At 37.5% G+C, this 142,611-nt stretch overlaps 2 protein-coding genes across 4 annotated transcripts in view; both read left to right on the top strand.

The window, feature by feature from the left end:
- Positions 1-20,719, top strand: part of Smr (nuclear receptor corepressor smrter) — a 232,534-nt gene extending 211,815 nt beyond the window's left edge. For all 3 annotated transcript variants that reach the window (XM_083128468.1, XM_083128467.1, XM_083128469.1), the window contains exons 12-17: positions 6,869-7,046; positions 8,385-8,500; positions 9,344-9,624; positions 12,117-12,297; positions 14,119-14,333; positions 15,516-20,719. In XM_083128468.1, coding sequence (XP_082984594.1) covers positions 6,869-7,046; positions 8,385-8,500; positions 9,344-9,624; positions 12,117-12,297; positions 14,119-14,333; positions 15,516-19,751 — 5,207 coding nt within the window. In that variant the 3' untranslated portion in view covers positions 19,752-20,719. The remainder of the gene's footprint in view (positions 1-6,868; positions 7,047-8,384; positions 8,501-9,343; positions 9,625-12,116; positions 12,298-14,118; positions 14,334-15,515) is intronic.
- A 44,383-nt stretch (positions 20,720-65,102) lies between these two features.
- Positions 65,103-140,615, top strand: Chc (clathrin heavy chain). The gene is made up of 33 exons (XM_083128465.1): positions 65,103-65,479; positions 79,033-79,258; positions 80,341-80,490; positions 82,168-82,286; positions 82,791-82,952; positions 83,737-83,850; positions 85,634-85,807; positions 86,811-86,987; positions 87,247-87,372; positions 88,528-88,716; positions 93,286-93,468; positions 94,223-94,360; positions 95,767-95,878; positions 97,710-97,867; positions 99,574-99,720; positions 100,538-100,756; positions 103,038-103,303; positions 108,009-108,158; positions 108,664-108,748; positions 110,039-110,184; positions 113,936-114,119; positions 115,747-115,939; positions 119,120-119,277; positions 120,041-120,186; positions 121,832-121,958; positions 123,365-123,532; positions 124,943-125,092; positions 125,694-125,825; positions 127,919-128,029; positions 128,709-128,879; positions 130,027-130,248; positions 131,288-131,363; positions 139,381-140,615. The coding sequence occupies exons 1-33, from the start codon at positions 65,438-65,440 to the stop codon at positions 139,491-139,493; spliced, it is 5,034 nt and encodes a 1,677-aa protein (XP_082984591.1). The 5' UTR covers positions 65,103-65,437; the 3' UTR covers positions 139,494-140,615.
- The last annotated feature ends 1,996 nt before the right edge of the window (positions 140,616-142,611 follow it).

The raw sequence follows: 142,611 nt of genomic DNA, 5'->3' as shown, positions 1-142,611 counted from the left end.
TGTAATTTTACGTTAATTTTGTCGTAGAATTGCCACTGTTCTATAACAACTTCATTCAGTTCCGCCATAAAGGAAATCTTGAGTTTTCCTTAGCAAAATGATGAGTAACTTACTCTACAGGGTTTCCCGTAAGTCTGGCACAAGTTGGATGACTCTCTTGCAACAATTTGCCCTTGCATTGTGTCAGCGAATTTGATCAAAAGAGTGGAGCATCTGGACATGGAAAGGCAACACAATAGTTTGAACAGTTTTTACAACCCGGTGTGTTTTCTTCGGTATAGTTCGGGATATAAGGGGTGGCCCCAAATGTCAACCTCACTTTCACGTAATACACCACGGTAAATGCAATCTTGTAGGCCAACGAAGCTCTGGCGCCTGGACGAGCGACCACTATAATCTTCTATTGGCCATGTGTGCTTGCGATTGTGCCTTCATCCATTTCATCCGGCCTCCGTGGCGGAGTGGTTATCACAGCGCGCTACGACATCGGGGATCCCGTGTTCGAATCCCGGCATGGGTGTTCTTTGTGACTGTCCCTTCATCAATTTCACCATATCACTCATCCTCATCTTCGCGATTAGCCAAAAGTGGCAGAAAAGAGAAGTGAAAAAAATCCGTAGTTCCTGACTTATGGGACACCCTGTATAAATTCTCATTTGCGGGGGTAGGATCTGTACTAGTTCGTTTAAGAGGCATGGGTGAATGAGAATAGGAGTAGGATAACAGAGAAATTCTCAAGATTGATGTTAACGAGATATTACTTCAGGACAAGTGGAAAATTAATGGCTGAAGCAATAAACATAAAGACAGTCAGTTACTCTCGTACCCCCTCTGTAAATAACTCTCGAGAGTATTCTGTGTTGGTCGAATTTTGTACACAAATATGCCTTGCTCTCGTTTCGACTACAAGTCCTTTTGATGTTGCTCTTTGGTCGGAAGAAAGGCTATAATTCTGGATTATGACTTTTTTCTCTTTAGATCCGATGTTCGGGTGCACGAGGAGGGAGAGGGGTTATAGAAGCGTGGTCCTTTGTATCTGACCTGGGCCAGGTTGAATGCTATGCATAGTTAATTGCTCGCCAAATGATTTGTTTGTTTTCTTTTTGGGGTGGAAGGAAATAAAATGGACTTGGATGCTTGTGCAAACACGGACTGCCCAGAGCAGGCCATCTATATGCTCTCCAACATGCCGTCGTCGGGGAGGGGGGGGGGGTTCATATGCCATATATATTTCAGGCGAATGGGCCTTTCTGCATCGAGCGATTGTTCCTGCTCTCTGCCTAATTGTTTGTGAACGTGATGAAAATATCAATTATTCAGAGGGAATTGGTAGAAATTGGCGTAGTCTCGATTCCGAGGCAGGTATTCGCGTGCATGTGTGTGCGGGGAAGGGAGGTGTGTTCCAAATAACTTTGTTTGGGACTCTACGGCAAAAGCGCGTTGAGGTTGGGAGGGGAAGGGGCGGAAAAAGCAAGTGAGATGCGCGCTGTGTACCCGTAGCTGTAAAATAATTTTCTATCGGTTGCTATGGGAGCGGTTCAACGGATTATTTAATTGCCCCCCTCTCTCTCTCCCTTGTCCGTTCGCAGCAAACGGCAGCATTTTTTTTTTCGCGTGCGGAAACAAAACAGAAGCGTTTGCAAATCCCTCCCGTGCACCCCCTTGCCTTTTTTGTAATCCCCGCCCCCCACCCCCGAAAACCCTTCCATTCTTTTTGATGCGCCGCAGAAAATGCTGGCCACCGCACCGGTTTCCCCCAGTGACGTCCATTCGTTTTGATGTCAATCACTTGTGACTGACGCGCAAATCGTTTGTCATAGTTGTGGTCCTTGCTTGATAACAGTTGGAAGTGCATTTAGCCTCATAAAATAGTTGCGAGTCGGCAGGTGGTTTTCCGAGAGCCCGGCGGTTCGGTTGACTGACGTCGAATTACGTCATGGCTATTTTCGGTTGTTTCAAATCGCAAGGGGGAGAGGTAGGGGCTTTGAGTTGTGCTAAACGATCCACTATTTTTCTCTCTTTCTTGTGCGAAGGCTAAGCTTTGCGAAGCTATGAAAACAGCTACATTTTTCTCCAGCAAACAATGCCGTGAAATTGGGTCACCAATTCTACCTCGCGTTGTGGATTCGGTTTGTGTCAGCGCTTAGGCTATTTGTAGCTGTGTCGTGTAGGAACAAGTCTGATTAGTCGGTACAGCCGATGATTTTATTTCATCTTTATCAGTTTTGAATCAATTGATGTATTGGCATTGGCGCATGAACACCCCTCCAAATGTTGGGAGGCGGTACACTAACCCCGTTTGAATTTGTCTTGACAAATGGAAGAATCTGCAGTTGTGAGCATTGCAATCTTGTAGTGCAAACTATTTTTTTTGGCAATTTTTGTCTCGGAACCACAACCCTAACTCGTTAAGTCTATATAGTTAAGAAATAATTCGAAATACAGCATGAAGCCATTTTACATTGAAATGAGAAAATAAAGTAAATTTGCAGTCACCGACAATACAAATGGGACACCTACATCCTGAAATACGTGCTTTCGTGCAAGACGTTTTATATGGCGTACCTCTACGGCGATAATAGCAAATTTGCAATGGTAACTTCTATCACCGCCGTAGAGTTATGCAGCACCCACAACCCCTTGCAGGGAAGCGCGTATTTCAGGATATAGGTGCCCCATTTTTATTGTCGTTGACTGTACCTACAAAAGCTTGACTTACAAGTTCTGACACATTTTTCTAAAACGTGCTGTGCTTGGCTTGGTAGTATGCGAAACATGAAAGTTTTGATGGGCCATAAACCTTCCTCGACTTTCGACTTCGCCTCCGAATTTCCCGGGTTCGAGCTCCGGCCTGGGCATGGTGTTGTTTGTGTTTATCCCTTCATCAATGTCATCTAAGCAAGTAATTTCATTCAAAGATAACTCTAAAAATGTATGTTCACGAAACACTAAAGGAGAAGAGATTACATTGTACGGTATGCGCCAAAATATACAGTACTGAAACTCGCGCATCTCGAACACGTGGTTGCGTTTGTCGACGGGGCATAGCTCCAGCTGCACGTGTTCGCAATAGTGAAAAGGAAGTTGTGTTGTGCAGTTGTTGTTGGAAATGGGTCTCTCGACGGAGGAAAAAGTATTCATAGTTGAGCATTATTTCCGCTCATACGGAAACGGTCGTGAAGGTGGACCGAGTTTGAAAAAGGTGACTGGTCTATATGCAACCCAAATGACAATCGTCCTCTCCACATGCCCTAACCTAACCTTAGGTTTCCTGACAGTTATGCAACCCGAAAGGCACGATTGTTATTTGGGTTGCATATAGACCAGTCACTATATTGTAACATGTCTTATACTTTTGTTCATCTTTTCATTTCAGTACTGTATATTTTGGCGCATACTGTACTTTACATGGCACATAGGGATTTGATTTGTTCTGAGGCTGGAAACAATGTCGATTTTCTCATGCCACTGTGATATGCATTGTTCGATGGTTCAGGTACGACTGATGTGCCCCTTTTCGCGCATGCATAATTGAGTGCTGCAAAATTAACTTGTCTTGGAGCTTATTGCCCTTTGTCGCGATTAGCCCAAAAAGCAGAAAAGTTATGCTAAACAACATAACGGCCTCCCTGATGGCGCAGTGGTAGTGTCGTCACCTTGTAATCAAGGTGTCCCGGGTTCGATACCCGGTGGAGGCACATAGTGGTTCGGATCCCACTTTAAACTGTAGGTTCAGTCCCGATTAGCCTTAGTGTACTTAAACCACCAAATCAATCAATAAACAACATAAATTCGAAATTCAAAGTCCAAAACCACAAAATTTAGTCCTTGATAAAATTGCGAAGGAGTAAAGCTGGTGTTCGTCTGAGTGGGGTGTGTGGTGCATTTGAGTCCATTTATGCTGAGGTATTCGAATTGAGACTGGGACTACATTTTAAAGTGGGATCTTAACCACTATATTCCTCCACCGGGGATCGAACCCGGGACCCTCTTGATTGTAAGGCGACAGCGTTAAGATTACCCCCTCAGGAGGCCATATTTAAGTTTTGGTCTTAAGAATATGGTAATTTCTTCTGGGTTAATTACTTACATCTCTGCCCTCCTGAGAGCAGAATCCGTATTTAGTCACCAAATGCCATTCAACAGCAAACCACTCTAAACTGATCTCAAAATAGGCAAAATTGCCCATCAACCCAAATTTCAGTTACATACGAGTTTACACGATTTCCTCATTTAAGAAAGTGCCGAGATGTAAATTTGTTGTTGATGCATTTGACCACACTCGGGGGCATTGGCTTATACAAATGTATCGATTGTATGCCCTGATTTTTTAAAGTTGTATTGGATAGAATAAATTCCAGAAATGGATTTACACAATAACTTTTTTTTTTGTACGCGCGCGGGTGCGTCTGTTTGAAAACGCAACTAGATTTATCCTCCCTGAAAGCTCTTGAGAGATTTCTGATCACCATAGAAGCCGTGCGTGTCTGTGTGGTTGCATGTGAAGGATCAAGCGGGGTCCCAAAGGAATGGGAGTTGGGAACAGGGGCAGTTGTGGTCTCTGGTGTTTAGAGGAAGGGTGAAAAGAAACTACTTACTCGTGTTCGTTCCGTGGCTCGATATTTATTTAAACTGTTTTCTGTTGAAGGCAGGAATATCAATTTTGTTATTGAAAAAAGTGGATTCTTCCATTACATAATGGGTCCTGTGATATTTTCAGTGAACAATCCTCGGTTGTTCAATCAATAGGGGACCTGTTGTTTTTGTCGTAAAGGGCTATTTTTTTCCACTTTTCCCATAAATGAACGAGAATGTAGTTCCTAAGAAAATGGGTAAACTAAATCAAAAGACACTCTGTCGTGTTGGGACTAGGGATGGCCAAAAAAATCCAGATAGAACAAATTTGATGAATTTGTGGAAAATACGAGGCGTGGCTAGAAAGAAACCGGATTAATGTTCCTGTCGACAAATGGCAAGCACGTCAAGGTCAAGCGGTGCATTAGTGTATAACGTGATATCCTGCCTATCGACTGTGTGATTGCCCAGGGTGCACGGCGCTCAGTTCCGCTGTAGCTTGTGGACGAAGTAAACCGTACAGATGTGCTCCGTCGTGAAAATGGAACAGCGTATCAATGTGAAGTTTCTTAGGAAACTCGGAAAATCCGCCACCGAGACGTATGGTTTGTTGAATGAAGTGTACGGAGAAGAGTGTTTACCACGCACACAAGTGTTTCAGTGGTTTCAAAGGTCTAAAGGTGGACGAGAAGTTATCGAGGGCGACTCGCGTCCTAGACGGCTTTGCACGTCAAAAACGGAATCCAACATTGCAAATGTCGGTGAATTGATTCGAATTGGGTGCCCGAAGGTGAAACTGTCAACCAACATTATTTCATTACTGTGCTGACGAGCCTTCGTGAGCGAGTTAGAAGATGACGACCTGATTTGTGGAAAAGCAAGTCATGGATTCTTCATCAGGACAATGCTCCTGTCCACACGGCATTGTCAGTCAAGGCTTTTTTGGCCAAGTGTGGAATCCCGGTGTTTTAGAACATCCATCCTATTCGCCGGATCTTGCTCCGTGCGACACTTTTTTTATTTCCAAGGTCAAATCAGCACTGAAAGGAACCAGATTTACGACCGTAGAACCTGTGAAAACAAACGCGACGGAGGTCATGAACATGGTTTCAGGAAATGATTTCCAGCAATGGAAGATTTGTATGGAGCTGTGTATCGATAGTGCAGGGAGTACTTTGAAGGGGATAATGTTCGTATTGTACAAAATAACCAATAAAATAATTTGTAGCAACAGTCCGGTTTTTTTCTAGCCACATCTCGTACGTACAGTGAAATACGAAAATGATGAATAAAAGAATATGTAGATATAAAGCGATAAAACTGTCTGGATAATGCACACATTCAGATATCCAGACATTTAAGATAATTTGAAATCCGAATAGAAAATTATTCAATATCCGGATAAAATTTTGTCCTGATTTGAACATCCCTAGTTGGGACAATCCTGCTCGTGTGTGTGTGTGTTTTGCATAATCATACAATTTGATGACTTGCCCAAGTTCTAAATGAATTTGCATATTAAACCTCAGTAACATGTGGGTAAGGTCTGAACCAACAAATTGTTTTAAATTCAGTTCTCTTCGAAAAATGCTTTCACATTCCAAATTCTGAAAAACTACCTCTCATTAGAATTCCTTAGATGTGAAGCGAGAGCCTTCATGTAGTTTATTTTTGCTGTTGTCTGGATATTTGTGTTACATTTGTGGTACCATATGCCTATTCTATATTACAGCATACAGAACAAAGTGAGAACAAACCACACGAAGATTAACTTGAATTATCTAGAAGGAATTCTAAAGAGATAGAATTTTTCTAAATTTGGAATGCCATTTGTCTTACAAAAAGGGAAGAATTTCGAAAAACACTTAGCTGCCACAGGCCAAAAGCCCTGTGCAACCGTAACTTTAAAAAATGCTATATACAATATGGTATTTAAAACATTTCCAGTGGGAAGGGAAATTTCAGTAATCTGTGTCAAAGCATATGGGTAGTATACATCTAGTAAAAAAATTTCTTTGCCCCCTACAAAAGTTCACTCTTGTAAAAGTTCACTCTTGTTGTCCGCTATAGGTTAGGAAGGCAGAAGCAAAGAAAACCAAAATGCAATACCTACCCATTCAATGTGTCTAGTATCTCTTAACGTGGTATATTTCTTACATGACTTTTCTTACCAGAACTGGTTGTGCAAACGATATTGTGTCCAGAACAACTTTAATATTTTTGAGAAAGCATTTTCATTGTAATTTTTTTTTTAGATTTGCTTTATGAAATGTTGTCTGTTGCCTTATTCCAGAGAAAGGCGGACCTCATCCCTGTGTTGTGTGTAAGACACAGCTGGAACAGTTTCTACAGTCCAGGCCATTGCCAAGATCCCATGCTGCTCAATATGGTTTACGGGAAGAAGACATACCGCCAAACGCCAGGGTTTGCAGCTCGTGCAGGTGCAAGTCTGTTCGCAGCAGATACACCACGTGAGTAGTTTGCAATTTGAGATTATGTGGTACTGTGTTGTTCAGTAAATATACATGGACTTTTCTTCTCCCCCCCCCCCCATGAAGTTACGTTTTTTCCCCCCAAGTTGCTGTACATTTTTCCTGCATAATTTGACCAGCATTGCTTTAACTTGCTTCCATCCATTGAAAATTACCTTTCTGCTAATGCTACAGAGACGGGAAGAGCTTAACCAGGACCTTGCAAACTGCATGCTAATTAAATCTTTGTTTGTGCTGTTAATTCATACTTTATTTACAAAGTGCAAATTAAACATACAAGTATAAACAAAGTTATTAACTTGTGTCAGGGTGTTCTGGTATTTTTTGTGTGTTATGTTTACTATACAAGCACAAGAGTCATGATGGTGACCACACCACTCGCTTCTTTGGCTCAGGGTGAGTATAGTCACTATGCCATTCAAGTGACAAGATGCTTGTATGCACATGGTGGTCAGAAGGGTTAACCTGCTTACAGTTTAAAGTGGAATCGAAACCACTAATTGGATAATATTTTATTTCCTTGAAAGCTGTTGTTTCCCTTCTTAATAATTGCTAGTCTTTCATCTTACAGAGCATATCTTTTGTACAATATTAGTGGTGCTTCATATACATTAACGTTTGCTTTACATGCAAGAGACAAAAAGTGCAAGAGTACAGAAAAATAAAGATATGGCTGTACAAGACACAAAAAGAAACCTGTTTTTACATTCTGTCATCCAAGTGCACTATTAGAACAAGTCTTCTTGTGCTGCTTTAGGACCCAGTAGAGTTGCATTAGAAATAATAATTCCTAATTAAAATTATGAGTATTTTTCGAATTGCTTAGAGTTATGCAATATGGTGGTAGTGTATTCATATTATTTTTTTTAGTACATTGATTCTTGATGTACATTTAAAATAGAACAGTTTTCCTGTTCTTTTATATCTCTGTGATTTCAACACAATGTAACATCTTTGCAATACAACACTATTTTTATTTTACATAATTACTTTGTCATTCACGTTTGAACTGGGTGTATAATAATTTATTGAAATTTGTGTAATGTAGAACAATAAAAATTAGCTTTAGTTGGAGTAATCACTAATGCCGTATCATCATTGGAGAGTGACCACATAATTTTTCATAGTTCACTGCTGGCTTTGTGCATTGTTCCATATGTAAATCTCTTGAGGCTATTCTCTTTTAATGATTTTCAGCATTAAATTGTGTGTTTCATATCAGAAGGTTTAGGTATCTTTATCATACATATTAATTATAAACTTAGCTGTTTTTTCACATTATATCTCTTCTAACACAACTTGTTAACTCTTCTGCAGTTGCCCCATTCCAACTTGTCCAACATCAAAGTGCCGAGCAAAAAGACTTCGTCCTCTACCTGGCAAATGGGCTGAATTACCACCAGAAGTAAAAGATCCAATAATACAGGAGTTCCGTAAGTAATGTTTGCAGTTATAAGAGGTTTTTCTTCTGTGCTTTTGTATAGAAGAATTTACACTGTTGCTCAAATGATTTGCAGTTTGTTTAATGTTTGTCAAAGTTTAAATGGAGAATGAACCAAGAGCCTCTCTGAATAATAACATCTGTTACACATATTTTAACTTTCATACATGCATGTATGTTAAAGATCATATTTGCTTTAAATTAACAAGGAAAGCGAAAAAAAATAATCATTATTTCACAGTAGAGAACGGAGCAAAATTGGATTTGTTTCATTGAATTAAATTGTAATGAACATTTTTTTTGTAGACTAATTTTTTTAATCCTTCTAGTATTATGTCTCAAGATCCCTTTTTTTTTTGACAATATTTTTTAATCCTTCTAGTATTATGTCTAAATGTCCCTCTTCATCTCAAAACCAAGATACCGGTATATGTTGTGACTATAGGTCTTATTTATGTTTTTACAGAATTTTTGCAAATAATGAATTGTTCAATGATATATAAATACTTGAAATCATTATTTACCACCATACATTAATTCGTTCATTATCTATTGCTGGACTTTACTCAATATCCTGCATCAGTAACTTTCTGTGTCTGATTTTATGAATCTTTAAAATTTAAGTATCCACTTCTGTTTCATATAGATTTCCAGAACTACAATTTCTGGAAAAATTAAGGTCTACACAGTTGACTACCACAGAAAATTTAAGGCAAGAGCCAGCAAAAAGCTGGGACAAATTTAGATATATTATTTCTAAAATGTTGGGATTGCTGACACGTGTTGTAATGATATACTCCGGAATTGTTCATAAATGTTGGTGTTTAATTTTCAGAAATTCCACCTCATGTGACAAAATGCTGCTCAGCATGCTTCAATCGCATTTCCCGGAAGCTGGCCCCACAGGATGGAGGTGCGGAGGATTCAGGTCCTGATCAGTCTCGCTGGACGGAGGAGGAGATCGAGGCTGCAAAGAGATCGCTGAGGGAATTTGGCGTGAATTGGCCCAAAGTAGCAGAGAAAGTGGGGTCAAAAACAGAAGGTCAATGCAAGAACTTCTATTTCAACTACCGCAAGAAACTAGGCCTAGATATAATGGTTCAGGAATACAACAAGGTAGGTTGATTGAGTGAAATGTGAAGAGGCTTATATGATTAGATTAGTTGTTGGTGAGATATGATGCTTTGATTCGCCATACCTAGAGTGCATGGTTGCAAACAGAATTTCTGCCATTGTAGGGTTAAAATTTTGCAATCTGGTAAGTAGCCAGATTATTATAAGAGGGGTGGACAAAAGACTTCTTTGCTGTCACACTAAGTTGGATCACTCAGATTTTGGTGTCGAGCGGTTACAGTTTTAGTTGGCCATTTAGCGGGAGTGGTCACTTAATTTTAAATGTCAAGAAGCAGAGGAAAGTCATTAACTATAATGTTAATTGGTGACTGATTGTTAGATTTAGAGTCTCGAGAGGGGTTACCCTCAACCATTGGATAGCTTAGCATAGTCAGCAGAAGCCTGTTTCAGGATTAACATTATTGGTAAATGAATGAGGCAGTGAACAAATTGCTTAGAAAGTTGGTTTTTGAAGTAATCAATTGAAAGGAAAAAAAATAGCATCATGCATTAAAGGCATACAGTGGATAGAAAATCCATAGCAATAATGAAAAGTGTTCTTATATATGCCTTTATATACAGGGTTACACAGGGTTTGGGTATGGATAAAATAAAACATTAATAGAAACGTAAATATGATAGTAGAAAAATTTTTGTGTTGGTGTTTTCGTGCGTGAAACATGGGAGTTTTGCTGTAGTGTGTTTCAGTTAGAAGGTGCACCTCCTCACTGGGCACAAGTGGTTTGTGATTTTCTTGGCCAACATTTCAATCGTCGTTGGTGTGGCCATGGGGGACCAATTGCTTGGCCTTGCAACTCTCCAGATTTAACCCCTCCACACTTCTTCGTCTGGGGTTTCGTTAAAGACACTGTCTATTCACAGAAACCCACAGACATTGATGATTTAAAACTCAAAATCTCACAGGCTTTCGACTGAAAATCATCCCAGAGATGTTACACCAGATGTGGAATGAATTGAATCACAGTTATGAGTTGTGGAGAGTTCGCAAAGGAGGCTATGTAGAAAACTGAAAACTGTGCCAAACTGTTAGCAGTGTATAAAAATAAAAACTGCCACCTTTCAGTCTTTTGTATACAATATTTCGGGTAATTACATTTGACCAAAAAAAATTCACATCCATTTTATTTTATCCATACCCAAATGGATCACCCTGTATATTATATATAGGTACTCCCATATAGCCAAATTTTTAGTGCTCTTGCCTTGGTGCAGGTGGTCTCGGGTTCAGTTCCTGGTGGGAGCTACTTGAAAGTAAGAAGTAGCTGGCTCAGGTCTCAAAAGCCAGAAAATAACTGCAATGGGACTTGATGTGCTCACCACGCGTCACCCAACTAAAAACCACTTGACAGGGTTTGGCTCTCAAATTTCAGTGGCCTCTGCCTCATGTAAAGTAACAAAGTATCCAAAAAAAATATACTGACCGATTGAGATAGTAAAGCTTGCACACAAGATATACTTGATGTTGCTTGTGTATTTATATATATATAACAGTTGGGCTGAAAAGTTCGTAGGCTAACATAGTAAAAAATATTTTTTTGACAAAATTCGATTTTATTATTCAATATAGTTGCCTTTGAGGGCGATACAACGATTATAGCGGTCATACAATTTTTCGATGCCATTTTTATAGTACGATTTCTCTTTAGCCTCAAAATAGGCCTCAGTTTCGGCGATTACCTCTTCATCAGTGCTAAATTTCTTTCCAGCGAGCATTCTTTTAAGGTCTGCAAACAGGAAAAAGTCACTGGGGGCCAGATCTGGAGAATATGGTGGATGGGGAAGCAATTCGTAGTCTAATTCATATAATTTTGCCATTGTTTTCATTGATTTGTGACACGGTGCATTGTCTTGATGAAACAGCACTTTTTTCTTCTTCAAATGGGGCCGTTTTTTCGTGATTTCATCCTTTAAACGCTCCAACAACGCTATGTAATAATCTCGGCTATCTCGATCAACTTTACTTTATGATCATTTAAAATTATTTTGTGGACTTTTTTGATGTTTTCGTCGGTAACAGCCTCTTTGGGGCGTCCACTGCGTGCATCGTCTTCGATGCTCATTTCGCCTCGTTTAAATTTAGCAAACCACTTCTCAACGGTTGATTTTCCTGGTGCAGAGTCCGAATAATGTTTATCAAGCCAAGCCTTGGCTTCAACAGTATTTTTTTTCGCCAAAAAGCAATGCTTTATTAACACACGAAATTCTTTTTTTATCCATTTTTTCACAATAACAAAAGCTGCTTCACTCACAATGCTATATCTCACGAACTAATTATCCGGCAGCTGTGAAATTTATACACGTATCTTTTGAAGGTTAGTACTAAGTAAAAATCACATGGATTTAATTCTAGTAACGCCATCTATGAGTCAGCCTACGAACTTTTCAGCCCAACTGTTATTTCTCTACTCCCAAAGAAAACTATCAATGTCTTTGAGTTCATCATTGACTAATACATGTATCTTTTTTCCCTTCAGTCTCATCTTGGTGAGGGAGGAAAGAAAGATGCCCCACCAACAGTAACTGACGAGGAGGAGTCTGGTTCAAGTACTTCAAGCTGTGATGAAATAGCACAACCCTTGGATAGCAGTGATACGGCGAGTGCTGCATCTCCAAATCCATGCACTTCAATGTCAGAACAACCTCAGGACGCTACAGGTAGTTACCAGAAACATGTTACTTTTAGTGTTGTATGCCCTTATCTTATGACGGATGCTTATATTCTTGATAATAGAATCCTACAGTAAATTACAGGAAAAACTAATGTATGGTGGTGTAAATTTTCATAGAATTGCCACACACTGAATTTATATTTTGTTTGTACTTATCTGTCATCAGTTTTTCATCCTTACCTGTAATTTGCTATTTAAAAAATATATATTGGTGGGAGAAGTTAATATTTCTTGTGTTTATGACTGTGATTTCTTATTATTATTGTTATTTCATTTGGGGGATACATGAAGATTTTACAGTAAGATGACTTTTTTTTTCAGTTCATAAAGATAAGACATTCTTTATACCGTTTTTTCTAATTTAGTAATAACTATTATTGTACCAACAAAATAGCACAGGTATAAACATTTCCTTGGGCATCACCTCTCCATAATTACTGAAAAATTTATGTATACGGGTTTCAAGGCTAGGTTTTCTTCTCAGCTTCCTACATTAGTCACCATGTTGTTACCAAGTCACGCCTTTCGCTGTGTGTGATGAGGCGGCGTTGTGCTGCAAAATCACTTTTCCGTGTCTTGTCACCCAATCTGGGTGCTTTTCGATCAATGCATGGTTCAAATTGATGAGTTGTTGACGGTAGGGAACGGCATTCACTGTTTCACCTGGTTTCAGAAACTCATGGTACACCACACCCTTCTGATCCCACCAAATGCACAGCATTGTCTTCCTTCCGAAGCGATTCGGTTTTGCGGTTGATGTTGAAGGTTGTCCTGGGTCAACCCATGACTTTTTGCATTTTGGGTTCTCAAAGTAGATCCATTTTTCGTCCCCATATCCGATGCAAGAAAGACTTTCTTTCATGCCGAGAAAGCAACAATTCACACACCATTTTTCGCTTTTTCATTTGTCTGTCGTTCAGATAATGTGGGACCCATTTTCCTGCCTTCTGGATCTTTCCCATGGCATGAGACGATCAGATATGGTTTGGCAACCAACATTTAACTTCTGTACCAGTTGTTGTTGCGTTTTCGTATCGTCTTCGTCCAACAGTGCTTGCAATTCGGCGTGTTGGAATTTTTTTGGCTGGCCCAAGCGATCAAGTCGACATCACCACTTTTGAATTGTCGAAACTAACGCACACACACCGTCTTGCGTTAGTACATTGTCACCGTATGTTTCCCCAAAGATACGATGACTTAACTCGAGTTTTTCTTTTGATTGAACAAGAAAAGCAGGACATGCCGCACATGCTCCTTATTTGGTTTGATGGTCAACATGTTTCCCACACAAACCGAATATCACGATCACTCTCACTCGGTTGCACATCCACGCCATTTTGACAGGTACTGTCCTGGCAACACACTGACGTAACAGTTGAAACTGTGCACTAACCCTTGCTTCCAGCACCATCCAGCGACAAAATTAAGAATTATTAACCGGCACACCTGGTAAGCTGAAGGCCTAACGAGAACATAAACATAAAGTAAGCAAATTGGAAACAGTATTAACGATAGTTCATCTAAGAAAAAAGAAACATTTTCTTGCCACATTTCGTAATTTAAAACATAAAAACTGTATGTATGTGACTGAAATTTTACGTATGTTCAATAACATATGTAGAGTTTTTGTGGCATTTTCCAGTGGGGCTAGGTTAGTTTTCAAGAAGAGTTATTGTTCTTGTTGCATTATAACTAACTCGCATTCTTTCATAACAGAACTGAAACATTTATTGCCACAGTAACACACCCATTCCATTTTTATGTATAGCAAACATGTTGCCAATTTATGATTGCATTGTTGTTTCAGATGGCGACAAGAGAACTGCAGACAATACTGAGGCTACCAACACTGAAGACAAACCAGCAGAATCTGCTGAAAGTGCTCACGGTCAGACAACAGAACAACAAAGTTCTGGCCCGACGCAAACAATGGCTCCAGCCAAACCTTCTGATGTGGGCAGAGAGAATGAGCAGAGGCCCAATCAACCGACAGCAAAGGAGGACTACGATAGCTCAGCTACAGTAAGTGCAGCAATTGATGTAACTTTTGTTTGCCTCTTTGGCACTCTTTTCACTTTTATTGTGCACGTTTCGATTCCACCATAATATCTTTTGATCAGGTAGTCAGAATATATGTATGTTTCGTATGGTGGATGTATAGTGAATATGTCTGTCCTCTCTTGTCCCTTGCTCTCCGCTTTTAATACTGAATACAGTGGAACCTCAGTTTTACGTTTTTCAGGAGACCATGCTGGAAAAACTTCAAATGCGGGAAAATGTAAAATCAAGGAAAATTTTGTAACATCTTGCTATGTCGGAACCGTCAAGATTGAATGTATAATGCAGGAAAATGTAAAATCAGGGTTTTACTGTATTTCCAGCAACAGTCTCCACTTTTAAGTCTTGTAAGCATGTAAATATTTTTTCAACATTAAGCTATTAAGCTCATTTTATTTCAGATCAGTTTTCATTAATTAAATAAAAGTACAAATGCATTTACTACTGCTAGAACGGCACATTCATCTTAGTACATCATATACAATGTAAAATATCTCGTACTGGAAGTGATCAAGTTCCAGTTGAGAAAGTAGTATCAGTGTCCTTTCCAGCCACTCGCAACCATTACATCAGCGTTGAAAACAACTAAATGATGTTACATTACATACATTTTTCATCAATAAATTTAACCCCCACTAAGCTCTCCCACAAGGAATGTTGCTATTAAGCATTTGTCTGTGTGAGACTGTATAATAATGTAACAAGAAAACTCATAAGATTTTTTTGTTCTAGAATGTTCACACATTAAACTACACTTCTATGTGTTTATATGTATTCACTGTCTCAGAAGGTGTTTGATGTTCATAACACACATTTATCTTATCAATTTAGATGCACACATGCACAAATATTTTATTATCTCGTACAGAGTGCATGAAGGGTCGCATAACAGTGGCAGGAAATATTTGAAATTATAAAAATCGTATGTGCAAATGAATAAAAACATCCCTTACAAGTTACCCCACTAACCTTGAATGTTTCTGCAATTGGAAATTTTCTTGCTAAGATTCAACATTGTGTAGTCCCAATTTTAATTCCAGATAGCCGCTGTAAGAGAATTTCTACATGTACACATTATTACATGTTACTTTTACACTAATATTAAACAAAACCAACATCTTAACTTTGACCTTACTTAAATTTCAGGAAACTGCTGATGAAGGACAAGGAGGAGCTGATGTGGAAAATGCAGCTCGCCAATCTCCCAAACAGTACATGGAGGTCCGTGAGGCAAGGAGCACCAACATCATGGAGCCTCTTCGTCGAGATCAGCTTCCAATGCCCGACCATCGGCAACATCCGCAGCAGGTTATGGAAGTGAACGGTGCTTGCGGGGATGCTGCGCAGGGACCCATGACAGTAAAAGACCTCATGCTGGGAGTGATCGAGTTCCAGTTGAGGAAGCAGTCTCCCAGTGTCCCTCCCCAGCCACCCACAACCATGTCAAACATTACTCCAACCATTACGTCGATCTTGAAAAGCGAACGGAACGAGGTGACAAATTTCATGAGTGACTATCGTGACATCCAGCCAGGAGACAAGCAGCAACCGCCCCAACAGCAGCGAGTTGTGGATATGAATTCCCACATGATCCCCGTGTCCAATTCCATCAGTGTTATACCGAGTGGTAATGGTGGCAGTGGGGGTGGTGCAAATGCCAACAGCATGGTTCAAAGCTCTGCTCCTTCCGATCTGCCGAAGGAGGGTCTGGTGATGGTCCAAGTGCAGCAGGTGACGAGAGAAAACCAGGAGCCTGAACCGGTCACTCTGGATTTGAGTATCAAGAAACGAGAGCGCAGTCCACCAAGCCGAGACTACAGAGATTCGCCGGTTGTAACGGTTCAGAGAAGTCCTGATCCAGTGTGTAGCTCAAATCGTCCACCACCAGCCCATTCAAATGCCCCTGTACGACTTCCAGAAATGCACGTATCTTACCGAGATACTTATTACCTTCCAGTTGAACAACGCACCAAATCACCTTCGGCTTTCTTGCCTGATGCCCGTGCATCACATCTAGTTATGAGCCAACCATCACCACGTGCTTCCACTCCCCATTTGATGCCACCTCAAGGTCGTCCCTTGACCACCACAGCGTGTACAAAGGTAACAAAAGTACCACCACCACCACCGCTAACAGCTTCCAAACTTGGTTCTGTTTCGCCAAAGCTGCCAATTAAAGGTGGAAATGAAAAGGGAGGATTATCGGGTTCCATCACACATGGAACACCCGTTTCATCTGCTGGATCAGCACTCCCGCATGCTTCTCCACGAAGCTATGAGGGTTTGTTGCGCCAGCTGACCCCACCACAGCCAAAGGAAGGTGGTGGATCTATAACGCAAGGTACTCCAGTCCATCATGATGTGAAACGAGTGGTACCGACAAAAAATCCAAGTCCTGTACCAACAGTTCCTTACGATACTCTTGGCGTCCCACTTGTATCACAAACAATGTATGACAGAACCCATCTGGAATATTATAATAAAAGTGGAAACATGCTTCCCACGACAACCAGCAAAGCCCCAACGGCTTCACCTAATTATACATATCCTGGAAATCCAATTCCATACCACATCCGGTCTCCGTATGCTATTGAACCTCAGTTAAGCTCACGCCAGATAATCATGAATGATTACATAACGTCCCAACAGATGCATGGTAGAAGAGGAAGCACATCTAGCGATAAGGAAGCGAGATTATCACCGAGAGGATCAAGAGATTCTAGTCCCCATCCTTTGTACTATCCAGTGCAACCGCCTCCTTCGGCAGTTTACCTGACCTCGGCAGATCGTCTTTCACGACACCCTACATCGTCTCCTGCAACACGTGATGCTACACAGACACCACCAGTTTCCGAGCAGCCACCTGTTCAGACTCCTCCGCCGAGGCAGGGTGTGATAAAGAGGCATTCGCTGCAGCCGGGTCAGCCAGGGAAACCAATAATTCAGACGGCTCCAAAGTCGCCAGACCCACAGTACATGAGTACGCAAGGATCACCACAACCAAGGCATCACTACCCACCTCCTCCGGGCCACGAAGCCTTCTCTTCACTTGTAGACGTGGCTGTCCAGCAGCCAAGTCTACCAGTGCCTAAGGAAGATAAACGGCACCTATCGCAACCGCATGAAGGTTTGGGTAAAACAATGGCAGACTCTTTAGGGAGTGTTCGTTTACTGGCAGACCATCAGGAACGCGAGAGATACATTCGAGAAACTCACCATCAACAAGCTTTACAGCAACAACTGCACCATCAGCAGCAAGTGGCAAGAGCTGCAGAATTGGATAGGCAGAGGATGGCGGATCAGGTGTATCGTGAGCGTCAACAGCAACAACACCAACAGCATCAACAACAGCAGCAGCAGCAGCAGCATCAACAACAACAGCAACATCAACAACAACAGCATCAACAACAGCAGCAGCATCAACAACAGCAGCAGCAACATCAACAGCAGCAGCAACATCAACAACAACAGCAGCAACATCAACAACAACAGCAGCAACATCAACAGCAGCAGCAACATCAACAACAGCAGCAGCATCATCAACAACAGCAGCAGCAACAACAACAGCAACATCAGCAATTACGTGGTCGTTCAGAAATTCTAGAACGAGAAGCATCACGCGTGCTGGCTGACAGTTTCCAGTGTGAAATATCTCAACGCCATGCTCAAGGTGGAAGGGATTGCACGTTCACAGCAGCAAGCCTTATTGATGCCCTAATTACTCATCAGATCAATCAAAGCTCCGATCAAACAACTGGTCCTCCTACAACGACAACCTCACAAACCCGACCAGGAGATCGTCTTTTCCAGAAGTTGCAGCCTTCTACGTTGCACGTTCCCGAGCCAAACGGTAAACTCTCGCCCATGAAGGCGATCCACAGCCCTGGCATGATGCAGAGGGAGGAGCAGTCGAGTCACAATTCATCGAAAAGTCCAATGGATTCTCGTGATAATATTGGTTCAAATAAGAATATCACATTGGGTGAGCACATTGATTCTATAATCACAAAGGATTTCAGCAGTGAAGGTCACTCGGCTCATTACCCTCTGCATAGAGGATTTCCACATCCTCTGATAGTACAGCCTACCGTGGACGGAGTGCTCACGGAGCATCACAACTGGAAACTTCGTAAAGCCTTACAGCAAAAGGAGATGGAGAAGGAAGCTGCTGCACAGATGCAGCAGAAGTGCAACTCGTCAGTAAGTGATAACAAGGCTCAGATCACAACCACGTCAGCCTCATCGCACAGTTCATCATTGGCTCAGGATGAACGACAGATCATCCGCATAGCGCAACCCATGTCACCGCGTGGAGGAATGCCAACAAGCAAGACTCCTCCATCTGCTAGCTACAATGTAGAGCCCATATCTCCACCGGATGGACTGTCAAATGCAGATAACCACTGGATGGCAGGTGGGGACTCCGTTGCTATGTTGCAACGGCGTATGTGTCAGGAAGGCATGGAAAGCTCGGCCTCTCATGGTAAGCCTGCCATATCGCCTTTTGATTACGTAAAGAACAAGATTGTGGAAGTGATGAGGACAGAGGATAATAGTGAGAAGGAAGTTCCTGAACATTCTATTCAACGACAGCATAAGCGTGGGCTTGAAACTGGTGAAGAAAAACAGAATATCCCACAGTCTAGTTCTGAGCATTCAGGTCATGAACCGGATGAAGCTCCCAACAAGCGTCATCGCCAGGATGAAATCAGTGCGTCAAACACTTCGGTGGGTCCTGACGGTAATGTAAGCCATGCCGTAGAGAGTACCGATAGCGGAATCAGCAAAACTGAGCAGGAAAAATCGATCTCAGAATCTGTTGCACAAGGGGGCAACTGCGAATCAAGCAACAAAGATGGAATGTCTCAATCAGGTGAAGCAAAGATAGGTTCATCCAGCGATGATAAGAACAAGCCTAGTGATAGCCCACAGTCAGGGGACATGGTCATTGACGAAAATGCCGGTGCATCAGGTATGGATGCATCTTCTAAAGTAGAACCTATATCCCCTGCAGGTGAACCGGGGACTGGTTCGGATCAACAGGAAAGCCAGGTAGGACAGTCTACGGCAGGAGAAACCATAACGACACACACTATAAGCTCAGCTTCTCACACGACCTCCTCTGTTATCCCTCCTTCCTATTCTGCCTTTTCATCCGCAACTTCAGCATTCCCCACCACCACGTATGCGTATCCATTTTCAGCTCTGAATGTCCGCACGATGGCACCTTGCTCCAGCTCTCCGGCACCGAATTCAGGACCTCCAACATCTCGCCCGAATCCAAGTCGATCCAGTTCCCCTGCGGATTCAGTCCCTACACGTCCTGCAGAGCCTGCACCACTTCTTTCATCCCAATACGAGCCACTGTCAGATGAAGACTAAACCAGGCACAACTCTTGACACAGTCGGCTCTGAACATGAACGAGGGTAGAGTGAATACCTTTAAACATTATTACTTATATAGCAGCTGCTAGGATCCAGCAAGCTTAATAAGTACACTTATGGCATGAATGCCATGGTAGTCAGTTTAAAAAAGAAAATGAATACAGATTTCATTTGGTCTCATATGTGAGCGGACTTTAAGATTTTTCTAGCATTGGAACTTTTAACAAGAATGTGGTTTGTATTGTTAGGAATGATATCATTTGCATTTTACATTATAGGCTTGAGGGGTTAAACAAAGACAAAATGTATAATTTTCCCCCAAACTAAAAAAAATGGTGAAAGTTTGGCTGTACATGAACTACTTCAGGATTTTTTAAAATTTTATTTTTATTTTATCTCACTTCAGGAGAAAAGTTCTTTTTTTTTAGTCTTTTGTTTTTTCATGCATAATAGATCACTGAGCATATGCTTCATTGTTCTGTGAAAATAATTAAAAAAAAAGGAAGTGACAAACTGGAAAAACAGGAGAGCAGATTGGGTCTCGACTAACACTCAGGTTTATGTTTTTTGATGTGTGGAGTGGCGGTAACCAGTGACATCGCGTAATACGGTGTACATGTGACAGGTAAAAAAAGTGTGAAGAAATATTCATTTTTTCTGTTAATATGTGCGGAGATTTGAATGGTGAAGTGTGGACTCAAGAAGCCTTGTGGAAATCTTCCAGACAATAATTAAATATTAAAAGAAGTAAACTTTTAATAAAATCTCTTGTAGAACTCTTACTGGAAGAGAAATCCTTTGGCGACACATAATATGTATTATACAAAGTTCGGGGTTTAAGAAACACGAAGTGTCCATGGATGATCCCCACAGTACACTTCTAGTATGGCTGCAGTAGTAAACTTTGGTGTATTCAAGAAATTGTTATTTTTGTTGAAAATAAAATGAAGTGTCCGTTAAAAATATTTTTTCAGTGTTTTTTTTATTCCTTCCTCCAAAATGTGGTTTGTTTTTAGAATATTCATTTGCATGTTGAAAATTGTATGTATTATGATTGTGTACTTTGTTGCATATAATAATTCTGTACATATAGAAGATAAATACATAAAACATTATTAAGAATTTTAACAACCATTCGCACAGCGATGCCAGGGGTCCTGGGTTCGAATCCTGGCTTGGGCATGGACGTTTGCGATGTCTATTCATCATATCATAACTCATCCTCATCTTCGCAAATTAGCCAAAAAACTTCAATTCTTTCCTTGTTGAGCCCATATTTAGTGAAAGTTCAAAAACAGGTTTTGCAACATATGTGTGATACATATTTTTTTTTAGTAATGCATAAAACAAAATTTTTGAACAGCAAACCATTGAAAAATTACAAACACAAATTTGCACATTTGTAGAATCCTAAGACTACTACATTTAAAGAAGTGTTCTCAGGTTATCAGCCAGGTTAAGTTAGTGTCCAACATCGGCTTAACCTGGCTGATAATTATACCTCGGATTTTAGGTTTTTAACCTATTTTTTTCCTTTACAGGTAAATAAGTTATGTCAGCGTTCCGTTAAGAAACACAACTGATGAAGTTTTATAGTGCCTAAAAAGACCTATTTTGCTTGTTATAACCTATTTTAGGTTGATGCACCTAAATCAAGCCTTTTTAAAGGTTTTTCAGGATTTTTATGTCACTGGATGTATTTGCTTTGGTGATGAAAAAATTCCATGACGAACGTGTTTGACACGTACATTGTCGATGTCCATTCTTCCAAGTCCGTGGTGTTTTTTCAAAGCTCTAAACAAAGCAAAATGTCTGGTGCCACTGTTTCCTGTACAGTCCAAAGTGCAAACTTCTGATATAAGTGGTCTTATTCACTTTCGCGTCACTTCGATGCTTTGTGGCATCCAGGCCTTGCGAAGGAACTTTTCAGCACTCAAATTTACACCACTGACTCACTGACCTGCGATGATTTCATTGCCGCCATGCTGTATTGTTTTCTAGGATGACTTTTGCATCCTGAATCAGGATCAGACGTTAAAGTCTTCCACATCACATCACATCACATTTCTTTAAAATCTTATAGTGTGTTTTTATGCACATGCACCTTGTTAGGAGAAGTGTTGCTTTAATTAAGATTTCCGGATTCATTTATTAATGTGATCTCCCGCAGTCATCTTGCAATCCTGTATAATCACATTCACAGTCTAGAGCCGACAACACTGTACAACACAGCAGATCTTGCTGAGTGGAACCATTCTGTTGCAGTGCTTTGTGCGCTACAGTCTGGGTCGTACTTCGCTTGCTAGTGAAAATATATTTTTGTTTTCATAAGTGTCCTATACGCAAGTGACATACTTTGTTAATTTTGTTATTGAAGGTATATCGCCATGCCATGCCATGTCGTGGCTGCAAGAACAGTCCAAGTACATTCTGATTTGTGTCGATAAAATAACAAGAGTTCATGAGAAAGGCTTACTATGCGTACTTTGACATCAAACTTGGAGACCAAGACAAGCCGTGGTCACCACATAAGGCTTGTAGGACCTGTTCAGAGCAATTACGGCAGTGGGTGAACGTTGAGCAAACAGAAAAGCCATTCGGAATTACAATGTTGTGGCGACAACCTACAGACCACAGTACGAACTGCTACTTCTGTTCTGTGAATGTGAAGGGATTTAACAGCAGGAACAAAAGTAAGATTGTGTATCCAAGCAATATTTCATCTGCAATTTTACCCGTTCCCATGGCCCTGATGTACCAGTACCGCAGCATCCGGAACATTTACATGATTCTTCCTCTTCCTCTTCTAACGCAGAAATGGCTGGCGCTACCTCTGACTGTGATTTCTTGCCAGAAGGTGTTGAAAATCAACCCAAACTTTTCGAGCAAAGTGCCTTAAATTACTTTGTTCAAGATCTTGGTCTTACAAAGGAATCTGCCGAGATACTTTGGTCTAGACTCCGTGAAAGGAACATGTTGGCACCAGGGACGACGTACTATTGGTACAGACATCGCGAAGAAGAATTTGCACCTTTCTTTTCTGAAGAGGGAACTTTGGTTTACTGCAACAGCATTCCGTAGGTTATGCTAAAACTAGTGCTACTCCCCTCTCGTGAGGTACAAAAAATTTTATTTACCACGGCTATAGAAATATCTTAATGTTAGGGGGTAGGTTCTTTATTCGAGAATTCCAAATAAGAAAGCATTTTATAGCCAAGAGGATATAGTTAAATGCAGATCTATATTCTGAAAACTGTACACAATACAGAGAAAAATATATAGCGAAGCTTGTATATACATGGAAATATATATATGTTGATTCCAAATTTACATCGGTTATATTCTTCTTATATATATATATATATATGTATCATTGAAAGGAAATCTTCTTCAAATAGAAATAGATTATTCTTCCAATAAGAAAGGCTTCTTCTTTTCTTCACCTAATTTTGGGAAAAGGCTTCTTCTTCCTTCCTATCTTTGATTTGGGAAAAGTAAAGTAAAGTAAAGTGCTCCCCTGTGCATAGCACCACGCCATGAAGGCGTATAGGGGGTGTGGGGGTAACGCCCCACACTTTCTTGATCCGGTCGTGAGTGGGGGTGATGTGATCAGCATCACGCCCCTGACCGCCTTTACCCCCCAGGGTTTCCCCCAGGTACCCATGTTATTCGACGCTGGGTGGGCGCCGGGGCCGCTTCCAACCTTAGAAAAGTTCCCGGATTTGAACCGGCCGGGGGATCGAACCCGGGACCTTGAGCATGGTAGTCAGACGCGTTACCGACTGAGCCACCGTGGCCAGAAAAGGCTTGGGAAAAGGCTTATTATTTTCTTCCTTCTATTTTGGAAAAAAGCTGCTTCTCCCTTACTATCTTTGATTTGGGAAAAGACTTCTTCTTCCTTCTTATCATTGATTAGTGAAGAGGCTTCTTCTTTTCTTCCTTCTATTTTGGGAAAAGACTTCTTCTTCCTTTCTATTGTTGATTAGTAAAAAGGCTTCTCCTTCTTTCTTCTAGTTTATTATCTTTCCTTTTAAAGCATAATCATATATGTGCTCGCTTTCCCCTTTTTTTGTGGCATTATACAGCAACACAAGCTATACTTATAGAAAGATTAGGGGCATCTAAACTGACAGTAGCGCCACCTCCTATGTAACAACCAAAAGGGGAATAGCCCAGGATCGCTAACAGCAAGCGCTACTTTTTTGGCCCAGTGCATCTAATAAGGAGCACAACCGTAAGTGCTTCAGGGTGTCTAATTTGGAACAGCGCCACTGAGGGACGGACAACAACAAAAGCTGACAATTTTCTTATCGCACAGCACCACAGAGGGATGGGAAACATCAAAAGCTGACGATTTTCTCCTCGTCAGAGGTATTAAATCAAATTTTGATCACTAGAACCAAAAGGATACATTTCTGAATTCATTTGCTCACTTATTAACTTTCCTAATTGTTTTCATATATGAACATATTCTTAATTATCTTAATTGGCTATTTACAACATTTTATTCACTCCTTCTATAATTTTTATACTCTTTCTTTATGTATTTTGCATTTACTATAATATATACAATCACTCTTCTCCGCTCCTGGTTTCTACAATTAGCTCTGCTCCTCTCTATATGGCATGCTGCCATCTATCATCACTCTCGTGAAACATTTTTTCCTTGCATTTCTCATTGTGTCGCCGGAACTGACACGCGACACAATATCCCCCTCCTTAAGGATGGAAAATTTATATATTGGAAAATTCATTTGTAAATTTATAATTTTTTTCCTCGTTCTCTGTGGCTTCTCTTAATGTTTCTACTCTTTATTAACTAAGCTCTTTTTGACTTCCTCCATGCAGTTGAACCTCCTGATATTTTCTATCTTCGTTTCTGTATGCTTTACTACCGCCATGTTCCAAAACAAGTTCATGACCTCGTATGGCCCTTCATATATGAAAAACAATTTCTTGATTGTTTTCTCTGATGCTTTACTCATTGGGTGTGTTTTGCAAACTACCAGGTCTCCCTTTTTTAATTTTATTCTCATACCATTCTCTGCTTTCTTCTTTGTCTTCTTCATTCTTTTAATGTACATGTCTAGTAATACTTCCTTAGCCTCTTCTTTGGATATTACTTCCCTAGGTTCTTCCATATACCCCAGAAACAATTCAGCTGCACTCTTCTTTGTTTCCTCAGATATAGAGTTGTTCATCAATCTTATGGCTCTGTTAACACATTCGGGTCTGGCCTCATAATACAGCATTTTTACCTCCGGTCTGCGGTTTTTGGTTGTTGTTCAAAAAATCATAGAAAAAATATTTTTAATTTGTTTTTCTTTACCACACATTTCTTAAATCTACAAAACTTCCTCTTTTCAATGAACAAAAAGTTGTTAAATTTTCTTTTCATTTTCAGACATTTTTGAATATTTTTTTCAGCAACGTTTTGTGGAAAAAAAAGTACAACTTCTCAATAATATAGAAAAATCATTATGCTACATTCCTTGTAGAGAATTGAACCAAAGCTATAGAGGATTTTTAGGGGCATCTAATCTGACAATAGCACCGCCTCCTAAAACAACAACCAGGGGAAATAACCAGGATCGCTAATTACAAGCGCTGCCGATGGCCCAAGTGCGACTAATAAGGAGCGCAACCGTAAGTGCTTCGGGGCATCTTATTTGACAACAGCGCCTCTGGGGACAAACAACCAAAACCTGGCGACATTCTCCTCACCAGAGGTAAATAATATCAATCGCGATCTAAAAGATCGGGAAAGGACATATTTCTGTAATCATCTCCTCACTTATTAACTTTCCTTAATCTTACATTTATGAATATATCCTTTATCATAAATAATTTGCTATTTACAATGTGTCATTTATTTCTTATATACATTTTTGTACTCTTCATTTGTTTATCTTCTAATTATTATAATCCATATAATCGTTTTTATCCTCCTCCGATTTCCACAATCAACTCTCTTTCTCATTCTTTGGCGTGTTGCCATCTTTCGTCACTCCCGTGAACTATTCTGTCTCGCCTTCATGATTGTGTCGACTGATCGGGCACGTGACACAATATCCCCTTCCTTGAGGATGAAAAATTTCTCTATTGGAGGAAATCTTTTGGAAATAGATATTTTTTTCTACATTAGTCCTTTCATTTGATTCTTCTTACTGGTTCTCATTTCTGCTGACTAGGTTCCCTTTCACTTCCTCTGTGCAATTATATCTCCTGGCATGCAGCATTCTTTTCTCATATCTCTATTTCTCACTTCTTTTCATTTTCGTTTCTAGATATCTTATCATAACGTTCCGGATTTGTGACCTGTTAAGTTATTTTTAGATTAAAAAATATAATTCTTCAATAGTTCACCTCCTGCAAGTCTGCTCATCTAATGCTAAACCTGTATAATTTCTCCAAGATAGTCTTTTCCTGACGATGTCCTGCCAAAAATAGTAATTTTCGTTTCACCCTTTTCTTCTTTCAGCAATCTCCCTCTACAGATTATCAGTTAGCTCAGATTTTTCTGTTTCAAATAACTATCTTCCTCTTCTCTAAGTTGAATATCTAATTGATTCTATCAACTACCATAATTCTTCACAACAGCCTTAGTTTCATATCAGCGTTTATCTAGATATATATTTAACTTCTTGGATTACAACCCAGTCTCGGAATACAACCGATATCTTCTTTGGATTACAACCAATTCTCGGAATACATCCGATTCTTCTTTAACTTCTTGGATTACAACCAATCCTCGGAATACAACCAATTCTTCTTTAACTTCTTGGATTACAACCCATCTTTCTTGTACTTCTCTAGATACACGATGACCTTTAATCTTCTAAGCTTACAAAGAATTCATTTTACCAATACTGTTCGATCTTCTTTTATATTATCTTCTGCTTTTTCCTTAGAGTTTTCTTCGTAATTAACTAGGAGTACCACCCACAGTATGACCAAATGACGTGCATTGACTTCGACACTTGGGGTAGCAATGAGTGGTGTGCCCAACGGGTCATAATCCCCCCCCCTTTTTAGGGCCCAGTATTCCTAAAAGAAGAACGTCAAATACAGGAAAAATTGCAAAGTTCGGAATGACTACAAAAAATTGTACACATAACATCCACCCACTTTCAAAAATCTAAAATGATTTGATTTGACTACTGAGCCAGAGATGCCAGGTTTGAATCTCGGCTTGGCAATGGGTGGTGATCTTTGTGTGTCCCTTGCCCTTCATCAATTTTATCATATCATCTTCGCGATTAGCCAAATATGGCGGAAAGCAAAGTAAAATTAACCAAATCAAACAATCAATCAATGAATGATTTGATTTGATTCGCTATTTTATACATTTGGTTAATCGCGAAGATGATATGACAAAATTAATGAAGGGACAAACACAAAGAACACCCATGTCCAGGTAGGGGTTCGAACCAGAAACTCCTGGTGTTGTAGGGTAACCACTCCCCCCCCCCCCCCAGTTGGTTGATCTGATGGTTGATTTGACACTTTAAGTCCACTTTATATACAGAAAGGCTAATCGGGACTAGATCTATAGTTTAATGTGGGATCCGAACCACTATATTCCTCCATCGGGTACAGATCCAGAACCACTTCCACTCCCCCACGGAGGTCAGCCGACAACAAACATGTGAGGAAGGCGCTAACCATTCGGATACGTGGTATCGGTAAAGCAAACTGCATTTCTCCTGAGTAGTAATTTTCAATGGAATTTTTTAAATACCATCTTTATATATGATTAACATTTTTTTCAAATTTTGCATTGCTTGATTTCCCTAATTTCCCCATCTCACGATCTCGTTACTGAAGGATCCGGGCTTGAGTGTTTCTTTGCAACCAGTTTAATTTAATCAACGTTCATCATCATGGCAGAAATTAGGTAAAGCGATGGAAGAGAGAAGAAAATACAAATAATTTCCTCCCAGTGCATCTGAAGGGCACTGTGAAATCAGGAGCCTAGAATTCTCAGTTTATGATTGTCCCTCACGACTTTCCAACTCTTAGCTACTTATTCCGATTAAATCTATACAGCTAGAAAAAGCGATGCGTAACAAAACACAACTTTAAACAAACCATTTTTCATTTCTAATTTTCTCATTATTCACTGCAGGCAGAGTACAACACATAAGAACAAGAATGCACGCTCGTCACGAATCCCAGCCTGAATTGTTCTTTGCGAGGTCCCTTCATCAGTTTCATTATATCATCACTCATCCTCATTTTCGCGATAACCAAATGTGGCAGAAAAGCGAAGTAAAATAAACCAAACCAACGACAAGAATTAGAACATGCGTTCACTTGCCCAAATAAATACATCCGTATTTATGATTGTTTAGCTTATCCATTTTTTTATTGGAGGCCAAGAGATTAGTATATTTAAATAAAACACTACTAAAACTAGAGCAAGAGAGAGTGTGAGCAAACATTTGTTATTTAATCATTATATATTCCATATTTTTAAAAAAAAGCATAAAATTTTTGTCTGCACATAAGACGTTCCAATTGCATAAATAATAAAAGTACATCCTATATTATACATATATATTGTACAACGTGTAAAAAGTAGTGTAAATACAGAGGACAGAAGTACTGCAGAAAAATTTCCCCTTAGTTCTTTAGAAGGTTTACAAAGGAAGTGAAGGGAATCCAATCCCCTATCTGTCCTATAGGAAATAGACTGGAGGACCTGAAAGCACCGGCTTTGAACCATTGGAGCGGGGGCGAGGGGGCAAGGGAGGTAGAGGCAGAAACCTTCCCTTTCCCTTCGAAAACCCGTGTCTACCTGGAACTGTGAGGCGGAGAAAGAGCGAGCTAGGCTGCTGAACGCACCGAGGGACGAGAAGCACGTGAAGAAAAGGTATTTGTTCAAGAAAGGAGTTATGTCAATTTTCTAGTAGTTGTGAAGGGAAAGGCTTGTCAAAACATTTGCATGAACTTTTCAAGTGACATCTTTCCTTGCAGACTAGCAGAATAGAAAGAAACTGTCCTCTTTCCTTGGCATGGACTTCCAACAAACTTACAACTATCGGATATAAAAAGATTACCAACAAAGTAGTGTAGAAAAACTGGAGACGTGGGCACAAATGAACATTACCTTACTGTGTGCCAAACATTTTTAGAAATACAAGTTCTGATCAAAGATTGTTCATGTTCCACTGTAGCTCAAGTGGTAAGAGTGCTGGTCTGAATCCGAAAGGATGAGAATTCAAATCTCCTCCAAGAAAGTTGGATCTTTTTTCAGGCAATGAGCAGGCCAAGCTAGGTTCAAATATAAGTTCCAAAGAACGTCAAGTGAAAGTTGTTGTTGTTAGCTCAATTAGTAAGGGTGTTGCTTCCAGTTCCAAAGGTCCTGGATCAAAATCCCATATATTCATAGCTTTTGAATTTCCTCTGTTCTTCTCTACCATCGACTTTGTCCTCACTTCCAGCCTCTTCACTTTCCATGGTCCATGCAAGCCCCATCTCTGGCTTTATGGAGTCAACACCGCCCTACGAGGCTACCGACCCTTCAGGGCTCTCAGAAGCCCACAACTACCTTCACAAACATCTCCAATCACCTAATCAAAAACAATGATCCTCAAGGGATGGGTCTGGGGCCTTGGTAATTGGGAGTAACAGTAACACCCTTACTGAGAGAGGTAACGGTATTTTTGGAAAAATAAAAACTGTTAGTTCAGGCATTTGCTACTAGATGGTGCCTCTTGTCATTGAACTAAAAAGAAGTGAAAAAGTTCTTGCCGACGGGAGGATTTGATCCTTCAACCTCATGATTGCGGAGCAGTTGCCTTAACCACCAGACCAAAGTGCCACTTGCCTTTGAATCAACTATTTCTGCTATATTAGCTTCAGCAGAATCTGTAAATTGAAGGAATACAACTTGTGGTTGAACAGAGAAAAGTTATCAGCAAGGGGAAGATTTGATCCTTTGACCTCATGTATGCGAAGGAGCAGTCTTAACCAAAAGACCAAACTACCACTTGCTTCTGAATCACCTGATGCTGCTATATTGGCTACAGAAGAATCTGTAAATTTGAAATAATACAACTAGTGGATGAACGCATTCAAATTGACAAATATTATTTTTAAGTATAATGTATATACCTCTTAAGGAATTAGGTGGGGGGGGGGCAGAAATTCTGCACTAGGAAATGTTTAATATATTTTATTCGAGTGACATCATCGAGAAATGGTTAAACGTTAAACTACATATTATTTACCTCCCTTGGAGAAAGATTGGATATCTACATTTTAAAAGTGTGTTTTTAATAATGTTAATTCCAGCGCCAACATTGTGAAAGGGCTGAGCTAGACATTACACCTCCCTTGGATACTTCATCCTAAAAGTGATTATTTTAAAAATTACTGTAATTCCTGCGCAATCATCGGGAAATGGCTGAACTACAGATTATTTACTTCTCCTTGGGAGAGATTCAGGCCCGTAGCTAGAACTGATTTTCAAGGGGGGTGGCTCACAGGTTATCAGCAGGGGCTTTGTTAACCAAGTCAATTTTTCAAAAGTTTAGCAGTATTAAATTAAGGTAAATTATGTGTGTCGGTGGTCATTAAGTTAATTTAAGATATAAAATTTAGAAATATCATACAAATACTACAGTTTTTTTTTCTATTTTGTAAAACATCTCTTGAAGTGCTAATGACTGCTACTGACATCATCACTTAATACACACTCCATACAATTTTTGATGATACAAATATTTATACGTGTTAAAATATACGATATTCACTACAATCATAGTGCTTATCGTACATTCCACCCCCGCCCAAAGCAATAAAAACTCCCTTTCATTCCCAAAACTTAGGAGTTGTTGACATTTGACACATATGTGGAAAGAATGTGGATGATGACATCAAAGTCGCAGATTTCTGTCAAAGGAGAGGCTGCAACACAGGTAGGAAGGTACAGATAAAGAAGACCCCCTATTATCCAATCTCTCCTAAAGGAAGGTACATAATCTGTAGTTCTGCCATTTCCCGATGATGGAAATGTCCCACAAAAATATTAAAAGAAAAAAAACAGTTGTGTTGGATAATCATTCATGTGGTGGATCAAGTTGAAAAGTCTCCCCTAGCATAATAATAATAGTAACGATAAATTGTGTTATTGCTTATTAGTTTATAATAATAATGATAAGCATACTACTATTACTAATTATTATTAATAAAAAAGTAAAGTGTTCCCCTGTGCTTTGCACCATGCAATGAAGGCATATAGGGGTGTGTGGAGTTAGGGCCCCACACTTTCTTGATCACGGCCAAAGGTGGGAGTGATGGGATCAGCACCATGGCCCTGGCTGCCTTTACCCCTACAGTTTCTTCCAGGTACGATGCTAATTATTATTATAAGTTTTGTGATTGGTTTGACTTCCAAATACAATTTCTGGCAACACCAATGGATCTAAATACTTAGGCCCCAGACAAGCAAACAAACTAAGACACACTAACACACACAGTGCGTTCAATTTAAACTGGCCCAAGGTACAGATATATGAGTAGTGTAACAGATACGTGAACTATTATAGCAAATGCTGGAAGTGACGTCCTTGTTCTTTGATGCACATATTCAGATAATTCACCATATTCCTAGCAACCTTATGGAACACAGTGTGCATGTTTGGGTTTATTAAAATGAAATATTGTTTGTTTGTTTTTTACGCACAGGAAAATTAAAATTTTGTTCTGCCCACACGGCTGAATGACATGTGTGCAGGTGATCATGTGATTCCAACATGGCGTCGATACAGGAAAAAATTACATGTTATAGCTTGCAGAGTTAAAAACTTGTGTTTTGGTGCGGAGAGGGGTTACCTCCAGCAGAGACAAGCATCCAGAGATGGTACGAAAAGTATATGGCTATGAGAAGCGTAGCAGATTTGCCACATAGTGGGAGGTCAAGAATGAGTGATGTGGTGGATGCAGGGCAATGGAGTCCAATGAAATCTCTTAAACTAAGATCCTTGGAACTGGGAGTGGCGAGGTCTACATTACACAGTATCTTACACAAGAAAGTGAAAGCCAGGCCGTACAAGTTGAGATTTGTGCCCGATCTGATAGAAAGAGGACTGTGACATGAGGAAGGAATTTTGTGAATTAATGGTAACCCGATTAAATGGTGATAGTAGTAATGCCCTTCGGTCTCTCGTTCTTTCCTCTGACGAGGCCACTCTACATATTTTGAGAAAAGTAAAGAGACACAATTGTCGAATTTGGGGGTTGAGAAATCACATGAGTTTGACACACAAGGTCAATGTGTGGTACCCAGTTTCCATGGACCACCTCATTGGTTCATTCTTCTTCGAGGATGACACAGTGAACAGTGCCAGCTACCTGAACATGTTACATTACTTGTCCCAGAACTTCAGAGGTTAGGCATCATCAATGAGATTCACTTCCAGTAAGCTGGTGCCCGCTGCCCCCCCCTCCCCCCAACACACACAATTTTTCCTTGAAGTTCAATGGTCAATTTGGGGAGAGATGGATTGGCCACATAGGACCCACACCTTGGCCCATTTTGCCACCAGACCTTAAGCCTTGCAATTACTGGCTGTGAGGAGATGTGTGTATGCACAGAAACCGACAGATCTTGACAACCTGAAGTTGGACGTGAATGGTGCCCAGCTGAAGACCTAGCGATGAACCAAGCCACATTAAACATTAATTTCAAAGTTTCCTCTGTGTAACAAACAATATTTCTTTGTAATAAACATATTGCTTTAAAAGTTATAGGTTTTTAGAATCCTGCAGGACTTTTAAAACACACTTATATATATATATATATATATATATATATATATATATATATATATATATATATATATATATATATACGTAGATAGATAGATAAACATAATGTTGTTAATTTTCTTAATGGTTTGATAGAGAATTGAGCAAGGACAAAAACATCTTACATTCTTTATATTTTCAATGCACTTTTACAAACATGAGGAATCCAGAAAAATGTACGTTACTAGAGACATCTACCGGAACCTTCTCAAATTACTTGGAATTACTGCTTGGATAGTGTGCTGTAATTGCACTCCATCTGATGTTAACTTTGAAAACTAAATGGACTATAAACTCTGTGAGCAAGTGGCCAGTTTAAATCTACCTAATAAAAATACATTAAAATAGGCATTTGCTACTTCCAATGCACATGCATACTATATTAGCGTTCCAGTTTACATATAAAAGTGTGCTAACCATTCACAAATTTCAGGGAACAGTCAGTTAAAGTAATTCTCGCAAAAGGAACTTGTGCTAATGATGTGAATAATTGTTCTCAAGTGATAAAAAAAACGATTTGCACCATTTTAACAAAAAAATATTTTAAAGGATGTTCCCATTGAAATTTCTGTTACCCACTGTACTAATTGCGCACATACGTTTCACAAACAATTGACAATAGTTTGAATCAAATCCTCATTTGCAGAGAAACAAGGATAACACTACCTGGCGAATTTATTTATTTGAATGTATTTTACTTGCATTTTTTTCACAAGTAGGTGAGCTGTTTATCTGTGTATGTGCATAATATTTTAGAATAAATAATATCGTTCGACTTAGTGCCAGTGCTCGAAGTGAGTGGGCATGCGAGTGGATGGCATCCCTGCAACTAACCCCAAGACTCGCTGCTTAGTGTAATTCTCCACATTCAACACAAGGCCACTCAACGAAGTTTTTCACATAACTTAGCATTGTTATATTTAGAACTGAGGTAATGTAAGATGAAGGCTTGTCACAGTGTGTATTGCTCACCATGTATCAAAGCATTTTCAAAGGAGTGGGAAATTATATGTGAGCAGCTCAGAGTTTTGAACAAGTGCATTACATAAAACTATACATATGTAGTACCTACGTACATGTGGTATTTCCCATGTGAAAAAAAATGTTAATAGTTAAACATGTCTGCTTCATACAAGCTTGGCAGAAAATTACCTTTCTGTATTGTGCCGACCTCCGTGGCGGAGTGGTTAGTACAACAAGGCTACAAACCAGGAATCCCGGGTTGGAATCCTGGCCTGTGCTTGGGTATTCCTTGTGAGTGTCTCTTCATCAATTTCATCATATCACCATTTTTGATCGATGCGATTAGCCAAATGTGGAGAAAAGCAGCAATCCATTTTCTTGATTAATACACTTCTGGCCACCTTCTGCTTTGGCATTTTTAAACATATGAACATGATATCTCCACACATATAATAACTGCCTACCTCCTTTCACACACACAACAAAGGAGATGAGTTCTGGTTGACTCCTAGAGGCTTTCAGGTGGAAACAAGGAAGGGGTGGGTTGGCAGGGAACAAAAGTGTTCCATCCAGATACTCTTCAATTAGAGAAGTGTTCTTTAAACAAATCACATTTAAAACATGCCACCACCAATTGTGATGAAGTTCAAACAAATGAAAGACATAGTCAAGAGTAGCGAGTAGCATATAACGGAAATTACCTCCAGCAGTTCTCTGTAACCTATGAAAGTAGAACTAGTAACCCTACGGCGAAGGCAGAACTTACCATTGGATGTTATTAAAATCCACTAATCAAGAAAGTGTGGGGCTTTACCCCCACACCCTCTATACGGCTTCATGGTGTGATGCTAAGCACAGGGGAGCACTTTACCTTTATCTTCATTTTAGCACATGAGCAACCATTGCAAAGGCATAATCACATAATAACTTTACCTTTTGTCAGTCCATTTTGCTGTGCGAGTTTACAGTGGTACAGAGTTTCAAAAACAGCTGCAAAGAGCTTCAAAAAAAGACCAAGATCTTATTTGTACGATTATCCAATACTAAGAAAAAGTTTGTTTCAATAAATTGACAAGAATTTTTCTTTTGCCAATTAAACAAATCTGAAAATTAGGTACTGGTACAGTGGAACTTACGTTTTTCAGGGGACCAAAGTTAAATAACTTCAAATGCAGGAAAATAATATAACATTTTTGCCCTACTGCGGCCATGCAGATTGAATGTATAATGCGGGGAAAATGTAAAATGAGGGTTCCACTGTATTTAAATTTCATGACGATCAGAAAAGTTTTTTATTTATAGAATTCAAAGAGAGTGGTCGTTAGGAAAATACCAAAAAGCAGCACTTCTTCTTTTCTCGCAACCAAGAATTGAAAGTGTACTAAGGGAAAACAAATTAAATGTAATAGTCAGGAATTGTAGCTTTCCGGGTGATGTGATTCGAACAAGTGTTCTCGGGTTATCAGTAGACTTCGGATTTTTAAGTTAAAAAAACTGTGCATTTAGGTTCCTAAAAATCTTAAGTTAGGATCGAAAAATCCCGAAGTAAAAAACTTATAATAGTTCAAATTCCTGAAAAATACTGATTAAGTACAGTTACCGGCAATGAAAATCTGACACCTATATCTGAAATACGCAGTCCTGCATAATGTTATGTGTGTTACCTAACCCTACGGCGATGGCAGAATTTATCATTGGAAATTTGTTATTAAAATCCACTCTTCACCGTGCAGTTAGGCAACAATCTTTTTTCATGTTATCCATAGTTAAACTCCGCAATTTTGTCTGTGAGGATCATCTTACATTCTGAAAATAATCTTTCAGTACAAACATAGCACAGGCCTGCAAATTTAGACTTTCTGATCATTGCATAATGTTCAAATAGTGATTTTTTATATTTCAGGCATGCTGAATCTGGAACTAAAGTCAGTTTTTCTTCATCACGTCAGGTTTCTTTGCAAAATCAAAATAAATATATAAGACTCTCACACAGATACAGAATTAATACACTCTATTATCACATGTAAGGAATGTTTTTATCTTGTTATTTTTACTCATCTAAACACTCCTATATTACACTGTTATATTTATGATAATAATATAACGTCTTCAAAATTATCATCAGAAAGAAATTTTCCAATATCTGCACCTGTGAAGATACATACCGTCTTTGATTTCGGCATTACTGATGCCTGGGAATCGATAACACAGGTACTAAAAGCATTCAACTTCATTGTTTACAGCCTTAACGAATTGCTTCATAAGCCCTAGTTTGATATGAAGCAGAGGTAACAGTATGTTGGACTTGTCAACAAAACTTTTTTATGTTTTTCGGGCATACAATCCACTGTCTACGTGGCCATTCCTTTTGGATCCAGTGATGTGACCTTGCTAGACTGTCCCACTCACAAAGAACGCAGGGGTGTTTTGTGTAACCTGCGTAGACCTGACTTTAAAGTCACCACCCACTTGCCACTTGTGTTCCTGGTACTTTATTTTACACATCATCATCGCAAGATTTCTGTATATTTCTCGCATAATAACAGAATGTGAAACGGGAACTGATGCAAGTTTGTTTTCGTTGTGAAGAAGGACGCACTTCAATCTACGCTTGGAGGCATCAATAAAAAAGTCTCCAGTGGGTAGGGTCATACCAGTGACGTGCACTGAGGAGTAGCTAGTCTAGCAGAGATAGATCAATCAATCTCAAATCTCTAATTATTTTCAAATCACAATATTTATTGTTTTGTTGAAGCCACAGTTCATATGCAAACCCCTGCCGAGGAACTCTCAACGTGTGTGACAAAGAACTTCTTTGGCAGGGGTTTTCATTGTGAACATGAACAGCCCAACATCATACAGTACTGACATTACACATTCATTGCCATAAAAAGCCTTCATTCTCTGATGAATGTCAATTGGGGACACATTTTCTGCAGTCAGAAACTCGGTCACCACATGCAGTTTCAGGTGCACCGACATAGTATGGTTACATGCTGCCATTTTCCTCACTGTAGTTTAGCAATCCCTGGTGATAGAAGTTTGAAACTTGGAATGGAGAACAGGGGAAAGTCTGAAGAGTATAATGCATGGTTGCTCAAAATCCAAAATGTCTTTACACAGTCAAAAAAAAATAGCAGACATTCTTTTTCAGCCTGCCCTCGTATGTATACATGCATGATTTGATTTTTTTTTAAATTAGACACACATTATTCCATCTAATTGATAGTTCAAATCATATAGAGCTCTGTCTGTGAGGTATTTTTTGTTTAGCTGCAATTGTTTCTTTAAGGCAATGATATAGCCTACCCCTCACTTCGGGCCTGTAGCTATGAGGGGCATTTGAAAAGTTGTAAGAATGACCGACAGATGGCCGCAGTAGATCAGAACTGTTCATGCCAGTGGAATCCACCACCCTTCAAGGGAACACATTCCCAGCATAGGCGTAGCTAGAACTTTATATTTGGGTGTGCACAAAGAAAAAAAAATTAGGTCTTGTACATTTTCAATAGCATATTTTGCAACACAATCACTTGGCTTTTTAACTGCACTGATGTTTATAAAGGAATATAAATTCACTAAATGACAGTGTTGAAAATTTCTGAATACATGTAGTAGAAAAAAATAAAATTGCATAGAAATTACACACACACACACAAAATGTTCGTAAATGTTACAAACAAATACATCAAAATACACGTCATCTATAACGAGAGACGTCTGTCAAAAGGTACAATGTCATCAATAACTTCATTTACATCAATAGACTAAGCTTTTTCCTGTTCCACAAATAGCAAGAGCAGAGCTTCCAATCTATCCTGCTTCTGAGTTGCTCTTAATTTAGTTTTAACTTGGGTAAGCTTGGAGAAAGCTCTCTCGCACGTGCAACTTGTGACAGGTATAGAAGAAAGGCGCTGCAGTACAGAGTAGAATGCAGTAAATATCTTCTTTCTCCAATGACATCAAAAAATCGAAAATCTATAGACACTCGTTTCATCAGCGATAATGCACACGTTTGTACCAAGTAATGACATTTTCAACTTCTTACAAACTGCCGCTTATTTTCTCTCTCATTGAAATATCTGTCTTTAATTCTCTTTGATAAAGCAGCCCATTAGGGTGTGCCTCGGCACACCCCGTACCTACGCCTATGATTCCCAGTATCACCCAAGTACCTTCCCTTGTTTTGTGTCCAGAGGCAGGAACAGCAGAGCAAATGTGAGTGTAGAGTAAAATGGATAAGATTGAGTAACGTGCAGTGATAAAGTACTTCATGAAAAGGGGAATGTAGGCGACTGAAATTTATACCTGATATGAAGGACACTTTAGCAGGCAAACGGGTGTTTCGTATTTTGACGAAGATGGATGCCGCAATCGATCAGAAGTGAATGCAGGTGCGAGTGTCCAATGAGTGTCTGACCTGTTTTGAGAAGTACACAACCGATTTTCTGCGCATATTCTTCACTATAGGTACACTACACTACTAGACGCCAGAGACAAGACAACAATCAAAAAGTGGAAGCAACATGATTCACCACCACCAAAGAAGATGAAGGCAGTCAAATCAGCAGGAAAAATCATGGCGTCGATTTTTGGGATGCGAAGAACATCCCTTTGATAGATTATCTCGCAACTGGATCCACTATCAAAGGATAGTACTATTCGCGCTTTCCAGATTTCACCAGCGCGCATCAGACTGGTGCACCAAAAATGACGTCAAATTCGGTGAAATTAGGAAAGCTTCATACTGAAACAAAAATGAAAATTAGATTCGGAATGCGCACGCATATTCGCGTTGGTGGCGAGTTGCGATTGGCGGACGACCAATGAGGAAATATTTATGATGAACTGAACGGCTTGCGATATAGCGTAATTAGAGAGGAAGTTCAAGTAACAGAAGGTGATGTAATATTCCAGTTTTTAGGGCCTCCCCAATGGCGCAGTGGTAGCATCGTCGCCTTGTAATCAAGGGGTCCCGGGTTCAATACCCGGTGGAGGCACATAGTGGTTCGGATCCCACTTTAAACTGTAGGTCCAGTCCCGATTAGCCTTACTGTGCATAAAGTGGACTTAAAACACCAAATCAATCAATTCCAGACAAGACTAGGAGAATCTAAGAATAGCAGGACAATTGGGTAGCTCATGATGGAATTATTTTCTATATGTGTTCCTTGCATTTTTCTTCCAGACGGCCAAGGGCACTTGCAAGGGGCACAGAGGGGACAATTGACCCTCCCCCCGATTTCAAATTTTATACAAATAAGAATACATTTCGTAAAATTTTCTTCCTCGCTTCGCTCGCAATCTGCTATTCTTATAGTTCAAGTTCAGAGCCATAACTATGGGGTGGCGGGAGTCGGCCCTGGGAGCCAAACGATCTATATTAAAAAAAAGTTAAAGAGGATGTCATGGTACCTCGTAAAATTATTTGCGCCCTATTAAAACAATTTCATTCTATGAAACTTAATATGAAATATTAATGATGACACTAATCCAAGAAGTCATTGATCAATCGAGGGATTCCTATTTGTTTTGTCAGGTGTCAAAACATAATATAATACAATTCACACAATATTTTGCAAAATGTTTAACGAAACCAGTAGGCAAACATTGTCTGTAGTGATGCAACGGTCTCCGCTTTGAAGGAAATAGAGTCCGTGGTGGACTAAGGGACCCATGTTTTAATGTTTTAGCAAGTACAAAAAAATGTAGTACAAATTTTTACACAATTCATCAAAGTGTAGATAATATGTAACCATTATTATTTGATTAATTCGATTTTTCTTGCATAATACAACACAATGGTGTTGGATTCTCGTTCGATTCATTTGTGCGTAAAAATCTTGCATACAGGAAAATAGAGGGAATCATTATGAAGCATGATTTGTAAAGGGCTCCCTTAAATCTGTTCTGCAGAGAGGCCCAAAGCTGTTGGTACATATTACTCGTCTATTAACATTATCGACCTGTAAATATCAAGTAGATACAGTCCCCTATTAGCCTATTTATGTTAAACTTTATATTCTTTGGCAATCTGGAAAGGTAATTATCGAACTATTGCTATTTGATGTTGCTCGAAGTTTTTCTTGTTCCTTGCAGTTTCAAGATATCATCCCTTTTCTGTTACTTATTTCTTTTGGGGGAGGGAAGAGCCTTTGTGTACCCTGCTATATCTGCCAATGATACACAATATATTTAAAATTTGCCCTCTCTAGGATTTACTTCGCCCCCCCCCCCTACAAAGAATTCCTGGCTACGGGCCTGGTTTATGATTAACCCTTCAACCAGATGTTTCATGCACCCAGTTGAAAGATAACAAGCTTCGCTTCATTTCCGGTAGATGTCTCCGTAGCTAGTGTGAGCGAAAGATTACTTCATACCCGCCCACTCCACGCAAAATACCATTGACAAGGCAACAAGATTTTTTTTTTGCGCCTGTTGCGCAAGTTATGGAGAAATATGCTTGTAATATTTTGCTTAATCACGATACGTTCTTATGTGCGAGATTATATTTAGATATTTCTTTCACTTCAATGGTATTAAAATCAGTGGATAGCTGCAGATTCGGTTCTTGGTTTATTAACGCATCTTGTTGTTTACCTACTGGCTACTGCATGAATTATAGTGGTGCAAGTGAATTTTTTTTTGGGGGGGGGGTGCTTGCTCAGATACGGAGCTGGTCTTAGGGTTAGAGGCACCTGGTTTGCGAGTTGTTTAGCGCCCCCAAACAACTTTCTTCTCCTCAGTTTCTTTTCAACCACGACAAGCAAAAACATTACCCATACAAAATCGCTTGTCACTGTTGAAGTATGATTTTAAAATAAGTTGATTTCGTAATAGCAACCAATAGCTTTGTAATCGTTACCCGAACCGAATGAATGAATTAAAATTTTGGGGTGCGTCGGCACCAGTGGCGTATGCTGTTTTAAGATAATAATATGTAAGGCTTCCTCACCTTCCTGTAGTTTTCAAATTGAAAAAAAAAAGTACTGAAATGAGGTTCTTTGCCGTTAACGTTTTTGGGATTAAAGATTGAAATCAGCGATTATTATTATTATTGTAACTGACTCATGCTGACAAAGATGAAAAGGCCGGCCCCCGTGGCGGAATGGTTTAGCACATCACGCTATACGCCAGGGGTCCCGGGTTCGAATCCTGGCCTAGGCATGGATGTTTGTGAGTGTCCATTCATCAATTTAATCATATCATCACTCACGCATCCCCATCTTCGCAAATTAGCCAAAAGTGGCACAAAAAGCGAAGTAAAATATAGCAACTGAATAAATCAACAAAGATGAAAACGTCACTCAAACGAGGAATTAAAATGTATGTTTAATGGAATGAGTACCTAAACAAGAAAACAATTAAGGTAAAAAATAGGATTATTGATATGAAATTGTCTACCTTGCGAAAGAAATAAGGAATATTAACATTTTCATTAGTGTTGCCCACGAGACGAGACGAGACGAGACTTTGGTCTGTCCCGTCCCGTCTCGTAGGGGTTCTGTCTCGTCTCGTCTCGTTTTGTCTCGTCTCGTCTCGTAAAAGTGATCCGGGATATCATGCCAACAAAAGTCAAAAGTAGCAGAAACACAATATTTTTCCGGAAAGTGGGATAAAGCTCCAAATATTTTACCCATTGCGTGGTGAGAATAAATAAGGTTCGTTAATCATGAGGACATTAATATTAAACATGCAGTTTGTTGGTTACTGATTGCTAGGTATCTTATGAAATCTACCTTGTGTTTTTCCTCGCTTCCATACAACTGTCCATCCATCGTACGTACATAAGTTAGTGCTCTTTTTCATTACTGCTATACCTTTTGGAAGTCTTCAAATGTTTTCCACTAGACCTTCTTTCTTTCTGAATGTCGAACTTCCGTGAAAATGTACATTTCTTCTTTAAATTCTAAGCTTGGCGCTCGGGAGCAACAAAAAAGTTTTTAAATGTGTAGTACGAACACAAAAGACTATTTAAAATTTCAATACTTAGTATATTACAAATAGAAAGCATTTATTGTTTTTAATATTGTTAAACATCTTCTATGACATAAGTTTCAAAAAGTGTTTCTTTGTGATATTGTGCTGTTTCCTATGCCCAGCTTATGACGCACATACTTCTTTGTTTTCCCTTTAGCCTCTAAGTCCGGTACCACCACCGCTTGATCTAATTTATCCTTCGGCAGGCACGCATCTAGAAATATATGTCGGGGGAGGGTGTCCGAGCCAAGTGTTTCAGATTAAATGATAACTAATAATAACATTAACGACAACAATGGACATTTCCACTCAATTTTTTTTACAACAATTTTAAAAACTACACCCTCGAAAAATGACCCCTGCAAGTTCTCGCGTTTCTCTGCGTCCAGTTTAAGGCAGAAACGAGACTTCCAAAGTTGCGAGGCTAGCGTTGCGCTGAAAACACGCCGCCGCCATGTTACTACGTCACTCCTTAGGGAGCGCTCGTTTGTCGTCTGCTTCGAGCGTCCAGTTCCGGATGGGTAGCCCACGGTGAGCGAACACGTGCAGCAGTTTTACAAATCTGTACCGATTTAAATAATGGAAGAAGGAGCGATAGGAGAAAGGAAAGCTATGCTTTGTAATGATCATTCTTCTATGAAATATCCGTGCTGCTCACGTGCAAGATAAATGAAAGGGTTCAGCTGCGTGCGTGTTCTCAGGCCATGCGAAAAATATTGCTTATAAAATTGGTTGCTGACCAGACGCTCAAAAATATTTTTTAAACTTATATTTACCATAATCTATGTAGTGCAAAATAGGAATTTTCACATTCTTCACTTTATTTATAAAGCCTATTTAACTTTCTTTTCCATAAAGCAATTTCAGTTTGTGTCCCATTTCTGTTGCTCAAATTATGATCAAATATTTTTGTGCAGATAAGAGAAAATACACTGAGAAGATTAGATTCGTTGCACAGTACATATCTATACTTAGTTTATGTATAATTATTACAAGGAAATAATGTGTATAACCATGGGCGTATTTAAGGGGGATTCAACGGATCCAACCCCACTCTTTTTTTGGTTCACTAAAATTACCAGTTTCCTTGTTCTATCCGCTTGTTCATAAAAAATTCCTTCGGACTTATTTAATTCTCTTAAATTAGAGATGTATAGGATGGGATACGGATGGAAAGGACATTTCGTAATTCCACACACCAGATGGGACTGCAGACCAATATCTGCAATTTCCTTATAGTTTCGGAATTTCTGCGATAAGAAACTGAATTGAGACTGTCAAATCAGTTATTTTTTCCCCTCGAATCATATTAAAGAAATTTGGTTTTTAAGAACGTAGTGACACAAGATGAACAGAAAAGTATCAATACTAAGTAGCGTGACTTCGTGACTACAAACACACAACTTTGTCAGGTCCAACATCCCCTCCCCCCATGCTCGCCAACAAGCTTCCGGCCAGCAGTGTCGTGGATTTTCACTTACGAAATAAAGCAACACTAATTATACCAAAAGTTGATCCATCCCTCCCCCCCCCCCGTGAACTATATATACGCCCATGTGTATAACAATATCCCACACTGACATGGTACGATATAATTATTTTGTATTGCGAAAAAAGCCGCCTCATCTCGTTACCCCGAACGTATTAATTGGTTGGTTCACAACTTCACCACTAAGGATCCTATCGAGACGAGACATGGCAGCCTTGGTCTCGTTCTCGTTGAGAGTTGTAAATGTCTGTCTCGTGTTTATTTGTAAATGCCTCATTAACAGTCTCGTCTCAATTTATAAACATCCGTCTTGGTTTGGGAGGGCAATTCTCGTTCTCGTCTCAAGTCTCGAAAAATATAGAATTAACAACGTATGCAAAGGCTTATCATTATAAATACAAGAAAAACCTTTCTTAATATATTTTTTTTGACTCCTCGTTTCGACGGTACAGCCCTCGAAAACTAAATATTATCCTGCTTATATATGCAAACCAAACTGCAGATTCAGAATTACCAGGAATGAACTGGCGTTGTAATTATTGTACACAAAATTCATGATTTATCTGAGGAAGTCGCATGTTCCAGGTTTGACTCTCGACCTGGGCATGACTGTTTCCTTGTGAGTGACATTTCATTGAACTGGAAATTGTTACATGGGAGGATGTTTGCTCTAGACTTTGGGGACAGCTAGGGGGATGCTTCTATTGTTAATGTTAGTGTTGCTCACGAGACGAGGCATTTTCCGTCTCGTCTCATAAAAGGAGATGGGACAAGTGAATGATTTCGAAATGAGATGGAACAGAAGAAAAAGTTCGTCTCTTATCGTGGCAGGTTGGGTGATACTTAGATTGTGCAGTTGGTGATAATGTGTGTGTGTGTGTGTGGGGGGGGGGGGGTGTACTCCTGCACCCCGACTTCGACTACTGCTTGTAGTTATTCATCTTCATTGTAGCGATTAGCCAAAAGTGGGAAGAAATGTGATGTTAGAGATGATACATAATAAAATAACCACGCGTTCTCATCGTTGCGGTTAAACAAGGTGAACGGAAAAGCAACGTAATAGTAGGCTAAATACAAAAATTTGCAATATATATATTAACTGAAAAAACTGTCATTTACTGCAGGAAATTTAAAATCCCCCCGTACCTTTTTATACCGTATCACCTCTTATATTGCAGAAATTGGTGTGTAAACCAGTGTGTTCTAAAAGTATTATCTTAAAATTTGTGAAGAAAATATTATGACGAAAATAATTGTAATTCCAGAAAAGGCATTCCTATAATATTAAGTTCTTGCCAGTCAGAACTAACCTATGTATTCGCAATGAACAAGGCTGTTCACGTGTTCAGCCATTGACTGTTACAAGGTTTGCTTTGTCACCCTAATGGGAAAACCCTCTACCGAGTGGCTGAATTATAATAAATACTACTATACTGCTAGGGCGTAATTCATCTCCAAGAAATGGAGCACAGACTTTTGCACTGGAAGTTGTAAGATACTTGTTTTACACAGTAACAAGTGAATTTGCTGTCGCTTCCGCGTGTCATGCTAAGGCTGTGTCCAAAAGGTACAAAGTACATACCTGAAGTACCTACAGTCTTGACGGAAGTGACGTCACCTAGTGCAGTTCGAAAGCGCCAAGCAAACGAGTGTACAAGACCAGAGGACGCAGCACACGAGCGGTGCACACTTGCGATCTGTGCTTGCTTTTCATTTGTTAAAAAAATGGACGTCAATCAGCTGGTAGTTGTAGTTCTTCCATTGTGTGGAAATGTAAGTAAACAAGTTTTTAAAATACTATGTAATTTTATTTATTGGTTTTATTCATATATGCGTGGTTTCTTTCTTCTATAGTGAGAAGGTGTTTAAAAGTGAGAAAACAATTTCTTTTCCCGCGATCGTAAACCATGTTGCGGAATGTGTGAAAATTAATTTGAAAGAGCAAATTTCTTTCATATTTCTATAATTAATAACGTGCTGTGTTATATAAACTGCACGCCGAGTCATGTGTGTGTTGTTCACGGAAAACAAGAGTGGCACATACAGTCGATGTTTGATAATTTTAGTTTCGAAGCAACTTTTGTTGCATTCCTCACTTGTGTTGGCGCTGCAGTCGAAGTGCAGTTCGAAAGCTTTCCGCTTCCAGGCTCCAAGACCGCACTGCGAGTATGCTCTCGAAGTATGCTCGCTTCAAGTATGGTCTTGCAGCTTTCGGACACAGCCGTAAGCCCCTATCACACGGAACTGGATTTCTATTTGGAATGCTCTAGTTGACGCTGGACTGGCTACCCATTTGCTAGTTTTCGCCTCACACGGTACTTGTTATACCGTACTTGTCGATAGTCTTTCGTTCTCATAATGGCGGCCGCTCGAGATGTAAACAACGTATCACTTCACACTTTTAAAATACGATAACTATTCAACCGAGAGGAATATCGCATCGCATTAAATGGTTTTAGGTAGAGAAGAACGGCGCTGATAAAATACGTACTTTACAAACGTTTACTATACACGTATGAAAGAATATTTTAGCTTTTTCAATTGTAAACATGCCTTTCGTGTTGTATGCACTCGGAAGCCACAGACAAAAAAAGGCTACTTTACAAACTCACAGAATATCTTCACATGGCCAAACTTTGCTCTGATTGGCTGTTCCACAGAATCTAGTCGAAGAAGTTAGTAGCAATTAGAACATGTCCTATTCCTCAAAACCAGTCAAGCAGTCAGCCAGGTGGCCATGATTACTCCCAGAAAGTCAGTTCATCGCCAACTAGGGCATTCCAACTAGAAATCCAGTTCCGTGTGATAGGGGCTTAAGTTGACGGGACGAGCAGAAGCCCCGCCTGCACGCATTTCTAAGTGATGACGTCAGAGGACCTCGTGTCTATGGAGAGGACGTTTTCAAATCCGTGACGTAGTAGGTAAATTTCAGCGGTGTTTGAAGGCGTGTTTCTCGAGAACCGAAACAAATATCGCCGAGATATTTTGCACATCTCATGTTTGTGTCATTATCTGTAAAATGAATGGATTTAAAACGTTTTTCATGTCAAAGTGGAAATGTCCATTAAGCAAATGTTTAAATTAATACATTAATATAATTCATAGGTCTATTCCCTTGAATATGTAAATTAATTAATTATGTTATTGTTATTACATGAAATGTTACAAAGATAGCAAAGCAATGTAACAGCACGAATATTAGCTAATATCTAGCTTACGTGTAGTTAAGATCGAAAAAATTTGCATAAAAACAGCTGTCCTGGCAAGAAAATTAATGTCAAAAAAGGTGATAAATTGAATATTTGCTGAATAACAAAAAAGGATGTTACATCCAGTTGGCGAAAAATAAACTTCCTGATTAATATTTTATGCTCATTATTATAAGTAGTTGTGTACATCATAAATCTTCATTGATACTGTTATTCAAAGCCGTATGATCCCAATAGAATCCTTGTTTTCTAGTAAGTTCGGCAGGAATAAGTAACCCTCGATTATGCTAAACAAATATATTTGTTTGTTTAGCTAGAGCAAGGCCCCAGGTGGATGCAAAAAGCCGTTCCTGCAAAAGTGTATGTTTTACGAAGCGAAGAAACGTGACAAAACCACCACGTATGGAAGGCAAACCTGCATTTAGTTTATATCGCATATTTACAGAGCCGTGCCTCCCGATGTTATAAAAATCCCAACTTGAATGATTCTTTTAGACATGCTATAGTTGAAATAAATATGTTTAGATGCACCGAAAGTGCATCAGTATCAGATTATGCATATAACGTGTTATTGGAATCAACATATTTGAGTAAATTGGGTGCCTCCCCGATGGCGTAGTAATAACGGCGAGGTCTTGTAATGAACGGTCCTCGCGTTCGATACCCAATGGAGTCACAAAGTACATCGGATCGCACATTAAACTGTAGGTCGGTTCGTGATTTAGCCTATTTGTGAATCAAGTGGACTTAAAAAAAAAAAAAATTTCAACCTTAAGAATATTAGAATCCACTAATTAACCCGCAGGTAAGTCAAATTTCACGTATTCCTCTTCATTCTCGTTCATAGACTTCTGCAATACCTTGTGAATGTGTGTTGCATCCTACCATGTGCGAGAAATGTGCAGTTATTCTTTCCCTGTACTGCGTTATTTCTTTTCATAACAGTAAGGCTAAATTCTCGTTTTATCTGAACTTTTAAGAAATGTGCAAAATACGTCTCTATTTTTAAACAACCGCCCTTTCTCATGTATGTGTAAAATAATGCCACTCTGTCTCAGAAAACCTCTTCCCACGATGAAATGAAGGAAACAACTATCAAGTCTCAACAATTATAAATTTTTGCTTAAATTTCCTATCATTTATACAAACAGTAGCACACATCACGTCCTTTGGTGCAACACTTTCAACAGCTAATGTTACTTTCCTCGTCCTAATCAATTTACTTCGAACCAGTGACGGCGCCAGGGAAATGTGACTGGGGGGAGGGATGCTGGCAACTAGTGTTGCCCACGGAACGAGACGGGACAGGCTTTTAAAAATTCGAGACGAGACGAGATTGATCATGTGTCCCTTTGACAAACGAATATTTTCGAGACGAGACAGCATTTCCACGAGACGAGACAGGCAAAGTCTCGTCTCGTGGGCAACACTACTGGCAACAAAATATTGTAAGTGGGCAGTCACATTAAAACGCCCGAAAACACTACACATATATACACATATATAGTAATACTTATAATAATAATTATAAGTATTATTTACTAAATTTACTTCTTGATTACGAGTTTATCTCCACATAATTCGTTTTAATAAAGACATTAATTGTTTTTTATTGGTAAGTTCCGTTGTCTCTAGTGGCCTATTTCAGTATTGGAAGACATTCATAATTTTATAATTCATCGTCTTTCTTGAGATGAAACTACTGATATAAATATTTAAGTTATAAGATAATAATATAAATGACGAAAAAATGCTTCGAAGAGTTTAATTTTCTTGGAAAATAAACGTTACGTTGGAAGAAATTAATCTTCTTAAGTATTAGAAACAATGTGAGGCACTTAGTGAAGTGCAATTCTCCTGTAGGAGAATTCTGCTCTATGTGCTTTGGAGACATTTCTTCTCAATGGCAAGAACAGCCAAATGAGGCAGTTTGCATCCAGCATCCTGTTTCAAGCAAGCCTTTTCAAAGATTTTAAGGACAACCATCTTCGTAACGCTGAAGAGTTTTGGGCAAAATTTGTGTTTCACCTTTCAGGGAAATGTTATCACAGGATAAAAAATCAGACAAAGGTTTCAGTTATCTCATAATTCAAGAAATATTCTGACCCTGGCATTACTTACTCATACTCTACCATTCCAACGTATGTCTGTGTTACCCAATTACAGGCACCTATGGAGTTCGTGGGAAGAAGTTCTTCGATTTTGATATGTACGAGAGTGGCAAATCCTAATAAGCGTTCTTTTACATGCCCGCGATATGTTTTGAATCGAATTTTAAGTGTAATTTGCATTTTAAGGTTCACGTTCAATACATTTCCAAATAATATCCCCTCATTAACTTCAAGAGTATCTAAGAAATTCCCTTTGTTAAGGTTTCCTCAGACTCATCATCTCGAAATTCAAGTTCCTGAATAGTAAGAAACCGCGATGAATCCACAACAACTGACATGGAGTGACGGGTTTTCTTCGATCACCTTTGGTCCTGGGTTCGATACCCAGTGGAGGCACTTTAAACTATAAGTCCAGTCCCGATTAGCCTTACTGTGCATAAAGTGGACTTAAAACATCAAATCAACCAATCAACCAAATCTTGAATCAACTTTGAATGTCTTTTAATAATTAGCGTTGTCCCTAACGACCACGATTAGAATAATTTACCCGTACTACAGATGATGTCTTGTGGTCCTCAAAATATTCGTGTTTTTTTTAAAACCATCCACATTCAACACCTTTTCCCAGTTCTTAAAACTGGTTAAAACTTAGGTTAATCTCGGCTATTACAGGACATAAATGAATGAGAAATCACCTATGCCCAGGTCGGCGCTCGAATCTTGAAAGAAAGTCACACACACATAGCTATATACGTATATACTAAAACAAATCAATATTTGTTAATGAAGTTGGTATTATAAGCAGGAAAGTGATATCATGCAGATACACCACTTTGAAAAGGTGAAAATCGTCATACTCTTATAAATTAACTCTCTTATTATTCGATAATTAATTAACATCAGTAGGGAGGCCCCGGGGGGGCGAAGTATCTGACATGGGGCGTCCCCCTGCCCCCCTCTGGCGTCGTCACTGCTTCCAACCCTCTAATAACTTCGCTGCTGATAGCCTCACCTTCGAAATTGAAGCTTGTGTGTCGGCGAATAATACAAAGAACTTGTGTTCACTGTCCCTCTTTCATTCAAAGTCTGCCGTTTTCCTTTTCAGATTTTCCTGCAAAACTTCCTGTCAGCAAGGAAACCAAATTACAGAATTTTTATTGCCACTCCCTTGCATCAACCTTCATTCCTACCTCAGGCCTGGATTTATGGCACTTACCCGCTACTGCAGGTCAACCTCGCCCCTACGTTTGGTGTTTGCCCCCTGAAGCAACAGTGTCCATTGTTCAAAGCGAAACCTCTGTCAGTGGGGAACGGCGAAAAATAGTCTCGGAATACACCCTGGCCATAAACAGGCTCCCGCGACCCTGACATTGCTGTCAGCTTCACTCTGAAATTTGATAAAACTACTTTGTGAAATTTGTTTTGAAGGCTAAATTCAGAGAATAAAAATAACAGCTACAACATTCCTTCATCTGGTTTACAGAAAGGCTAATCGGGACTGGACCCACAGTTTAAAGTGGGATTCAAATCACTATGTGCCTTCACCGGTTATCAAACCCGGGACTCCTTGATTACAAGGCGACGACGCTAGCACTTTACCATCGGGGAGTCCCCTCGTAGAACAACGTTTCCTTCTACGACGATTATACAGAACTTTGTGCTCTTCTTCATTTGAAATCTATTCTATATCAGCCTCGGTATTTCGTTATTTCAATCCAAGGAATAGTATTCTCCTTAAATAATAAATAAATAAATAAAAAAACATTGAAAATAATCTTCAAACGGACGTAAAGAAATCGAATCCAACCACCTGTAGATTGCCTGAGGGAAACAACAAGAATTTTCAGAACAAAGACATTTCCGAAATTTCCATAACATTCTAATAATTTCGCAACCCGTGCAAATAATCATGTGGTAAAATCTTGTCATGGTTCCCTGTAAACACTAAAATCACCAAATTAGTTATACAAGATTATTTGTCTCTAATTATCCCCTTCTACAGAAAACAAATTGGGTGAATATCAAATGGGATTTAGACCAAATAGATCTACAGTTGATAATATATTCATACTGCGACAAATATATGAAAAATGTTATGAATATAATATTGAATTGCATAACATATTTGTCGATTTTATGCAAGCATTTGACTCAGTAAATAGAAATATAATTCCTACATGTCTAAAGAAAATTAATGTCCCAAACAAACTAATAAGATTAATAAAGTTGACATTACAAAACACTACAGCAGTAGTAAAAGGAAACAATGATTTTAGTCAGAAATTTGCAATAAATAGAGGAGTAAAACAAGGAGACCCATTATCAGCAACTTTATTTAGCATAGTCATGGATGAAATAATTCAGAAGTTGGAAATCAGAGGAAACATTTCAACAAGATTAAGACAGATCTGTGTATATGCAGACGATATAGTAATTACTACAAGAACTAAGCAATCAATGGTGGACTCACTAGTGAAACTAAAGCAACAGGCAATGAAATATGGACTAATAGTGAACGAAAAAAAGACAAAGTATATGAGATGTACAAGAAGAAAAAGCCAACAACAAAAAGAGGATATAGATACAATGCACATAGAGCAGGTACAGTCATTTAAATATCTCGGGTCAATAGTAAATGGAAACAATGAAATCAAAGAAGAAATTAAAGAAAGGATTGCAGCTGGAAATAGAGCATTTTATGCGAATAAGAGGATATTCCAATCCAAACTAGTTTCCAGAACAATAAAATTAAAGCTGTATAAATCCATAATAAGACCTGTGGTTACATATGGCTGTGAAACCTGGGTGCTGAAAGAAGATATAATTCGAAAACTAATGATATTTGAAAGAAAGATATTAAGGAAAATATATGGCCCAACGAGACAATCTAATAATATATGGCGAATATAAACAAACGAAGAGCTTGAAACATTAATAAAGAGTAAGAATATAAGAAGATTTATCAAAACACAAAGATTGAGCTGGTTGGGTCATATTGAAAGAATGCCCGAAGAAAGAATTGTGAAACAAATTTACAATTGGAGACCTATTGCTATAAGATCACAAGGAAGGCCCAAAACCAGATGGATAGACGATGTCAGAAATGACATAAGAAAATTGAAGACACAGAACTGGAAGAAATGTGTGTTGAGTAGAGAAGAATGGAAGGATGTAATTGAGCAGGCCAAAGCCCATAAAGAGCTGTAGCGCCTTATAAGAATAATAATTATCCCCTTCTCTTAGTCTTGCTAATATCTTGAACTCTTTAATAACTTTCTCAACAACTACTTATCAATTTGTACTGCCATGTTTCCTACATCCTAATAACATTTACTTCTGTACCCCCATTGATGTAAAAATTAAATAATAATAATAATAATAAACCCTATCCGGTCCGTTTATCTTTCCAACCTATATAGCTGAGACTATTTTTACAAGATAAATCTCGGACTCAGACACTCCACGATGTTTTGACCCCTCCTTCCACCTTCTCTACCTGCTCTTTTACTTGATTTTATTCAGAATTGTATTAGTATCTGGAGTACTATCGTAACATAAAGTTATTAACCTGGAATAAATGGGAAAAAATGGTGAGTAACGCTGTGTTTCGAAAGAGTATAGAAAATAAGTTAGGTATTCATTCATTAATCTCTCTAGAATAGTCTTCTTTTGACTTAATACACGCTTATCAACGTTTCTAATTGAAATACGTACTTTATTCCAAGCAAACAAGTATTTGCAACTGATCAAATATTTTGCTTTTATTTTGTCGAGACATTCGAGACGAGACGAGACTTTTCAAAAGCCGTCTCGTGTCTCGTCTCGAAAACGAGACGAGAAAGGCATTCCGTCTCGTCCCGTCTCGAATTTCAAAAGGCTTGTCCCGTCCCGTGAGCAACACTAATTTTCATGGAAATATTTAAAACAATATTTTAACGATCTGTGTTGTTACAATAATTTTAATAGTTCCTTTTTCCAAAGCCAAATTGAAATTGTACATTTTTCTGTTTGTGCGTAAAGAAAGAAGAACAGTTCTCATATTTCAAAAGCATTGAACCTAAAATGTGAGTTCACAATTTTTTTATTTTCATCTTCACCAAGAAATTTCCTCCTCCCACTCCAAAAATATTCCCGTCTTCGCTCTGCCTACCCCCCCCCCAATTTTCTTTTCAAGCAACGGAAATAAGCTATTTATATTCATAAGGATATGAACAATACTAGTGCTTTGTAGGAAAATTTGAATTTTTTTTCTTTTAGCGTCGGTTTTCTGCCACTTGTGGCTAATCGCGACGATGAAGATGAGTGATGCCCGACCCTGTGGCCGAGTGGTTAGCACATCGCGCTGCGACGCCAAGGGTCCTGGGTTCGAATCCCGGTCGGGCTTGGTTGTTTGTGAATGTCCATTCATCAATTTCATCATTTCATCACTCATCCCCATCTTCGCAAATTAGCCAAGAGGCACAAAACGCGAAGTAAAATAAACTAAATCAATCAATCAATCAATGTTCTAATTGCTACTAACTTCTTCGACTAGATTCTGTGGAACAGCCAATCAGAGCAAAGTTTGGCCATGTGAAGATATTCTGTGAGTTTGTAAAGTAGCCTTTTTTTGTCTGTGGCTTCCGAGTGCATACAACACGAAAGGCATGTTTACAATTGAAAAAGCTAAAATATTCTTTCATACGTGTACAGTAAACGTTTGTAAAGTACGTATTTTATCAGCGCCGTTCTTCTCTACCTAAAACCATTTAATGCGATGCGATATTCCTCTCGGTTGAATAGTTATCGTATTTTAAAAGTGTGAAGTGATACGTTGTTTACATCTCGAGCGGCCGCCATTATGAGAACGAAAGACTATCGACAAGTACGGTATAACAAGTACCGTGTGAGGCGAAAACTAGCAAATGGGTAGCCAGTCCAGCGTCAACAAGTAAAATAAACTAAATCAATCAATCAAGATGAGTGATAATGTGATTAAATTGATGAAGAGACACTCACAAAGAACATTCATGGCCAGGCCGGGATTCGAACTCTGGACACCTGGCGTATAGCGCGATGTGCAAACCACTCCGCCACGGGGGCGGCTTTCTGTAGGAAAGGAACACAACTAAATCATCCCCTTTCAGTCGTTATAATTTAGAACATGCTTTTAATTGATTCATTAATTGATTGATTTGGTTTATTTTACTTCGCTTTCCTGTCATTTTTGGCTAATGGCGAAGATGGTTATGAGTGATGAAATAGAATATGTAACCCCCCCCTTTCGAAAATCTCAACAAAAACTTTACATGTTGGAGGGACATGTTGGTTGTAAAATTTACTCTGTGTGTGAGACTTGACATAAAAGTCTCATTTTTGGAATTTGGAAACAGTTGAAACATTTATTCCTGTGATTAAAGTGGAAGAATATGAAATAAGTAATTGGTTCCTGAATTTAAGCTCAGTTCCTCGACATTGGTTTTTACTTTGGTTATTCTGTTCGAATACTATATCACTGAACTTTCCTTCTGTTATTAACTATAAGAATGACATGCATTCTGCTCTCTTGTAGCTTGAAATGAACTATGCCAATTTCAGGGGGAGATGGATGGACCGATTGAATCCCCCAGTCCCTTTCCAACGCTTATGGGCGTAGACGAAGACACCCAATGCGTTGGATAGATTCACAGGACATCAGCAGCAAAATTTAGAATTTACTTCTCTGTTACCAGAGAGAGGTGCAATTTGGTAAGACTCTAGGGGAGAGCGGGGTCAATTGTAACATGGGGCAAATGTAACAATCGCTACTGTGCTGCTCTCGTGAGGTATATTTTAAAACTATTCAAACCTACAGAAAGGAGACGTCAGTTGGGAGTGACTCATGTGGTGGTGGTACTTACGTAACGATTGTTCCGGCTATTATTGGGAGTTTTTCAAATTTTCAACACGTAAGTAAAAACATAAGGTTCCTTTTTATTTTTTAATAGTGATTTCACGATGTCGTCTGATCAAGGTTTGTATATATCATCGCAATACACAATATTTGATGCATTTGTTAAGATAGTTGTGATCAATTTCTGGTGTCGGGGTTAGTAGCTGCAAGCCAGCAAACAATATGGCGTCAGGATGGGGCAAATGTAACAAATGTAACCGGGGCAGTTGTAACACTGTTACAATTGCCCCTTATGCATTTCTTATGAAAAATATTCACTTGCATTGTAATAAAAAACATTGTTCAACCATCCTGAATTATTACATTCTGTATGTTTCAGAATGGTGAGAGACAGAAAAAGAAATACCGAACGAAGCCCTTCACAAGATAAGATGGAAGAAGCTGCAAAGTTAGTTTTGGAAAGCAATGTTTCCATAAGTTAATGAAACAGGACAATCAAGTAACTTGGAAGAAACTAGTTGTACCCAGAACAGGCGCGGTTGGCCCTATAGCGCACAGGATCAGTGAACCCCCAGTAATATACGATAATCACCTCGAGAATGAACAATGAACAATGTCTTTAAATTTTCACATTATTTCGCTAAAAATTCTACACAATAAGTCATGTATTTGTGCCCGTAACACGGCGAACTCTCTTGCTGAGAAGAAGAAACCGCGAATCGGCCGCCCTGATACAGACCCTCAGTTGAACCCCCACAGGACAGCTCGTGCCATTGTGAAAGCTTCGTGCGGGAGCAGAAGCGCGAGGAGGGTATAGGACAAAATACATGGGAGATGAGATTTGCAGAACCTATGTTCAACCCAACGGTCATGCGCAGTTCGTTCTCTCGCAGAAGGCGCGGGACAAGGCTCCTTTCTCGCTGCTTCCTCCCTTCCAGTGTTGCTGCGTGCGGTTCAAGTTTGAAGCGCACACATTACATATTCAATCTTCTCTTGTATCATTTTTGCACCGAACTTCTTGGAATAAATGCAAGATTGTGTCAGAGATGGATGAGTGGAAACAAATAGAAGCTGGAATTAGATGCGATGAATTAAAATAAAGGAGATACATTACCAAAATACCTTGTGCATGCATTCAGAGGTTTTTCCTTAAAGGTGGAAACACTTCGGATTCGCGAAAGAGAAAGAATGGCGCGAAGACGTGACTCGCTGTCGCTCGGTGTCAAAGTCTCAAGTTTTTTAGTTTTTGAAGTGCTTGGATACTTGTTGGAAAGTATTAAGTGATGCTGCGAGTGAAACGAGGGATGGACTTTACCTAGGTTATGTCATTTGATGCAGTGTAGGCGTTGCTGTCCGCGCAGGTAAGAAATGACCGATAGAAATGCACATAATTAACGTAAACAAACTTCCTTGTCCACTGAAAAAAAGCGTGTGCTGGTCGACCAGCCCCAAATTTGAACAAACCTGTCGCGTATAAATGAAAGGGTCTCAGGTTCGATTTCTAGTATGCGCATGCCATTAGTTGCCATTTCCCTTTAACAAATGTAGGACCAGTTCTGATTAGTCAGCATGGACGTCCGGAAGGGGAAAAGGGGGCCGCCCCCTCCCATGGAAATTGAATGTAAACCAAAAATTATATATTACACGCATATAATTTAATTTCAGTCACAGTAATTTTTGGTAATTATTATAAAAGCGTTGCAGTAACTTTAGACTGAAGGAGTGTTTTTTGCTCCTCGTGGCGAAAAAATATATTACTTGCCCCTACTTGAGGATGTCCATGATATTCCAACAAAACTCAACTTTTTTCATAAAGGCACAATTTATTGTAGTTTCAGCCCTAAATTTATTCGCACACCCCTACAACAAAACCTTATACTCCCAGATAAAAAGAATTCTTGACAAAGCTTTTAAACCCTCCCCCATCCTTTTGTTGGGCGAAGGAAGTATATTTTGCGGAAAGTGAATATATGTCACATCACTTCAGTGAACCCCCGGGTAAATAATGCACGAGCCGCTCCTGACCCAGAACAAAGAGCAATACAACCCTTGCAATGAACCTCTTCCGTCCACCTCAACAGCTGTTTCTCTGGCTGACATTCGACCTCTGCCTCATGGAGAACCTAAAGAATCAGCACCTCGAAGGAGAAGAAAGAAAAGTGTTATATGGACAGATACACCTGAAAATGAACTACTTATGGCACAGCAAAGATCGAGACAAGAAAACAGCAAAGGGAAAAAGAGGCTGTTCGACAGAAGTGATAGTCGTCAATCAAAAAAGAAGAGAACTGCAAGCAGAAGCGCAAGAAGGTGTCAGGAAAGCAGCTCTGAAGGCGACGAATGTTTTTGTTTAATTTGCCTTGAGAAGTGGTCCAATAGTGCATCTGGTGAGCAATGGGTGCAGTGCTTAACTTGTGACAACTGGTCACATGAGAAACGCACCAAAGGAGACAGCTGTTACATTTGACATAACTGTCAGTCAGAATGATCAGATATATCTTTGTTAGAAGCAGTGTTTGGGACCTGGTATGGTTCGATTAGCCTACTTATTAACGAAAATACAGTTAGCTAATTTTTAATCATTGTGTAAGGCTACATGTTATTTCCAGCAAAAAAATGAATTGTATTTCTGGTAAATGTTAGTATGTTACATTTGCCCCTGTAGTGTGTTACATTTGCCCCCGAGCAAGGGTCAATTGTAACATTTGCCACACATTTTTAAAACATTAATTATGATTAGCATATTATGTATGGCGGGATCGTGACTGCATAATATCAATAACAACATATTGTAGTGTTTCCATGCCGATTTTCACGCTGCAAAGATAAATAGTATCATAGAAAATGCATCATTTGTCAAAATTGTTACAATTGACCCCGCTCTCCCCTACTTTACGTCCTTTTCCTAAGGAATACGTGTCATATATCGTTGGAAAGGTTATTGTATATGGAATTCAACAACGTAAATCCCAAAGCGAGGAAAAATTACCTGGAGGAGGAAATCGATAAAAACCGATGTTGTCCGGATATGCGTAATTGAACGTACTGAGGAAATTTTTCGATGATGTAGCACATATTTAGGGGTGAAATGAGTGCTAATGGAACCTAACCTAACCTCGTAGGCATACCTCGTCCCCGTGAATGGTTCGTGGGGCTACCCGTGCATGGTTTTTGGAGCTAACGTGAATGGTTTGTGGGTCTACCAGTGCATGGTTTTTGGGGCTAACGTAAATGGTTTGTGGGGCTATTGTGAATGGTTCGTGGGGCTACCCGTGAATGGTTAGTGGGGCTATCGTGAACAGAAAATGTAAAAAGAAAAAGATACTTACCCGAAGAGATGCCGGCTATCTGTAAGCACGGTTTTTAACGATGCACTAAATTATTACTGGGGATAAACGTATTTTACACTATCTACAAGTTTTTGGTACCTGTTCTTCTTCACGCACCATACACACGCACAACGCACCGCGAACGCAAAGAAGTAATCACACAAACGAGCAAAGCACACGCATTCACAACGCGGACACAAAGACGACCCTGCAGTGTTGTTAACTCCCATCGGTTACCACCAAAAGGCAATAAGGACGTAAAGTAGAGTCTAGGCCATAATTTCTCCCTGCCTGTATTTTCCTTTTTTCTCTTTGTCCCTCTTCTCTAATTCTCTTTTACCTTGTAACCAGGGTGCGAAATCCTGGGGGAGACGGGGGATTTCCCCCCACCAACAATATTGGCCTCAAAAATCCCCCCACCAAAAAATTCCAGGGGGAGGAGAGTTTTTGTTATAACAAACAAAAGATACACAATTACTTTTAATTTCAAATATACTTTACTAAGAATAATATCGAAACACACACACAAATTAGTGTAGTTGTGAGTATTGAATGCATTCTCTCTCAAGAGATCGTTAACAAATCTACATCAATAAAAGTAAAACAAAAATGCAAGACAAAAATAAGTATGAAATCTATTTGATTTATCATACAGCACAAAATAAATAAAAACTTACACATAATAAAACCACTTGAACTATTTCATAATGTATTAACATCTTTAACCAGTTAATAAATGATATGATATGATATGATTTATTTCATTCCTTTGACCATTGTACAGTGGTTGTTTTCCACACATGGTATGGAACATGTCAGCACATTACCGTTAATAATTATTTTCAAATAGGTACAAGTATGAAGATATTATACATAACATTTAAAAAAACATTGATTACATTATAATTGATTCTCCTTGTTCTTCCTGTTAGTTGCAAGGTTTACATTAAATTTACATACATATAATAGATAAAATCAATACATACATATACATGTCCTAGGAGTTCATTTAGGATGTGACAATTTGCAATTTATTGTCAGGTACTCTTTAACAGAATAAAAACAATGATCTAATAGGTATTTTTTACATGCTTTTTATATGAGGTAGCTGATTGTATTATTTTTATGTCACTTGGAAGGTTATTGAAACAGTGAACAGCCATGTATTTAGGTCCTTTCTCAAATAATGTGGTGTTGTGTGTTTGTATTGTGAGGTTGCTGCCATTCCTTGTATAATATTTATGTGAGGAGTTGTTACATTTGAAGGAATCTAAGTCAGTTTTTACATACATCAGCAGATGAAGTATATACAAGCATGGTGAAGGTAATATGCCAAAATTTTTAAACAGTCTTCTGCAGGGTGTATTTTTCTTAGCTCCTGCTATTATTCTGACAATTTTCTTTTGCAGCACAAAAATTTTATTACTATTAGTGGAATTTCCCCAGAAGATTATACCGTATGTTAATAAAGATTGAAACATGGTGTAATATAGTATTTTCAATGTTTCTAAGTTTGATATTGTTTTCAGTGTATTAATGCCAAATATAATTTTACCTAGTTTTGCGGAGAGATGATCTATGTGTGGGTCCCATTTTAAGCTTTCATGAATCCATACTCCCAGGAATTTGACTGTTTTAACGTGATTTACTGTCATATTACCTAATGTAACATTTGGTTCATTTATCATTTTATTCCTTGTGTGATGGAAATTGACAGCCACAGTTTTGCTGCTGTTTAATACTAAATTATTGTCAGAAAACCATTTGCTGAGTTTGATTGTTACATGTTTGATATTATAGTTAAGGGTTTGTTCCTTACCACCAGTGATGGCTACACTTGTATCATCTGCATAAAGAGTCGTTTTTGCTGAATTTAAATTTATTGGCAAATCATTAATATATATTAAGAAGAGTAATGGTCCAATAATAGAACCTTGTGGAACTCCACTTGATATTGTGCAGGGTTTTGAGACAAAGCTAGATTGCACACCGTCATCCTTTCTGTGGATAATCTCGACTATTTGCATGCGATTGCTAAGATAGGATGTGAGCCAATCATGTGCGATGCCTCTTATGCCATAATGTTTTATTTCTTGTAATAGTTTTTCATGGGGTACTAGGTCGAAGGCTTTTGTTAAATCTAGAAAGAGTCCCGTGCATTGTCCCGTTTTGTCTAATGTTTCTCTTATATATTCCAAATATTGAAACACAGCAGATTCAGTTGATTTCCCTTTGCGGAAGCCATGCTGAGTATTTGAAATAAGTTGTTGTTTTTCTAAAAATGATACAATTCGATTGTTCATGGTAGCTTCTAAAATTTTCGAGAATGGGGAGAGGAGAGATATTGGTCTGTAGTTGGTTAAGTTGTTTCTATCTCCTTTCTTGTATATTGGAATTACTTTTGCTTCCTTCAGCTTTTGTGGAAAAACTCCTGCGGTGAAAGACAAATTGATTATGTGACACAGTGGGATTGCAATATATTCTTTGCATTGTTTGACAATATAAGTGGGGATTTCATCTACACTACTCGACCAAGTAGGTCTGAGTTTCTGTACGATTTTTTCAACCTCCATAGTAGTTGCTGGATGCAAGTACATTGTTTTGGTGCACGTTCCTAATTTCTTTAAGTTGTTTGTGTTGTGACTGGTATTAGTGTTGGGGGTGGAGTACATTTTCGCAACATTTGCATAGTATTCATTTAATAATGTTGCAACTTCGAGAGGTTCCTTTACAGTCTCAGAATTATGTTGTAGTGTAATATTTTATTTTCTTTTGCTGCCTCCTCCATGTAGCTCTGTGTTTACAATTTGTCACATTGTTTTAGATTTATTTTTGGAATTTATGATGGTATTCTCATTGTGCATTTGCTTAGCCTTTTTTATTATTTTCCTATAGATTGACTTGTACTTGTGGAAATATGTTTCAAAATCAGCTGTGGCATCTCCATCTTTTCTGATTCTGCTTAGATATCTCATTCTTTCACTAGATTTAATAATTCCAGGTGTTATCCAGTGGTTCTTTTGGGTTGCTGAAGTTCTAACTTGTTTCTTGGGAAAAGCTATTTCGAAATAATAAGTGAACGTTTTTAGAAATGACTTATATGCTTCATCTGTATCATTGGACTCATGAATATCACTCCACGTTACTTTGCTTAATAAATAATGAAAATAATTAATATTTTATTTGCTGAATGACCTTCTGCTTACAACTTGTGTTTCATTTTTGGTACTGTGTTTTGGATTAGTCACTGTGGTTGGTGATAAAGAAAACATTTGAGCTTGATGGTCAGAGAAACCTGTGTCAAATACAGATGTCTCACAGTTACATAGGTGTTGGTTTATGAGTATTTGGTCAAGTGCACTTTCTGTGTATTTGGTGATTCTTGTGGGTTGCTTGACCATGTGTTCTAAATTATACATGTTAAGGAGTGTGTTTAAATTATTGTTTTAGAAAGTCTATATTTAGATCGCCAATAACTGCTACAAGTTTGTTACTCTTTGAATTTAAAATTTTGGGAGCGTCAGCACTTAGGCTATTTTGCTCCCGTCACATTATACGGGGTCCAGCCCCTTACCATTACAAATAACAACTCTAACGTTGCATAACTAAAAATTATAAAACCTTAAAATGTTCTGACTTGTGTTAAAAGCTGAGGCTGTAAACGCGCACTCAGCACACACACGAGGACATAAAACAGGACAACACACACAAAATTATACTGGCCATAGTGCCAGTCGCCAGAGCCTCTCTTGTCCAGGGTGCACTACGTGGAAGTGAGGTTGACCTTTGGGCGCCTACGTGGAAGGTACCCCTTACACCCCAAGTTTGTTACTCTGTTGGTAGTAATTTAAGATGATATCCAGGTGTTTTATGAATATTTTTAAGTCGCTGTCTGGGGTTCTGTATATACATACAATAACCAGTTTATGTTTTGGTAATTCCATTACGCATGCTTCGAAATGTTTTTCTAAATTTAGATGCAAAAATTTTGTGCACTCATTTGCCTCTATGTCATTCTTTACATATATACATGATCCTCCCCTACTTATGGTTGGCCTAGCATAACTACATATGAGATTATAACATGGGATATTTATATATTTGAGTTCTTCTTGCTTTAGCCAATGTTCTGTGAGGCATAGTGCATCTATTTTTTCTGAGAAATTTGATAGGTGGATTTCTAACATCTTTTTCTTATCCGTATTTAAGCCTTGAACATTTTGATGAAATATGTTCAAGGTTTCTGACTTTTTAGAGCTTACCATACCATCCAGTGTTCCAGTTACTTTACCCATAAAAAAGTATGATCATGTGTTATTGGTACTTTTTTCTCCCTCGTAGATTTTAGCTGCTTTGCAATATCTAATATGTATTTAAGTAACAAATTAGTTTCTTTTATGTAATTAATAATAGTAGTAGCAATAATAATAATAATATATTTTTAATTGAGTAATTTATTTTTACTTTTAATAACATTACAAATATGTATCGTATAATTTACACATATGTTTGTGTGGGAGGGGGTTTATAGATGAAGAACTTTCTCCCCCACCAATTTTCAATGATTTCGCACCCTGCTTATAATATTATCTCCGTTTCTCTCTGCTTTCACGAACCTACCTAAATTTTCTTTTACTTGTCTATGCTGCTCTTTCACCTCTCTCTATCCATACTTATTTTTCTGTACCATGTTCGGCTGTGAGGTACGCCGGAGTGGGCCACAGCCCACATCCGGGTCTCCCTTATCGCACAACACTCGAGCAACCTTGGTTCTGACGTCAGACGAGGAATGCCTACGATGCTATGTTATGTCTGTTAGGTTTGGTTCTATTAGCATAAATACACTGAAAAATTATTATTTATGCCAAGAGAACTAAACCTAGCTATCCTAATCTAACAACTTTGCCATTTAGCAATAAAAGCATTCGCCGGTGAATGACTTTGATTTGATTTGTTGTTTTAAGTCCACTTTATGCACAGTAAGGACAAGGCGACAAAGCTACCACTGCACCATCGGGGAGGCCCCCATTCGCCGGTGACGTCAGAACGCAAGGTTGCGCTAGTGTTGTGTGATAAGGGAGAACCGGCCCATCCTAATAAATAGTCAACTTTTGCTCCAGCCTCCGACGGAGTGGTTGGCACTTCGCGCTACGACGCTAGGGGTCCCGGGTTCGAATCCCGGCCTAGGCATGGATGTTCTTTGTAAGTGTCCGCACATCACTTTCATCATATCATCACTCAACCTCATCTTCGCGATTAGACGAAACTGGCAGAGAAGCGAAGTAAAAGAAACCAAACCAATCAGTCAATCGAATTTCGCAATGAAAATAAAATTGAATATATATTTTTCTTGGAAAATGTGGTGCCGTGCCACCATGTCGTTTCCTCTTTCTACTTTAAAGATGGCATAGTTCACATCAAGAAATTATAATGAGCTCCAAGTTTCCCCAGTTTGTATAGCATCTGAATACCACGCGGAAGAGCCGGGCTCGAATCCCGGGGCAGGTGCTTGATCCGGAATTTATCCAGTCATTTACCTGTTTCTATGCAGCTCTGAGGCCTAGCCAGCCCCGTATACATGGGTGCCTGGGGTTAATGGCGGCCGGGCGTGATGCTGATCACATCATCCGAACTATGGCCGAGATTAAGAATATGTGGAATTCTCTATCACCCTACATGCCTTCATGGCCATGGACGTCCGCAGGATTTTTTCCAGGGAGGGGCAAGGAAGGTATTTTTTTCCAGGGGGTAAACAAGTCACATTCTCCCCCAAAAGAGTGTTGTTCCCTAAAAATACATTTCTTAAATTTGAATTTGTAGTGTTCATGCAATAATTAAAACATATTATTGTGGCTAAAATGAAATTTTATGTGTGAAATACGTGATTTTTGGTTGACTTTCATTTTCCAGGGGGGGGGCACGGCCCCCTTGCCCCCCTTCCGGACGCCCATGTTCATGGCATGTGTGCACACGCACACGCACATGCACACGAAGAGGAGTGCCTTTGTCCTTTTTTCTACCTTACCAAGTTTCCACATTAATTGCACAATTATAGAACCGTTTACGGTACAAACTAATATTTTTGTAACAATTAATTTGTGAATTAATTACAATAATTTTTGGGTGTGCTGTCGTTGTGCGCGCGCTCTTTGGAACTTGAACAGTTAGAAACAATTTATTTCATTGTTAATTTGAAACATGAAATATGGAAATGAATATTGCATTTTTCTTATTTTTGCGTCCCTTTATTTGTATTTTTGTTATTTAGCGTCGATGTTCTGCCACTTCGGGCTATTGCGACGATGAGGGTGAGTGAGGATTAGAGGAGCTGGAAATTAATTGCCTGTCCATAATTTTCTATCGGGGGGAGTGTGTAAGTTTGTATTTAGGAGGGTGTACGTACGGGTAAATTTAAAGCCGAAATTATCAAAATTTGATCCTTTTGTAAAAACATTTACAGTGCTGAATAAATTTTGTAGAATGTTGCGTGTGGGTGGATAAATCGCTGGAGAGAGAATCAGAAAGTATCACCTCGAACCTCGTCGCGATGAGCCAAAAAAGGAAGAAAAGCGACGTAAAATGATCTTTAATTAATTCATTCGTTCGAACCTGGAACCTTCAGCTGCAACATCGTGAGTCTATCACCCAACGTGCTCGGTCAACGAGGAAGCATGATAACGATGATAATAAGGGTGTTGCTGCTTTAGTACCCCTCCCCATATGCACATATATGACATATCAAACCTAACATAAGGACATGTTGATTAACTCTTAAGGAAATAACGAAGAACTATTATCTTATAAGCATTGAAAAAATCATAAATTATTGCGAGTTACCTAACGATGCCCCCAGTTGGATTAACCTGATTAATAGGCAAATAATTGATTTAAAACACTATATTATATTCCTAGATTTTCTCTCTTTGGCTAAAATTATTAATTGGAATATTTCATTAAATTAAGCGCGATTAGTGAGCAGTTAACAAACTTTAGTCTTATTTTCAAGAGACGTGTAGTCCGCGCGATAAACATTGGACGAATTGAGAATACGTTTTTTGACTGACAAGTTGTAACCGCTACGCAACTGCAAAACAACCTTGCTAAATGAATGTTTCGGCCTTCTGCGACTTGGATTTAGGGTCATTGACACGGGCTTTCGCCGGGTACTTAAGGTTATCGTAAATAACATAAAAATGCATTGCCACGCAATTTTTGTTTAAAATCTGTTGTAACAGATTGGAACATAAGGAAAAATACACTTTATGACATAACATTGACGGATGGGATTCATCTATCGACGTATTGTAGGAAAAGACAGCGGCTTTATTACTTTCGGTAGCTGTGATCTCGTCCGTTGTACTTGTCTTTTATTATGTATATTTTCTGAAAGGCCAGTTTCATTTTTCAAGGAAGATCTTTCTCTAATACTTTACGTGGGTGTAATAACACCCTCGCATTACTCATCGCGCACGACAAAAGTGTAGCGGTGTAGCAAAGGCAAATTCACATGCTGCCACACACTCATCAATAGCAATACGCATGGTGCCACGCGCATGTGCTCATGTGGCAGATCGATTCACCAAGTATTACTCCGCACCAAAAAGTATGGTTTGTGTTGTAATGAAGTAAAGCATCTATACATGTAGATCCTCGCATAGTAAATAGTGCAGTGACAGAAGACGTTCAGCATTATTCATTGCTTCGAGAAAGATTTCTTATACTATCGTAATGCGCAAGAATATCACCAGTGGCACTTGTTTCAACCTGCTAGCGAGAAGCCATGTTGGGTGTCAGTGAATGAGGGGTGTATGGGGCAGTGGGAGTGACAATTTGTATAGGTGTTCTGCTGGGGATTTTGTATTGGGGTGAAGAAAATATTGTTCGCATTGTCCTGAAGTTTACTGTGTGATCATCATGACACAGATATTACCAATACGTTTTCAGGAGCACCTACAGGTGAGTACTGTATGTCTTATTTCGTGAAATACATCAGTTTAGCTGATGGGATCATGTTCTTTTCACGTTCCTGTTCTTTTTTTTACTAATGGCATTCTTTGCAGTTTAACACCGACTTGATTGTAAAGTAAGGATGGTTCATGTACTCATGATAAGCATTCAAGTGAAATTCAAATAGTTTCAATGTCAAGTTGGATTATGCTCTTCAATTTATCAAAATTTGTTGGAGAATTTACGTTGAAGATTATTTTCGTAAATTAAGTATAATTTTCACTTTACGTAGGACACTTCTGTGCTTGAAAATGCTCTTTCAACCATTCATGTGAATATAGGGGGTGGAAACTGTAGGCGTGAAGTGGCAGTTTGATATGGCTGCTAGGGGTCAAAAAAGTTGCACAATGCACAATTTTCATGGTAGGTGTTTACTTCACCTCTCGCGGTACGCTTTTTGCACTTGTGTACGTTCATTAACCTTTTGATGGCGTTTCATGTAATTCCCTTTCGTTGCACTCGCGAATGCCCAACAGTTCCGAGACCCATGAAGCAAACTTGATAACGTAATAATCGTACGTCATTACTTTCGACACGGATGCCGACAAGCGGATGTAACGCTTTACTGTAGTGTTGATGAAATTATTTTGCTTTCGATAGAAAATATTATATAGCGAATTGCTAGTTCTTAAACTGAGAAATGACACGGCATATGCTTTACCAAAGTTGTGACGTGTTTTCGAACTCATGCTTGACCACTAGAACGTGTAACTGTCATAACTGGGTCGTTTCCGAGTTCTCTTCCTGTAGCTAAAAAATGTCGCTTATCCGGTAGCGGGTTAGATTGGTTTTGGCGAAGTATTAAGCCTTATTAATTCAGTAGAATTAGTTCGAGGTTATCCCCAATTTTTAAAATATACCTTGCACTATACCAGTTTTTTAAACAGTCCCTTATTAGGTTAGCCACATTTTCTTGCAGAAAATCCCTTTGCTTCATCTTGTATTTGATAGATCACTTTGAGTTTTAAAAAACAAATATGAGCCTTCCCCCATAGTTTTAGGGTTCAGGCTAATAACTTGTAGTGAAGTGACTCTTTTTTTCAGTTATTTGTTACTGTTTTAAGAAATCAAAAAAGCAAACTTGTAGGTGTACTACTTAAGCCCCATCCGTAGGGTGATATTGAATTTAATGAAATGCTTTAAAGAACTAGGCTAATCAGAAAGATAGTTAACATCTGAGAGATTTGAATCCTCTCAAGTTTAATCTTATTTGTGATTTGTATATTTCGGGTATAGCAAGTTATCTAATTTTATTTTGCTATATAATTTCCCCTGTTCATGTTAATGTTTGTAGTTTATGTAAGTATAATGTGCAAATGTGATTTGTATCGAACCTTTGCAGGGGTTGAGCACAAAAAATGTCATAAAAGAAAATTCAGTCCTCCTGTGTATTAGTGCATTTAATGAAAGCAATATTTCGTCAGTAACCAGACAACACCACAGAGCTCTTTTTTAGGTAACAATTTCATACATCGGGGACACATTTCTTCAATTTTACACAAGAAACTACTTTCGGAAATGAGTTTCTCCAAGGTTTACAACTAGTTCGTTGAGGTATTTTCTTTCTCGTGAAATATATTTGACCGGGAAATCATGTATTTTTCAAGAGAAATATATCACCTATGCACAATTGCCATTGCTTTCATTTGCTTGCCCTACGACAACCGGATGCTGCATATGTTTGATGACGTAAGCCCCTGTCAGTGTTTCAAACCCCTCTTTTTTTTATTTTTTTTTTTACTATGCTTGCCTAACTTAACCAAACCTAACCTAACCTTATCGGAAGAGGTTCGTGGGGCTGTCCTTGAATGGTTTGTGGGGCTATCCATCAGCTACCTGTGCATAATGTATATTTTCCACCGGTGACAAACATGATAGTAGGTATTTTTCGGTGAAGAGGGTTGAAACACTGCATACCCACAACGTGAGTCAAGATGTGTCTGCCATATTGTGTGTTCCAGAAGCGAAGAAAGGAATAAAAAAAAGCACTCAAAATGTGAAAAATTACGTTTGTTTTTAATGTAAAAAGCATAATGGCACCTTGAACTATGTTCCGCAATACACAATTGGTAAGTACGAACCATGCGAAACCCAAAATATGCGATTTTAATGTGTCTCCGATCTATGAAACTGGTACCCTTTTTTCTTTGCTTGAAATTGTTGATAGCAGAGACTTGAGATTTTATGTACACACTGAAGTTACACTTTTATGCACATAACTGTCAGCCAGTCAAGTTTACATTCTCAAGCAGGTTATTCTAAAAGCAATTGTAAAGGAACTCATGAATAGGTCTTGTTAAAAATATGTAGCCAGTTGCGTCAGTGTGAAAAACTGCATTAATGCTATATACTGTGCTTTATCACTAAAATGTTGAATATAATTTGGAAAATATTATTTTTGCTCTCAATCAATCAATAATGCAATGTTCATGGCTAACTTGAGAATTGTACTGGTCTTCTGTCAATATTTTTATATTTAACATTTTGAAATAAATAAATTTGTATAGATTAATCTGTTTGGTCTGATTTCTTGTGTGAGCTGGGTGATTTATGCAAGATGTATGGGAGGATGAGGAAAGAGATTGTAAAACAAGAACGTAATGTGTTAATCTTTTTTGCTTTGAGAATGTGAGAGATGTTTGCAAGGCTCGGAAATTATTAAAAGATATTTGCTCCTCAAGCTGTTGTATCTGCATAATAGGAAAGTGCAAATGCACAAGGGAAACTAAATCTTATTAGTCAAAGTTCTTGCAAGAGCGCCAGCAATCAGAAGTTGAGATCATTTTCTTGAATCAAATATTAGGATTCTATAACTTCCCCTCATGTAAATAAAACTTAAGCGTAAGACAGGGGTACAATTTTTTTTTCTCATTTTCTGTTTCATTAGATTTTACAACTGTTTCTATGTAATTTTTCGGTATGATTTTACAATACCGGACCCTTCTCCAATTTCGCATACTGACTAATTTAGGGCTCCTAATCACGAATCTGCAGTTAAAAAATTGGCACTCTCGTGTGGAACTTTCAAAATAACTTGTAAAAGGTGTGATTTTACAATACCAAAAAAGGCATAATTTTGTTAATAATTCTAATACTCTCTAATTATGGAGTCCTGATGATGTATCTGCAGTTAAGATTTTGTGGTCACGTGTAGAAATTGTAAATTAACGTGTAGAAGTTGTAAAATAGCATTGTGAATTACCATGGTGATTGTCGATACATAAACAACGAAGAAGCCATGTTCTCTCATGTGAACAAGTGACGTTCGCAACTTACGTTGTGTTCAGAAGGTAGCTAAAGTGTTGAGTGATAAGTGAGACCAGTTATTCGTTACGTTGCATTCAGTACACAAGAAGGTTGATAAAGTGTTGTGTGATAAGTGAGACCTTCAGTTCGTCAATTGTTCATATGAGGAAGATGTCTTTTCAAGGAAGGAAGTAATGTCCATTTTTCCATAAGTTTTGCTTTGGAAAAAGCCATTTCCTCTCAGATTTTCTTCATATTTGGCATACTTACTAATTGATGCCTGCTAATGACGAATCTGAAGTTAAAATTTGTCGGAAACGTCTAGAAATTGCAAAATAATTGCGAACCATTGACGTGTGGTTAGGTTAGGCAAACATAGTTAAATTTTGGGGTCGTAGTAATATCAAGAATATATTCTTTAAGTATTCGAACCTCAAAATTTTGCGATAAATAATGAGCAATTGTACATTGTCGGTTGCGATCACTGACCCCCTTATTTTGTAAGTTCCACACGTGAGTGCCAAATTTTAACTTCAGGTTCGTGATTAGGAGCCCTAAATTAGTGAGTATGCGAAATATGAACGAAATTGGAGAAGGGTCCGGTATTGTAAAATCTCTCAAATTCTTCAACGCTGATTTGAAATATGAATCTGGTTTTCCCATTTATGCTGTAGTTATGCAATATGAAACTTTACTACTAAGAAAATCCATTAGTATTTACACTGGGGATAGGTGGACAATTCGTGATTAAAATTACCACCTGAGCGCTAGTGTAGTTTCCAATATGGCCACTCTACATATGATAGATCTTTGTTTACATTTAGTAGTAGTATGTAATATCAGCGTGTTGTCATTGCTGGTATGGAAGAAATGTTTAAATTATGCGTTATATTTAAATATTGCGAATGTGATGTGAATTCCAGGAACTATAAAGAAGGTGAAGCTGTGCTGAGAGCGAACATTTAATTATAATAAAAATAACACTGAAAATGCACACGAAACTAATGGATATGCACTGGTTTTTCAAAGCGGTGCTGTTTCATTTGCACTGCATCTCGGTTGTAACTGCCTAACTGGGGCTCTCAGAAATGATTTGATAATAAAGCAATTCACCTTTATTGCAAAGCTTGGGAGGAAAAAAATGAAAACATGCTGTTGCAGTTTTTCCCCAAAAAGGCAGGCTGGTTTAATAACAACACCGGATAGCAATAACAATTACATTGAGGCTATTTTCAGTCTTTACTGAAAATTAACATACTGAATGAAACAGCAACATTAGTATGTCAGTTAAGTTTTTCTGACTTACCTTTATGATTACAGACATTAAATGATTCTCAAACTATTTTCATCTTTGCACTTAATCAACTTGCACCTGTTCCAAATTAATTACATAATACATTGTTTTCGAAAAAAATGTTATATTCAAAAAGAATAGTTCCTTTCACGGCAATAAAATCATCTTTCCGAAATGTTATTTCGGTAAATAGAGTGAAGAGACGCATGCATTCTTCGTAATTTCCTTGCCGCATTTCAGTTACGCCAATCTTGTCAATCAGTTCTGTTTTCCCAGATTTATTTCATTTTGTTGATACCACGGGGTGGAAAACACATGCAAGCAAGCTTTTCACTTGTCCTGAACCACAAAACGATTTAGAGTAAAAAACTGAACAGTACATGCTACTTTTTTCATGTTCCCCATGGTTTGAATGGCGAAGTGCAGCGAGATGTCCTACGTGGAGTGGTTCCTGAAAATCTCACCAGATGGCATATCGGATAATTTTAATCGCGAATAACACTGTCTTTTGTATGGTCTTTTACTGATTTTTTTGTACTCAGCACATGTACTTAGGATGTGTTTTTTAAAATTCTTGTGTGCATGCATATTGACATCTTGCAATGCATTTAAAAAGATAACAAGGTACCTGCCTAATGCCCTTCTCTTGCTATCAAGAGGGTCTAATGTGCAACTGTGCATTCAATTTTGTACCGTTAGTCTAGTCCTGATTAACCTACTTGAGCATAAAATGACTGGAAAACTAGAAAGTTTAGTGAATTGGTTTCGGCAGGAATGTGTAGGAACTCTCAATTAGTGTGTTTCTTCTAGGTTGACATTGCTTGTGTCTCGCTGTAATTTAACAAGAATTGAAGAAAGCAAAAATGATTTAGAATTGATTGAGCTCTATTCACTCTGTGCTTCTTTGTTAGGCTAAATAATAAGTAATGCTGTGCATATGCTACCTTCTAATTTGACATTCGATATACTATGTAGAATATGAAGCCAAAATGCTGACTACCAGGACTCGAACCTAGATCTCCGGGCATACAGTGTCATTACTCTGAGCAACGAAGCCTGATGGGCTCTCACCGGTTTTATCTGCATGGATTTGTCAGTCAGTAATACTGTAATGAGATATAGGATTTAACAATATTTGAATGGCACTACGTATATCGTGGTGTTATTTGTATTTTACAGGGTTGCTACGCATCTGAAAAACAGAGAAATGTCAGGGAGTTTGGCTTGTCAGGGAATTTTGCAGATAGTCTAGAATTTACAGACATTTTGGAGTCTGAAAGAGAGAAAGTGCAAATGAACAAGCAGTTCACTTCCACTTCTGGATTCGGTTCTTGTGATTCCACTCCCAAATAAGATTCAGTTTAGAAACTTGTTTCTTTCATTCTTATGATTCAGTCTTGTGCAAAATTATGCTTCCTTCGAATTTCTGTAATAAATTTTCATTTTTAATAATACGAGATATTGTAAAGAATATCAAAGTAAAACTTGCAGTCCAGATATCTGATTGATAACTAAAGTACATTGACAGTATGATCATAATCATTGGAAAGGTTGTCTTCTGTTTTTATATTGTGGAGATCTGTCATGGTGAAGTAATGTACCGCTGTTACCTTAGCCTGAAGGCTAGGTGCACGTGATTGTAGCACTCAATACATTTGATGCAGATTGTAATTTTACGTGGTACTCTTTGAATTTTCATGTGATCTTGTGTGTGTAGAATGAAATTTACTAAAAAAAACTTGACAGTGAATATTCATAATAATAATGGATTATATATTTAATTGAAAAACACAAGGTTCAAAAGCAAAAATCATGATGATAAACATGTCTGGAAAAATTTCATTTTTGGACTAGAAATGTCAGGGAATTTCATAATAAAAAAATTGTAGCAACCCTGATGTTAGTTTCATTGTTCTGATGGTTTGACACAAACAAATACATGCAGTTGTGGTGCATATGAGCTCATCTGGTGTATCAAGTAATTCAACCCCCTCCCCTATATAATTTACCAGAATTGTCATTAAACTTGAGTTGGCTATTCAATCTTTAATCATATTTTACATCAAACTTTGTTTTTTATGTATGAAATGAATATTTCTCATGCAGCAAATACAGAGCATTCCCCGACATTTTCTGCGAGACTCGGTGTCAAGCGGCCCGGCATCAGCGCTTGCCTTTCCCGGTGAACGGGTCCGCGTAGAAAAGTTTAAGAGTAAAAGAGTCAGTTCTGAATAAAAGTGGAAAGAAAAATGGGGAAATGTAAAAAAGTATACAAACACAATCCGCACACCATCCGTGAGTTAAAAAGAGACCTATTGTGCGAAAAATCGGTAGAATTACAGTAGACGAACTTACACTTGTAAATGCCAATTTCCTTCAGAGATGCCAGGAATGTGTTGCAGCAGAGGGACATCATTTTCAACACTTTCTGTAGTCAAGGTTAGTACACAATATGAAAACTAATTTTAATAGCAGACTCTAGCAACTGTCGCTGATCGGTTCACCGGGAAAGACAAGCGCTGATGCCTGGCCACTTGCCGCTCTCTTAATGAATGTCAGGGAATGCTCTGCACATTTCAGTTCTGATGAACGAGTGGTCTCTATTAGCCAACTTATTACCAGGTGGAGTTTTATATTCAGACCTTATGTATAAATATTTATTAATATTTGTTTTGATTCATTAATGTAATTAATTTTCACTGTCATGCTGACTTCTGTAGTTCAGTTGTTATCGCAGCATGCTAGGACTCCAGGGGTCCTGAGTTTGAATCCCAGCCTAGGCATGGGTGTTCTTTGTCCCTTCATCAATTGCATCATTACAAATCACTCATCCTCATCTTTGCAGTTAGCCAAAAGTGGCAGGAAAGCAAAAGAAAACAAAGCAAATTAATAAATTTTTACTTTCACAGCCTAGATTTGTGGAAAAGCGATTTCAAAAAACTAAATTTACAAATATTCAATTTTTTTTTTTAACATCATTTACAGGCACATTCTTATGTTTTTGCAATTCGAGGCTGTTCATTTTGATGTAAATGCACCATAAGCTTTTTCTTATTTAGTCTGCCTTGCTCCTACAGAGAATAGTTTTAAACATTGCAACTTGGCTCAGAAGTGAATTGCATTTGCATTTGGTGAAGAAAAAGTAACATACCTTAAATTGTCATCTTATGAAATGTAAACATTTGCTACTGATTGAAAATTCCAATTTATAACTAATAGTTATTAGCAGTGATTTTTTTTTCTGGCTGTACGCCAGATTTTGTGGACGAGAATAAATGAAATTTTATTGCAAGAAAAGAAATGTGTGTAACTACATACTATAACGTCGTTCGGAAAGTAAGTTCCATCATGCAATAAAATGAAAAATATAAATAGTAATATCACAACCTTTATAGGGATGAGAATATATACATGGTGCAACATTCACACATAATCGCCATAAGAATTCAAGCACGCATCATAGCGAGATACCAAGTTCGTTATACCCCTATCATAGAACGTTTCTGCCTGAATGGAGAACCATTGGGAAACTGCACGTTTCAGTTCTTCGTCAGTACCATAATGTTTTCCAGCAAGGAATGCCTTAAGATGGAGGAATAAATGAAAATCAGATGGGGAAAGATCAGGACTGTAAGGGGAGGGGGTGTGGTAGTTGTTCAAAATGGAAGGTCGTCAGGAGTTCCTGAGTTGCATTTGCCACATGCGGACGAGCATTGTCGTGGAGGAGAATGACACCCCGACTGAGCATGCCACGTCGTTTGTTTTGGATTGCACGGCGCAGGTTTTGAAGTGTCACACAATAGGTTTCGGCATTGATGTGCTGTCCACGCTCCATAAATTCCACAAGCAATACTCCATGCCTATCCCAAAACACAGTGCACATGATTTTTTTGTTTTGTAAGCTTTGGTTTTGGTTGCGTTTTCCGCGGTGACGCGGAGTGCCTCCACTCCATGGTGCTTCGTTTCTGTTCTGGGGTTTTATGCAAAACCCATGTCTCATCTCCAGTCACAATCCAATCCAACAACTCTTCCCCCTCCTCACTATACCGTTTCAAAAACTCTAATGCACTTCCCATTCTTTCCTTTTTGGCATTTTCGGAGAGCTGGTGAGGGACCCAACGGATACACAATTTGCGAAATTTCAAATTCACTGTCACAATTTCATACAGCACGGTTCTGGAGATTTGTGGAAACTCTAATGACAGCTCAGACAAAGTGAATCGTCTGTTCTCCCTAATCTGCTCTTCCACTAAACGAACCAATTGGGATTCACAACAGACTGTCGACAACATCGTTCTGCATCATGAACACTAACCCGTCCACCACGAAACTGTCTCACCCATCTTCTTACCATTGATACTCATTATTCCTTCTCCATACACCTCACAAATCTGATGGTAGATCTCCGCAGCTGGAACATTACGTGCATCCAGAAAACGGATCGCACCTCACACGTGGCGGGAGTTTGGATTGTCTGAAACAAAACAACAACGCATTACTATCCTGACCAACCTGCCTCAGACTGACGTCTGCACTTCATCAAGGTTGTGGCTACACAAGGCGCATGCGCATTCACACTGCCCCACTTGCAGCGCCACGGTATTAATCAGTGGAACTTACTTTACGAACGACGTAATATATATGAACAATTATGAACATGTAGCCGAATATGTTAGTGAACAGAGTAACAATAGCTAACCTGAAGAGTACTAAAATCTTTTTTCCCAGGAAAAAGCTCTGGTTATTAGGATGTATCTCGTAAAACATTTTCAACCAGCTGCAAGTACAGTGGACTCTTTTTAATTCAAACTCCAACTGGACATGAAAATGTTTGAATTAACAAGAACATCACGTTATTAAAGATGGTTTCAAGGGGAATAAACTTCTGTTGCTCTTGTTACTCTACTGTATTTTGATATAAGATGTACATGTTCTAACTTCTATTGTCACCAGGTGGTGAATGTTCAAAGAAAACTTCAAAGGGGCATTCCACGAAATAATGTGATCCATGTAAATAACAAAAAGAGACAATCTGAAAATTGTTTTTGATTGCATTAACGTTTAAATGTTAATGCATGCAATTTGCATATTTCACCAACAACAGTTACTAACATTTATAGCCTATATCTAGACAAATGATGTCAAGCTTTGCTACATTTCTAAAGCATTACACATGTAACACATTTATTTTTAATGCTTTTCATGCATTCAGGCAAGATGGTAATACTGTTGTTTTTTTTTTTAGTTAGCAGACACCACCAAAATAATATGAAATCAGTTGATTATTTAAATCCAGTCTAGAACCTTACATTTTATGCGTGGAATGTCATACACATAATGCTATGATGACCCTAAATATTATTGCAATACTCTTTTCGTATATTTACACTTTTGAGATTATTCTGTGGTCACAAAAGTATTTCTGCAAGTATTCTTTTTGTCTGAACTCTTATATATGCTACTGCAGTGTAGGGTAACAAGTTAGAAGAATCATGTTGGCAGGCTGTGTGTTCATATGCGTGAGACTGGTTGATGTCAAACACGCCCACTAGAATAGCTTTACTGGTGTTGGCATTCTGCCAGAGTAGGATGCTGCCTTTTGAATGCAACTGTGGCACAGAAGGTGGCAGATGGCTGTCACAGTGTGTGTTCATGAAGGATTGCCAGTAGTGTGAAATAATATTAAAGGAGTAATTCGTTGTTTCCAGCACCTTGTATTCATCAAACATAACTTTTACTTTTAATACTTGATCACTCTGGCAAAGTGGTTAGCACAGCAAGCGGTGGCACCGGGGGTACCAGATTTGAATCCTACCCTGGGTGTGGGTGTTCTTTGCAAGTGTCACTTCATCATACCATCACTCATCCTCATCTTCGTGATTAGGCAGAAAAGCAAAGTAAAGTAAACTAAATCAATAGATTCTTTTAATACAGGGTGATTTAGAAAGGATGGTGTAGATGTGAAGTTGATTGTTTTTACCTAAAGTGCCATGCCACAACTATCAAAGACCTAGATTGACAGAAAAAATTGGTTTTACGTGAACATAACTACTACAGAGCATTCCCTAACATTTGCTACACAACTCTGTGCCAAGCGGCCCGGCATCAGCACTTTCCGGGTGAACGGGTTCACGGCAGTCGAAGGAAATTGGCATTTACACGTGCAAGTTCGTCTACTGTAATTTTCCCAATTTCTCGTACAATACTCTCTTTTAACTCAAGGATGGTGTGCAGATTGTCTTTGTATACTTTTTTAGATTTCGCCTTTTTCTTTCCACTTTTATTCAGAACTGACCCTGTTACTCTAAACTTTTTTACGAGGTTTAATATAGTGGTCCTATGTAGAACGGGAACACCAGGAAATATCGTTGCAAAACATCGTCGCAATTCTCCACAATTCTTCTTTCTGAAGTAACACTCTACAAGATAAATCCTTTGTTGTAATGTAAACTTTTGTGGTGCCATATTAAGCCACAATCTTCAACACACTGACTCGACACAACACAACTTCGGAGGGAGGATTATACTGGCCTCAGTCTTCAATGTCAACAGAAAGGGAAAGAGAGTGAAAAAAAAAAGACTATAGCATGCAACTGTCGCAGACCAGTTCACCGGGAAATACGATCGCTGACGCTGGGCTGCTTGCCGCCAAGTATTGTAGCGAATGTCAGGGAATGCTCTGTAGATGTGTGCTATTGGTGACAGCAGTTGAAGTCCACTTCTGCCCAGTGAATCCTTGAATACGAATTCCTCTCCATCAGAGATGTATTGATGCAGGGTGTAGAGGTGCAGTGGCATTTGGGAGGGAACAAATAGTGTCCTCAATGTAGGAAGAACTCTGTGTGCAATGTACACTCTTGCCACCAGATTGGGTCTGAATGCATTGCTGTGCCATTAATCAATAACTTGGGGCTATATTCTTAATTTCTTAACCTGACTGGTGTGTTTACCGATCTCTTTACATGCCTTGTTTTTGCACCATCCTTTTTGAATAGCCCTGTATGTTAAATCTGTCTCTTAGTCAATTTTATTGTACATGGGTGGGTGAAGAGCAAGAATTAGGTGGTTTTGAAGTGAAGCATTTCTTATCCTGGAAAAGGCAAGATGAGTGAACAGAGCACTATAACCCATATTCACCCATGTATCAGAATTATTAAAATTTTGGTAAATTTAAAGGGATGAAAAGATGAAAGAATCAAATATCTTTGCAGGTAGATCGATTGTGTAAGGCATTTGAGGCAGTGGGAGGGTATATATTTTTTTATTTTGGATAAACATTATGCAAATGCAACCTAATATCATCATTAAACCTATTTTAAAATATATCCTGTATGGTGTCATTTTCGGTTCACTCATTTAACCACAGGTAGTTAGTACAGTAAAACCTCGTTAATCCAAACTATTTTACTGAGTGCCACTTACAGTACAAGTGGTACACTTGGTATGGTTTGGTTTGAGTTGGGGTTTTAAGTCCACTTCATGTCCAGTAAGGCTAATCGGGACTGGACCTACGGTTTAAAGTGGGATCCGAACCACTGTGCCATGTGCCTCCACCGGGTATCGAACCCGGGACCCCTTGATTACAAGGTGAACTTGGTATGGAATCTGCATATATTTTTTTTTTTAGTTTTACACCAACTGGTAATTATATTAATGAACCCAAGCCTTAACATTGCATATGCTGGAATTCTACGTTTCTTGCTCAAAATCTAGGGATTGTACAGGGTGAAGCCCAATGTGCAAATATTAATAATTTGAATGCATGTATGTTGTGATTTTTCAGGAAATTTTTAAAATTTCACATAGTCTTTATGCCCATTAAATATTTAATCACTACAATATAACAAATGATGTTTCTTATTTTATACGGCTATTGCTTTTATCTATTTCAAATCAGGGAGTTCATTTTGCCTTTCTGAATGTTCATTTGATCAGAGCCCTGGAACTTTCTATAATACTTTTTTACTTTCATCAGTCATTGCATCGAACTGATACAGTAATAATAATTAAAATTAGGTAGTATTCAGCAACTTGAATTACGATTGTGCACAATGCTATGCATCATTGCTGTTTTGTCATTTGCAAGAATGTAAATGCCAACACACAATGGGCTTCATTGCTCTATTGAGCTTCAAGTCTCTACTTGACAATTAAGTGCTTACTAAGTTTCTGAGGTGGTGATATATTGCTATGTGTATATAATGCACATTTGGTACTATCACATGACTTTCAGTGGCATAGAATGTTTTTTTTTATGCCAACATCCAGTGTATAAAAAAAATGTTACTGTATTTCAAGTACATGACTGCACCATCATTTTCATGGTTGTCCCTGCAGTGGATTGTTACTGACACATTGGGGTATTGAAAACTGTGTGCCCTAAATTAAGGTGTTCCGCTGGACTGGCCAAACTACCAGATAGCACAATTTTATGCGGGGGCTATTCAAAAACTTATTCTACAGTGGCAAAATTGCTTGGAAAATAACTATCACTATGTAAAAGGAACAAATAAACATGGATTTGTATGTTGTAACTACCGGTTAATTTTTTGTAATGCTTCTGAAGTTCACCTCTTGGTGAGAAACAAGCTACAAGATGCACATGTTAGTTGAAAACCAACCATCAGAAATGATAACCTTCCGAAGTGACACAAATTACATGTTTCACTCTTTGTTGATTGGATTGGGCAGTTTACTGAGTACTGTGCATCATGGCAGTGTGTTGCTCGTGCATGCATGGTGAACGCTTGCTTATTGTCTGAAGGGGTATGAGCTGCTTTGGTGTGAAATCCTCAGTCACTTGTCATTTTGGTCTCGAAGCTCCCTTACTTTAGCTGTGTGTAAGAGTGGATGCCAGTTTTAAAATCAACGTTGCTCTATTGTATAATACCCATACAAAGTTTTGTATATAATGCACAATGTTGTGGTGACTCTTGTAATAATCAAATTTCTTCCTTTGCAGCTCACCAACATTGGCATAAATCAGGCCAGTGTTAGTTTCAATACTCTCACAATGGAATCGGATAAGTTTATATGTGTGAGGGAGAAGGTGGGAGACACGGCACAAGTTGTCATAATCGACATGAACGATTCAACTAACCCAATCCGGAGGCCAATATCAGCGGACTCTGCGATTATGAATCCAGCCAGCAAAGTTATTGCCTTAAAAGGCAAGGCTGGAGTTGAGGGTGCGTATTATTATTTTTTTATATATATTCCTGTAAGTTGTTTTAAAGCCAACTTCATTGGCTTTGTCCATGTAGTTCTGCAAGTAGTAACTACCTTTCAAGAGCTATTTATGTAGATATTGCCATGATGTAAGTAGTTTGATACGTGCTTGAATTTATTTTTTAGTAGATGTTTGTTAATGTAGTTCCTTTGTTAAATGCTGTGTTTTCTATTTACATTTTACTAATTGGATGAGTCAAATCTTGGAGCTGTTTTAGTTCCTATAGTTTTAGTATAATATTGTATACAGCAGTAAAAACTAATTGGAACATTTGAAAGGAATGCTTTCTCACAATACAAGATATGTCTTTGAGTCTCAATGATAAAATACAATTTTGTTACCATAATGTATTAAGAATTATTTTAGGTCTGAATTTTTCCGGTCTTGTCCCCACAAAACATCTCAAGGACTCGCCAAGCTTCAAATCAATGAGTGCCTGCTGGGGATAAAGGCAGCCAGAGCATTGTGCTGATCACATCACCTCCCAAAATGTGTTCATGACATGGTGCTATATGCACAGGGATCCTTACCTTCCCTTACTTTACCATTACCATTAAAGTTAAATGTACTAGTATATACTTTAGGCATCTGTGTAGATTTGCAGTATTTAAAACTTCACTTTCCCTGTGCGATTAAGATTTGCCAGCTGGAGCATTAAGCTTATCATAGCATCAAGAATTTTCATTTGTAATGAAGGAAACCTGAGTTTGAAACCTAGTGAGTGTGGGGGATAAACTCTTTTTTAAGATTGAACTTTTAAACTACAGAACCCCATCCTGATTAACCTACAGCGGCATAAAGTGGACTTACCCAACTCTAGTGAGGATCTCTACCTACATACTCATTGTGGGCATTCATACGATACCTCCATGTGCAGATTGAAGCACAATAATTTTTACCACCTAATTTCAAGTGAAAATTGATTAATATTTGCTCAGAGTGGAGTTGCAGATTTCTTTATTTTTAACTTTGGATGATACGAGTACATAAGTAATAAGTAGACTTTTCATTTTGTGTTAACATAAAATGTTTTGATTTCAGCCCAGAAAACGTTGCAAATATTCAACATTGAAATGAAGAGCAAAATGAAAGCGCATACAATGGCAGAAGATGTTATATTTTGGAAGTGGATATCTTTGAATACATTAGCCCTTGTGACTGAAACATCGGTTTTCCATTGGAGCATGGAAGGTAAGGTTATCCAGCATAGTTTTGAGATTTTTGTATCATTGATTACAATATGCAATTTTTAACTGTTAATTTGTTTTACTGTGGTTTGAATGAACTCTTGTGCAAGAACATTGATTATGATTTTGTTAGTGACCATAGTGAGATGTTAGGGGCTAAGGATAATTTGTCACGTTGCGTACCTCCCTACCTCCCTGGTAGAGTGACTACTCACCTTTGCAATTATCCAGAAGGGCCAGGGAAACTAAGTCAAAGAAACCATTTGTATTACGCTTATAAACTATAGGTGGTGTTAAGTTTTGATGCTTAATTTATTGGCTTTTTAAAAAAATATTATCACATAGATATTATGCTCTCTGCAGTATAAAATAGGAATGGGGTGGTTTTATTGGTATTGGGTAATTTAAAATTACTGATAATTATAATTTTACCAATCAAATATTTTTATAGTCTAATTCAGTGCAAGATACTAATATTTCTATTTTGTTATTTTAAGTTTTTTTATATTTTTCATTATTTTACATTCTTGTATTTCTCGGGATATTCACAATAAGGATGAATTGGTTTGAACCTGGGACCTCTAGCTTTGTAGCACCTAATGTTATGCTGACGACTCCAGTATGAAAGCTAGCAGGGTATAATTCCCGTACCCTGACTGTTCGTAAGGAAAAGCCATTGAGTAGTGGATGAAGTAGTATGTTTCTCATTGGGTCTTTTGAATTTTTGTCAGAGTACAAGGTCTAAAGTAATCTCCTTAGTGGAATATTCTTTTGGTGTCCAAGACCTGTCAAACGTTTTGGGAGATTGCATGGTCAGTTCATTGATTCATCCACTATTGTGCTCTGATATTCTCAGCTGGAGCCTACCACTTTTGAAGTTTATCCCACATGATTCTCGCGGTGCTGTGTCAACACTGAAATTTTGGCTCTCACCTTATTGATATCAACAAAAAATTCATATTGGCCCTCATTAATATAATTTAAAATCTGATATCAGCCATAGCAAGCTGTCGTGCCTCTTCCCATAAATTATTTTGAAAACAAAAGTTTAGAAGCATGCACTATTTTCTTGTAAGACTTTAAAATTACATTAGTTCATTAGTTACAGCATTATGAATATTAATATTTTTTTGTTTTTCATTGTTCGAACTTTTCGCCTTCATTCTTAATGTACGTACGGGCTTGTCAATCAAGACATTCTCTTAAAATATTCTGTGTTAAATAAAACCATGTTTATACATTTTAAAATGAAGACTGAAATTCCAATATAAGAAAAATAAAATGTTCACAAAGAATAGTCATTTTGTTTTCATGATGTAGAGGTTGTGTTAAAAATACATTCCTTCATGTACGTAAAATGTACGTAGTGCTAGTTATACTTTAATATTGGAACACGATATAGTTCTAGGGTTAATAACTTTTGTTTTGTTAGTGTTTATAATTCTTTAATTTGGTAAGTGTTACCATGTACTGTTCGTACATCTGTCTCGAGCAAAGAATACCATGGAAATATATTGGAATATTTAGCAAAAGAATTTTAGCCATGTTTGAGTTGTTTCAAAATTTTACTTACGTACTGCCCTGCTTTAATGAGGTTTCATTTGTAAATTAAATAAAAAAAGAGTTTGCTTTTACTTTTTGGTTACTAGTAACTGAAAACTACTTATTACCTTCTTCACAGGTGATTCAATTCCTCAGAAGATGTTCGACCGCCATTCAAGCTTAAATGGCTGCCAAATTATTAACTACAGAACAGATCCTAAACAGACGTGGCTGTTGCTGATAGGAATATCTGCACAGGTACGAAGTGTGTGTACATGTAGCTTCAATTTCTGTAATTCCTTCTCCTGACAACAATTTGTTTATTTATAAATATGAACGGTGCATTGCATTGCTTATGTAGTTTAGTTGGTTAATAAGTTACCAAATGATGTTCATATTCAACTGCTAGTATTTTGTCTACAGTGGCAAGTTAAAATACACTCCTCACAAAAAAGTTTGGAATATTTTTATATTAGGCATTATTATTATTAGGCACAGCCTTGGAATGCAACAACACATGGTATCTGTCTGTCTGCTGGACATTCACCGACATATGCCACCGTCCTATCACCTATTGCCCAATATAACAATATCTTAAACTTTTTGTGTGAAGTGTGCATTATAATTTGGTTTGCTATTGTATGTGGTATTAGTTTGTAGTGATGTTCTTCTTTGGGAATTTTCATATTCTGTGGTGATTTATATTTTTAAAATATTTTGTTTCTCAAATTGTATAAATCCTCTTTTTTTTTTTCTTTACAGCAAAACCGTGTAGTAGGGGCCATGCAGCTGTACTCCGTGGAACGCAAGTGCAGTCAACCAATCGAGGGCCATGCTGCATCATTTGCACAATTTAAGATGGAAGGCAACGCAGAACAGTCTACTCTCTTCTGCTTTGCTGTCAGGACAGTTCAAGGAGGAAAGGTACGAAATTTGTGCATATCAATTTATTAAAATTAACAGGGATGGAGTGATAAATATATATATTTTTAAGTGATGTAGATAATACAGACATAAAAACTTACAAATAACTCATATTGCAACTGATACAGGATGGCAGTTGTTTTATGCATGATGAGTTTTACCACATTAACTCATGATTTTGATTGGTTTTGCTTTAATCAAATGATGCTGTATGTCAGAAATCTTATGACCTATTTTACAAAATCAGGATGCTTTAATAAATCTTTCACGTTAAGGAAATTGACAAACATGAAGTTTCACTGTTCCTAATTGAAATGAATGGATTGTAACGTGCGCACATGTGAACATTGGAATAAATGTTTCATAACTTTTAAATTCCTTTGATTTTGTTAATCAAATTCAAAATGTCTAGGTAGGAACCATTATTAGTGTATGCACATATTGTAGAATTTTTATTGCTTTTAACAACCGTGAATTAAAAATAAAATTGTAACAGTTGTGTTATCTCAATGCATTGAGATTGTTGAACAGTTATGATTTGATTAAAATAGATGTGCAAGCTAGTGAAATAATAATTTGACAATAGCTCCTTCTCCTTGTGTGATTCTTCCCCAGATAAATATAAAGAGCTGTTAATTTTAACAAATCTTGACATGTGAGGGCAATAGATTTTCAACCCGGGCTTTATGAATTTAATGCATACATTACTGTAATATGTTCCTATTTTTTCAGGTTGTGGCACTAGTTATTATTTTCACTTTGTAATGTGTGTTTTTATTTCCAGCTTCATATCATTGAAGTTGGCCAACCACCAACTGGCAATCAGCCTTTCCCAAAGAAGGCGGTTGATGTATTTTTCCCTCCTGAAGCTCAGAATGATTTTCCAGTTGCAATGCAGGTAAGTTCTGTACATTACAATAGAATGAACAGTTCAGCTTCTTCAGTGACAATTTTTTTATTTTATGTCGTTTCATTATGTTTAATATTTAGTCTACATGCAGCGAGGACAAATGTGTTATGTAGAGCAATATGCATTTCTGTACCGTGACTAGATACTCAGGCTTACGTGACAAACACTAGTATGGCCTATTATTTTTTTAGGGACCTTGATTTTTCCGTGCCTACAATTGTTTGGTTCATACTTTTAAACTATTTTTGAGGAAGTAATTTTTCACACAACAAATTTCAATTTTTAATGCATAAAAAAATGGGTTTAGAACGTTTTTCAGCTTGGTCCCCTGAAAAAAATTTAAATTGTGGTTCCACTGCAATCACTTCTTGGCAATAATTAACATTTTTCGGTGTTCTCATTTGTGATAAATCAAAGCACCTACCTATTATTAAAAGCAAATTGTATTCTCATTTTCAATGTGTTTAAAGGTGGACAAAATGCTGTTAAACTTCAGCACTGAGCAGTTTATTAGAAATTGTCATCCATCTGATTAATAGTGGCCACGGTGGCTCAGTCGGTAACGTGTCTGACTACCATGCTCAAGGTCCCAGGTTCGATCCCCAGCCGGTTCAAATCCGGAAACTTTTCTAACGTTGGAAGCAGCCCCGGCGCCCACCCAGCGTCGAATAACATGGATACCTGGGGGAAACCCTGGGGGGTAAAGGTGGTCGGGGGCGTGATGCTGATCACATCACCCCCACTCAAGAGCGGATCAAGAAAGTGTGGGGTGTTACCCCCACACCTCCTATACGCCTTCATGGCGTGGTGCTAAGCACAGGGGAGCACTTTTTTTAAATCTGATTAATAGACATCCATGTGTACACAGAATTGGTTGAAAATATTCTGCTAAACAAATAATCTTTATTAATATAAATACTGTAGCAAATAGTTGTTACTTATTGTTAGGACATATTTTTGGTAAATAAAGAAGTCAAATGTTGGTGTTATAGCGGTGAAAAACTGATCATAAGCAGTATATAAAATTGAAATTTTGGTTTTAAAATTGTGAACATACTCCAAAATTTGATTTAAATATTGCATCTATTACAAAATAGACATAACAGTACATTTGTGTAGTTACCAGAGTATTAAGTTTATTCCTGTATAAAGCAGTCTATTCTTGCTTTTCAAATATTTACAGTAGAATTAATCAATTTTCCATGAATAACATGGATAAATAAAGTCTAAATTTAGTGTTTGTCTCTTTCGCATTTTGCAGTTCATTATGCATCATTTCATTACAAAACAGGATAGGAAAATGCAACTCGCACCTTTCAGAAACATTAAAAATTAACATTAGAATGTGTTGTTTCACATTTCGTGTTTTATTCAAAAACTAAATATGCATGCCTCTACCTATATCACATTAAACATGGATTGATAATACACTTGTTTCCATCATGTTTCATTTCCGAAAAGTCTTATTTGCATGCTGCCAATAATTAGATGCTCTTCTGTAGTATTTCTAATTGGTAAAGCCAATGGATTTTGTTGTAATCCATTCGCAGTATTTTCAAATTAATCTGGGCCTCCCCGATGTTGCAGTGATAGCAACATGATGTTTGATACACGGTGGAGGTGGAGGTTCAGTGCCGATTATCCTTACTGTGCATAAAGTGGACTTAAAACACCAAATCAATCAATCAAATTAATCTGATAAAACAGTTGAATCAATGGCCTATTCCAAGCTGCTATTTAGAAAATATGTAAATTATACTTTCTCTTTCAGGTCAGTGCAAAGTATGATGTGATATACCTTATTACCAAGTACGGCTACATTCATCTGTACGATATTGAAACAGCAACATGTATATACATGAACAGAATTAGTGGAGATACAATTTTTGTAACTGCTCCCCATGAAGCAACTGGAGGCATCATAGGTGTAAATAGAAAAGGACAGGTAAGTCTGCATAATATGTAAGTTGTAGGTTTTCTAACTTAAAGAAAATTAAGAAATATGCATGTCTAAGAAGAAGTTGCTATATTTCTCTCATAACTAAAAAAAATTTTCTTATCTTCATTTAAATTTGAATGTACAGTTAAGGTTCAGCTTTGTTCATAAATATACCATGTTTGATTCCTGTCATTTTGTCTGTATTTACCAGTTGATTTGATAAGTTAACACACATCTTTCAGAAGTAATTTTTTACAATAAATTGGAGTCTAAGGAGAAATTCAACTTTTGTTATTGAAACTCTTGCTGAATTTTTTTTTATATTTTTTTCCAAATCTCACTTTCGAGGGTTATTTCCTCCTAATATTTGTATCTTTAGAAATCAGACCATAGTTGGTACTAAAATGAAGTTTTTTAATGATACTTTTGTACTCTCTTCAGAACACAAGTGCCAAATTTTCGAAATTAACATATGGACTTGCAAATAGACTGTCAAAATAACCTTTGTTCCACCAATAGGCATTATATTTCATGCATAATGTTCAAGGAGTAACATGAGACAGGTTTACCTTTCATTGCAAGATTAGTTGCCTACTATTTTTTTTAGATTTGCAAGTATCCTGAGATATCAAAGTTCCTTCCACTTGCAGGTACTTGGAACATTTCCTTCTACTGTAAAGAAAATGAGAATAACTCTATACCAAAAATGAGATTTAAAAATTGCTTGGCTTTAAATTTCATATTTCTTGTGTGAGAAAGACTAAAATTTGCACTTATTGAGACTTGCCATGCATGGAAAATGTTTTTTGTTATTTTATACACTGATACACAATCCAGTCATTGGTAAAACACTAGTTAATAAAATATAATGTAAAGTAGTCTGTCAGTAGATACTGTAAATTGCATAATTGTACTGTAATCATTCCATAAAGTGAAATTTCTGTTGAACCCTTGAGACTTCTCTAAGGGCCCACACATACAAGATACAAGAGGAACTTTTGATTTCCAGGTCCTGTCTGTGAGCGTGGAAGAGGACAACATAATTCCCTACATCAACAGTGTACTACAAAATCCTGATTTAGCTCTACGAATGGCAGTGAGAAATAATTTAGCAGGAGCTGAAGATCTATTTGTGAGGAAATTTAACATGCTGTTCCAGAATGGTCAATATTCCGAAGCTGCTAAGGCAAGTGGTAACCCATCAGCACTAGCATTGATTTTAAAAGTTTAGGCAAAATTTTGATAGGTTTCGAATGTTTCCTATTTCGTTCACATTTTTTTATATTAACTTATCTTTTCCACCTTACACTTATTTCAAATTAAGTATGCATGAAATATGACTAAAAAATTCAAATTTCTTTTGCCAATATTAAAAATGCAAATTTAGCACTAATAATGATTTTTGCTTGGTGAATGTATGTTTACATAATTTCTATATTTCACAGGTGGCAGCCAATGCTCCGAAAGGAATTCTTAGAACACCTCAAACTATTCAGAGGTTCCAGCAAGTTCCTACACCTCAAGGTCAAACATCACCTTTGTTGCAATATTTTGGAATTCTTCTGGACCAGGTAATTTGTTTCTTATAATGTGACAAAATCTTGTGGTAGAATGGAGCAGAGTCCATAGGTATGCATAATTTGAAATACTGAAATCATTTTTCATATGTAGGACGATCAAGAAAACTGTATGGTTTTATGATACACACACATGCTGCATAGTGCTTTATCAGTAATTTGTAGGGATGGGCGGATATGAAATTTTGGCCGATACCGATAAAGTACCGATATAAAATTTACCGATAAAGATAACCGATATTCTACCAATCCGATATTCTACCGATCCGATATAAAATTAGAAATGGCCCTTGAAGAACCTGAAAGGTTCATTGACCTCCTTAATATGTGTGTGCTTCAAGGTGACTGCAGTGCAAAAGGAGTTGCATATTTAGACATTTACTTTTTTAGAAAGTAGGGCACGGAGATTATCCATAAAAATTACAACAAAATGGCAGAATTTTGCACTAAATTATCATATATTTATCGATATATCGGATCGGTAATTTTACCGATAAACCGATACACCGATATGCCTATATCGGCTGATACCAATAGAGTACCGATTAATCGGTCCCATCCCTAGTAATTTGTAAGAATTTTATACACCAACATGGCCAAAAATTTATTTCAAATTTGGTTGTGGATAAAATCTATTTGTGATAAGATGCACATGGAATAGCATGCCATTTGTGACTACATGGATTATTGATAATTCATTTTTAGAACCACGCTAAAGTGAATAAATCCAAATTTGATTTGAAAATTAAACTTATTACTCAAAATAAACATTTCCTTTGTAATACCATATTTATGTAGTTATCAGTTTTTAATTTATTCCTGTATACAGGAATCCATTTTTGCTTCTTAAATTTTTACAGTAGAAATAAATTTTCAGAAATTGTGCATACCTCGCAGGATAATTGAGGCATTGGAAACTGTTGGTAAATAAATTTTAAATTTAGCGTTTTTCACAATTTGCATAATTTCATGACAAAAAATGGTAGATAAATGTACCTCTCAATTTTCAAAATCATGAAAAATGAACATTGTTTTCCTTATGAAATGAAATATACATGCCCGTATTCACTTTAGATTGAACTTAATAATTAGTGTTATTTGTATTAATTGTTAATGTTGTAGAAATTAACACATTTATTTCTGTTCCAGGGCCAACTTAACAAATATGAATCGCTAGAGCTGTGTCGGCCTGTTTTGCAACAAGGTAGAAAGCAACTCCTGGAGAAATGGTTGAAGGAAGACAAACTAGAATGCTCTGAAGAACTAGGAGATTTAGTGAAGCAAGCTGATCCAACGCTAGCATTGTCTGTGTACCTGCGAGCAAATGTTCCAAATAAGGTAAAGTTTTCTCATGTGTTTGCACAAATGAATCCATTCATTCTTTTACTTACGTGAAATTTAAAAGATTTCGTAATTCCGCGTTGCACAATTTAATGGTTCAATCCTATTAATTTAGAAGATCCACTGTCTTCATTCACAAAAGGGTACGGCGTTTGAAGCGGAGATGGTACCGCGTCAGTACATTGTTTGTTCCCGGGCGGCGGTGGTTGCGATTTTTCCCGTTCGGCAGCACTGGCGCGCGCATCTTGGTTTGAGTCGTCTGCTTCCTGTTGTCCGGTGGCGTTGTCAGTTGGGGGTTGGGGGGCTGGGCCATGTTGCTCGGTAATGTGCCGTTCCTGTTCCCCGCGTGGCTGGAGGGGGGTCGAGTATGTGCATAGCATCTTTTCTTTTTCAGGTCGGGGATCTTTCTGAGGACCGGGTGCCAAGTTGGGTTTGCTTGTCCATTGTCCAGGTTTAGTGCTGGTTTCTGCTGGATGATAGCATGGGTTTCTTTGATGGTGTTTTCTATGACAGAGCCGGTTGGGTGAAGTATGGATATGGAGGAGATGGTGTGGTTAGTGGAGTGGAGGTGTTGGGAGAGTCCTGATTTAGGTGTGTCGTTTTTGGAATCTTTTACATGTTCGTTAATCCGTTCTTGGATGGTGCGGATGGTTCTGCCAATGTAGGTGTTGTGGCATTGGCATGTGGTCTTGTAGACACCGGGGGATGCAAGTTTGGGTAGGTAGTATCTCTTGAAGTTGGGTAGTGCTCTTCCGATTTGGGATATGGGTTTGTGTGCTACTCGGATGTTGAAGGGTTTGAGGGCCTTGGCAAATTTTCCAGATGTGGTGGGGTGGTATGGAAAGGCGATCCATTTGGGTTTAGGATTTTGGTTCGGGTTATCTCTGTTTCTTGGATGTCTGAACTGGGTTTCTGTTTATGCGCACCACATGGATAGTTGTCGCTCGGTGTAACCGTTGTTTAGGCCTATTTCCGTTACGCACGCTATTTCATCTTGCAGGTCATCTTCTGTGCAGCTGTGTGTGAAGGCTCTTCTGTAAAAGTTCATCCATACTCCAGCTTTCTGTTTTGGTGGGTGGTTGGATTTTGCATGGATATACTGGGTGCCTGAACCTGGTTTCCTGTATACGGATGTGACGAACTTGTCTTGGAGTCGTCGGATGCGGAGGTCGAGAAAGTTGAGGTGGCCATTTTGTTCCCTTTCAACGGTGAAGTTTATGTTGGGATGTATGTTATTGAGGGCAGTTAGGAGAAGGGTTAGTTCTTCTTCCTGTTCGTAAACGACTATGGTGTCATCGGCATATCTTTTGTATCTTATATGAGCAAACTCTGGTTGGGTGAGAATTGACTTCTCGGCCACATGCAGCACTATGTTGGATAGGGGTGCAGAAAGGGGGTTGCCCATCGCTAGGCCCCCTGTCTGGTGGAAGAAACTGTCCTCGAACTGGAAATAGTTGTGGGTGAGGCAGGCTTGTAGAAGGTTGCAGATTTCATCAGTTACAAATGTAGGCGTGTTATTGCTGAGTAGCCAAGTTCTGGTGGAGTCAAGTGCAAGGCTGATCGGGATGGAGGAGTACATGTCCACTACGTCTATGCTGGCTAGTTTGCAGTTGTCGGCTTTGACAAAAGAGGTGACAAATTATTTTGCCTCGAGGCTGTTTTTTAGGCAGTAGGTGAGTTTGTCATTGTGGGCGGTCAGTTTCTGGAGGAGCCATTTGGTTAGGTGGACACTTGCTTGATTGAAGCCGGCCACTATGATTCTCAAGGGGGTTCCTGGTTTGTGAGTTTTTGGTATGCCATATGCACAGGGAAGGCTGGGGTGGGTGTTCCTTAGTTTCTTCTTTTCACTATCTTGAAGGAGGGCACAGTTATCTATGGCTCGGCGGATGGCTGTATTGTATCTGCTTGTGGGGTCACGTTTCAGCTTTTTGTACCCGCCAGAGTTTAGTTTTGCTTGCATTTTGTCACTGTATTGGCCTTTTCCCATTATGACGTATTGATTACCCTTGTCCGATTTTACGCACCAACATTTGTTGTCCTGTAGCCACTTTCGGAATTCCTGTGTTGTGTTCCTTAGTTTATTGTGCACTGTGGGTTTATGTTTGCTAGTAGGTTGGGTGTGTTGGCGGAGGATGATGGAAGCACAGGTAAGGCGTACACACTCGGCATCTTGGTTAGTTTTCGTTGCAAACGCTGTTTTTTCGGCAGAGCAGATTAAGTCTAGGGAGGGGGGGAGAAATCTTTTAAATTTCACGTAAGTAATTTTAAACCGCGTTTACCGCAACCACCATGAATTCATTCTTTTATTTAGGATTTTGAAAAATCTGTTCAGACTGATTGAGGAACCTAGTAAAGGATCTGAAATAACTGAAATCAATTATAGAAACTATATTTTTCCAATCTGAATCATATGGAATAACGGGGTGTCTACCAGTCAAGAATGTCAAGAAACCAACAGGCAAGTCAAGAAATTGTTTGTGGTCAAGAATTTTTGCAGTATAGTGAATTTACATTGTTATATGCTTGTACTGGGATTTGATAAAATTGAATATTTGGAAATATAAAATTGTATTTAGTTGTGGTTAAGATTAGAGTTGACGAGCTGTATCTTTGCGGGTGAACCCTGCCCAAGCATGGCTGCGCAGTAGCAAGGGGGAGGAGCTACCGGCTGCGCGTCATTATCCTTGCGTTCTGTCCTTGCTGTCGACCACCCAAAGGGCGAGTAGGTGGCAACTACATAAACGTATCTCTCTCACACTCTGCGCGGAGTAGCCAAGGCACCCGCAAAGATATAGCTCGTCAACTCTAGTTCACTTTGTTTCTTAAGAATTGCATTCTTGTATGTGCAAAAATATTAAATAATGTGGCCATTCCCCATCCAGGATGAAGTCTGAAGAATTAATTTTTACATACATTAATAATTTATCAACCATGTCTTTTATTTCCCAAATATGGAAGATTATTTGGTTGAGAGTAATATATGGACATGTAGGATAAGCACTTCTCAAATGTAAATTCTTCAGTAATCAAAATGCAAATACAGTAAATAAATTTGCAACGCTTGTACATGTCACACAAAAGATATTAGTGTAATCAAAGTAGGATATGCCATCACCCCAAGGTGACTACAGATGAAAATATTCTGCATCCCAAGAAACTGTCATGGTCGCTGCCATCATTCATGTGATTTCTGGCTGAAAAATTTCCAAGATCTATTTACACATAGAATTACTTCATAAAATGCATAATTTCTATCACTAGCGCTACATTAACCCTTTTGGTATATTAACGGGTGCTATCTACAATTGCTATGCAGAAGCAGTTAAATAAAATGAGAGCTTCTTTGATTCCACTGCAAGCACTAACTCTTGCATTGTATGTTCCAGATCAGTGTTGACGAATCCACAGCTTGAAATTTGAAGCATGAAAAATTGCCATGCACTGTTCCGATGAATTCCACATTTTGACAAAACCTCATAAAAGCTACAGTGGACCATGAATTTATATAGAACATGCTGTAACTGGCTTTTGAATGAATAAAAACACAAATTGCACAATAACAATCAGCACTTTCATTTTTTTTAGATTGATAAAATTTCTCATGTCATCCTTATGTACAAATGCTCATATTTTCCACTTCCTGTACTCAGGATCTGCCAAAAACATACATGTACTGAGAACAAATATTTTTGCATAATACTTTTAAATGTTGGAAAAAAAAAAAAAAAAAAAAAAAGTGTTCATGTAAGCCAGTATAAATGAAGGAAGAATCATTTGAAATGCATTTTTATGTTATTTTCGCTTTTGTGTAAAATTAAAAATTAAATATCTATTGAAACATAATGCCGGTTAGTTGAAATTTTCGCTATCTGCATAATAGACAAAAATTATTGATACTTGTCCTGTTGTAAAAAAATCTTAATTGTAGTCGAAAGGCCATATGTAAGATCATACAACGATAATCGCCATAATCCTTTCACATTTAGATTTTTAGAACTTAAGCTCTATGGTACCAGTGTTTATTGAAAATTTTATTTAAGAGATGAATGGTAATTTTTTTTAATGTACCAACATTGCTAACACATTATCATGCAGAAACACCCAGGTTGTATATTTGATATGGCTTGTATGGAGTACCACTTTACAATTACCTGTAAAATGTGTAAATTCTCATTGATTTGCAATGTTAGTGAATACCAAATTCCTCATTATGTACAAATTATAACATCATGAAGTGTCATTTGTATTCTTACTTGGATTGAAATATAAAAATAATCACCATTTCTAGGTGTCAAAATTTTGACCTTGTTATTGAACAGTTTTTCTTTAAGGTATTTTTGAGTATTTATTTAGTTTTGTCATAATGAAAATCATAGATTACTTATTTTTAGGCTGTTCAAATTCTGAGGTTGTACAATTTTGAATGCCAAGATTCAGAAATTCTGTTAGCCTTAGCAATTGTAATACGTAATTTCATTCAATAGCATGGTGCATACATACATTATCATAGTTTGAAGACTTAATAGTAATAAGAATTTGAATTTTATTATGGTCACTCTGTTACAGGTAATCCAGTGCTTTGCGGAGACTGGCCAGTTCCAGAAGATAGTCTTGTATGCCAAGAAAGTGGGCTTTACTCCAGACTACATTTTCCTCCTGAGGAATGTGATGAGAATGAACCCAGACCAAGGAGTAGCTTTTTCACAGATGCTTGTACAAGATGACGAGCCATTGGCTGATATTAACCAGGTATGTGTAAACTGTCATTTGTAGTGATAATGAAAAATCGGATCCTGTTTCTTGCTATGTCAAGCCTGGCATAGGAATCGAGGTGTGACTGGTTGTTGCTCAAGCATGCAACAGCCACCTCTGTAGCCATTGTTAATTTGTGAAACCTTGCTTGTTTTTCTTAAGCAGATAGCCACTGCATCAGATTTCTCACATTACTAACTAACTAACTCCCTAGCCTTCTTAAACCCGAAGGTTCATGGCTGCAGCAACACAGGCCTTCCTTCTTTCCCTATCTTGAGCAAGTTCTATATACTCTTTTCCATCCCTACCGATTTTCCTTAGGTCCATCTCAACGTTGTCCCTCCATCTTCGTCTTGGCCTTCCTACAGGTCCCTTACCATCAGGTTTCCCAACAAGAATCCTGTAAACTCCTCTTTCCTCTCCCATTCGTGCCACATGGCCTGCCTAACTAAGTCTTCTTGATTTAATTATTCTAATAATATCTGGACATGAATACAAATTATGTAGTTCTAAATTATGTAACCTTCTCCATTCACCTGTCTCACATTACTGATCAAAATAATTGTTTCTATGTATGCATGAGAAAAGGATTATGAAATTATGTAACTATATTAAAGATTTTTGTTTGGGAATTTTTTAATTTTTTTATTTGTGCAACACTGCAACAATATAAGCAGCTGCAACTGATCTGATTAACCTACCTTGTGGTGTATCCTGTATCATATTATTAACGAAATATGCTTCTTTCCAGATCGTGGACATATTCATGGAACAAAACATGGTGCAGCAGTGCACAGCCTTCTTGCTGGATGCTTTGAAAAACAACAGGCCTTCCGAAGGGCCCCTTCAGACAAGATTACTAGAGATGAACTTGATGTCAGCCCCACAGGTAAATTATTCACTTTACTATATATTAGGGATGGGCCGATATGAAATTTTGGCAGATACTGATAAAGTAACGATATAAAATTTACCGATAACCGATATTCTACTGATCCAATATAAAATTCAAAATGGTGCTTGAGGAACCTGAAAGGTTCATTGACCTCCTTAATAAATGTGTGTTTGAAGGTGACTGCAGTGCAAAAGAAATTGCATAGTTAGACATTTACTTTTTTAGAAATAAGGGCAAGGAGATTATTCATAAAAATTACAACAAAATGGCAGAATTTTGCACTAAATTATCAGATATTTACCGATAAAACGGATCGGTAAAATAATCGGTAATTTTTCCGATAAACCGATATGCCTATATCGGCTGATACCAAACTAGTATCGATTAATTGGTCCCATCCCTACTATATTTTGAATACACTGTCAATGAGAACAGTACTTGTAATAAGTTTGGAATTATAAATTAAATCACAATTATTATAATAAAAATGCTTTTTTCTTTTTTTTTTTTACTTAGTAAGAATTTATTTAAGAAGTATGGAACTTCCTTGTTGCGTTTGCATAATTCAACTTCTGCTCAAAACTACTAAAATTCTTCCACATTCTGATTTCGATTTGCAAGTTAATAGGCCTACTTATAGGTTTCTAATTTCAAGATAATTTTTAGAGGAACAATGTAGACACTGTTGGCTGGCATACAAGATGGCATTCAATAAGAAGGAAAGTGATAACACCAAACAAAATCAAGATCAAGTATTTTATAGCTTGTCCACATCCTTATTAAAGGGATAAGTGAACATGATCATCTCTGCATTGAAAATGTTGCCAAGTCGAGAAATATTTTATCTTCTCAGTTTTCCAGTTTCCTTCTTTTTGTATACATCTTCAGTTTTTCACATGACACAATTATCTTGAGAATGTACATGTTAGACTGGTGGTTGCAAGGACATAGTATTTAGTGTCTGGTATTTATTTTACCTTTTAGACGCAGTTCCATAGAGATAATCTTAACTTCCATTGTGATGTATGAGAAAACTATGAACTGAATTGAAAATATTTTGACATTTTGTCACTTTTTCTGTATCAGGAAGAAGCAAATATACTGACTGGAAAGCAGAAAAACTTCAGATTTCATTTTTGTTGTACTATCGGTGAACTTTTATCACCAAGAAAGCTAAAATGATTACCCACATGCATTGTTCACTAAATTTTAACTAATCATATATCCTGTAGTTTTTTTTTAAAAAACTTACATATCAAAAATTACAAGTTTTTGTCACCAATGACACTAACTATTCAGTAGTACTTCTATTTTGCAATGTGAATTTGAGAATTCATTATTTGCTTAGTTTTGTAGATAGAATATTTATTACTACTATGAACTATTTTGTTTGGTTTCAGGTTGCAGATGCCATTCTTGGAAACCAAATGTTCACCCACTACGACAGGGCTCACATTGCACAGCTTTGTGAAAAAGCAGGACTTCTCCAGAGGGCTTTAGAACACTACACAGGTATGAGTAATTTAATTCTCCACATATATTATTGGTAGAGGCATTCAAATTTCATTTTTGGCGAAAATACGAAATATGAAATAACATGCTGTAATGTCCATTTTCCATGTTTCTGAAAGGTGTGATGTGCATTTTCTTACCCTGTTTTCTCACGAAATAATGCAAAATGAACTGCAAAATGCGAAATATACTCTTAAACATGAAATTTACTGTTTATATACAGATGCAACACTTTCTGAAGTATCCTGTGAGTTATGCAATTCACGGAAAATTAATTCTTCTGTAAATATTTGAGAAGGAAAAATGGACCCCTTTACACAGGAATAAACTTAATATTCTGGTAACAACTTAAATGTGCTATTAGAAGGGATAAGTTTATTTTGTGTAATAAGTGCAGTTTTTAAATCAAATTTAGGATTATATTCACAATTTTAAAACCAAAATGTCATTTTATATAGCACTTTTGATGTGATTATTCACTGCTATAACACCGAAATTTTATTTTATTTGACACTTTTGAACCCGAAATCGGCTCTGTTTTTGTACCGAAATTTTGCTTTTTTATTTACCAAAAATATGTGTCTAATTATTGGAAATAAATGTAGCAAAAAATAGTGTGCCAGGCTTTGATTTCAATTCCACCATGTGCAGATATTTTTTTTCTGCTTGAAATAATTATAATTACCTGCTTTCGAGCCAGTGGATGTTGCTGTTGAATGTCAGTTGGAATAAATGGTCAAAATCTATCAAGTAATATGTTCAATTCAGCCTTTTAATGAATTATTTTAGCAAATTGATGAGATGTTGAGGGATACATAAATATAATTAAATTTGTAATATTTAGATTCTCCTACATTATGCATATATTTTCATTGCGTTATAAATCCTTTGCTATGTGGTGTCAGTTCTCATATGTAATAAATCATCAATTTTATCCTTTGTTATGAAGTAATGTGCACTGCCAGATAGGAACATGGTCACACAACACTTTAAGCATTAAATTATTCATGAATCATTAAATTTACTATTTTACTACTACAGTGGAGATGAAATTTTTAAGGAGTATATTGGGGAAGACAAGAAGGGATAGAATAATGAATGAGGAGATCAAAGAGACAGTGGGTGTGGTGAAGCTTCAGGACAGGATAGATCAGGCACAGATGAGATGGTTCGGACACATGAAGAGGATGGATGCAGAAAGACTACCAGTAAGAGCTTACAATGCACAAGGACTGGGAATAAGGCCAAGGGGGAGACCAAGATGACTGTGGAAAGAGCATATAGTGGGGAGGTTAGGAGAAGAGGACAAGATTGGAACACCGTTGAAAGAGGAGGGGTGGGAAGACCAGGAAAAAATGGAGAGGCTCGACTTCTATGCCGACACAGTCAGAGGCAGGAAACTGCGAAGGATGATGATTATTACAGATGAATAATAAATTTATTTTATAAAAATGGGAGAAAAGTGTGTGAATAGGAGGGCCAGAAGGGGCTAAATAAACAAGTTGAAAGGAAAAAAGATATAGTATTCATAGCTTTTCAATTGTATCATAAAATTTACTATCTCTTATTGTGACGAGGAATGTGGACATGCCCATATCTACTAAAAGTATGCAGTACAAAGTTAGTTTTCTGGTTCTTATGCATTGCTATCAGAATTTCAATCTAGTTACATGTGTGTATTTATTTGTATACATAGCTGTACTGGGGAGCTGAGGTATGATCCAAATTGTTAAGTTGAACTGTTTAGATTTCATGAGTATAAGGTTCAACTCATTGCCCATATGCATGCATTTCTAATTGTAATTTTTTTACATGTCTTTTTGTATTGCAGATTTGTATGACATAAAGAGAGCAGTTGTGCACACACACCTCCTGAATCCCGAATGGTTGGTTGGGTACTTTGGTACTCTCTCAGTTGAGGACTCGCTGGAATGTTTGAAAGCTATGCTCCAAGCCAATATTAGACAAAATCTCCAAATTTGTGTTCAGGTATATTCCAGTTTATAACAATACTTTTGAAATTAATTTGTTTCATGTTTGTAACATTAAAAATGTTAAGTTTTGTAAGGAATATTTCAACACTAGCTTTAAGCAATTAAACAAGCTTAGTTTCTATATAAATACATTGTTTTGTGCACATAACTAGTAATAGTGAATGAAAAATATCAAGCTTTTTGAGTGGCTGAGTGCACCAGATGTTGGTCATGACGAACTTACCAGCATGGGTTCAAGATTTGATTCCTGGTGTGAGCATGGGTTCTCATTTGAGTATTCCTTCATTAAGGTAATCTAATCACCATTATTGTTGCAATTAGCGTAGAGGCAAGAAGTAACTTAAAACCAGGAAAATACACAGAGTAAGTAAAAAATTAAGGTCCTTTGGGAAATACTGAAATTTTACCATATTTTGTCATGAATACAGGGTATCTACCAGTCAGTCATGAAAGTGAAGATAAAGTAAAGAAATCCACAAGTAGGTCATGAATACAGAGAAACTAGTACTCACTTTTATCCGTGAAGCTGTTTTTTCTGTACAGCAAATTCCAATGAGGATGGTGGCAGTAACCACTGAAATTAATCGAAAAAGAAAAACAGCTTCGCGGATAAAAGTGAGTACTAGTTTCTCCATATTTATATACTACCGCGTCTCTCTTTTTTCAATTATGAATAGGTCATGAAGTCAATAAAAAGTAGGGATGGGACTGATTAATCGGTACTCTTATCTGAATCGGTTTATTGATAAAATTTCAGATTATTTTACTGATCAGATATACCGATAAATATCTTAGAATTTAGTGCAAAATTCTATCATTTTGTTGTAATTTTTATGGATAATCTTGATGTCCTACTTTCTAAAAAAGTAATTGTCTAACTATTAAACTTATTTTTCACTGCAGTCACCTCAAAACATTTACTAAGTAGATCAATGAACCTTTCAGGTTCTTCAAGGACCATTTCTAATTTTATATCGGATCAGTAGAATATCTGTTATCGGTATCTGTAAATTTCATATCTGTACTTTATTGGTATCTGCCAAGATTTCATATCTGCCCATCCCTGATAAAAAGGTCAAGAAATGATGATTGCGGTCTAGAATTTTTACTATCACAATTACTGATTCGTGATTTACTTTATTTTACTTCACTTTTCTGCCCCTTTGGCTAATCGTGAAGATTAGGGTGAATGACAAGATGGATGAAGGGACACTCATAAACATATAAGGACAACACAAGCCGGGCATATGATTATACTGGCTGAGTGTCCAGATACCACAGCCTTGCTAGTCTGGCAAATGCATTGCAGGATGCATTAATAGATAAAGAAAGTCTAATTCTTTTGTTAAATTCAGCTTCAGTTTTAATATTAACTGGCCTTTTGGTAGTTTTTTTTTCTCATTATTTTCTTAATTGCTAATTTCCAACTTTTCTCAAGTAGGGGTCGTATAAATAAAGATTAAGAAAATCTAAAAATGATGATAGTCAATATATTTTTTTTCAAATCATCCTATCGAAATTTAAGCAAATACTGTCAAATGCTCCATGCTGGCAAGTGTGTAGTATTCTGGGACCTTGTTACCAGATGAAACGGTAGTGTGTTCTTTTTAAGATTGGTAGGAAGTTGTTTTAACTGTTTATATTTAAAGTGTAAGTATTATAAATAAATTGTTCTAACTTGTAGTGTCATCTGTTTTCTAGATTGCCACCAAATACCATGAGCAGTTAACAACGAAAGCTCTGATTGATCTGTTTGAATCTTTCAAGAGCTACGAAGGCCTTTTCTATTTCTTGGGGTCCATAGTCAATTTTAGTCAAGATCAGGAAGTCCATTTCAAATATATTCAGGTAAGTAAATGAGTGCATGTAGAATTGGTTCAGGTACATTTGCAGCAAATGTTGTATTTCCGTATTATAATTTATCAGCACCATGTTTTTGCCAGAACAGTTTAAAAAGAAAATATCTAAGCTAATTGAACAAAAAGGATATAAAGTCACCTGGCAAATACAAAATTAAGACTCCATTTCGAACCTTAAGAAATATTGCAAAGATTATTTTATTAATTCTGTAATCTGTTATCCTAACTTGTAGCTTGCAGCCTTCACTGTTGTCTTGTAATCAAGGGGTCCCAGCTTTTTCCCCAAAGATTTTACAGTGAATTGGATCCAACTTTAAAACCTATTAGCTCATATGAGCAAAGAGTGGACCTAAGGACTTACACAAAATCAAAATATTATAGCTGCTGGAAAAATACTTTAGGCCAAAGTACCTTGTCAAAACTCAAACTATACTCTGCCTTTAAGTTGAATCACACATTTTCTTCAAACATATTTGATACCAAATCTATCAAATAACAATTTACAACTAATAGAACATACTAGTATTAAACTTGAAAGAAACTTAAAGGAAGGTATGGAAATTAAATAAAGTTATAGGCACAAGTAAGGTAATTCATTCCAATTAAGTATTCATTAAGTGACTATGGCCCTTGAATGCAGATTATGTACAAGAATTCAGTTCAACATCTACAGCAGTTAGGTTTTAACATACCCCACGTTCTCAATTTTACAATGCAAAGTGACTGTGTTAACATTTGTGTAGTTCTGCATCAAACAGCATAGTTTTTTTTTAAGGTTGTAATGTTGTATTTTTTCCTACTTGTAGGCAGCTTGTAAAACCGGACAAATAAAGGAAGTGGAGAGAATTTGCCGTGAGTCCAACTGCTACAACCCCGAACGGGTGAAGAATTTCTTGAAGGAAGCAAAGTTAACAGACCAACTGCCTTTAATAATAGTCTGTGACAGATTTGACTTTGTACATGATTTAGTGCTTTATTTATATAGAAATAATCTACAGAAATACATAGAAATATATGTACAAAAAGTAAGTATCCATTTAGTTTTTTACCTAAATAGCACAGTGAATGTGATTGTGTAAAAAAGAAAAAAGATTGAGATACTAAAATGGCATACCATAAATTTCTTTGAATTTGTCCTAGTTAATGAAAGTCCTCTGCAGCCTTGAGGTCTAAGGTGCTGTACTTTGGACTCAAACTGCAGGACGGCATGGGTTCAGTCTCTGGATTTTTGGCCTGTGTATAGGTCTGGTGGCATCCCACCATCGTGAGGAAATTGGGTAGCTATGAGTGGTGTAACTGTCTCTGAAATCTCCTGTAACGACTGGATAACTGCTGGTGGGTTCGATGTGCTGACCCCATGTCACCCCATTACCGGCTGAAGATCTCCACACCTCTAGGTAGGATTGTAGGAGGGAGACTGGCAGTCGGGAGATAGGTGTAGGCTCCTCAAGGGATGTCGAACCACAGTTTATTATTAATGAAATAAATTTCAGCAATGTTGAAATATTTAAGATATTTTTAAAAAGTTTTGCATTCTTTCATACAAATTGTAAGAATATTATACAAATGGAGTTGTTTAATTTTTGGTTAACTAATTATGAATGACCCTCTGTATTAAGGCTGAGCCAATACCGATGCATGTAAAAAAAGAAAGGGCCGATATTTTTTAAAAAAACAAGAAAACTATAGAATAAATTTATTGCAATTGATAAACAAGTACATACCTTGGCTATTTTTCGATGTATTCACCATTAACCTCCAGACATTTCTGATAGTGTTGCACAAGCTTCCATATACCTTCTGCTTAAAAATCTGCCGCCTGAGAGTGCAGCCAGTCCAGAACTGATGTCTTGAGCACGTCACTGTCGTTGAAACGCTTCCATGCAAGCCACTTTTTCAGGTGAAGAAAAAGAAAGAAATCGCTGGGGGCAAGGTTGGGGCTGTAAGGGGATGATTGAATTGTTCCCATCGAAATCTTTCAATTGTCTCAACAGTAGGAGCAGCTGTGTGTGGGCGGGCATTGTCATGGATTAGAAAAATTCCAGAGCGTAGCATTCCTCTCCGCCGATTTTGGATGGCCCGTCGCAGATTATTCAGTGTTTCACAATACACTTCTGCTGTAATTGTTCGTTATGGTTCCAAGCATTCCACAAAAATCACACACTTTTGGTCCCAAAACACGGTTGCCATGATTTTGTGAACTGATGGTGTTTGTTTGAATTTCTTCACTTTAGGAGAATCAAAGTGCCGCCATTGCATTGACTGCTGCTTTGACTCCCCAGTGGCATACAATATCCACGTTTCATCCCCTGTCATTATGTGCGAAAAGAGGTCATCCCAAAACTCCCCCCAGCAGGCCAAAAAATCACGTGCAGCTGTCCTTTGCTCTTTGTGAACATCTGTCAGCATTTTTGGTACCCACCTCGCACACAGTTTGTGATACCCCACGTTGTCAGTCACAATTCGTTGCAATGTTTTTGCAGACACTTCTGGAAACTGTTTGACGAGTTCAGATATTGTGAAGTGGCAATTGGAATGCACTTTCTCGTTAACGCGTTCCACCAGATAGTCAGTCAGAACACTAGGCCTTCCGCTACGCTCATCATCATGGACATTTGAACGCCCTTCCCGAAACTCTGCACCATTGCCTGACCTTCACTCATCACTGTCTGTCCATAAATGGCGCACAATTCCCGATGGATGTCAGCTGCATTCTGTCCTTTGGCGTTCAGAAATCGTATGACAGATCTCACTTCACATTTGGCGGGATTTTGTATTACGGCAGCCACACCTTACTGCTACTCACACGTACGCAACCCCACTCTGACGATTCTATCTCTGTTGCAAGCACAGAATACCAGGGCATGCTCAACTTCATCAGTGTTGCCAACACCGTGTAAAAAATTATCAGCCTTTTTCCGTATATTGGTATCAACCAATACCAGTGTTATTGGAAAGTAATGGTTGGAAATTATTTACAAATAACAGCAATACCTTTTCATAATTTTGGTTTTTCACAGGATCTGCAAAAATGCCATGCAACAGTGTGTAATTATTCTGGAAATTAATCAAAATTTGAACTTTTTATTTTGCACCAATTTTATGTGAGAATGGTATTTTGTGGTAGAATACTTACTAATAATCAATGTTTTGAACTACTTGTAATTACAATTTTCGAGTAGCAATATTTATGTTGCTGGAAATCTGTGTGTTATTCTTTCATATTGTTATTCGCTCAGGATTAATCTATATTATGTTGTTAAATTCATAATTGTAGAGACAGTAATATCTCTCCTCTCTTTGCAGGTGAACCCTTCTCGGTTACCGGTAGTGATAGGTGGATTGCTAGATGTAGATTGTTCTGAAGATATTATTAAGAATCTTATACTTGTTGTTAGAGGTCAGTTCTCGACTGACGAGTTGGTGGAGGAAGTAGAGAAGAGGAATAGATTGAAATTGCTGCTTCCCTGGCTGGAGTCTCGTACACACGAAGGCTGCGTTGAGCCAGCCACGCATAATGCCCTGGCCAAAATTTACATAGACAGCAACAATAACCCGGAGAGATTTCTCAAGTAATTATTTGTACATTTTTACATAATGTGTAGAGGCATGCAAATTTAGTTTTTGACAAAAACACAAAATATGAAATAACATGCTGTAATGTTCATTTTTTATGATTCTGAAAGGTGTGAGGTGCATTTTTCTACCCTGCTTTGTCACGAAATAATGCGAAATGAACTGCAAAATGCGAAATATACTCTTAAACACGAAATTTACCGTTTATATACCAACGGGACACTTTCTGAAGTCTGAAGTATCCTGTGAGTTATGCAATTCACGGAAAATTTATTAATTCTGCTGTAAATATTTGAGAAGCAAAAATGGACCGCTTTACACAGGAATAAACTTAATACTCTGGTAACTACATAAATGTGCTATTAAAAGGAGTAAGTTTATTTTGTGTATTAACTGCAGTTTTTATATCAAATTTAGGATTATATTCACAATTTTAAAACCAAAATGTCATTTTATATAGCACTTTTGATGTGATTATTCACTGCTATAACACCGAAATTTTATTTTATTTACCGCTTTTGAACCCGAAATCGACTCTGTTTTTGTACCAAAATTTTGCTTTTTATTTACCAAAAATATGTGCCTCTAATAATGTGTCATAGCATTGACTACATGTATTATAAATTGCATGGGGTGTGATTGAAATGAAAGTATATTTTTCAATATCATAATACAATCCCTGTAGATCAATAGTTCTAGCATTAAACCTAAACCTGATTTGTGTGAAATGTGATTTTTGAAATCAAACACTGAAGTGGAAAGTTTTAAGTACCAGTGTAAGCAATTTATCAATACCTCCGGCTGGTGGTGCAATATTAACCTTTTGGCACCCAATGCCATTTTCACGTGTAAGCCTCTCGGTACCGAGCCGATTTTGAGCAAAATGCAGAGTTTCAATTAAATGAGTGTAGATCGGAGACTAATTGCCCTAGAGGGATGAGTGATAGACTGTTGTACGCGGAATGAACCAGTGATTCAGACTATATGAAATTTATGCAAATTCGGCGTATATGTGGCAGGGGGGGGGGAGGGTGCTAACTCAAAATTCAAAAAATTTGGTTCCCCCACCCTCCCCCCAAGAAAGAAGTACATGACAGTGTCGACATGCACATGGAAATGATCGCTGACATGTAAGGAACACAAAAATATTTGCATTATTATCATATGACCAATGTAACTTGAGTTGTACCCCCAAAAGGAATGGTCGGCACGCCACTGATTCAAGCTTCAAAATGCAGCGGTACCTTGAAATGACTTTAGCTCAGAGACTATTTGCCCTAGAGATATGAATACCGTTGTACGCAGAATGAATCAGATTCAGACGATATATAATTTATGCACATTCAGCGTACATATGGAGGGGGAAAGGGGGGAAATCCCCTCAAAAATACTTTTCTTAAAAAAAAAATGGTTTCCCCCCAAAAAAATTTCAAAATGCACAAAATGCAAAATTTATGCAAATTTGGCGTATATATGGAGGGGGAAGGGAGAAAACACCCAAAAATTATTTTAAAAAAATGTCCTCGCGTTTGGGCACAAAACAACACCTATGCACAACATTCACGGATGAAAAGCTAGAACGCAGTGAAAAATGAGTTCCGATTCTTGCAGCTGCTTGCAATTCTATTTTTAGACAATGCAGGGTAACCCCTGTTGCAATTTGTGGACACTTGTGCTAAAAATACAAAGGTTTCCTTCAGCGTGCTTCGAAATTCCATTCTCACAATGCAGATTCAACAACCAGTCTTCCCCCTCCTCACACCCCCCTGCTTGCACTCTCATGGAAAACTTTCATTTTGACATCGGATACTGATAAGCAAGTTTCCTTCGAATGAAGTTAACAGACGGGAGTGAAAAAGCATTGATTTAGAACAACAAAGCCCTTTTCCTTTGTCGGCAAAAAATTGACCTTGAAAAGAGACTCAAGTCCCTTTTACCACCTTTTCACCTCCCTTTTCATGAAGAAAAAAAAAGGTGCAAGAAACATTTCTGTTAAATACATGTGTTAGGGACAATATAAAAAAAATTTAAATTCTATCCAAAAAATAGAAAAGTTATAACGTAAAAACTACGTCCTTGACACAGCGTCTTGATCGAGACGCTTGGTACCGTGAGGGTTACATTTGGGTATCTTGATCAAGATGCTTGGGTCCAAAAAGGTTAAATTGTAAATCTTCCATGAAGAATCAATGGTAGATGACTGCACTGCAATAAGTTTTGTCTTAGGAAAAGATACTGCAAATTACACTTTTTTAGAAACAAAACACATGAATTATAGTTTTGTATTCATAAAGGCAATAACAAAATGACAGGAGATATGTTCTGAATTTCAGTGTTTACACAAATACATGACGACTTAATTTCTGTCGTTCCCTTTGGAACTTGGGGCATCAACAATACATCTCAATCTGTTTCTACTGATGGCAATTCTCTTCACTGCATTCCAACTCTTTCCTTCCTCCAAAGCCTCAGCATGAACAGATCTCTGCCACGTCTGTCTAGGTCCTGCCCTCTTTTTCTTAATGAATGTTCTATTTATTTCCATTTCCACCTTGGTTTCTCCAGTTTAATATTATTGGACCTGTCCAAAGCATTTGATACGGTACAACATAAATTACTGCTCAGTAAACTGAAATATTACAGTTTTTCACAATCTACCCTTAACTGGTATTTTTCATATCTAAGTAACCGAAATCAACGTGTAAAACTGTCTCCTACTTTATTATCTAATAATTTATATATTTCATCTGGTGTTCCACAAGGATCTATACTAGTTCCCTTATTGTTTACGATTTATATTGCAGACCTACCCTCAGTTGTCAAATACTGTAACGTACATTCATATGCTGATGACACTCAACTAACCAAATCATTCAATCCAACAGAAATTGCCATAAGTATTGAATACATAAGTAATGATTTGGGTGCGATAAAAACATGGTGTGATGCAAATGGCCTTAAAATTAATGCTAATAAGTCATGTTACACATTTATTGGAACTCGAAATGCTATTGGTTCGGTCAAGCGCACTAATACAACAATTAAAATAAATGTCATACCTAGAGCTCAAGTAGTTAAAAGTCTTGGACTGATATGTGACACTCGTCTATCATGGGATGAGCATATTAGCCGCCAAATCAATAAATCATTTGGAACACTTAGATTCTTGTTTAAATTGAACAAACTATTATCTTCAGAAATCAAGCAGCGATTAGTTGAAACACTTATATATCCATTTCTTGACTATTGTGACGTAGTGTACTCTGGTAGAAGAAATAAAACTTTACAAGCAAAGATTCAAAAATGCCAAAATGCGTGCATGCGGTTCATATTTTGCATCCCGAGGTGTGAACATATTTTGCCTTCCATAAATAATAAGAATATCCTCAATATGTACCGTAGGCAGCTACTGCATACATATCGCCTTATACATAAAATTATTACATCTGGCAAGCCGTCGTATCTGGCAGACATGTTGATCCCTCGCACCAGTGTTCACAGCCACCATACGAGAAATAATTTCAAATTTAACCTTCCACTCTGCAACACACAGGCATATCAGTCGTTGTTTTCATATTTTGCTGCAAAAATATGGAGTGCCCTACCTAAGACCATGTCGAGCATATCTAAAATAGAATCTTTCCGAAATGAAGTAAAGAATTTTCTTTTGGCAGAGCAGAGATTGTGTTCAAATACTGTGATGTAACTTGTATGTTTATGTTATGTATTTTGTCTACATCTTTTTTTTAAATTTATTTTTTATTCATTTTATTTTATTTTTATGTATTGTCTTTTCACAATTTTTGTATCATTTTATTCATACATTTATTACAATTACTTTATCAATAGATTTTGTAACTAAATCATACAGTTTATTGTACACTGTATTAATACTGTAATAACATAAGAAATGTAAATTTAAATGTAATCGGTGACACGGGTTAGGTGGCAGAACAGCCTCAGGCTGAACCTCGCCCACGCAAATAAAGAATTTGAATCACTTATGGCAAACACATTTTCCAAACCTTCCTCAGGCAGCGATTGATTGTCTTTAGTTTAAAGGTGTTTGCATCTTTCCATGTCTCCGGCTCATGTAACAACACAGACTTAACATTACTGAAAAATATAAAGTTTTGTCTTCAAATACATTTTCTGTGTTTTTCATACTAGACTCTCCCAAAAGTGCTATTTGCATTTTGAATATGCTATGAAACACACATACTGCACTGGTAAAATTTTACTGATAACTTGGATCTACAGTCATGGAAAAAATACTTCTCCCTTACAGTCTTAATGCCATTAGTCTTATGGGGGAAGTATTTCTTTCCATCACTTTACCTGTAGCAACCGCTAATGAGAAATTACAATTAAACTACCCTGTTGTTAATAGAATTTAATATTTTATTTTTAATACCAAAGTTACTGGATTTCCCTGCAGAAAATTCAACTAACCACAATTAATAGCAGATCTGAAGAAAGGAATTTTGTATTTTGTGAGATTGATATGTTACTTTTCTACATAAACAAATTTTGCTCTAATCATAAATATGTTTCAACAATTTTATGATCTATGTCCTCTTAGTTGATTTAAGTCTATTTTAAAAAAACAAAGGTGGATCTTGGATAAGAAATTTTGTACATTTATTTGCAGATTTATTTATTGATCTGTATAAAGTTAATACTGTCTAATTTTTCCTCCAGAGAGAACCAGTTCTATGATAGCAGAGTTGTTGGAAAGTATTGTGAGAAGAGAGATCCACACCTAGCATGTGTAGCTTATGAAAGAGGGCAGTGTGATAGAGAACTTATCAACGTGTGCAATGAGAACTCCCTCTTCAAATCCGAAGCAAGGTCTGTGAATTTTCAATGCTATTTTTCACTTTATGCTCAAGAGTAGGGTAAAATTTCTGTTATAATTTTTAATTTTTAAGAAGATATTCGTAGATGATCAATTCTTTGTGATTACATCATGTAAGGGGATAAAACTTGCTTTTTGAGTCACATTCCATCAAAATTTATGTACAGTCATGGACATTTCTGGGTTGTAACATCGCCATTGCCTTTCAATGGAACCATTACAACCCAGAAGTGTTTGTGACTACCTGTCATTATGATTCATGTATAAAACATTTTCTCATTTCTAGACTTCTTGACATGCAATATTAGACTACCTACAGATAAAGAAAACTCTCTCCAATTGAATTCACTTAGTCAACAAAAATATTGAAAGTAAAATTGACCTAGAAATTCCATTTACATATAACCAGCCTGAGTCATATACCAGTTGTGTAGTTATACATTGAATTTCACAAGCATAAGCATCATATGGATGGATTAAAATCTTTTTTGATTGCAGGTATCTTGTCCGGAGACGTGACCCAGAGCTTTGGGCAGAAGTTCTTAACGAAGAAAATCCATTTAAAAGGCCTTTAATTGATCAGGTGAGATAAAGAATAAAACATTATGGTTTACATATGTATTGCATGTAAATGTAAGTGTAAATTGCAGGCTCAACTAGGAGTTGGTGACTGGTTTGGCATACCATGTTATTGCTCCACCCACTGAGCCAGCCTGACTTTGCGTGATTTTTCAGTTTTACCATTTAGCAGGACAAAATTTATCTTGTTTTAAAACTTACTGCAAAGATCCATCGATGAACTGTACAATATAAAATGCAAGAGTGACAGAAGGTATGTAGGATGTTGCAAAAGACCCATCAGTAACAGATTTTCATATCACTTTGGTTATATTCAGAGGAAAGAAAGTAGTTCCAGGTTGGCCAAGTGTCACTGCAACCACCAACTGGGGACAGATTGTGTGTCCTTTTTAGGATATGCCAAAAGAGAAACTTAATGGAATTTTAAGGAAGGTGAGCACAGGATTAAAAATCCAAATCTCAATTGTAACTTGTGTGGAAACCTTTATTTGCCTTGTTATAATACAAATTTAAAAATCAATCTTCTGACATCAACTTGAACACACTAGTACTTTCCTTTCCAACACTAGATGACTTGAATAACATTTTACTGCAGACTCGCCAAGTAGTGACATTGGAATTGCTGCTGATGATTCCAAGATGGTGTCAAAAGCATACAGACTTTTTATTGTGTTGTTAATTTTTGTGTTTACCTAAAAATTATTTGCATTTGTTCAGTGGCGCCAACGTTTGAAAAGGATTGGATGTATTGAACTCTGAGACTTGTATTATAATTTTATGCAATAATATATGTCGCAAGTAGGCCCTAAATGCCTTTTTGTTCCTTGGCCAGAAAATTTAGGCTTTTATGTTTAAAAACAGTTTCAGGCTATTTCAGAGGAATACATAAATTTTATAGTGGCTTTTAAGTCACTTGTATATCGAAAACCACTGCTTTTTGAGTGCCCCATCTGGGAAAATGAAAAATGTTAATTTTGATATTTTGTATTTTTCAGTGATTTTTTTTTTTTTTTTTGCCAGCCTATTTTTAGTTTTTAATTCTTTTAAGTGTTGGGACTTTATTTCTAAAATAAAATATAATGGGTAAATTATTTGGTGAGCTCAAGCCTGTGGCACCTCTGTATTTGTTTAGTTCTGTGTGATATCAGGGCAACCTCAAGCCACAGATAGAAATACAAACATTCAGTTAGCACTTGCTAGTAGTACTTGCATCTATCAGATAAGTCAACTATTCATTTCTTGAAATCAGTAATTTTTGTGTGTGCTGTGCTTAATACTAAGGCTCATTTTTCAGGTTGTTCAAACTGCTCTCTCAGAAACCCAAGATCCAGAAGACATTTCAGTAACAGTGAAGGCATTCATGACAGCTGACTTGCCAAATGAGCTGATTGAACTGCTTGAGAAGATAGTTCTTGATAACTCAGTATTCAGCGACCATAGGTAATCTTTTAATTAGCTTTTTTTTTTTTTAAGGTGTTAGTAGTATGTAATGGAGATATTTTGACCAGACATTATATTCTTTACTTAAGGCTAAGGTTGACATTTTTTCACATTTAGTAAATATTAGAAAGTACTTGATTTAGTTTAGAATTGGAAATGTTTATAGGTATTCTAATTCAAAATGAGAACAAGCATTCAATATATACATTGACAACTGTTGTGGAGTTGTTCAGAGTACCTGCAGATTTTTTTTTCTTTTTCAGATGAAAGATCTGTAAGCTTGATCTCCTGTATTGGAAATCAAGGTCATGTAGTAATGGATAACACTTTAGTTTCATAGTTTACTTGAATGTTACTTTTGACCTAATAATCACACACACACATAGAGAGAGAAAAAACTGTAAATAGGGCTCAGCCGATGTATCTGTATCGACTGATACCACTGGTATCAGTATCAGAAGGTATCATTGTGATTTTATTTATCAATACTAGCCGATACTTGTCAGGCATTTTGATCATTCATGGAGACTGCCAAAATGCTGTGCAACGCTTTCTTGGAGCCTATTTTGTGATTTTATAACAGGTATCTTAATTTTCTGATGTAGTTTTTTTTTCAATATTTTACTGCAAAGTCTGGTAAATTTATAATTATAATTGGAGTAGAAAACTTGCACAATAATTTGAACAATTTTTGTTACAATTATTGGTTCACAATTGTATTGGCTCAGCCTTATTTATAAATTTATAGAAAACTGGATTTTAACATATGTTGCATTATACTCTTTAATGCAAAATAGTTTCTACTGTGCACTGGAATTGAACTCATGTTCTGGATACACATGTTCAGAATGAAAGTATTCACATTTCACTACAGTGGAACTTCAATTTTAATTTTTGTAGGGGACCCAAAATGAAAACTTAAAATGTGGAACTTAAATGGAAAAAATTTATAGTTTTTTCCTCTGTTGGGACCATGAGGACTGAATGTACAGTGGAAACCCTAGTTTACATTCCCAGATTTTAAACTTTCCGGATCATACGTTCAGTCTTGAAGGTAATAAAATTTTCCTCGATTTTACATTTTCCTGCAATTGTTTTTTCAGTTTGGTTTAACCTTTAGTCCACCCAAGTAACACATATGTTACCAAAAAAGTATGTCCCTTGTATTCTCTGTAACACATATGTTACTAACAGCTTTAGGTACAACTATCGAGGGTTTGCCACACTTATATTTGTATATTGAGGTTGAAACACTGACAGTTCGTTCGGGAACAGGTTCTGCAATCATGTTTACGAAAATTCCAAATCCCCCCCCCCTCCTTTCTCGGAATATGTCACTTGTTTGGGCTCACCCAAACACGTGTTGGCTCGACACTTGACAGACAAAATGAATGCTTGGTATTTAGGATGCTGTTTTCCTCCAAGCTTCCAACGCTGTGATTTAGTACTGATAAGGAACACATTCTTCTTTGTGTTTAGACCTGCTGATCCAGCCGAAAGTAGTGGAAGGGGGGGGGGGGGTCAAGGAAAGGGGGGATTGGATGAGGTTTGGCGGTGTCAGCTTTCTGTCGCCTCTGTTAGAAATGCAATGAAGCTTGACGATAGCCAGAGGCCAGAAGCATGAGTCTAAAGCGTGTGTCTATCCAGAAGTATAGACAAAACAAACGATTGCAAAGGCTCCCTTCCCTCCTCTGTTAGGAAAGGCCTCACCATAAAACAGTTCGTATCATATAACAACTCATCGATTTCCCTAACGCACAATCGTTTCCTTCCGGACATATTTCCACAAAGACCCGAGTCAACAGGAAATAGATTCACAGTGCGAACGAAAAAAAACAAAAGTTCGGGTCTTCTCCCCAAAGTAGCTGGAGAAGAGGGGGCAAACTCCACATTTTTATGATTTTTTCATTGAAATTCGGGGGATGCAGCCTCCGCCCGTAACTCCCCCCCACGGTTGGGGCATCCAAATTTTACATGGTTGCATGCACTGATGTTCTGACTGCAAAACAAAAGTTATCCGAAGTAGATTGGTCCCATAGTGTCAGTTATAACAATTTTATGAATAATATGCAAATTGGCTAAATTTCGCTAGAGTTTTACGTTTTGCCTTATTATTCAAATTGTATTGCACCCACGAACATGAATCAAGTTTCATTCTGTTGCGGAAGGTCCATTCTTTAAAAAAAAAAAGCAAAAGTTCCGGTTTTCTCCCCAAAGTAGCTGGAGAAGAGGGGGCAAAAACTCCACATTTTCATCCTCTTTTCATTGAAATTCGGGGGATGCAGCCCCCGCCCGTAAGCCCCCCCTATGGTTGGGGCATCCAAATTTTACTTGGTTGCATGCACTGATGTTCTAGCTGCAAAACAAAAGTTATCCGAAGTAGATTGGTCCCATAGTGTCAGTTATAACAATTTTATTAGGGATGTGCCGAAGCCGATTACAGATGTATGAAAATCGGCCGAAATTGATATATCGGCATCGGTATCGGAATCAGCAAAAATCCGATATTTAAACCGGTACAGATTATACTAGAGTTTTACCATCTAATAAGTTTTATATTCTAGTTTTGTAAGATTTATTGAAAATTTGGTTATGATTCGTCATTATTGTAGAGTTTTTGTAATAAAACTATTGCAAACTCATTCAGAGGATCAACCTAACTATAAATCGGAAATAAAACAGTACATTGCTGAACCAGGGTCTGCTGTTGTATTGGAAATTCAAAAATGAATATTCAAACCTGAAGCAAGTCCTGAGAAAATATTTGGGCATACCTGCTGCATCAGTATTCAGTGATTGAGTGTTCAGTGTTCCTGAACAGATTTGAGATAACAGAAGTAGGTTACTTCCTGAAGTGCTTCCAAATCTCGTATTTCTGAAGTTGAATCTGGCAGAACAGGAATTCATTTTGCATTTCAAAGAACTGCTTGTGTACTAATGTTTAATTTCTTGATAGAAATGTACATAGCAAATTTATTTTTGTCATGCACAAAATAACATCCCATTTCTGTTTAATAATCTTATTATCGGAATCGGTTAAATATCGGCATCGGTATCGGTTCCAAAAATTATCGGTGAGTACATCGGCATCGATAAATTTTCAGCTTCGTCACATCCCTAAATTTTATGAATGATATGCAAATTGGCTAAAATTCGCACGAGTTTTAAATTTTGCCTTATTCAAATTGTATTGCACCCACGAACATGAATCAAGTTTCATTCTGTTGCGGAAGTTCCATTCTTTAAAAAAAGCAAAAGTTCCGGTTTTCTCCCCAAAGTAGCTGGAGAAGAGGGGGCAAACTCCACATTTTCATCCTTTTTTCATTGAAATTTGGGGGATGCGGCCCCCGCCCGTAACCCCCCCCCCTGCGGTTGGGGCATCCAAATTTTACATGGTTGCATGCACCGATGTATTGCCTGCAAAACAAAAGTTATCCGAAGTAGATTGGTCCCATAGTGCCAGAGTTATTACGATTTTTATCCATTATGTATACGAATTCAAATTTCCCGCTCAAAGCCTAGGCGACACTGGACTTACTTTCGTCAGACCACGCGGCGTACTAAGGGTTAAAAAAATGTAAAATCTAGGTTCCACTGTATGCTGCAGAAAATATAAAATCTGAGAATATAAACAATACTTATTTAAGTGATTAAAAGTTTAGTAAGCAGTTTTTCTGCAACAATTTTTGTTCAGTGTTCTAATGCCTGTCAAAGTTCCTTTTGTTGATACATGGGTGTAATTTCTTTGAAGGAACCTCCAAAACTTGCTAATTCTAACAGCAATCAAGGCAGATAGGACCAGAGTTATGGAGTACATCAACAGGTTAGACAACTACGATGCCCCTGATATAGCTAACATAGCAATAAACAACCAGTTGTATGAAGAAGCCTTTGCTATATTCAAGAAGTTTGACGTGAACACTTCAGCCATCCAGGTTTGTACCTTGAAAGTCTTAAAACCGTTTTGTAACCTGCTAATGCAGTTGGTCATGGAGTTCATAGAATGAAGAAAAATCTTTCTCGCTCTGTATTCTTCAAGATTAAAAAAAAAAATACAATTTGTGTCTATTGACCTAGGTGAAATTTTTGTTGGGGATTTTCTACATGCCAGAGCATGAATCCATCATTAATACAGGTGGGCTAATATTAAATATTTGCCAATTCCAAAACAGTAGAGATAAAATTTAGACAACAGATATTCTATAAATATAAACTTGGTAAATTTCCATGAGAACCTTGTATGGTTCACACACTTCTTTTGTTGGTGTATGTAATAGGTTATGGTAATAAGTTTTGCCTTAGAAAGGAAACTCTTATTTTAGGCATTTGCTTTAGTAAACAAGATTATGTGAATCATGCCTTTGCAATAAAAGTAATTTTAAAATAGCATAATTTTGCACTTAAGTTAAAAGGCTATTTGCCAGCAAATTTACTGATATGCCTATGAAGGCCAATACCAATAGAATACCCTATGTGTGTTTGCACAGGTACTGATAATATTGATATAGCGTACACCAAGAAACAACTGGGCTAAATGGGACAGGTATACATGGAGCCCTGCTCGACAAATTTCCTGAAAGGACCCTTCGATGGTCGAATGCACCCAGATCTCCCCTTGACACATCTACGTGTCTGGGCCCAGTCCTGTGCACCTTGGGCAATGAAAAAGACAGATCCAAACCATAAAATTTGGCTGCAAGTTGTTTTGAAGCAGGCAGCGATGCCAACCCTAGCATAATGATGCTAAACCTAGCACAATTTGAGTTTCGTTGACACCTAGCATTCTTGTTTGTATAATGGGAAAATGTACATAATTTGCAAACCTGCTACTCTGGGAGGGAGAAATTCTCTTCAAAGAACGATATGTTGAGAAATTATAAATAAAATTACATCCAGTTCTTATTTCCAGTCCAGGAATATGCCTTTCCAACCACACCCTCTCATCTTTTATTTAGTCTCCAGTTTACCTCATGGGTAACATTTCATGGCAAGAATCTGTAGAAAGTTGGTGGGCACAAATAAAACAAATGTTAATCTCAAACTTTCTCTACTTCAATGTTGAACTAATCTCGGAAAATAGATGCATAACTTAAAATTACAATCATTCTAAAAATAATTTTAATAATAAATTACTGTTACTAATTATCAGTAATAATAATTTATTGTTATTTAGATCCTAGCACAATTTATCAGCATTGAGCATAATTTCACAGATTAAACAGCTTTTTCTTAACGGGAGGTTGACAACGCAGAGCCAGGAGCCATCAGCTTTCGTGTGTTCCCTCAGAGGTCATGGCGAGAACCCTGATTGTGTCGATGTGTGCGAAAATCATACTGTCTGTGTTGATGCTATTGTGGAAGCTATCCTGGCAAGAGAACTGTACGTGTGCAAGCATGCTAATTTGTAGTATGCTGTGCTGGTATTTGAGAAGTGTTTTACAAAATTGTCTTTTATGTACAGAATGAAATCATTATTGCATGTCTTAGCTGTGTATGAATATTTTTTGAGCTGTCCCCTCTGCTCGAGTAATAACTGTAACTTATAAACCTTGATGTTGCCAGGTGCTGATAGAACATGTGGGGAACCTGGACCGTGCATATGAGTTTGCAGAGCGTTGCAATGAGCCTGCTGTGTGGAGTCAGCTAGCCAAGGCCCAGCTGCAACAGGGACTGGTGAAGGAAGCCATTGATTCTTTCATCAAAGCAGATGATCCTTCAGCTTACATGGATGTTGTTGAAACATCTCACAAAACAGGTACGATGTGTGTTTCCAATGCTATACATGCGCAGACCACTCTTTTTAAAATGTTCAATGCTTGCAGCAAGAATTTGTACACGCTGAGAAAATTAATGTAAATGTATTTTGGGGATTTTTTGTAATACGAGGGTCACTATTTATATTTTGAGCCTAACAATGAAAAAACAGGAATTTGGCATTGAAAACTGCTTTATTGTTTTTCGAAGTATTCTCCTTTATGGTCAATACACTTTTGCATTCGTTCGAACCATTTGTCAAAGCAGTTTTTCCAATCTTCTTGAGACACCTCCATAATATGGTTTTTGAACGCATCAACGGCATCTTCCGCCGACGAAAATCGTTGTCCACGCAATTTATTCTTGACATTCGGGAACAAGAAGTCATTGGGTGCCAAATCAGGACTGTACGGCGGATGACCCATCAATTCGATTTTTTGACTGTTCATAAAGTCGGTTGTTAGATGAGATGTGTGACAGCTGGCATTGTCTTGATGAAGAATGATCCGACTGCTTTAGTTTGTTTTCCGTATTTGACCAAAGACCTCTGGCAAACAAATTGTTGTGTACCATTCAGAGTTGACCGTTCTACGTTCCTCTAAAGGCACAGTTGCCACATGACCAGTATTCCTGAAAAAACAGGTGACCATTTGTTTCGATGTGCTTCGAGCGTGAACAACTTTTGTTGGATTGGGTTCATCTTGAAACACCCATACAGGGGACTGCTGTTTACGTTCCGGCTCATATGCATATATCCATGATTCGTCACCTGTTACAATCTTATATACGTCTTTTGAAGCACCACGATTGTATTTATTGAGCATTTGTTTGCACCAATTGACGCGAGCATCTTTTTGAGTTTTTGTCAAATTGTGTGGGATCCAACGAGAACATACCTTTCTCACAGCTAAATGATCATGTAATATTTTATATATGCTGGTGGAACTAATGCCTATGGTTGTCTCAATCTCACAGTATGTTCACATCACGATCTTGCAGTATTAGGTTTTGCACAGCATCAATGTTTTCTTGAACAACTGATTTTGGACGACCTTCGCGAATCTCGTCGTTGAGCGAATGGCGGCCACGATTAAATTCGTTATACCAGCGTTTCACAGTGGCAAAGGATGGGGCTTCATCGCCAAATGTGGAAGTAAGTTGATCGATGCACTCTTGTCTTGATAACCCACGTCGAAAATCGTAAAAAATCATCGCACGAAAGTGTTCACGAGTTAATTCCATTTTATTGTTGTCGCGCAATCTCCAAGGCAACATAAACAACACAAATGAAGCTATTGACAAAACATTTGAAGTACGCCAGACGATTCCGTGCAAACGTCAAATCGCGCCTAACTTCAATCAGTGTTGCCAAGGCTCAAAATATAAATAGTGACTCTCGTATTAAACCTAGGGATGGCCGGTTAAAAGTTTGGGCTATACTGATATACTAGGGATGGCCAAATCCAGATTTTTTACTATCTGGTATCCGGATAGTAAAAGTGGAAAATTTGGATTTTGGATATAATGACAAAATATCGCTCTAAATTATAAGATATTTATAGATATACAGAGGTTGTTTCCGATCTATGGTGACTATTTCAAACTGCACCTACCTTAAGAGAAACCATGTTGCCATCATCGAGTGTGCTTTATTTGGTGTCCCTGCATCTTGGCAATTGCCCGACAGCGAAGTTTCCACTGTAGGAGACTGACACGAAGTGTAGTCATGCCCAGCCTCAACCACTCCTCCTGACAGGCTTTCCATAGCCCTTCAATGGTGCAGGGTCTCCAGGAGAGCAGGCTAGTTTCAGTAGGCCGAAGGCCCAAAAGTTCATCGGTGAGGCATCGGGTGACTTCACTTGAATGTCTGTGAAAGGAATGGCACGAATTAGTTTCTTCTGCCATTTGGTGGAGGAAGAGGCGGGTTGAGGGAGATGTGTGACTTGACGCCTTGTCTTGATGCACCCACACACGATTCTGATCCCTCCCATAGAAATTGGGAATGTCATGGTGATAAACGGGTGTCAGGACGTTAGCCTGATAATCAGTTAACCTTCGTATTTTTGGCAACACGATATATGTTTAGCTTACCATTGTACGAGTATCCAGCAATGATCATGAAATCTGTGCCAAAACTTCTTACATTCAGTGAACCATCTTTGAAAGTCCCTCGCACCTCTTGATCGATAAAAAATTGCATGTGGCTTGAGACAGTCAAGATAAACATATGCCTCGTCCAATGTAACAATGAACTTTTACTTTTCACCTTGCAGGTGCCGTTCATAAAGCTTTCGACAGTTGGTGTGACGCTCCTGAATGTGTTTTGGCAAAAGCTTATAAACATACCCCTTTCGTCACTTTTCCAAACCCAAATCGTGGTGAATGATGGTGTGCACTGTCTTCAGTGATGTTTGTAGCCGGTTCGCGATATGTTTGTTTTCTGTGTGGCTGGATTCTTCCTGGTGACCAGCATCCTGACTTCATGAATTGTAGCTGGTGTGCAGCTAGTGGTAGGCTGGCCTGTTTCTACCAGACAGGAATCATCCCACACCTCGCCTTACCTGCCCCTATCAACACTTGATATATGCCATTTGACACAGTGAATCCATGCTCCTTGCACAGTTTTATAATGCCACTATAACTATAGTTTGTCGGAAAGTGCAGTTACGTATGTAACCCTCCCAATATGCACTGATTTTCGGCGGCATTCTTCCTGATATGCAATGACCACACCTGTCATGCACAGTCAACAGTCCTTGCCCATATGACTGGCAGCTTCATTCTCTTCCCACTTGGTGGTGCTGCACAAGGTGTGCAATTTTGTTACCATAGATCGGAAACAACCTCTATATTGGATTGGTAAAATTATTGATAATTTTACCGATAGACTGATATAGCTATGTTGGTCGATACTAATAGTACCAAATAAACTGTTCCATCCCTAATATACAGTAATTGCCGAATGTTTCAATATTTTGAACAACTTTTAATTACAATATTAAATCATCTGTGTCTGTGAGAAGGAATGAGTGACTGTAGGCGTCCAAAGTGCAGTCAGCTAAGCCCTGAGTGATTCTGGTTCCAATATTCTACGTGGACCAACGTTCGCACATTGGAAATCTGCTTCATCACATCCCTAATATAAAGTTGTCTTATTCTGACAGTCTCATCTTTTTTTCAGAGAGTTGGGAAGACCTTGTACGATACCTGCAGATGGCAAGGAAGAAGGCCAGGGAATCATACATAGAATCAGAGTTGATCTATGCATATGCAAGAACAAACAGACTAGCAGATTTAGAAGAATTCATATCCGGACCGAACCATGCGGATATCCAGAAGGTAGGCAGTTTTCTCACATTTACTAGCGAATTGTCAGTTACGTTTGTAAGCTGAGCACTAAAAGTGGCATGATAATTCCATAAGTATTTGTTGAATCCACTAAATATTTTTGAAGAACATGTAATTTCATGCCACATTGATGATACATACTTAACCTTTGAAAACCCTTAAAAGTAACAGTGAAAACAGCATTTGTCATCTTGCCAAGGAGAAAGTGGAAGGTACTGAATGCTGTTCAGCTGTCCCAAATTTGTTTTTCATAATCTTTTCTGTATGTGCCATTTTTACAGTTTGGATGTTTCTTAGGAATATATATTACTTATAAACCTCAGAGCAGGGAAATAATGCATTCGAAAATTGCTGGGTTCAGAATAATTTGAGAACACCAAAGCAAGCACAAAAATGGAAAGAACAGTTCATTGAAATATTCGGAGCAGTAATGACAAATAAGATTACTGTAGTTTGTTAATTTCCATGTGTCATTTGCTATGATCAGTTTCAAAGTCATAAATGAACAAAATACTTTGATTTTAATATACATTACACAATATCTTACTATCTACAATCCAAACATAGCATAAAATGGAAAGAACAAGTAATTTTGAGACTAATTAAAGTAACTTCAAACTCATACTTGATCAACATAATCAACAAACAATATGAAGCGCACAAAAACAAATTGGAATTATTTGTTTTCTGTTCTGCAAATTTGTTGCACTATCTGGAAAATAGTCTTTATTAAAAATATTTTTTTTCTTCACAGATTGGTGATCGATGCTTTGATGATGGAATGTATGAAGCAGCCAAACTGCTGTATAACAATGTGTCCAATTTTGCCAGATTGGCAATCACACTAGTTCACCTCAAAGAATTCCAAGGTGCCGTGGACGGTGCGAGGAAGGCAAACAGGTGAGTAGAACTGAAGTGGTTTGGGTAAAATGTAATACCTTACAAAAATTTTGTTTGGTACTTGTATCTATCAAGTAGATTGAAAGTAATCACTCTCTCTACAACAATTAGTTCTAGAGCTACATTTTTTTAATTTTTATTTGTTTATTTACTTTTGTACTTTGTGGCTAGTTTGAAAAGTATCGGGAAAGTGCTCCTCTGGAAGAAGCTGTCTACTAAACGTTTATCAACATTTCGAACAACTTTCGTTAATATTTTCAAGCATTAGTATCTGTAGGAATTGGTAAGAATATCGGTATCAGCTCATTGTATTTATATTATGTTAAATCATTGAAGGGGTCTGGAAATCTGGTTCTGTAAAATGAGAGGACCTCGTATCATTTAAGAACTAGGCAGTTGCACACGAAAGTTAACTATTTTGAAAGTCAGTATTCTCGTCTATTGTGTGAACCTTCTTAGTGGCTCGAAGAAAAAACTTGATGTCCAAAACTTTGTGCTGTATGTTACTGTGCTGCTCTGAGATAATACATTGATGGACAAATGAAATTTTAACCAATATTGATGAACTTCTAATATAAAAGTTAGAGACTGAGAGCTATATTCTACTGGCCCATTAAATAATAAACATTCTAGGTAGAGCATGCATGTGAAATTTCGGTACAAAAACAGTCAATTTCAGGTTCAAAAGCTGTACAAAAAATAAAAATTTTGCTGTTATAGCAGTGAAAAAGTGGCATATAAAAATAAAATTTTGGTTTTAAAATTGTGAATATAATCCCAAATTTGATTTAGAAACTTCACTTTTTAAACAAAATAAACATTGCTTCTAATAACACATTTGTGTCTTTACCAGAATATTAAGGTTATTCCTGTATAAAGGGGTCCATTTCTCAAATATTTACAGCAGAATTAATCAATTTTCCGTGAATTGCATAACTTGCAGGATAATTGTGACTTCAGAAAGTATTGTGTCTGTAAATAAACTCTAAATTTCGTGTTTGAGTCCATTTTGCAGTTCATTTCGCATTATTTCGTGACAAAACTGGGTATTAAAATGCACCTCACACCTTTCAGAAATCTGAAAAATTAACATTACAATCTGTTATTTCACATTTCGTGTTTTTGTCAAAAACTAAATATGCATGTCTCTACAAATCATGTTACGTATTTTTTTCTTTATTTACATAAAAATAATAGCAAAAATGGCAGAATTTTTCACTCGGACCGTTTATAGGCATGTCAAATTGATAAAATCAATCTTAAGTTTTTACTTTCGAACTGCTACGCTTACATGCCTATATCAGTAGATACTGGAAGAGCATTATTTGTCTTATCCTTAATATCTTCCTTTCTAAGAAGTTGCATGGCAGTTCACCCAACGGCGAAAGAAGCAGTAGGCGAATTGTCCACCTCAATTTTCATTGGGTCTGTATTACACAATGTGACGACAATGAATTGAAATAATGACGTCAATATGCAGAGAACAAGGCTTGCTTTGAACCAACATAACATAGTTTCATTCCTTAAAACAACACAGGATGTAGAATAAAAAAGTAATGAAAATAAAGGTGGACAATTTGCTTACTATTATCTTTGCTGTTGACTGTAGAACAACTTGGTTCACAATTCCCCTTCTTTCTTACAGTACCCGCACATGGAAGGAAGTTTGTTTTGCATGCGTTGACAGTGAAGAATTCCGCTTAGCCCAGATGTGTGGATTGCATATTGTAGTTCACGCAGATGAGTTGGAGGATCTTATAAACTACTACCAGGTAATGTGCGACTGAAATTTACTGGAAGCTCACAATTTCCATTAACTTGGTTTAATTCTAAAAATGTATGAATCAATCTTCAATTATTTACATTTAGAAGATATTTGTTTCAGTTGGAGTAACAGAAAAATATAGTTAAATTCTCTCTTGAGGGAATACTGGACGTTCTGATATGTGCAAGTCATTGGAAAGTGCATTATTTTTTATTTGTAAGAAATAAATTTCAATTGTTGATGCAAAATGTTGAACAAATCCATAATTCATGTAATCGTTAAAATGTTAATTATTTTTAACTGAAAATGTGCAAATTTTGCATTATTTGCTAACATTTTCCCCCCTTTGAATATGCTCTTATCTTTTTTGATTATAGTGATCAGGCAATCATGGATAAGAAGTAAATAAACTGAAGTAATTACAAATAAATTATGTAGTAAGACTGACATTTCAAGATGAAAGTACACCATTTTCATTACATCACCCTGCATTTTGGGGGAAATTTTTTGGATGATTTCAAATCAATGTGATTCTGGAAGTTTTTTGAGTGCTGATCATGGAAATGACATCCATTTTTTTCCCCCATCACGTTAGGATTTTTCACAATTTCACAATCAAAATTCTCATATTTACCATTCCATTACGCCTGTTACAGAATTCAATAAAATAAATTTAAGCAAAGAAAATTTTGGATGATTTGAAATCAATAGACGATTCTGAAATTATGTTTAATGCTGATGGCGGAAATGACATAAATTTCTTCCCATCACGTCAGGATTTTCCCCTAGATCACGATTTTTCTCCACTTCATTAAGTTCAATCAACCCACTACATATTGAGTTTTAAACATTTTGTGAAGTAAAGTTTTACGAGGGATTTTGAAAATTGAACTTATGTAATCAAACTTTACAATTTTCATGTCTTGTGAAGATAGAAGATGGATTAAGGCAGTTAATATATTGCTATTTTGTGATGGGTAAAAATGGATTTCATTTTTGGAATCTACATGCTGAAATTATTCACAACAGTTATCTGCGAGTCATCTAAATCCATGCAGGCTGGTGTTATCTAAAATGTTTTAAATTTCTTATTTTATGCTGTTGAGTTGACCAATACAGACAAAATACGGTTTAGAAAGTGGTCAAGGAAATAATTAACCATTCACAGGCTTCCATTCCAGTATACATTTGCCTGAAGTGGCTGAAGAAAGCCATCAGAATGGCTGGTTGTAGGATTTGAGCTGGAACATGAGGAATACGGAGCCAGTAACCAACCATTCAGTCTTAACGCTTTGTTTCTCTCAAATGCATCAAGGGTTGTACTTGTAATTAAATTGGCTAATTGTGGACACCTGATGTTTTTCTACCTTAATGAAATGTTTACAGCATGTATAATTTATTCTTCTGTTTCAGGACCGTGGCTATTTTGAAGAGCTAATAAATTTACTGGAAGCAGCTCTTGGATTGGAGCGTGCTCACATGGGAATGTTCACAGAACTTGCAATTCTGTATTCCAAGTACAAACCAGGAAAGATGAGGGAGCACTTAGAATTATTTTGGTCTAGAGTAAACATTCCAAAGGTACGTAGGTATTTGAATTCTAATGCTTGTATAGGCCCATTTTTTAAATGTAGTTTCAAATATTAATAAGAGTATGTAACACAGGAATAGGATGAGAAAAAGTGCCAGAAGATGGATAAACACAAATGATTGAGACCGAGAATACTTACCCTGCAAAATACTGATGGTAGCGTCGGTACAGTGTTGCCAGAAACAGTTGATAGGTAACAATGTTATGCACTTTCACCGGTGTTTACTGTATGGTGAGTGGGTAGATTTCGGGAAGGAGGGGAAAGGATTATTGGTTGGTTAGGTTGATTCTGGGGGAGTATGGTGGCGTGCATGCCTGATATATAGGCACTTTCCCATTGCCTGCGGGAAGATGTGTCTGTGTGTATGGTGGGGGGATAGAAGGTGGATAATGGCAATACAACCAGTTGTTGAAGGTATTATTATGGATATCGACAGAGAGGTCTGAGTTTTGGGTGGGGTAACGATGGTTATTGATCCTAAGGTTCAAGGGGGTGGAGGTTTCACCCAGGTAGAAGTTGCCACAGATTTGGAAGATGAGGGTGTATGGGGTTGGATGAGTGGCAGGTGCCCTTAGGGTGAAGGGTGAACTCACCTGCAGGGGTAGGGATCTGGAGGGTAGGGGAGGTGAGAGTATGGAGCAGGTCTTGCACCTGAGAGCTTTGGGGAAATCTCATTGAAATGTCAATTTCATCAGTGAGCACATTTTATGTAATTCTTGCTATTGATTTAAAAGTTCAAAATTATGAGTACACAAAGTCATTCAATGTAGTCGTTCTTTCCTTGCTAACATTTGGTAAAATGTATGACAAAATTAGTTCCTTTTAAAAAAAATATTTGAAGTGTTATAATCGCGTAAATCTAAACATCTTCTTTATCAAAAGTGTAGTTTGTTATTGTAACATATACATAACTATTTTTTTAATTTTAAATCTGAAATATGGGCAATTTTTGCATTAATATTAGTGATTGTTTTAACTGAAAATTTTGCAAATTTTTAAATGTAGGTTTTCCTTTAAAGAATTTGACAAGTTTCTCAATGATGGGAAATTTTAATCTGAATTTTTCGTTTTTACATATAAGGGAATTTTTTCATCATTTCACGGTAATGAAGGGATTTTACTCCCAAGGGTAGAAACCCTCTTGCATCTAAATATTAACATTAATTTAGACAGAAACTGCCATTGGTGTAGGCCTAGATTATCTTTTGTTAAAGTTTTTATTAAGTAGTCTTTTACAAGCACATTGAGATTTATCTTAATTATTCAGTAGTTCAAGTACCAGCAAGTTGTTCATATCACCTCAAATTAACTTTTAAAATAAGTGCTCCAATAAGTTTGAAAGCTAATTACATACATGTCATGAAAACAAATGATGTATTCATTTTATAATAATTTCCAGGTATTAAGAGCAGCAGAACAAGCTCACTTGTGGGCAGAGCTTGTATTTTTGTACGACAAGTACGAAGAATATGACAATGCTGTCATAGCAATGATGAACCATCCAACTGAAGCATGGAGAGAAGGCCACTTCAAGGACATAATTACGAAGGTAAGGCATCATTTATTGCTGCACATTTTTTTAACAACATTTCTAGTAAATAATCTTGTAAATTGTACATTGGTTCTCCTTTCTTAAGTTTAATTTTAACTTTTCTAAGGCTGTTATATGCTTTCATGTGTAAGAGGAAATATTGAGTGTCCTGAGAACCTGGTGGAAAGGGATCTGAGTTGAGATTGAGCATGTTGGGATTAAGCTGACACCAAGATTAGTTAACATTGAACCAATCTTGCCCAGTTTAAGGTTACATAAAATTGGTTTGTGTACATAAAATTGGTTTGTATAATGAGTTAAGTTTCAGATGCAATAGGTGAAACACTGCACATAAATTTAATTATCTATTACCGCATCTCTTTCCCATAGTATGAATAAATTTGTTGGAGAATAGTAAATTATTTTCTTGTCCTGTGTTCCATTAAATAGTTTCACTTGTGTGTGTTCTATTAGCAAGTTTCTTACATTGAGAGTTGCCAACAGAAATGAAATTGCACAGCACATTGGCCACTCAAACTTTAAAGAATTGAGTGCTCTTGCGTGCAAACTTTGTATATAATAATGGGAAGTGAATTAATTTTAAATTTCTTTTTTACAGGTGGCGAATATTGAGTTGTACTACAAAGCTATCCAGTTCTATTTGGACTACAAGCCCCTGTTACTGAATGATGTTTTGTTGGTTCTTGCTCCTCGTATGGATCACACCCGAAGTGTAAACTTCTTTACAAAGGTAAGTTCTTCAGATAGTTGTTAAAACGACCAGATTTATATATTCTGGATTTGAAGTAACTAGTAATGTTAATTGTGCATTAAGCAGCAAATTACATTGTGCATGTTTTTTATAAACATTAACTATTTCTTTCCATTCTAATGTGTGTCAAATAACTTTAAATACATGTAGTTTAGATTAGGGATGGCCAGATCCGGATCCGAAATCCGGATCCGGTTGGTTCCGGATCCTAAGGATCCGGATCCTAAAATTTTTCGGATCCGGATCCGCGGATCCGGAATTTTCAATTTGTCCTCATCTTGACATTTGAGGGGATTTTGCCCCCTAAAACAGTTTTTAGCTGAAACAAAAAAACACGTAATTCTTCCTTGGGCCCCTCTATACACCTGCCACGTTTCATGGAAATCGGAGGGGAACACACGGGTCAGATCCCCACTTCAATTTGTCCTCATCTTGACAATTGAGTGGGTTTCGCCCTGTAAAACCGTTTTTTAGCTGAAACAAAAAAAACACGTATTTCTTCCTTTGGGCCCCTCTATACACCTGCCAAGTTTCATGGAAATCCGAGGGGGGGACATAAGTCAAATGCCCACTTAAATTTGTCCTCATATTGACATTTGAGGGGGGTGCCCCCTAAAACAGTTTTTTAGCCGAAACAAAAAAAAACACGTATTTCTTCATTTGGGCCCGTTTATACACACACCTGCCAAGTATCATGGAAATCGGAGAGGGACACAGGGGTCAGATCCCCACTTCAATTTGTCCTCATCTTGACAATTGAGTGGGTTTCGCCCTGTAAAACCGCTGAAACAAAAAAAAACACGTATTTCTTCCTTTGGGCCCCACTATACACCTGCCAAGTTTCATGGAAATCCGAGGGGGACACATAAGTCAAATGCCTACTTAAATTTGTCCTCATATTGACATTTGAGGGGGGGGGTTGCCCCCTAAAACAGTTTTTTAGCCGAAACAAAAAAACACGTATTTCTTCATTTGGGCCCGTTTATACACACACCTGCCAGGTATCATGGAAATCGGAGAGGGACACAGGGGTCCGATCCTCACTTCAATTTGTCCTCATCTTGACATTTGAGGGGGCTTTGTAAAACATCTCTATCTTGTTATATGTGTTAAAGGTTTCATCCTGGAATGGAATGTCTCACATTTATGTGTGTTTTTATTTCCAATACATTCGAATGAATACATATTCGTTTCAATGGCATTTACAAAATCGCCTCTGACATGTGTGCACGAGTGTGTTAGCCGATGCGTAGCAAAGTATTTTTGGAACAACACTTGAAAAAAATTCTTGTAGTACTAACGAAAAATTTCCTTGTAATCGAAGATCATAATACGTTTTAAGGTGTGGTAATATTATAATGGGATTGAGATACGAAACTCTCGGATCCGTAACCGAATTTTCGGATCCGGAACTCTCGGATCCGGATCCAGATCATGAACTTTCGGATCCGGATCCAGATCCGAAACTTTCAGACCCGGATCCGGATCTGGAATTTTCGGATCCGGATCCAGATCCGTAACTTTTGGATCCGGATCCAGATCCGAATGGATCCGGATTTTTCGGATCCGGATCCGTTTGGCCATCCCTAGTTTAGATAATGTACCCCTCCTCCTTTTTTTCAAAGCTCATTATCAAAATCTTAGAATTTTATGTTTGTCTTAAGTGTTATTTGAAAGTTAAGAAAGCCTAATGGAAAATAACATTAAAAGATACAGTATGATTATGAATATTATGTATTGATATTTCAGAATACAGAAGCAAGTGGTACAAATTAATTTCAGGCAATATATTAAGTATTTTTAAAGATTGATTTCCTCAGCTGATTTTGCAGTAAGAGATCACATATGAAATTTACCTCAAAGAAAAATTATTTCCTTTGATTATTAAGCTTGCTCTATAGAACAGTAACCACTCTTAATATATAAGCAACAAATCCTTTAAAATATGCTATTTGGAATGTTTCACTTTGGAAATGGGTAGTAACCCTTTTTCATTTATGTAGATGAAGCGAAACATATTTTCAATTCAAGAGTTTTCAATTATGTCTTCTAAAAATGGCTATTATTTTCAGGTGAATCATCTTCAACTTGTTAAACCTTACCTACGATCAGTGCAGAGCCTTAACAATAAGGCAATCAATGAAGCCTTGAACAATTTGTTGATAGAAGAGGAAGATTATCAGGTAAGGAAATATGCCATACTAAGAAGAGGTATAGATTTAGTGGATATACAAGGAAAATTACGTTGCCATTTTTAGCATAAAGTGGCTCAAAAGAAGAAAATGTCAGTAAAAATTTACTTTGGACTTCAGTACTGTAATGTTAATGGTCAAGTGGGATGTGTCTTCCCAGCACCACCAATTCAAGAAATTGCAACTTCTTCAAAACTATGCATGATATTTAATTTCAATTTTTTTGTTCATTTGTATACATAGAAAGGTATGACATACCCGAAAAAAAAACTACATTCACTCATGATGGATGTGGCAAACGCAGTTTAAGTAATATGTACATGTTTCAAGTTTCCACATTGCACAATTGGGTAGCTTTTTCAGATTAATTTCGAAGGCTAACTGAATTGTGACAAGTTTCCAACTGAAACTTCAGATTTCCTTTTTAAAGAAATTTAATTTAAAATAGTTCTTAAAATTATTATTAGGTCTGAGCCGTTTCTGGTTTTCTGCACAAATTTTATCATGCATACCTGTTAATACTATTCTCAGAATTTAGGTATCCTGCACAGTTTTGCAGCATTCAATATTCTAATGGTTAAGATGCAGAATTTTCATGATTCTGTGTCGGAATTGTCTAATTTTAGTTGGGACTTGTAACCATGTATAACTTACTGTTCTCTATTTCCAGGGTCTGAGAACTTCAATAGATGCATTTGACAATTTTGACAATATTGCATTAGCCCAGAAATTGGAGAAGCACGAATTAATAGAATTCCGTCGCATAGCAGCGTACTTGTATAAAGGCAACAATCGTTGGAAGCAGTCTGTGGAACTGTGCAAGAAGGATAGACTGTTTAAGGTGAGTTTACTTCAGATGTAGTTTGTATTGGGGAAAGACAATCTTGTGCAACAAACTAAGCCATTTGAATGCAGTAATGCAGGATGATCATGAATGTGATAGTTTTAGCTTTGAAAGTTTAAACACACTGTGGAATTTGCCTTGAATATAATTTCAATACTCCGAATCATCACTGATTGTTTGGTATAATACATCTTTGTGCATCTGGCTTTTACTGCAACTCTGGAAATGTTACCAAGATGGTCATCTTAGAGAATAAATACTTTCCTTAAATGAAGAAGTGGTCATGTGACACAAAAATGGACTAAAGTTTCATTGAAATAATGTTCACTGCAAGATGGCTGCCATCTTGGTAACATGTTCTAAAAAGTTTATTTCCCTGAGGTATATCTCGTACCTCACACCTTTCAAAAACTTGAAAAATTAGTACTTCAAGGTGTTATTTCAAATTTCATGTTCTTGTAAATAAAAAAAAGTGCTCCCCTGTGCTTAGCACCATGCCATGGAGGCATATAGGGGGTGTGGGGGTAACACCCCACACTTTCTTGATCCGGTCGTGAGTGAGGGTGATGTGATCAGCATCACACCCCTGACCACTTTTACCCCCCAGGGTTTCCCCCAGGTAGCCATGTCATTGGACGCTGGGTGGGCGGGCCGGCCTGCTTCCAACGTTAGAAAAGTTCCCGGATTTGAACAGGCTGGGGATGGAACCCGGGACCTTAAGCATGGTAGTCACCTTCTTGTGAAAAACTAAATGTGAATACCTCTAGAGATAAGTAATAAATTTGAAAATATTTATTTCACATGGGTGCACAGTCAAGGCAGAAACATTTAGCAATGGAATATACAAAAAAATATGATTACCTGCTGCATATTAGGAAACTGGCAGATTTGTGGTCACAATATAATCAGGTTGGATCCTATTGCGCAAACATCTAATACACAGTAGTTGCTTGTAGCTTCATAGTCTATTGCGAATGATGTTTTTGAAACATGACATGGTAAAGAGGAAATTCACAGTATTCACTTTTGTGGAAAGTCTGGAAATGACGCTATTTACTTGCTGTATGTTATGAACTATTATGTTAACTGCTTTGCTCAATGAACAATGACAATTTTCTAATGAAAATGATCTATTTGTGTCCAGGATGCAATGGAGTATGCAGCAGAATCCAAGAATGCAGACGTTGCAGAGGAACTCCTGGCATGGTTCCTGGAGAAGGGGAACCATGATTGTTTCGCAGCCTGCTTGTTCCAGTGTTACGACCTCCTTCATCCGGATGTAATCTTGGAGCTTTCCTGGAGGCATGGCATCCTAGATTTTGCCATGCCGTACCTTATCCAGGTCACTCGAGAATATATAACAAAGGTAAGAGCTTCATTATTCAATGTTGTCATTTCCAGTTGGGAGAAATTTCCTTGCATTATTGAATGCATTTCGCGTATAGCTAGAATTGAATGTTCAATTTCCCCATTTTGTCTTATTATACTAGGAATATTATTATGTATACCTCCAATAACAACCCTACTAGTTTTTTTGATTAGCTACAGATCGGGAATTACTGGAGAACAACAGTTTCAGGGGGAGACCATTATGTACATATCTAGAACTATATTTTGGGAGGGGTCTGGACAAAGTGTGTAACTAGTAGCAGTAGTAATAAAGTTTCTAATTAATGGGTTAGTAAGATTAACTATTATTATTAAAATTGATCAATCAATGTTTTTTTTTACATGAACAGGTAAAAAGATGATATAAGAATAGGCATAACATTATCTCGCTTCTGTCAAGTAAAATCACTCAAATTTGTATAAAAACAACTATCTCACTGAAGAAATTGTCAAATGTTCAAAATGCATAACTTATTGAATACCAAAGAGGGTGTTAGGTCCGGAAACTCCCTGATCATTATTTTTATGCATATTATTATTAATAGTAGTAGTGGTATTCATATTTTTGCAGCCGCTGTGAACTCAAAGCTGTATAATCACATTCTAATCCTAACTTTATGTAAGTTCTACGGAAATTAACCAACTTCCATCCAGTTGAACTGTTATATGCATTGTGTGTAATGTAATCTGACAATGCTTTCATTTATAGTTACATTAATGTAATCGTTTTACAATGTCAAAGGATGCAGAGATGCATATGTGCCCATCACTAGTAAATTTTTCCAAAGTAAAAGATTGCCAGTTTCGTACATCACATTCAAGTAGTTAGATTAATGTGGAACGTTGGTTAACAATGTTGTTTCTCCATGTAGTATTCTTTCCTTCAAACATTTCTTATGCATTTACATTGCTTAGGAATATCTTCACCTCAGAACTCAATCTGCATCCATGTTCTGTAGACACTTGTTTTGAGGTGTAGCGAAAACATGGTAAAATAATTTTCTTTTCTTGTGTAGGTTGACAAGTTAGAAGAAGCAGAATCGCAGAGACTTGAAGAAACATCGCAGCAAGACCATAAACCAATGATGATGCGTAAGTAGTCAGAGGCAATGTTGACAAGTGCATCCTTGCTCATACTTGCCCAATATGCATATACAGGGTGACAATTAATGAACTACAGTCAACTCTCGATTCTACGACCTTTCACAGTTCCCGGGAAAAGGGTCGTTATTTCGAAGGGGTCGTTATTGGAATTTGCACCAATTTTCAGCTCAAAGGGAGCTCAAACGGACACAAAGATTCCTAGGAGATGGTAACACCATATATCCTGGTAGTTATACAACCTGTTATGCACAGGATGCGTGTTGTGAGAAGGAAAATAGAACATGAAAAAGTTTTCACAAACAAGAATTTAAAATAATGTTACTTTGTTTCAATTGCGCACAGTCGTTGCTTTTCCAGGAAATTCTTACAATTCTAGTTCATGAGAAACCCGTTTGCACTGAGACCAATGGAAAGGAAAACAATCTCTCGCTTATTGCAAGCGAAACTAAGAATCTTGACACCAGTCAGACTGGTGCCAGCAAAAGTCGGGAGATAATCGGGCAGAATGAATGTTGGATTTTATACAGGTTTACTGGAGCATCGTCTGTTAAAAGATTAACTGGTAAGATTAGATCTCTCGGGAAAAACAACACAACCTTTCTAGGTACGAGACAAAAAAAAATAAAGGCAGGGCTATAATTTTCGTTCTGGTTCGGCTGTGTAAAATACATCGTAAAAAAATGTCACTTTTCTTTGCTTCAACCAACTTCATTCACCCTCCTTCCCCATTCAAGGGAGCAGTCCAAACTCCTTCTTTGACTTGCATTGTAATCCAGCGTGAAAAAACTTGCGATCTGTTTTCACCCAATGCGTATTCTAGGACACGTCATTAAACAGGGTGGCAGTCGATAATCATTTGGGTTTGGAATTGAATTTCACTATAAACTGTTTATTTAGTCCCGATTAGCCCATCAGCATAAAATGAACTGAAAACAAGCTTTATGAAACTGCGCATTTTCACATATCAAAATGGTAGATCGTTATTTACTCTCACGTTTATCGACGAATTAATGTTGGATTTAGGAGTATTCTCGATGTCAAACACCCACCCCTCCAAACGTTTTCCCCTTGAATAATGTCTTTTTAATCAGTCTCAGCGACCATTCCTACATTGAACTCATTTTTTTTTATCCACATGAATGGTTTTGAAGAAAAGCGGATGCAAATTAAATTTACAGATTTGCTTATCAGAAGGCGCAGAACGAAGTTATTTTCTCTTGTTTTCCTTTCTGGAGATCGAATTTCGTTATCGTCAAATCAAAACAGCTTTGCGAGATTCAAAACAATAACTTTTTCCTTCACGCTGGATGAGTCATCGCTGTTGTCGGCAAGCAAGAGCTTTGCGGAAGCTAGACAAAACACTGGCGCCAGCTGCATCGTGAAAACAAGGAGACCGGCTGGAAGTTCAAGCAACAGGTGGCGGAAGAGAAAAGTCCCAGCATTTTTAAAGATAACGCAACTGTCGAAGACGGAACTTTTAACAGCAGTGTAAAGAAGAAAGAAATGACCCTTGCTTTACCATGCAACAGACAATAATACGGGCAATATTTCCTATGCAGACAACAGCATAAAAAATAAAATAAAAAAAAACCTGAATTCTGCAATTATCAACATTGCCGTGCACACCAGTGGCGGAGAATGAGCTGGGGAAAGGGTCACCTTTTTTTTTTTTTACTTGTTCTATGGTTTTTGTTCGTTTTCAAGAATATAACCAGAACTGGTTGCCCCATTTTAGACGTCAAAGGAAAGGAAGAGGGGTGGGTCCTTTTCCACCCTCGCCTGTAATCAGCCCGCATCAGCAAAAAAATAGTGGCTGAAACAATCTGCATCGCACCCCCCCCCCCCCCCCCTTACGTTTGCTGACAGGAAAAGAGGGAGAAGTCAGTCAGCCAACGGAACACTTTTTTGGCAGATATTACGACATCGACACAATTAGGAAAACGTATGAAGTGGGAAACGGGAGTTATGATGCACGTAAGATCGAAGTAAACTTTTGTGGACACCTGGATGACAACGCATTAAGCGGGTTTACGATCTTTAGTTCACCTATGTGGTTTTGATTATCTCTAAAAGTTTGCTTTTTTATGAAGTGTTGCAGGGAACAAAGAACACGTTTTGAATGAAAGCAGTTACCGGAAGTTGTCGTCTACAATGCCAAGAGTTGCTCGCTCACGGGAACCTGCTGAACTGTAGGTCAGAGCTGGACAGATGGGCCAGACTTCCAGGTGCCACGCATCTGTATTTTCGAACATTCCTGCAATCTTATCTCTCAAGGTGGTGTATTTATCGATGAAAGAGCTTGACCTGCCATACACATTGGCAAAGACAGCAGTCATTTCAGGCTGCTCCCCCCCCCTCCTCCGAGAGTTTTCAGCAGCTCTTAGGACAAGGAAACAAGTCAAGTCGATTTAAAATAACATCGAAGCACATTTGATCTTCTTTTCTCGCATATTCAAGAGCAAGCCTGGCAAAGCAAGCCTGGCGCGTTGGGTAGCGGCCATCAGGTGTGGGGTAACATTGGTGCACTTGAAGGAGGGGGGGGGGGGACAGAGGTCAAGTGCTATTGGATATCACTCAAGCATGGTGTGGTGGTGTCTATTTTTAGTTCAGACCCAATTGTGAGCGGTAGAGCGCTCGTAAAGGGAATGAGTGGAGGAAAAATCAACGCATTTTTCGGCCGATTTCCTTCAATTTTTCAACTTTTTTTCCAAATTTTTCTAATTTTTTCTAATTTTTCACGGTTCCCGGGAAAAGGGTCGTTACTTCGAGAGGGTCGTTATACCCGGGGTCGTAGAATCGAGAGTTGACTGTATATGAAATAACAGTCATAATTTCTGAACAGTTCACGTGATGACATCCAAACTGCGTGGCTGGCCACAGGGCATGATGGGAATTCGTATCCGCATGCGCATGCAACGTGTTGTCGGCCATTTGCAAGTGAAAATGTCACGGTACAGCATGCAGGCAGCCATATTCCCCGGGTCTGAACACATGTGACTCATTTTTGTGGGGCTATGTTAAGGACAAGGTGTACAGAAATAACCCCAAATCCATTGCCCAGCTGAAAACTGCCATTCAGGAGGTCATCGACAGCATCGATGTTTAGACACTTCAGCGGGTCATGCAGAATTTTGCTGTTCGTCTACGCCACGTCATCGCCAGAGATGGCAGACATATCGAACATGTCATAACCTAAATCCGAATGTCTGTAGTGCCGTTTACATGTGCAATACAGTTTGTGTACTACGTGGTTTGTCACTAATTTCAGTTTTATTTCATATATAGTTCATTAATTGTCACCCTGTACAATCAAAATATTGTCTAAAAAGAAAAACAGGGTGTCCTACCAGTCAAGATGTCAAGAAATTATGCTTCTGGTCAAGAATGTTTGCTATGTTTTACAGTATATTGAACATACATTGTTATATAGCTGTACTGGAGATTTGGTAAAATTGTATATTTGGAAATCTAAAATTGTATTTAGCTGTGGTTAAGATTTGTTCACTGTTTCTTAAGAATTAGATTCTTGTATGCTTGATGTTTTGTAAAAATACCGTATTTACTCTTGTATAATGCACACTTTTTTCAAAAATTTTTGCTCCCAAAAGCTGTGGTGCGTATTATGCACGGAATAATTCAGCCAGCCAACATGAAACCATACAGGGTCATTCCATGATTTTGCGACACTTGCAATGATTATACATGTTTACAGAACCCTATCATGTTATATATCGTTGTAAAGCTTAAATTATGCAGTTTCTGAATATGTCAACAGTATTCCATTCAAGATAATGACACTAATGTGAAATGCGATTGAAATAAGTTCATCACAAAATGACTGAACGTTCTTATTGCTATGGTGCTTCGGATGAAAGAAAATAATTAAAATGTATTACTGGCCAATATATGGAGTGTGTAAATTCCTTAATGGAAGAAATCTTGTGCTCCTAACTGCTAGTTTGAAGGTCCTGAATGTGCTCTTATTAATGTTATATTAGTCACGGAAAAAGTATATATATTTTGAAGTTATTTTAGAAAAAGTAAAAAAGGAATGAGCAAAACCACGTATAAAAGTTTGAAGGCCATTTCACACGATTTTTCACTTTGTAATGGAATGTTCTGCGACACCAAGAAAAGCAGTGCAACTCTGGTGGAATTCGAGCATACTTCTTCCGTCACATGGGATGCATATCAGCAGTATTTGTTGGGCGAGAAATAATAGAAAATAACTTCCTGGACACTGAAAAGCGATATGTAATTTTGATCTCTTTCTACTATTACAGAATAAATACAGTGGGTAAAGAGTGAAAGTTTTGGGACGCTGAATACAGTGGAGGGAGAGGGGGGAGGTGGCATGGGTTGGTGACTTATTGTTTACTTAAGAGGATATTCTCCTCTTGGTCCACATAGAAACAGGTGACTCATTGAATAGGTATGTTATTCACTCTTGATCAATAGGTGTGATGTTATTCACTCTTGATCAGCATAGCAACAACTGTACGACCTACAACTAAGGAAGCCATTACTTGAAACTGAATTGTACTGCGCATTATATAAAAGATGTCATTTCTTGTAAATTTTACCCATCAAAAACCAGGGTGTGCATTATACATGCATGCACACTATACACGCGTAAATACGGTATTAAGTAATGTGGCCATTCCCCATCCAGGATAGTCTGAAACACTAATTTTTACATGCATTAAAAGTTAAGCAAGTCTAAATCCCTTGTTCAGTTTTCATCTTCTCCATTCGTGTGGTGCAGGTTTTTCATTGAATAAAAGTATATATTTCTTAATTTCAAACTATTCCTAAGTAGCGGGCGATTAATAAATGTTAAGAAAAATCAACAAAAAAGGGGAAGGTCATGAAAAAGTAAAGAATTTTGGATTTATTTTGGTAGACACCTGAAAAAGCTAGTGTAAGAAATACTAATAAAACTTGTTTCCAAGGTGTACTTTCAGCAGGTAAAAAAACGGATGTCTCCAGTAAGGGTATTTCATTGTCACAGGTGGTACATGTGGACTACATTTTTGATATTAAAGTAACTATTGTACTGATAGTTCAGCTACATTTTCCTTGCAGTTTATGTGCATTTCACTTTACATGGAAACACTTGATTAAACATAACTACTCTTAATATACTTCCCTAGACTTATAGCTAGAAGTGAACAATTGTCTCCCAAGTGGGACAGACCAAACACTGCCTCTTTACTTAAGAAATTTATTTTAATTATGAAAATTAAGTTAAGACAGAGAAGATTCTAGTGGAGTTGAGTAGGAAATGTAACCATTAAAGGAGAAATTAATTGTTTTTGATGTCACAGGTGAGACATAATAGAAAACAAATGTAAATAAAAAAGTTCAAATAAATTAACAATATTGAAAATACCTTCCAACTTAATTATGTATAATACTTGAATTTTTATGCAAATGAGAATTTTAGATTGTTCACTACACAAGATAGGATGAAGTTACAGCTTTCATATGGAATGCTCCACCAGTGTTGACATAATTAAAAATGAGTTCATCTGTTCTTGCTGTTGTGTGCCAGCAAAGTAAAGTAACATAATATTGCCCTTCTAACATTGCCCTTCTAACAAATTAATTAATCCATAGACTAAACTGCACCTAATGTACTGCAAATATTGCAAAAGGGTTAAGGCAACTCTGACATCTTAGTGAACTACTAGTGTTTTTTTTTTTTATTAACTGTTGGTACATCTTGTGAACTGTATAAGTATGAAAGAGGTAGCAAAAAGAACAACAGTAATTTTTCATTTATAACAAATCTATAAATAATAAGGAATACTGGTTTAAGTGTTGGGAGATCTGCAATAATTTCATAAGTGCACATTATTTCGTAAATCCTACTTGCTAAATTCAGATATTTATGTAATGACATTTTAACAAAATTAATTTACAGAAGCATTTTTAAGGCTGTACATTCTGCTGCCTTATATATTTTGAAAAGTACTTGGGTAAATAGGGACAAGTATAGGTGTCAGTGCTATTGTATTTACCAACACTGACCAATAGTTTTCCAGCATTTTAATCGTTCACAGCTTCTGCAAAAATGTCATGATACACTTCCTCAGTGTCTAAGTATCCTGGATATTGTGCAAAATGCGAAGTTTCCATTGATTTTGCATCAGCACTGTGTGTATTTGAATATCCTGATATAATTTAATGTTTTAAAGCAAAGCACTAATAATTGATTGTTATTGGAGTGGAATACTCGCCCACTAATATTAATCAATATTTTGAACAACTTGTAATTGTTACAATTTTGAAGCATCAATATCTGCATCTGCAGAATAGTTAAAGTGGGCAGTGGTAAGGTGATAAAAGAACATTTGCCAGTGACGCTCAAGTTATGCTCTCAAGCAGATACGAACTCTAATCTGCTACAAATAGTTTAATACCTTCATTCAAGGTAATAAAATATACAGGGTGTCCATAAATTATCTTTACAACTTTAGACTTGAATTACTTGAAATCTATAATAGATAATAACAAACGGTTTTCAACATGTGACAAGAAAACTCAAAGTTTTTATATTTTCCAGGTGACACATTTGACGAAAAATGTGGACGTCACAGGAAAAAGCTCAGTGTGTAGCCTGGTTTATAGAGATTTGTCCATAAGCTTTAGTGCCTGAAGCAGCTGCACCTTGTAGGCATACAGACGTAACCTTTTATGCAAGACTTTGTGCACTGTTGCTTGTGGCATTGCCAACTCTCTGGCCACCTTACGCACTGATTTTGTCTGACTCCTTGCAAATGCCTGCCGCACCCTGTCCACGTTGGCGTCTGACACAGATAGCCATCTCTCCCCCTGTTTATGGAGAACACTACCCGTTTCCATGAATGACATATGCCAAGCCCGAATGGTGGGTTGGGACGGTAGTTCCCTTCCATACTGTGTCCGAAAGTTTCGTTCCACTTCGTCTCTATAAACCAGGCTACACATCGTGCTTTTTCCTGTGGCGTCCACATTTTTTGTCAAATCTGCGGCACCTGGAAAATATAAAAAACTTTTGAGTTTTCATGTCACATGTTGAAAACCTTTTGTCATTATCTAGTACAGTTTTTCCAAGTTATTAAAGTATAAAGTTGTAAAAATAATTAATGGACTAACTAACTAACTCTCTAGCCTTCTTAAACCCGAAGGTTCATGGCTGCAGCAACACAGGCCTTCCATCTGTCCCTATCTTGAGCAAGATCTATATACTCTTTTCCATCCCTACAGATTTCCTTTAGGTCCATCTCAACGTTGTCCCTCCATCTTCGTCTTGGCCTTCCTACAGGTCTCTTACCATCTGGTTTCCCAACAAGAATCCCGTAAACTCCTCTTTCCTCTCCCATTCGTGCCACATGGCCTGCCCGCCTAAGTCTTCTTGATTTAATTATTCTAATAATATCTGGACATAAGTACAAATTATGTAGTTCTAAATTATGTAACCTTCTCCACTCATCTGTCTCCTCATCCCTTTTAGGTCCAAATATTTTCCTAAGGATCTTATTTTCAAATACTCTCAATTTATGTTCCTCTTTCAATGTAAGGGACCAAGTTTCACACCCATATAATACTACAGGCAAAATTACTGTTTTGTATATTTGAACTTTTACTTTCTTAGATATTAAACGAGAAGACAAAAGTTTATGAAGAGAGAAGTAACATGCATTTCCTGAATTAAGCCTACTTTTTATTTCCTCTTTAATATAATTTTCATTTGTTAATATTACTCCTAAATATTTGAATTTGGAAACTGGTTCAAACGAGTTATCAATAATTAGATTTTGATTATTACCTAACACTTGGTTTCGGCCTGTAAGCATATATTTAGTTTTATAATTAATGGACACCCTGTATATTTTACAAAAAAAGGTATTGTTCCAGAGTTGCTAGGAATAATATAAAATGTGTATGTGGGACCTTTCCGAAGTTAATGTGTGATAAGAGCATAGTTTCACTTTGTTGAAAATAATCCTGTTTCTTTCAGCGGAACCTCAGCTGATGTTAACTGCGGGGCCTGGCATGATTGGCCCAGGATACAATCCAGCTTATCCTAACGCATATCCCCAGGGAATGCCATATCAAGGCTATAGCATGTAGGGTTACAACAGCAACAGCATCCAGTGGTAAACAGTAAGAAGTCCAGCATTTAAACTGTTGCAGAACAAGGAAATGTAATCGACAAAACCAGGGCCGGATGCGGTCCGCTTCGAGCTGCCATCTCATGTCGTGGGACAGCCGTTGTCGTTTGTGAACTGTTTGCAGTGTTTGTGATTGTTAACGCAGCAAAAAAAAATAATTAAGGAATCTGCCCTTCTCTTGTTGTTCCATTCTGTTGAAAAAATTGTAGATAGTTGCAGAGGATGCTAAGAAAAAGAAAAAAAAATAATAAGCTAATGTTTCGAAGAGGATTATTGTAACAGTAGAGAATGTGAAACGTACCTAAACCACTTCAGAGACTGTATTTGAGAAGTTCCCTTCATTATATTTATCGCTACAAGGCAATACTTGAGACTGAAGGAATACATATATTTTTTTTTGTTTTGTTTGGTAGTGGAAAACTGACTATAGTTTTCATTCCTACGTACTTGTATTTTGAATAAGCAAGACAAGTTAGCCACGTAACTTGGGATGCATGGTTAGATTCGTACTATATTTGTTGAAACAATTTACCCAGTGCATTAATTGCTGCAGTATTTGTTTTATTGATAAATTCATTCCAAATCACAAAAGACTATATATATATTGAGAAAGCTATAAGATGTAGTGCTGTGGGAAGTCTATAGGATATAAAAGTCTATGTACATTGCAGAGTTTATTTTTTAGATTGAAGTCAGACAAGTAATATGCTGTAAGAGAGCACCATTAAAACCCAGTAAACTAAAAATAGTAATTATAATCTGTGTTGAATTGATAAAAATTGTTAGCTGGTTACATGCTTGCTTCGTATATTTATTTAAATTTAGTAATTGTTTGCTATGTAATTTTTTTGATACTTTATCGGTTAGATAAATGAAACACTTAAAAATCGATCCACGTGAAATTAAAATTTGAGAAATTAGATTAGGTATAAGTGGAAACATTGCACTGAAGTTGAACACCTTATAATATTGTAAGTGAAGTATAATAAAAGCTATTGTTGAATCAGTTTGAACAGTTTTCATGTAAATTGTGTATTGTGGACTAAGCAGTTATTAAATATGCATTACCCTGTCTGAACAATTTAATAATTTGTGATTAATAATTTGAGGTAGGATGCATTTTAAAGGTGGTGTTGCATAATGAATAACAGAATTGCATAATAAGGCATAAGACTACTTTATGTATGCTGAAACATTATTTGTACATAGGTTTCTTTCTGTTACCACATCAGATGTAGATAAAGAAATATAACTCCTTACAGTTGTTAGTTGGAAATATATTTTTCCTTCTGTTTCAGAATATCTTGTAACTGTGTGGTGGCAGTTTTGAAACATACACCAATATCAGCTTTCCAGAATAGCATCAGCAACATTAATGTTCAATCAAATGCAAAGTTAATGACATTAAAAGGTGAAAAAAATGTTATTTCATAGTAATTTATCCCTCCACCTTTACCTTGAAAATCTTTCAAAGCAAGGATAATACAGGTGTCACAATGGTAATGCATATGTAAAACCAGGTGGATGTGCATGTGAGAAGTTATTATACAAAAGGATACTTGCATGATTCAAATTCTCATTTTTTTATTGCTAAGAGAAGTTTTTGATTATGCAGTTTTGATTTTCTAACTTATCCAAAATATGTCCTATGCGATATTCTATTTGAATCAGCTGTTATAGGACTATCACTTCATTAGTTTCTAGAAATTGCAGACAGTTTTACCAATCTGATATACAGGGTGTTCATAAAGTCCCGGTACCATTACAATGTACGTTACATTTGTAATGGTGCCAAGACTTTATGAACACCCTGCATTTCTTGTTTGGGGAATGAGACTTGGTAGTATAATACACAAGCAAATTACATCCACACAGGAGAAGATAATAAATACATGGAAGCAAGTTACGATCTTCCATATAGATTTCTGAGTTTGCCCATAATAAATACAGCACTTCCTGATGGTATAGTGGTAATGCTGTTCCAGATCGATCCCTGCTGGAGTAACATTACCCAGTAGTTCGGGTCCTACCAAACTAAATCCAGTCCCAATTATCCTACCTTGGAACAAAGTGTACTTAAAACTTTTTGATGTCAACGATGTGGGAGCAGGTAAGGAAAACACATATTTTTGATCAACCGAAAGGAACTTGCCCCTCCCTTTCCTCTGTTCTGTTGTTCCATCCATTGCTGATGACTTTTGTTTTGTTATTGATTTGTTTGTTTGAGTTGGTTTTTTAAGTCCACTATGTGCCTCCACCTGGTATCGAACCCTGGACTCCTTGATTACAAGGCAACGACGATACCACTGTACCATCAGGGAGGCTGTTTTGTTGGTAAGAACAGATTTAAACATCAATTAAAACTCAAACAAAATTGTGAAAGGTGTGCCCTCCCAGTCCCTGGTTCAATTCGGGCCTTCTGGATTACTTCCTTCTTTAATCCTTCAAACCTCTCCTTTCACTTCACATTGGGTGCCAAGCGAGCAGATTATATTTGCTCCGGAATTACGAAAGGAGGTTTCACATAATTTATATTTTTTAGTCCCTGGTTCATTTATACATGTACAGAAACTGAACAAACAACTGGTTTAAAATGGACAGTACTGTAATTGTTGGAGTTAAATCAGCAAATCATAACATTTCTAGTAGGATTATATGGATTTATTATACGTTGCTATTATTTACATATTTACAAAGTGTTTCCATATGTGCATTTACATAATCAACCAATTTCCTTAATTCAAGCAAAGGCGTACCTATGGCCTAACCATTGGTACTTTCATTAACACAGAGTTAGCTTAACTATCTGTATGGCCTACCCTCGACTTATTCGATATTCTGACTAGTCTTGAGTTTCCTTACACAGCATCCTCATTCAGCCCACTAGGCATTCTGATGCGACTCTGCAATATCGTACAAATGCAAATCTTTTGTTAATTGGGAAAATTGGAGATCTCAAACAGGGGTTGGGTTTACCAAATGCTACACATATTGTCCATCATTAGTTGAGCCACCACAAGTGGACTAAACTTTCGAAGAGGTTTCCTTGGCCAAATGATACATTAATTTGTCATCAG

Source organism: Lepisma saccharinum, chromosome 9, assembly GCF_977018435.1.
Source record: "Lepisma saccharinum chromosome 9, izLepSacc3.1, whole genome shotgun sequence".
Taxonomy (NCBI): Eukaryota; Metazoa; Arthropoda; class Insecta; order Zygentoma; family Lepismatidae; genus Lepisma; species Lepisma saccharinum.
This window is presented reverse-complemented; position numbering and strand designations above follow the sequence as displayed.

Coding starts and splice junctions, on each gene's coding strand:
- Chc (XM_083128465.1), top strand. CDS start 65,438: ATGACACAGATATTACCAATACGTTTTCAGGAGCACCTACAG. Junction 83,851..85,633: donor ATTTTCCAGTTGCAATGCAG/GTAAGTTCTGTA, acceptor TTTCTCTTTCAG/GTCAGTGCAAAGTATGATGT. Junction 115,940..119,119: donor TGAAACATCTCACAAAACAG/GTACGATGTGTG, acceptor TCTTTTTTTCAG/AGAGTTGGGAAGACCTTGTA.